The following is a 144179-nucleotide window of genomic DNA, read 5'->3' on the forward strand; positions in this document are numbered from 1 at the left end:
GAACTAACTTAAGGATGAATTAGAGATCGTTTCTAAAAGCAAACACTGAAAGATTTATGCACCAGTTATCAAACTCACTGGGTATGGATATAACTGCACATATACATACGCTTGTAAACACAACTGATAAAGATCTGGGAACAAGAACCAAGAGTCTTGTTTAATCTGAGAACATATGCTAACATGATTTGGAGATCATATTTAAAAGAATTGCTACAAGAATCATGCATAACTTCTTCATGCACTCACTGTTATACACACACACATATAGATATATATATATACGTGCACTATTTGTAACAACTAAAACTCAACAAAATAGTTACTGAAAACTGAGATTTAACATTGATTCATGATCCTGTAAGAATGTTTTACAGGGATAGATGCTTGCTCAATAATCCTTTGATACGCTAATCTAAACACGCACATAGGAATATATAAACTGGCTGATAAACTTAAACTGAGAATCAAAACGAGAGTCTTAAAAATTCTGAAATCGAACTATCATGATCCTGTAATGAAAGGGATTACAGGAAGAATGCTTGCCTTTCAATCTCTCTGATTGGATCAATGAAGCTTGCAAACTATCCTTTACTAGACATTGATGCTGCTCCCAGACTTCTCTATTCTTCATGGTGTGAAGAAACTAAAGTTAATGGGCTATACATAGGTATAAAACCCAAGATCCCACTCCTTTTATAATTTGGATTTCCTTCTCCTAATATAACTAGGAGACTTCTCAATCCCAATCCTATTCACGCATGGATATCTCAATCCTCATATCATATGGATTCTCAATCCCTTAATCACAATAACTTTAATTAATAATTAAATTCTAATAACAAATCTCTAAATGACCTTCATGTCCTAGCATTTAATTTCCACAATATATAACTAGAATTAAATGCTCTTTAAATACTATTCTCTCAATTGAAAATCTAAATTGCCACCTTGGCAAATTCCTTTAACTCCAACATTAAAAAAAAATAAATGCTATTCTTTTCCTTCAAAATCTTTAAATTGCCACATTAAATAATTAATTGGCAAAATCTCTTAATCAAATACTTCAACAATTAATTAAGTAATTCCTGAATAAATACTGGGCCCTCTAATGGGTCGTTACAATTTCTCCCCTCCTTAAAAGAATTTGGTCCTCCAAATTTGTACCTGGTTACTCAAACAACGGGGGGGTAAAGACTCCTCATCTCTTCTTCTTATTCTCACGTCACCTCTTCTAACAAGTGTCGCTGCCATTGCACTTTTCACGAGAGGAATTGATCGATTCCTCAAAATCTTTTCTTTTCACTCTAGAATACTAATAAGCATCTCTTCATAAGACATATCTTCTCTAATTTCAAGATTCTTAAAATCAATCACATGCTGAGGATCTAGCACATACTTCCTCAACATCGAAACGTGAAACACATTATGAACATGGGACAACTGAGATGGAAAAGCTAACTCATGTGCCGAAGTCCCTATCATCTCAAAATTTCAAACGAACCAATGTAACGGGGACTAAGCTTCCCTATTACGCCAAATCTGCGAATCTCCTTTAATAGGCATGACCCTCAACCAAGCATAGTCACCTACCTCAAACTTGAGGTCTCATCGTCACTTATCTGCATAGCTTTTTTGTCGGTCTTGGGCTACTTTCATTATAGCTTTGATCCCTCGGATCTTTTCTGTCTTCTGCTTGACAATTTCAGGACCTAATAAAGCCCTATCTCCAATCTCTTCCCAATATATCAACGATCGACATGCTCTCCCATACAAAGCCTCATACGGTGACATTCCAATACTTGAATGGAAACTATTATTGTAGGCAATTTCCACCCAAGGTAAATGCTCATCCCAACTACCTTGGAAATCTAGAACACAAGTTCTCAACAGGTCCTCGAGAGTCTTGATAGTCCTCTCTGACTGACCATCTGTCTAATGATGAAATGTTGTACTATACTTCAATTGAGATCCTAATGCATCATGCAAAGCTCTCCCAAAATGGGAAGTGAAACAAGGATCTTGATCTAATACAATGCTAGCTGGAACATCGTGTAATTTCACGATCCCCTCAATATAAATTCTGGCAAATCTATTCAATGGATATGTCTTCTTAATAGACAGAAAATGGGCTGATTTAGTCAAACGATCAACAATCACCCATATAGCATCATAACCCCTAGTAGTCTTGGGTACCCATCACAAAATCCATAGCAACATTACCCCATTTCCACTTTGGAATAGGTAATGGAAGTAATAAACCTGCGGCTTTCTAACGCTCCACTTTATTTTGCTGGCATACTGAACACTGTGAAACATATCCACCTACATCTTTCTTCATACCACTCCACCAATACTGACGCTTAAGGTCCTGCTGCATTTTCGCAACACCTAAATGGTATAACAACTTTTAAGTGCCAAAATCTCTTACTTAAGATTTCCATCATCGAGTATACAAATACGTCCTTGAAATAAGAGTATACCATCACTCCGTAGAGTATATCCCAAAGGAGAAAGTTTCTCAATGTCTGCTAAAATCTGTGCCAACTTCTCATCTTTTGATTGCTAGTTCTTGAGTAAATCAAATAACTCAGGTTGTATTCTCATGTAAGAACAACTCACAACTGATCTATCTTCTGGGGCTGAAATAGATATAGCACTTAATTTCTCTAATAACTTCCATTCTTGAACCATCATCCTAGCCATAGAAGCTCCTCGCTGACTCAAAGCATCGACTACTACGTTAGCCTTTCATGGATGGTATAAAATCTCACATTCGAAGTCTTTAAATAACTTGATCCAACTTTTTTGCCTCATCTCCAATTCTTTATATGATAGAAGATAATGTAAACTCTTATGATCTGTATAAATTTCAACTTTCTCACCATATAAATAGGGTCACCATATCTTCAATGCAAATACTATCGCTGCCAACTCCAAATCATTAGTAGTGTAATTCACCTCGTGTTTCTTCAATTGTCTGGAAGCATAAGCATTAACTCAACCTTATTGCATCAATACGTAACCCAAACCTGAATGGGAAGCATTACTGTAGATGGAATATTTCTCTCCATTTCTTGGTATAGCTAAGACTAGTGCAGTAGTCAACTTCTGCTTAAATTCTTGGAAAGCGTGTTCACACGCGTCATTCCATTCCAACTTCTTTCATTTCCTTGTTATCTTAGTCATAGGGAAGATAAACAAACAAATCCCTTAATGAATTGTCTATAATAGCCTGCAAGACCTAGAAAACTACGTATCTTTGTCACTATCGTAGGTCTCGGCCAATCCATAACTGCTTTAGTCCTGTCTAGATCTACTGAAATGCCATCTCCAAACACAACATGGCCTAGAAATCCAATCTAAGTGAGCCAGAACTCACACTTACTAAACTTGACATATAATTGCTTCTCTCTAAGCCTTTGCAATACTATAGTAAGATGCTTCGTATTCTCCTTTACACTGGGTGAGTAACTAGAATATCATCTATGAAGATAGTAATGAACCAATCTAGGTACTCACGTAGAACTCAATTTATCAAATCCATGAAAATAGCTGGAGCATTCACTAACCCAAATGGCATTACCACAAACTCATAGTGTCCTTAGTGAGTCCTGAAAGCAATCTTTTGAATATCATCTTTGACTCGCACCTGATGGTAACCTGATCTTAAGTCTATCTTTGAAACACTTTAGCTCCTCACAACTAGCCTAATAAGTCATCCTCTCGAGGTAAGGGGTACTTGTTCTTCACTATCACCTGATTTAATTAGCGATATTCTATGCACAACCTCAAAGATCCATCTTTCTTCCTCACGAACAATACTGGTGCGCCCTACGGGGATGAACTGGGTTGGATAAAATATTTTTTTATTAATTCTTCTAACTGGGCTTTCAACTCCTTTAGCTCATTAGGTGCCATTCGATACGGAGCCTTAGAAATAGGCTGTGTATCAGGCAATAACTCAATAGTAAACTCTGCTCCTCTCCAAGGAGGTAATCCTGGTAGCTCATTAGGGGAAATATCTAGGACATCTCATACAACTAGCACCTCAAACAACTTCCTCTTGCTTCCTTCATCTGAGGTAACAAAAGCTAGGTAAACTTTACATCCATCATGCATCAGCTTCTCTACTTTCCTCACTGAGATCATAGGAATCGTAGCCATAGACTTGACCCCTCTATATATTTGAACCGGCTATCGAGGAAGATCAAATTCAATAATCGTCCGTCGACGGTCAACTCTTGCATAATGCTATGACAACCCATCAATGCTAAGGACCAATCAAAATCCCTAACATCCAGAATTTCTAAGTCTTCCAATAACTTCTTGTCATGTACTTGCTCCATTCTTGGCCGTTTGTGCCATCTTTGTCTCTCTCAATAGCATATGCTCGCTGAACTATCGTGGTGTAATCCACACTCTGAGCTCCTCCAAAAGCATGGATAATATTAGCACGCAATCCTCTCTGAAATTTAACAACCTTATTTGCTTTAGTAGACACCAACTCTAAGTCCTATATAATCATGGCTGTAAACTCTGCCTCATATTGGGCCATTATCTTAGTACCTTACACCAACTCAACAAACTCAAAAACTTTCTAGTTCTTAACCCATGCTGGGTAATAAGCGTCGTTGAATACTTGCTGAAATTCGACCCATGTGGGTTCTTGATTACCAATCTTCTAGCGGGCAGTCTCCCACCATTTCTCAGCTTAACCTCAAAATAAGAATGTGCTAAGTCGCACTCAGTGATTGTTTGTATAATCGATAGCATCCAATTCTCAACTGCTGCTGCATCTGTGCCTCCATGGAATGCTGATGGTCGGAAGGCCATGAAATCCTATTAATAGATGACTCCCTATATCTGTCTCCACAACTGGAGCTGTTGGAGTGACTAGCTTATCGCCACTAATACCTCCTACTTCTTGGGGAACTTGTGATTCCCTTACCTGATTAGTAACTAGGGTATCTATCACCCTCATCAATCCTGCTAACATACCTCACATCTTAACCATTCCCTATCGTAGATCGTGACTAGACTCTCCTAGTGAGCATGGTGTGGACACTAGAACCTTGTCTTGCTTAAAAGCAACCTGACTGCGAGTACGGGGTCGTCCACCTCTATTACTCATCTTTCTGCATCACCACTTAGGGTTAAAATACTGTTAATTGGGCCAACTTATCTAACTGACGGACACAAGTCCTAATTCTAACCAACATCCTATGTGTGTACGGGAGACTCCTCAAAACACTACTCTGATACCAATACTATAACACCCCTTCTCCTAGAACTGCCCGAGAAGAGGTGCTACCGGGAAAACAAAATAAAACTAGCTGGTAATCTGAAATCTGATACCATAATGAATATCTCAATCAACCGAAATAAAAAGTCTGAGACATTACAAACTGAAAAGTACAAACTCTGTCTAAGGGACAATCCCTCAACTGAAATATAAAATAGATCTAAACTGAGAAAACACTATAAAACTCAACAGACTCCCAGACATCTTTTATCTTGAGCGGCTCCACGTACACACACTATAAACAACTGCTACTAGGCCCCACATCTGGTACTCCCCTGCTAGAAGCTGAAGGGGTGAAGAGTACAAGGTGAGCTACAAAAGCTCAGCAAGTAATAAGCTGGAAAGAATAACTGAAGCTGAATCGTAGAATATCGATACCGATAAATAACTTACTGAACTTGTACTGAATAATCACTGTCTAATTGCATTCATATAAAAAATTTAATGCACATAAACTGTAACTAAATGCAGGTATGCAACTTTGGCTCATAGGCCCACATAATCTGATAAAACATACCTGACTGATCTGAATCTTGTAAACAGAAAAATTGTAAGCACATAGTGTAGGCAATATGCCCCTGGCCCCCTAGTGGCCACTAGGCGGGCAACTCATAAACTGAGCTGAAACTGAAACTGATGGGATCCCCGCGGACAAGCCGCCTAGCGCGCATAATGCAATGCAATGCTCACATAAATGCTGACACACGATATGTAGTGCTCCATATAAAGTCATGCTCAATACTCATACAAATGTGTATGCACATAATCCCACAAAATAATGTTGATCATGTCATAATTAACTGCTAAACATGGTATATGATTTTTACTAGCCATATTGAGATACAAAGATTCTGAAATTTCTGAGTATAGGCATGGCATATTGGATTTTATCATATCTTGGCATAAAAATTCAATATTTGAATTATTGAATATTTATATTAAATTTAAGACTTGCATTAAGAATTTATTGGAAGCCATTCGGATGCCATATGATACTATTCAATTGATTGAGGAAATATAAGGAGACAATTCGAATGAAACAGTAGCCCATTCGAATGAAAAAAATGGCCTATAGCAAGCTCATTCGAATGGCAGAAACTCATTCGAATGACAGAGGCTCATTCGAATGATAGATGATATATAACAAAGGCTATTCGGATCTGATCAAGGACTCATTCGAATGACTCACAAATTCATTTGAATGAATTTTGACAACTTCCAACTTTTGAACTGGCAAAAAGTGACTCATTCGAATGCAACAAGACCCTCATTCGAATGAATTAATGGGATACTCATGGGTCATTCGAATGACAAAGAGACTCATTCGAATGCTAAACTATACAAAGCAACAACTTATTCAAATCTTCAAGGACTCATTCGAATGACAAGAAAACTCATTCGAATGACAGTCTCAAAACTTCAAAAACACATACAAATAATATGATAACACATGACTCATTCGAATGACTGATACATTATAAGGGAAAAACTTACGATAACATTGAAAACTCATTCAGATGCCTCAAAACTCATTCGAATGACTGGAATCTCATCAAAAATAAAACCCATGATAACAGAGACTACATCTTGAATCAAAACTTAACATCACTACACCATTCCAAAAGAAATCTTGGGAGAACAATACCAATTGACATGAACTAACTTAAGGATGAATTAGAGATCGTTTCTGAAAGCAAACGCTGAAAGATTTATGCACCAGTTATCAAACTCATTGGGTATGGATATAACTGCACATATACATACGCCTGTAAACACAACTGATAAAGATCTGGGAACAAGAACCAAGAGTCTTGTTTAATCTGAGAACATATGCTAACATGATTTGGAGATCATATTTAAAAGAATTGCTACAAGAATCATGCATAACTTCTTCATCCACTCACTGTTATACACACACACATATAGATATATATATACGTGCACTATCTGTAACTAAAACTCAACAAAAGAGTTATTGAAAACTGAGATTTAACATTGATTCATGATCCCGTAAGAATGTTTTACAGGGATAGATGCTTGCTCAATGAAGCCTTTGATACGCTAATCTAAACACGCACATAGGAATATATAAACTGGCTGATAAACTTAAACTGAGAATCAAAACGAGAGTCTTAAAAATTCTGAAATCGAACTATCATGATCCTGTAATAAAAGGGATTACAGGAAGAATACTTGCCTTTCAATCTCTCTGATTGGATCAACGAAGCTTGCAAACTATCCTTTACTAGACATTGATGCTGCTCCCAGACTTCTCTATTCTTCATGGTGTGAAAAAACTAAAGCTAATGGGCTATACATAGGTATAAAACCCTAAATCCCACTCCTTTTATAATTTGGATTTCCTTCTCCTAATATAACTAGGAGACTTCTCAATCCCAATCCTATTCACGCATGGATATCTCAATCCTCATATCATATGGATTCTCAATCCCTTAATCAAAATAACTTTAATTAATAATTAAATTCTAATAACAAATCTCTAAATGACCTTCATGTCCTAGCATTTAATTTCCACAATATGTAACTAGAATTAAATGCTCTTTAAATACTATTCTCTCAATTGAAAATCTAAATTGCCACCTTGGCAAATTCCTTTAACTCCAACATTAAAAAGAAATAAATGTTATTCTTTTCCTTTAAAATCTTTAAATTGCCACATTAAATAATTAATTGGAAAAATCTCTTAAAAAAATACTTTAACAATTAATTAAGTAATTCCTGAATAAATACTGGGCCCTCTAATGGGTCGTTACACCTCTAGTCCAAGACTAGGAAACTACAAACCTTTTGCTTATACAAGCAAGCCCTCTAACACCTAGTTAGGTATTTCAACCCCTTGCTTCAAAGACAAAGTCCTCTAACATAAGAAGCTAGGAAAATAATAATGATACATACGAAAGAGAGAAGCTAAGAGTTAACACACTTAGTTACAAGTTCTCTCACAATGAAAACAAGGCTTAAGAATAACTTTAAAGGGATAGAACAAAGCCTTGGAGAGAAACATAGAACAATGAAAGCACAAACTCTTGTAAGCTTGAATAAAATGATTTGTAATCTTTAGATTAACTCATTTCCGTCCATTAGCCTCTTCTTAATCATACTTGAGTTGTATTTATAGGCTTGCCAAAAGCTTTGCTTGAAACTAGCTATTTTTAAGCCTTTGAAAACATTACCTATTAAATCTAGAGTAGTCATCCATAATGACAAGACTATAATATTTTTCTCCTAGACTTTGTGCTCTTATAGGTCTTAAAAGATCTAAATGAAGTAGTATTATGGCCTAGGAATTGAAACTTCATTTGTAGGTTTAAATGATATACTTATTTGTTCGCCTTTAATTCGTGCTTCACAAATGTAATCTTGTTCATATATAAGCTTTAGGCAATCCTTCAATAAGATAATGTGGATAGACAGTTAGCAACATTCATGCTCACATGACCTAGTCTCTTATGTCATAGCCAAGTATTTTGAGAAATCGTTGATACTAAGCATTTTTTTTATACTAGACAATGATAATTCTAAGTAAATAATAAATACATATATTCTATCATATTTCCTATAATCTTTATTTCATTTGTTTTGAGACGAGATACTTCACATGATTTGGCATTAATGCGTACTCTATGTCTCACAATTAACTTATGCTAATGTGCTTAAGCTTTTACTAGGACAACATTTACTAGCACAAAATTTAGGGAAACAAATTTTATTCTCTAATATAATTATGGATAAAATTTTCAATTTTCAACACAATCATAAAGGCAAACTCATAATTCAAAATCATCAAAACTCATAAACATATAGAGTCTAGGGAAAGAAATATTCCACCAAGATTTTAAATGATAAAATCTTACTTACTCTTGGATAACAATTCATCATTTGGGGTTGAATCTCTTCTTCATCCCCTTTTCTTACTTGCTTAATTCATTCAAAATGCTTTGACATTGAGCTCCATTTGAATGTCAAGCAAATCTACACAAATAGATCATCCACAAGCTTTTGGTGCCTAAGTCACTTTGGGTTCACCGTTGTTAGTATGGAGCTCCTTCTTAGGAAACAAAATTTCTTTAAACCTATGTGGATTGTTTCTTGCAAAACCTTTGTTTATAGATTGATACCAATAGCTAGGATGTGAAGCAAAGGATTTTTGTTTTCTTTTTGTGAAGATTGTTTGCTTCTTATCCTTATGCACATTCTTATAAAGATGAGAATTTTTTGGTATCAAACCTTGTTTGGATTCTTGAGGACTTGCATGAGAAACATTTGAAGGCTTGGTTTCCATAGGAATGCATTTCATTTTAGGACCACAATAGGATTTCCTTTTTAAAGGACAATTGTATGCAATGTGACCTAATTTACAACAATAAAAGCATTTAATTTCATGATAGGTGTGTGAATGTGAGCTTTTGACTTTTGCTCTTAGACTATGAAAGATTTCAACACCTTTGTCATGATCATATGAATTTGTAATCTCCTCTTTTAAATTGGATTTCTCATTTAATGCACTATTTGAGGATTTCAATTCAAATTCTTCCAAAACTTTTTCCTTTGAAAATTCTTTATTGGAAGCAAGAAAATATTCATTCTTTGATCTTAAAACTTCCAATTCATTTGACACTAAGTCTAATTGCTTTTGAAGGGCTTTATTTTTCAAACATAGTTTTTCAAAAATTTTATATAAATCATTTAAAGCATTCAACAACTCTTCATTTGAAAAAGTATCATGATTATCATTTTCAACATTCAAAAAACTAAACTCATGGACATGTTCAATATCAATACTATCATCAAAATCGTAAGTAGAAGTAGAGGTTACCTCCTCTTCTTCTTGAGCTATGAAGCACGAGATGGGATTTGAGCTTTCTTCTTCCTCTTTTTATTTGATGACTCAATGGATTTTCACCTTGCACACTTTCATTAACATGCTTACAAAATTTTTCAGAGAGATATAATGAATCAAGAGTGTTTAGTATATCTTTAACATTAGAGCATTTAGAAACTTTAACATAAATATCATCACTTAAAGCATGCTGTAAAATATACATAGCTCTAATATTTAAAGAAAAATTTATTTTATCATGATCATCCCATTCCATATTTGGTTTTAAAACAAAACCCTTTCCCACTATATTCCGCAAATAACAATCAATGGATGTCATGAATATATAATTTTTTTTTCTCCAAAAATCATAAAAAGAGTCATCAAAATAAGGTGTCATATTAGTAGGATAACTTCCTTAAGAGCCATGGATCTCTCCTTAGGTTGTTATACCTTGAAACAAGGAGTTAGGCTCTGATACCAATTGATAGATTTGAAATCCTATGGCACACACCCAAGAGAAGGGGTGAGTTGGGTGATTTAAAAACTTGATAGAACTTGAAAAACTTTTTGATACAAATTGATGTTTTAGTGATTTAAAACATAAAACACATAAAATGACAAATGTAAATCAAGTAAGATAAATATGAGAATCAAGTGAGCAATAAATGAATGCTTGGAAATATAAAGATCAAGGAACACAAGCTCAAGAGAACACAATGATTTATAGTGGTTCGGCTTAACCCAAGCCTAATCCGCTACCTTAGCTCCTAATTAAGGATTTTGCAGACAATCCACTAAAACCTCCTACTTAACCAAGTAGGCCTTCTAGTCCAAGACTAGAAAATTACAAACCTTTCGCTTATACAAGCAAGCCCTCTAGCACCTAGCTAGGTATTTTAATCCCTTGCTTCAAAGAGCAAGTCCTCTAGCACAAGAAGCTGGGAAAATAAAAATGATACAAATGAAAAAGAGATGAGAAGAGTTAAACACTCTTAGTTACAAGTTCTCTCATAATAAAACAAGGCTTAAGAATAACTTTACAAGAATAAAACGAAGCCTTGGAGAGTAAAATACAACAATGAAAGCACAAACTCTTGTAAGCTCAAATAAAATGATTTGTAATCTTCAGATCATCTCATTTTTGTTCATTAGCCTCTTCTTGATCATACTTGAGTTATATTTATAGGCTTCCCAAAAGCGTTACTCGAAACTAGCCATTTTTAAGCCGTTGGAGACTGAGAACTAGCCGTTGAAAATTGTCAAAGACACAAAGTATCGATAGACTAAAGAGGTTAGTCGACTAATTATATGAACAAAAATTAGGCATAGTAGACAAATCAAAAATATGAAGAAAACTTCTTCTAAAATACACACTGATAGTCGACAGATTAAATTATGCTATCGATAGAACCATGACGATAGTCAACAAATGCATGCCATATAGTCGACAGATGAAGCACATAGTCGATAGATGAAGAGCATTTAGTTGACAAATGAATTTGATACATAAATGTCCTCATTATAACATATTTACATTTCTTTAGGAGATTCTTTTAAATCCTAATACTTGTTTTTTGCTAATCTCCAACTAATATAGAAAATCATAGATCATTTTGAGTTTCATATTCTTGACAAATCAAAATCTCCAACAAATCATATTCTTGACAAATGACTTAGGGAATAAATTGATTTTGTTTTTCATCATCAAAACCAAATGCAAGAGTAAAATATCACAAATTCTTTAAAGGGGGGAGGATTTGTAATGGCCCATTTATTTATGAATTAATATAAATTTGTGTGTAAGGAATTAAGGGGAAAATAGTTAAAATTAATGTATTTTTGGTCGAGGGTGTTTTAGTAAATATTTCAAAATATTGGAGTTTAAGTGTAATTTTGGAAACTGGTGACCAAATCATGTTAAATATAAGTGGCGCACTATAATATTTAAGGGAGCATGTAGTTGAAATGGTTGCGCACATGAAGGGGTTAGGGGAGGTCGCAAGATCAAACCTGTGGCCAAGCATGGGAAAAGGCGAAGTTTTTTAAACCCATCTAGGCACCAAAATTATGTCATTTCAAGGCGCCATCTGGCGCCCATGCACGCAGGGGCTCGCGATCGCACACCCATGCACCGCTATGCCGAACCTTGTAGGGCCCTAGGTAGCCCTGTCGCGTGACACGCAGCTTCCATCCACTGCCACCTGTTACTTTTGCTACTGCTACTCGGCCAAAACGCCACCCAACCCTCCTTTCTCCACTATATAAACCCCCTAAGGTCTAAGTGAGTCTAAGGAACACTATAGGAAATTAGGGAAGGCCAAAAGAAATAATAGGAAGCTTTAAATGCACTGTCTAAGGCAAGTTCATGTTTCTTAACCATCTATTTTGCAGGTTTAGTTCCTCTCTTTGTAGGTTCATGTTTCTTAATTTTCTAAATAACAAGTTCTCTTCCTATTTTTGCAAGTTCATGCTTCTATTTTAGCAAGTCCTTCCTCATTTTGTGAGTTATTTCCCTTTTTTCATTTTTATAAATTAGCCCATGGTTCTCATTTATACCCAAGTCTCAAATAGGGCTTTGTATCACCCTATCTTCCTTTAGGAATGATGCTTTATTGAGGACATGCAAAGGTTTGATGTTGTCTCACATGAATGTTGCCCTCTTGTGCATGTTGTTTCGGTAATTGTGTGTCAGTTATGTATGAGAAGTCATTACAAATGTGCATGGTTATGATGATGCATAGAGCATGTGCACGAAAATGGTTTTAAAATGTGTAAAGGCTTCATGATGCTCGCAGCGAATGAGTCTGCGGGATTTATCAGTAGAGAAAGCTTTGGCTCAGAGATGGACTTCAGTCCCATGGTTATGATATGGAATTCAGTCTCATGGTTTTGGACTCCGATCCCATGATTATGATTTTAAAAGATTGCATGTGAGCATGAATGCATGTTTCATCTTATAATGCCCCATATCTTCATGAAGTTTCCATGTAATTTAGATGAGTTTCAAATGTCAAAAAATGACTTGATAGTAAAAACAAATCGCCGAATCAAATGTAGGGAGTACCTGGCTTAGATGTCTAAATAAAATGGTACATTAGTAGCGAGTGTCTCAAGATAAGATTTATGGCATAGAAATAAATTGGATCTGAAATGGTTTTTGGTACAGCTATGATTCGGCCTGAGAAGCCGAATGATCGTAAGGGACTTTTGGGAAGTCAACGGGACCCTAAGTAGGTTCATATTTAGCATAAGGAACAACCTTTAAGTGGTTTCAGAAAGAAACAAAAGGATTTTCAGTAAAAACACAATCTTACTTATATTCGAGCCTAAGTGTAATTTATTAATTTTGGAAGAGGGAGGTTAATGATGGTTTTCTGGATTTTCAAGGCTGAAATGAAAATTTTGGAACTTAAGGGACTTGATGGAATTATTGGATAATTCAGGGGCTTGAGAATGAGGTCCAAAGTATAAATAATAGAAAAGGAAGAAGGAAGCTCAGCCATGGCCATCGCTAACCACTACCATCACCGGCCAGCCTTCGAGCGGTGTCTTTAAGGCCGTATGGGGGTACAAAAATGGGCCCCACCACGTGGAGGTTTGATTAGGATCGGATATAGGTCAAGATCGGCCAAACATGGCCGTGATTTGACAAAAAAAATGGCAAGGCATGGCCGTGGTCGTTAAATTTTTGGGGGAAGGATGATTCATATCAAATCATCATGATTTGAGGCCATTAAATGGTTGTAAGAATGATAGAGGCATCAATTTGACCAGGTATGGCTCGATTGGGCTTCGAAAATGGGTATAAATAGAGGTTCAAATGTGGCCGAATGCATCAAAGATTTTACTTTGGATTTCTCATGTTTGGGAGCAAATCAGATGTCGGGGATAAGGGGCTTTTATTCTCTATGTATTAAGGATCATTTCTGGAGAATTTTGTGAAGTTTCATTAAGGTTTGTAGGTGTTTCGAAGCTAGCCAGAAAATGCAAAGCTTCGCCTGAGGGTGCCATTGTGATCCTTTTGAGGAGGGCTTTAAGGTGGTGTCATCGGATCAGCCATCGAAGTAGGTCATCGGTCGCCGTCGCTGGAGAAGATGACCGGAGGTAATTTCTGTATTTTTGTAAATGTTAAAAATATAGGATTTAATTTCTGACTTAAAAACTTGGTTTATTTTGGATGGTTCGACCCTATACATGATTTTTTTATACAAATGAGTTTACCCGTGATAGATTATTTGCATATGGATGGTTCGTCCAAAGTGGTTATTTACATGTGCATCGAATTTTGTATTTTAAATTATGTGCATGCAAATGTTGAGTTTATATGATGCATGATTTATGTTGTGGCATTGGCATGTTTATGTGTGGTCCATGTGGGATGTGAGGTGTCAACCTGTGTTATGGCACTAGAGTGATAGCACTCGGGATGCGTGCCAAGGATTAATGCTATGTGACCCACTTGAGACGAGATTGAGACATACTTCACCCTACGGTACTATAATACCCCATATTACATGGTATTGTAAAATAAATAATTTCCAGTAATGTTGAAAGGACCTCGAGTGGTCCGGGAAGACCGAAAGTCGGTTTCAAGAAATTAATTAATTGAATTTGTCAAATCGACAACAGGGAATGCCCTGGGACTTGGATGTCTAGGGAAGAGGGCAAGAGATTGGTAAGCGTCTCGATGTGAGGCTAATGACGCTGGAAGCAGGCTAAACGGGGATAATTTTTGGAATAAATTTTGTATAAGCCCGAATGAGTGTCAGTTCTGAATGGTCATAAGGGATCTCCAGAAAGCTGAGGGGACCCTAGGGGTGGTCTAATTTTGCGAGTAAGGCAACTTTAATGTGTTTTCGGGTGGAATAAAGGTCTCGTGTAGGCGCATGGACGAAATCAGCATTTCCAAGTAAATATCGGTTATTAATTTTGGAGAAATCAAGAATTTAAGTGGCTTGATGTAATTAATTAAGGTCTTGGAGGACCCAAGTGCTATTATTAAAATTTTTTAAGTAGAATTGATGAGATTAATGAGGGGTAAATGTGTAAATTGAGGAATATACATAGATATTTTACGGGGAAATTCTATTCACAACCATAAAATTGCTTTCCACAGCAGGCCCCCGTCAAAATTCACTAACATTTTATAAATTTCCTATTTTACCCACAACAACCTCACACCACACCCATTTCTTTGTCTCATATCCATCTCCCTGAATATACACACACATATATACACGAATATACACACACAAACACATCTATATATATATATATATACATACACTCACACACACCTAAATATATATATATATATACACACACAGACTGCGGCCATGGCAGCTGCAGCCGACCATGGCCACGGCCATCTTTCGTGGCTGACGGCGACCGCGATGCCACCATTGTCGCCGGGGAAGCCCCGAGAGGGGTCAGAGGCCATGAAGGCTGCCCCCGAACCCCAGATATACAAACACACACACATGATGTATATATCCAAACACACACGATATATATACACACACACCTATATATATATATACACACACGCATAGCCACCGCCATGGCAGCCGCGGCTATGGAACACTTCCCCGACCTCCAAAGGTCGGGGAACGCTAAGTTCCCCATTTTCTCTATGTGTGTTTGTATATATATATATATATATTTGTGTGTGTGCGCATTGAGAGAGAGAGATGGAGAGATGGGTGTAAGAGAGAAAGAAATGGGTGTAATGAGAGAGAAAGAGAGATGGAGTGACTGTGCGGAGTAAAAAGGGAAGGAAGATGATATGGTGCGGGTGACAAAAGGGTAAAATAGGATTTTTGAAAAATGATGAAAAATTTTGGCGGGGAATTGCTGTAAAGAGTAATAATAAGGCTGTGAATAGAATTTCCCTATTTTATGTGTGTGCGTGTGATTGGCTTGAAGGCCAAGTTTTAAATAGTGCCCTCTTCTTTGAAATTAAACACAGAGAACGAGAGAGATAGAGGGAGTGAACAGAGAGAGCTAAGAGTGAGAGATCGTGGGAGAGCATAGTCGAGTGAGGCATCGCGTGAGAGAGAAGATAGATCAAGAGAATGAGAGAGATCGAGAGAGAGAGAGCAAGCCAGTGGCTGGAAGAAGAAGCCAGCAGCGAAGGCGGCCATGGCCGACGCGAGGCAAATAACAGCGGCAAGCTTCGGGAGGTCGTGATGGAGGCTAGCGGAGGCTCATGGCTGAAGAGGCGCTTGCAGCGGTGGCTTAAGCAGCAGCAGTTGGCGGCATCGGTGAGAGGAACCAGAGGCGGTGGCATTCGACCATGGTAGCTCACTGGTGCTGCTATTTCATGCGAGAAGCTGGGTCGCGGTGCGTCGCCCTGAGGCTGGATGCACTCCTCACCCTACAATTTAAATAACCTTAATCAGTTTGGATGTTCAGTGTTGAAATGGTGAGGAGGTTTAAACTCACCAGTGTGTGAGTGTAGTTGTAGCACAAATATAAATTCCAGACAAGTCTGGGTTGATTCACTCGGGAGGTTTATTTAACAAAAGAATTGTTCATTCGGGTTGATTTATCCAAAGAGAGCTAAGTTTTCTTGATTGTGAAAAGGTTTTTTTTTTGGAATGTTAAAAAGGTCTTGGGTTGAGGTGAGTTCAGAACCAATGCCTAATAAATCTCTTATAGCAATTTAAAAAGTAACATTAATCTGAAATAAACAGAGGATCATTTGGTAGTTATAATTCAAGATACGAATGATTCTCAGCTAAGCAACCCTCATACATGATATAAGGGTTCTAGGTTAAGATGTCACTATAAATTGTATTATACTACAGACTATGATTTGATCATCTGAGCTTAGGTATATCTCATCTCCAATTCTAGCAACTCTCATACATGGCATGAGAGTTCTAAGTTAGGATGATGACCCAATCCAAACTCACAAAACCATTTACACACTCAACTCGAGTTTAACTCAGATAAATCTTGCATTCATCGAGGTTTGGCTTATCTTGAGATTCAAGAACATTGGACACTGTCCTCGCCTTAACCCAAGATTAGATTTAGCTACTCATTTCCATTTAAAAATTAATTGACAGGAATTTAAATGACGTAATTTAAATGACAGAATTTAATTGACAGGAATTAAAATAGCAGAAACTAACCGGCCATTTAGGCGGTGGATAATTTAAATGACAGGAATTAAAATTACAGAAATTTAAAGGCAGAAATTAACCAGCCATTTAGGCGGTGGATAATAAAGTAACAATAAATGACATAAGAATTTAAAAGAAAAAAGAAAGGAAGTAAGATTACAAGAGAAAACAAGAGAGAGAAGAAGAGCAATTCTCTAAGAGAAACTCTAAGAACAAAACTAAACTTTGATTCAAGTAATAACAACATTCTCACAAATGCACCAAAGTGAGCTATTTATAGCTCACAAGATGCAATACAAGCCACACAATTTATTCAACAAAACATTCACCTAACTAGAGGAAGAAAATTAGGTAAAAGACAAAAAATACAAAAGACTTTGTGTGGTGGACTTCTCATAAGAATATAAAAGACTTTAGGTGGTGGACTTCTCATAAGAATACAAAAGACTTTAGGTGGTAAATCATTTCTAAAAAAATACAAAACAAAGAAAAGTCTTCTACAAATTGGGCTTTGTTGGGCCTTTGATTGGTCTTGGGCCTTTGGTTGGATTCCATTTGATAGTTGGGCCAAGTGCACTTGAAACATCCTCTAGACTCCATAATTGGCCTTTGAATTTGAGCAATAAAAATTGGGTAATCCAATGTCTTCAATTATGCCCCTAATTAATTGTAGAAGCCAACTTCCTTGCTTCATCCTTAAATAATATGTAATACGAATAATTATTTACTTTAAGCATAAATATAAAGCCAAAATAGGGATATAATTCATTAGGATATAGGAAATATTGACCCTTATCAGAGGCAACGGTGGCCGGTGGTCACTTGGCATCGAGGAGCGACTGGCGGAGGCTTGTGGACTGGCGGCAGCGTGGGCGGCCAGTGGCAGTGCGCAGTGAAGAACAGAGGAGAAAGAAGCGTGGGAGAAGGAGAAGGATGGAGAAAGGGAAGAAAAGAAAAGAAAAAAGATCAAATAAAAAGAAAATATGAAAATGGGAGATAATAGGGAAAAAATAGTCAAAAAATTCCAAAAAAGTGGAAAATTTTCTAGAAATTAATTTCGAGGCTTGAGGAGTGTGCCAAGAGCTCGAAAATGGAAATTTGAATGCAAAGTGGTAGCTCAGGAGTCAACGTCGGTATGGGCATTTTTTGTATTTCTCCTTCAAATTGGTTGAGGTAAATTTATAATTTCTTTTCAAGTTAATTTCATTATGAGAGATAATGGGGAATAATTATTTGTTGGATTAAACCCTATGTCGGGGTTGTTTGGAAATTTGTTGATTGATGGTTTTGCAATGTATGGCGAAGATGAGGGCTTTGGTTTAATGTCTGATGTTAATGGAGTTGGGTTTTGTGTGGTTGCATCTAGGGTCGACCAGGGAGGCAGTGGTCCTAAAAGAGTTCGAGGCTCAGGCTAGAGTTCGTGCCAAGGCAGAGATGAAGTTTCGAGCCAGGTAAGGGATGACCCGAAGTGGTATGGGTTTTGCTTGCATTTGTAAGTGTTTAGATATGAGTTGCATGTAGTGGTCACATCTGCATGATATGTGTTCTAGTGTACCTATGGCTATATCGAGGACTAGTGTTTGGGGAAGGGTTGGTCGGTGCCTTAACCTAAGGAGGTTATAATGGCATGGAAGACTACCCATTTGCATCGCATTTTTCATTACATGCTCTCTCATGCTTCATTTACTCATGCATTGCACCCTTACAGAGTCTTTATGACTCATAAGGTTTACCTCATGTTATAGATAATGCAAGTCTATATGCAAGCAGGGATGGTGCCGGGAGGCTGCTATGGCAACTAGCATTGTTTCCCGAGATGTGTTGTTGTGTATTCTCCTATATTTTCTTATATGTATTCATGTGTTTGAATGTAAGCGTTATTGAGCACCAGATGTATCTAGTTGTTGTATTCATCATAGCGTGATAGATGATTGTGAGATTGCGTGTTGTAAATATGGCTTTAGTTATTGGAGCCAAGTTCGGATCGGGTAAAGATCAGCGAGGTATGTTCCCATAAATCCTCAATACTCAGTGAAATGTTTGTTATGCTAGTTTTGTACCTGGGTCACCTTTAGCTTGCTATAAGGCGAGCTGAAGAAAGGTGAAGCTTACTCGAGTATCGGGTCCCGATCCGTTGTGTTTCCTTGTTTGATGTTGAGACCGATTCCTCAAATGGAGCAAAAGGAAAGACGAAGCCTAGTTCCCACCTACGGTGTTGCCTGTTGAAACATAGTCCAACCTTTCAATGTTTGGTGTGTCGGGTGAGTAATCCGATCAATTATTCACTGGTGGCCCCCACAAGTAGGAGCGGGGCGTTATAGGTACTCAAGTGGCGGGGCTGAGAGTGGACACCACCCCAATTGTTGGCTCAAGTGGCAGGGGCTGAGAGTGGACACCACCCCAGATGCCTTTGAGAAATAACATTATTGCCTAGGTGGACGTTGATTCCAGGGATAGTGTTGATCATCTTGTGGCCAGGGTTGTGTTGAGATCTAGAATACTTTGGAGTGGGAGCGTAATACCTAACATGATTTAGGGGTGATACCCAGGTTCATGCATTGAGTTTGTCCTTCTTAAGTAGGATCAAGTTATGCCAATGTGTCTATCTGGTTGTGTTGCCTTTAGAGAGATTGCATTTTCCCCAGTAAAGATTAAGTGCTGTGTGGGATTCCCTTAGGCTGGGACATGTCGGAATATGTCGGGTTTTTTTCATGGTCTTGCATATATTCATGAAATATTTTTAAACTCTTACTTAGATGATTCAGCATATAATTTGGACTATGTCCCTGAAATATTCAAACATTCTAGGTGAAAACTACAGCACTAAGGGAAAGGGCATTATCGAGATGTAGCTAATAGTGACATAATAGATATTTTGTATTTTTTTTATTATGTATGAGATATTCAGCTGTAGACATATTATTTTGGTGATGTCATGTTGAACATCGATGGTATGAATTCTATATTATGAGTAAAGGAATTATGGTTTGGTATTATCGAGGTTTCGATTCTGCTTTCGCTGATATGATTGAAATTACTAGTCTTAGCTTATTATTTTAAATTAATTTGCTAAGATGGTAGATCAAGATTGTCAGGGTTAAATTTACATTGAGTGTATGTTGAATCATTGTGGAAAAAAAAAATATCCCTAAAATCTCGAGTTAACGCATGCTTGGGAAAAACGCGGCGTTACACATCTTGTATCATTTAGAGTGATGTAAGTGGTGTGGCGTAAGAGCCTTAAATGTCATTCATGATTCTATTTGCCTCTCAATACCCCTGATTCTTATGCTCACTTTCTTTCAGTTATTCTTGTTGGGCTTTGTGGTTCATATTTGCTTGCATCATTCCAAGTAAAGGTAAGGCTAAAGAAGTGAGCGAGTGAAGTGAAGTTGGGGTCGTGGGGTAGATGTGTGTCCAGAGTTGTCTCAACTGAAAGGTCATTGGGGGGTGTTTTTGAGATGTGTAATACTAAGTTACGTTCTACTCATGTTCTAGGTTGTACCCCTAAGGGGATATGGTGGGTATGTGGACCCTAATATGTATATGTTTATGAGCAATGATGTATGAGCATGGCTTCCATTGTCAATATCAGGGAATATGTGTGATGCTTCTAATTGGGTTTTGTGTATATGCCATTTTTTCTATTGAACCCTTCTCGAATTTTGCAAATGCGGGGTCTTCGATGGTGGGGACCCCATAATTATCAAAATTTGTCTAATCGAGAAATTGAGAGAAATTATGAGCGTTGAAACTCCAATCATTTCTCGTAGTTACTCAAACTTTCCTCTTAACAGTGCTTTGGTGAAAATATCTGCTAGTTGTTATTTGGTCTTGTAGTGCTTGAGTTCTATTTTTTTTATTTGCTTTGATATAATTGTATAGCAATGGCACCAATGCCCAAGAGCGAGGGTGAATTGGGATACTTAAAAAAAATTGCTTGAAAAATCTAAAATCTTTTTATTGAAAGATAAAAGTATAATACAAGTGATAAAAAGAGAAATGATTGGAATGATTAATGAAAACAATGAAAGCATGCACAAGAGAACACATGGATTTATAGTGGTTCAGCTTAATCAAGTCTAGTCCACTACCTTAGGTTGCGTTCTCTTTATTATTTTCAAGTCATTTTTAGTTTTCGATTTTCTAAAATAATGAAAACATGTTCTCTTTGTTATTTTTAAAAATGTATTTTTGAAAATAAAAAAAATTGTAAAAAAAAACACAAAACAACAAAAAAGTTGTTTTAAGTGTTTTCATCCAAAACAAACTCTAAACTCAAAACACATTTATTTATTTATTTATTCATAATTTATTATTATAATGGAAAAAAATATTACAAAATTCATTAACTTTAAAATGTATATATTTTTTAATAATATATTAACATTAAATATTTAATAATCAAATTTATTAAATAAAATATTATTAAAAAAATATTTTCAAAATTTTAAAGAGAATGCGTTTTCTAATTTTCTGTTTTAAGAAATAGTTTTTCAAAGTGACAAAGAGAACATATTTTCAATATTCTAAAAATAAACTACCAAAACAGAAAACTGAAAATAAATTCAAAACTCAAAATTGAAAATTGAAATGCAAAGAGAACGCAGCCTTAGTTTCTCACTAAGGATCTTGAAATCAATCCACTAAAAAAAGACCCTGTACTTGAGCCAAGCGGGTCCTCTAGTCCAAAGACTAGGTTACAATCCTTGTACACACAAAGTAGGCCCTCTAGCTCTTGCTAGGAAATACAATAAATATGAAAAGAAAGATTTTAAGAGTTTCACCTCTTAGTTACAGATTCTCTTAATAGAAGAAACAAGGCTTGAAGGGATATAACAATACAATACAAGGCTTTATAAGAGAATAAAGATTTAAGCACAATAAATATTTTTCGGCACTTGTGAGCTTGGTAGGTAAACTCTTCTAAGAGCTTTAAATGATCCACCAACCATGTATTTATAGTTGTGGGTGCTAGCTTCCAAAAATCTAACAGGTTGAGATAGTTGGGAAGCATTTAATGCTTCCAAAAGTAGCCGTTATTAATTTTTTTGAAAAAGATAGTTGACAAATGCAAAGCATCGGTCGATAGATTAGTACATAAATTCAAAAATCAGTTGACAGAAAGAGAGGTTAGTTGACAGATGCAATGTAGATACCAAATGAAAATGAATTAACATGCATTCTATTAGTCGACAGACCCTAGATGATTAGTCGACAGATTAGGCAATTATTGGAAATTTAGGATCAACATGCATTCTGTCGGTCAAAAGATCAAGAGAGATCAGTCGACAGATGCATGGCAATGAGCATGCTATCGGTCGATAAATTACAAGACATCAATCGACAAATAAAAGCTAGGATTTCCCATTAGTCGATTGACTTAAGAGAATCAGTTGGCAGATCCTACTATTTTTGCCTTAGAACACTTTAACTTAAATTCTCAATATTTTGAGATTTATTTGAATTTTAATATTTTATTTTTCCAATTTTCTAAAACATGAATAACATATGTTTTAGAAAACACTTTGACATACTTTGAAACATCTTGAGACTTGAGAATCAATGTGTTTTTGTCAAAACAAATAAGTTAGGAACATGAGTGACTTAGGGAAAAGTGTAACACCCCCTTCTCCTAGAACTGCCCGAGAAGAGGTACTATGGGGAAACAAAATAAAACTAACTGATAAACTGAAATCTGATACCATAAAATAATATCTCAATCAAGAAAACTCTGAGCCAACATAATCTGAAAACCATAACTCTATCTAAGGGACAATCCCTCAACTGAAATGTAAACTAATATTAAACTGACAAACACTATAACTAATAAACTAATAAACTCCCAGACATCTTTTGTCTTGAGCGGTTCCACGTACACACACTACTGACCATTGCTACTAGGCTCCATATCTGGTACTCCCCCGCTAGGACCTAGAATGGTGAAGAGTACAAGGTGAGCTACAAAGCTCAGCAAGTAATAAGCTAGAAAGAATTACTAAAGCTGAATCGAGAAATATCGATACTCAAAAAGATTATAACTATTCTTGTACTGAGAGATATAAGAATCACTGTAAGGTTGCATTTACGAGATGTAATGCACATAAGTCATAAAATAAATGAAAGTATGCAACTTTGGCTCACAGGATCACATAAATGTAATACATACCTAACTGATCTGAATCCTACAAACATAAAAATTGTAAGCATATACTGTGGGCAATATGCCCATAGCCCCCTAGTCGACATCAGGTGAGCAACTCATAACTGAGATATAATTAAAACTGATACTAGTGGGATCCCCGCGGACAAGTTGCCTGGCACGCATAATACAATGTTCACATAAATGCTAGCACACGATATGTAATGCTCCATATAAAGTCATGCTCAATGCTCATACCATAATGTATGCATATAATCTCACAGAGAAATGCTGATCATGTTATAATTAATTGCTAAACATGGTATATGATTTTTATCAGCTATATTGAGATACAAAGATTCTACAATTTCTGAGTATGGGCATGGCATATTGGATTTTATCATATCTTGGCATAAAAATTCAATATTTGAAGAATTGATTATTTATATTAAATTTAAGACTTGCATTCAGAATTTACTGGAAGTCATTCGAATGCCATATGATACTATTCGGGTGACTGTTGAAGCATAAGGGAGCAATTCGAATGAAGCAGCAGCCCATTCGAATGAAAAAGAATGGACTACACTAAGGTCATTCGAATGGCAGAAACTCATTCGAATGATAGATGATATATAACAAAGGCTATTCGGATCTTTCAAAGACTCATTCGAATGACATACATTCATTCGAATGAATTTGACAATTTTCCAACATTTGAACGGGCAGAAAGCAACTCATTCGAATGCAACAATACCCGATTCGAATGAATGAATGGAATACTCACGGGTCATTCGAATGACAGAGAGACTCATTCGAATGCTAGACTATACAAAGCAATAGCTTACTTAAATCTTCAAGGACTCATTCGAATGACAAACTCAAAACTTCATAAACACATACGAATGATACGATAATGCTAAGAACTCATTCGAATAACAAAGAGGCTCATTCAAATGACTGAAAACTCATACAAAATGAAGCTTACAATAACAGAGACCATATCTTGAATCAAAAACTTGACATTACTACACCATTCCAAAAGAAATCTTGGGAAAACAATCCCAATTGATATAGAATAATATCAAGATGGATCAATCAATCGTTTATGAAAGAAAATGCTGTAAAAATTATGCATAGCTTATCATAATTCACTGGATAATTGATATAACTACGAATATACATATGCATGTAAACTAATAAAAAACTGGGAACAAGAACGAAGAGTCTTGTTTAATCTGAAAACATATGCTATCATGTTTCAAAGATCATATTTAAAAGAATCGCTAAAGACTCATGCATATCTTCTTCATGCACTCACTGTTCTACGCATATATATATATTTACGTATCTATTGTCTATTACATAAATCTGAGGACTCAATCAAAGAGACTTGAATGAATTGATAACGAATGCTAAATGAACTCCCACAAGAAAGGATTACGGGGTGAAGAACTTACCTTATGATCGATCGAATTAACGATTCGCTAAACCACTTTGCCTATGCAAACACTGATGTTGTTCATAGAAATCTCCTCTAGCGGCATGAGAAGATTATGACTAATAGACTGAATATATATAAGCATCACAAGCCCTAAAAATCATCTCTCAATCTCCTACTACGATTTGGAGACTCTTAACTTCATCTCCCGCATGGACTCCCAATCATGAAATAATTTTAATTAGATAATTAAATTCTAATCACAAATTTCTAAATGACCTTCACATCCTAGCATTTAATTTCCATAATTTAAAAAGAATTAAATGCTATTCCTTCAATTAAAAATATTTTAAATTGCCACATTAAAATTAAATCGACAAATTCCTTTAACTCAAGAAATAACCAAAATAATTCTAAATAAATATTGGGCCCTCTAAGGGGTCGTTACAAAAAGAGTGTGAATTCATTTAATTTAGCGTAATTAAAATTGATTTTTGTTTGAAAGACATCCAAAATTTTAATCTTACTTTTGCATCATCAAAACCAAAAGAAAAATATCATGCTTCAGTTTCTCTAGTGAAGTGGTACTTGATGCCAATATGTTTAGTTCTACTGTGGTAAACTGGATTCATTGCCCTTGCTATCACGGATTTGTGATCGTAGTAAATCTCTCTAGCTTCATTTTGTGGTTATCTTATATCTTCTAGTATGTGTTAGAAACTATGACCGTGTAGCCCTTGATTTTGTATATTTCCGATCCGCAGAGACGCAAGCACAAAATCCTTTAAGTCAGGCCACACGATCAGCCCTTTCCACGACATCCCAAGTTGTGCTAGCAACTTGGACGATTTTGAGAGAGAGAACACAAAAATTTCTTCTATTCTCTAAGTGTTTAGAAGCGGCATATTTATAGAGCACAAAACCCTAATCATGCTAAAACAAAACCCTAAATGTTTTAGGGTCAGACCCTAATCATATTGGGTTGGTTCTCTCCTTATATTATAAAATGAGCTCAATCAAAGTGTGTGACCCCTTAGGTTCACCATTAGACTAAATGTAGGACCCAACTCTATTGGGCTACTTTAGGGACCAACTTATTGGTTTAATTTAAACACATCTCATGGACTTTTTAATTAAGTTCTTTAATTAATAGTTTTGGAATAAATCTAATTAATTCTAAAATCCCTACATATCTTGATTAACGTCTAGCAACATGCCATAAATACCTAGCTAATGATGAAATATACGCAGACCTTTTCAATTGCAATTGCAGTGCAATAAAATCCTTTCATCAGTCAATGTCCTGATTGAATTTAGGGTATGGTTTTATGTAGAACCCTAACTATTCAATAACTATGTATCCATTCCAAATTTATGACTTAATGGGTGAAATCAAAACACCTTTCCATTTCCACCACACCTTGGCAAAGATTTACACAGTCATGAAATTATTGGAATACATAGGATATCTATAAGGCCCCCACCCAGGTCCCCAAAGAACCAGAGCAGGTGGCCTACTAAATTAGAGGCAACCTGATCTCAAAAGACCTGTCATGCATACCGCTAATAAATATCAAAAGAAAACTGAGAAAAGAAACTTGCCATCTTGGCATGCATTTCAAAACCTCAATCTGCTATACAACAGTTGATCTCTAGGCTTACATAGCCCAAGCATGCATAACATACATCACTGGCACACCAGCCACAAAAATAAATACAATCCATACAGACCCAAATAAACTGAAGAAAAATACAGTCCGAAAGCGACAAAATGCACAAAAAAGACCCCAGGCTGACACTGCTAGGTCTGCATGGCCCTGTACACCGTCTAACCCATAAGTCGGGAATCGCTAGACTTGCCTATGACTGGGTCCTTGCCTTTACCTAGAATGAAGAGAAACAAGGTGAGTCCAAATGACTCAGCAAGCTCATAAGAAAGGAAGGCACAAAGAATAGGCACTAAGAGTACACTTACCTCTCAAGTACATAACAAACTATAACTCATGCATAACATGCCATGTACAATCATAAAATGAAGCAGGTATCAACTGAAAAGTAACAATGCTCACATACTGGATCTTGGGGCCCAAATAAGAAATGCATTAGCACCCAAGTCCTAATAACAAACCTGCTACTGCTCTGAAGGCAACTGTCTCTAAACTACGAGCCAAAGCTCGCTCGAGTGGGAGCGACCACACTCGTTGGCATGCATAAGCGTCCAAAATAAAAAGCTAGGCAAGCCGAGGCATCCTTAATAACTCGGTTCAGGAAAGCCCGATACCGTACAGCTGTATCTCAAAATTGGTGCCAAAACTCATGCAAATGCAACACATAAGGGGTGGCATAGTAAACTGGACAAGATACAAAGCCCCCATAAGCCAAGCATCCTGCCAAGCCTCGCCCAACTAGTAAATCACACGCCAAATGAAAATGCTCATGCTTAACAACTAACAAGTAAATATCATGGTCATGTGACAAGCACTCAGTCACATGAAACCCCCAATGCATATCCCAAACTCTTGCATGCATACGACCTGACCATGAACTGAATATATACTGATCATTTACACATAATCTTGTCCATAGTAACCTCTATGAGAACCTACCACAACAACCTAGCTTCATTCCACAACAAACAGAAGGGAGAATCGAACCCTTCAAAGCTCACAATAATAGACTACTCAAATGTTGTCCAAATGGGTTCAATTATATACCAAAACAAATCCTATCGAGTCTAGTTTACAACGATTCAAATGGTTTATCAATCGGATATCTATAGAAAAAGTTATGGTAAAAACCATACAGGGTGCGTAATGCAGCCTACCGCGGCAGTCGACTTTCGACACCCGGGAGTCGACTCTCTAGGCAAAGTCGACTGTCACATGCCCAAAGTCGACCTAGCCGAGAACCCTTCATGCAAAGTCGACTCCCAACACCCCAAAGTTGACCGTTAAACCTCTAGAACCCAAAAATGACGAACAAAACACCCTGAAACCCTTCAAACCCCTTCCAAACCTTCTAATACTCCAATAAACTCCAATTCCACCATAATCCCTCATTCAAAAAGGGTACTACAACCTTTATTTCAAGACCCAAATGAAACAAAGGAAATAAAACAAGGGATTTGAGAGATTTACAACCATTTCTACATGGCTTTCAAAACTAAGGTTTTCTTGAAAAACATCAAAGCCAAAGGATTCAAAAGAAAGCAAAGAGAGTTTAGAACTTGCTTTTAGAAGAAAAGAAGGGAGAGAACTTACATCCAACAAAAAAGAAAGGATGGAGAACAACAAGGAGATTTCCTTTGCTTCAATGGGTGATTTAAGTGGAGAAGAAGAAGATCCTCAAGCTTCCAAGTAAAAGCCCTCTAATTTCCTCCACCAAATCTCTTCCTAGAGCTTAATTTCAAAGAAGATGGAACTTGAAGAAGGTGAGAAGAACGAGAGTGAAGAGGATTGAAATCAAGATTGCTTATATATCCCTCCATTCTCCCCATTTTGCCCTTGCTCTAGCACCATTTCACAACCTTGCCATTTCCTTTGCTATTTCCATTTTTCTTTCCATTTTAATAAATAAAAACAAAATATATATATATCTTAACCAATCTAAAATAAATATCAATAATGGCATAAACCCGGGAACGGGTCGTTACAATATCCTCTTATCTTTTCGATAAGTGACAAATCCTTTATTGACATTCATAAACCTTCATATGTGACAAGGTCATGCCTAGTGACAGTTTGTTAACGATTCCTTTAGAATCCAAACAATACCAAGGCGTAACCAGTCAAATATAAGACTACTATGATGTCTCAAGTCTAAGGACTAGTATGCACAATTACAACATAAGAATTCCAATTTAGCATTTAATAATAATTATCAGGAATTTTGTAGCTGGTCAGCTCATTGTACTTATTCTTCTAATAAGCACCCACATATATGTACTAGTGTCCTCACACCAATGTTCATGAAACAAGACATTCTCCCAATTGAGCATGCATCATATGTGCTAGTCTATCTAAGTTATTAGTGTTCATTCCTAATAACTCTATGACTAGGAACATTTAAGATTAAGGCTTATAAAAAAATATGTTTCATGATCGTCATCTCTATGCATGACCATATTCCATGAGCCTAATTGATTTATGGACTTTGTCAAATATAGATTGCAATAAATAATGACAAATAAAAATAATGCCTTTAAAATAATAATTGATTGAATAAAAAGAATCACAATGAAAAGTATGATCCTTTACATAAAATATAATTGGCTTATGGGGCATATCACTAACAATCTCTCGCTTGCCTTAAAGCTAATTTTTTATGTATTTTAAGCCCATATTCTCAAGATGACGTTCAAGAACTTGCTGTAACAATGGCTTTGTGAGGGGATCTGCTACATTCTCTATTAATGCGACCTTTGACATTTGAATGTCACCTCGACCAATTATCTCGCAAATTAAAAGGTTTCTCTGCAATATGTGTTTGGATCTTTGATGAGACCTTAGTTCCTTTGCTTGTCCAGTTGCACCATTGTTATCGCAATACACGATAACTGGATCAACCATAGTAGGAACCACTCCCAAGGCTAAGATAAAGTTTCTCATCCAAACTACTTCCTTTGCGGCATCTAATGCTGCAATATATTCAACCTCAGTGGTAGAATGTGTAGTTGTTTCTTGTTTGGATCTCTTCCAACAGATTGCTCCACCATTAAGGGTGAATACATAACCAGACATAGATTTTGAGTCATCTACATCAGACTGAAAACTAAAATCCGTAAAGCATTTCAGTTTCAGTTCACCTCCTCCATAAACCATGAAAGTGTCCGTCCTTCTCAAGTACTTAAAAATCCCTTTCAAAGCTTTTCAATGCTCCTCACCTAGATTAGACTGATATCTTCTCGTGACACTTAGAGCCTATGCGATATCAGGTCTGATACATAGCATAGCATACGTTATGCTACCTGTGGAAAAAGCATAGGGTATAGATGCCATTTTTTTCCTCTCCTCTGGAGTGTTTGAGACATTGACTTGGAGAGAGAAATCCCATGGTGCATTAGAATTAAAACTATTATCAGAGACATATATTTTCTGGAATGATAGCTTGTTTATTTATAGACGAGTGATGTGTAATTTATGCATAATTAATTTAGACAAGTGTACCTTAATCAAATATGCATATAGTGATAAACGAATGTCGATCCCACAAGAACTAGATCACAATACCAAAAATAATTTTAATTTAACCTAAGTTGAACTAATTAATTAATCGGGTGAATAAAAAGAAAAATAAATGGAAAACTAAATTCTTTATGAGAAAAATTAATTAATGAATGTACTAGGGTTTAGATTTTATTTAATTTAGGTTATGTAATTATCTATTCAACCTGATTCAAAATCAAAAATACCCTTACATTATTTTATAATTATTTGTATGTGATGGTGGATTTTCCTCAATTAATTAATAAGCTTTCTCAAGTCATATTATTCCTTTATTAATGCAATTTCACTATCAAATCTTTGAACAAATGTCAGAAGAATAAATAAGCATTAAGTTCTTTGAAAACCTCTAATCTCATAAGGGAATTTGACTCATTAACACTCCTCAATTCCCACAAATGAGCTAATCATCTCTCGATATCATAGTCAAGCATATGATTTATATTGTCTATGGATCTAATTTATAACAATCCTTTAGTTAGTCATGCATAAATCATTCAATCATTAAAATGTGACCAATCTTTTAAAATATTAAGCACAACAATATAAAATTTTCATGCAAATAACAATCGAGTTTTGAATCAAACTAAACAAAGAATCACATAATCCCAAAATTAAAATTCATTCAAAACCTAGTTAAATAATTTAACTATACATAATTAAAATAAAAATAAAAATAGAAATTGAATAGAAAAGAAGAAAAACTCCTATCCAAATCTAAAAAACATCTGCGTGAGGTGTCCCTGTGTGTGAGGCTTAGCTTCCTTGCCTTCCAATCTCGTGCGTGTAACACCCCATTTCTTAGAATTGACCAAGAAGAGATGCTACATGAAAAATAGATGAAATGAAATGAAACTCTCTGAAAATCTAAACTCTGATACCATAACTGAACATCTCAATCAAATAGAAATAAAAACTATGAGTCAACACAATACTGAAAACCATAAACTCTATCTAAGGGAAAATCCCTCAACTGAAATATAAAATAATCCTAAACTGACAAGACACTATAAAACTCTCAGACATCATTTGTTCTTGAGTGGCTCCACGTACACACACTACTAACCAACGCTACTAGGCCCTACATTTGGTACTCCCCACTAAGAACTAGAATGGTGAAGAGTACAAAATGAGCTACAAAGCTTAGCAAGTAATAAGCTGGAAAAAATAACTGAAGCTGAATCAAAAAATATCGATACTAATAAATTACTTACTGAACTTGTACTGAGTATAATCACTATCTGTTTGTATTCACAAAAGTGTAATGCACATAAATTGTAAACTAAATGCAAGTATGCAACTTTGGCACAAAGGCCCACACAATCTGTAATACATACCTGACTGATCTTAATCCTACATACATAAAAACTGTAAGCATATACTGTGGGTAATCAGCCCCTAGCCCCCTGGTCGTCACCAGGTGAGCAACACATAAACTGAAACTGAAACTGGTGGGATTCCCGTAGACTAGCTGCCTGACACGCATATGCAATGCTCACATACATGCTAGCACACGATATGTAGTGCTCCATAGAAAGTCATGCTCAATGCTCACACTGAGATGTATGCACATAATCCCACAAAATAATGCTGATCATGTCATAATAAACGCTAAATATGTAATCTAATCTTCAATATATTGGAATACAAAGATTCTATGAATTATGTATCATGGTGTAGGTATGATTAACTTGTTATTTTCTGTCATATAAATTCAATATTTTGAGGTATTGAATATTTTTATTTGAATAAAACTTGAATTAAGTTGTACTGGAAGTTCAATTGGATTTTTGGAAAAGCCATCCAAATATTAGGAAGGATATTCGGATATGAGGAAAGACATCCGAATATGAAAAAGTCTCATCTGCATACATTGGTGTTCAAATTAGAAGCTATTCGGATATGTTGTGTTGTATTCGAATATGAACTAGAACGTCCGAATATGATTCAGGTCATCCGGGTATCTCACTGAGGCACTCGAATATGAAATTCCAAAACTTGAGAGGACATCCGGATATACTGGGCCTATCTAGATAGAAAGGAAGGGCATCCGGATGTGAGCTATCCAAATGTATGAAAAACCATTCGGATATCACACACACAAAACTTATAACTCATTTGGATATGGGAAGACCTATTTGGATATCTGTAATTAAATTTGACGAACATGAACGCTAACAGAGACTGAATTTATAACAAAACTTAATGATTCTACACTATTCTGAATAAAATCTTGGGAAAACAAATCACAATCGATATGAAACAACTTTAAGGATGATTCAAAGATAATATTTGATTGAATTGTTATAAAGATCATGCATATATGAGAACTTGCCTATAAAAGAAATAAAAGGAGGAAAGAACTTGCAACTCAAAAGAAAGAAAAAATAATAGGACTTGCACTCCAAATGGGAGAAGGAGTAATAGAACTCACAATTCAAAATGGAGAAGGAGTAATAGAACTCGCAATCCAAAATGGAGAAGGAGTAATATAACTTGGAGAAGGAGTAATAGATCTTGTAATCCAAAATGGAGTAGATGTAATAGAACTCATAATCCAAAATGGAGAAGGAGTAATAAAACTTGCTCATAACTTCACTGCTATACACACACACACACATATTTATATACATCTCTACTTACTGATATAAATCTAAAAACTACAATGAAGAACTGGAATAATCTGAAAACAAAACTAATATGAACCTGTAATAGAAGGGATTACAGGGAAGATACTTGCCGTGTGATATCGATCAGATCAAACACTTTTAATAAGACCTCCTATGCAAAGCAACTTCTGCAACTCACAGACTTTTTGGCTCTGCTCCTCACACGGGGTGAAGAACACTTTGGCTTATGTGCCTTTATATAGATAAAGAAATAGCCCTAGATGCCCATCTCTCTCTCCTTTTATAATTTGGAGTCCTTATTCTAAATTAACTTGGAGACTTCAAACCCAAACCTTCTCACTTATGGATTCTCCCAATTACATAATATTTTTAATTAAATAATTCCTAATAATAGGAAATTATCATTTAAAACTCTAGAATTACCTTCATGCCCTTGCATTTAATTTTTACATAATTTAAATGCCTTTAAATGCTATTCTCTCATTAAAAAATTCCTAAATTGTCACATTAAATATTTAATTGACAAATTCTCTTAAGCCAAAAATTAGCTAAATAATTCTCAATAATTCTAAGCCCTTCTGACAGGTCGTTACAATGCGCCACTTCCAAAAGCTCTCCAATCTCCTCCTCAATTCCTTGCTTGCTCACTGTGCGCCATTTTAATAGATAATATATATATATATAATAAGACAAGAGGGTTTTTGAAAATGTATCAAATGTATAAGAAAGACACTTCAATGGCTGGGATGAATTTCTGATACATTTCAATGGCTGCGATTAATAATCTTCCCGCCCACAAACACACACATACATATATACATACATAGGCACATATATATATATATACACACACTCATATATATATTTATATATACTGGCTGGCCAGCCTGAAGCGACAATAGTGGCCTGCCAGGGGTGGCCGGTGGCGGCCGAAGGCATCGATCGGCCATGGTTGTGCGGCAAAGCAGCGGCCAGTGGTAGGGGCAGTTGTGTAGCAATTGTGGTTGTTATGGAGGCTGGTTAGGGTCTTAGCGGCGGTGGAAGGTGGTCGCGGTGAAGCGGCTAGGAGGGTCAGTGGTTGGTGATGGCTGAAGTAGCAGCGACGATCGATGGTTGAAGGCATAGGGGACCAGCTGCGGTGGCTTGTGGCCAGAGGCGGCCGATGGCGACGGTCGGTATTAGCTAGGCTAGCTGCAACGGTGGCTAGCGGAAGCCCAAGCGGTGCTGACCAGCAGCGACATTGCACACAGATGGGCTATGCACATGAAGAAGAAAAAAAAGAATGAAGAAAAAATAAAAAGAAAGAAAAAAGAAAAGTAATAAAAAATAAAGAAAAATATGGAAAAAAAAAAAGAGAAAAATAGGAAAAAATAGTCAAAATTTCCAAAAAATTAAAAAATAAATAAAAATTAATTTGGGGCTCTAAGAGCGTGCTAGAGGCTCAAAAATGGAATATGGGCATAGGGTGGCAGCCAAGAAGGCTTCGAGCTAACGTGAGTGTGTGCAAGTCGAGAATTGGTCGTTTCAAGGCAAGTTCCTAACCCTCTCATCGTGTTCTTTAACCCTATGCAAGTCTCTATCATTTTACATATTTTAATCCTTCCATTACCATGATTCGATTCTACACATTAATTATATAAATGCGCGTGATAACCATTTTATAATATGCGAGTTGTTGTTAAGTTTGTAGATGGTAGGCTTAAACTAAATATGTGACCCCTGGTGATATTTATTTCTAACCACCACAAGGCTTCGTATCGCCCCTATTTCTTTGGGAATGATGTCGTACTCACTATGAAAGGTTGTGAGTGGTTTGGGTTTTGCGTATAACTGCATTGCTAGTCAAACAATCTGCTGCTGGTCGAATCACTCAATAATTTAGGTATCGACGGGGTTTGGAAAAAGAGACATTAATTATAACTTTGGGAAAGCATGGTCAAGAACTCTTGGAGCCCCCAACCAGCAACGGTTGGGGCTCCATTTTTTAAAAAAAATTTAATTTTTTCAAAATTTAATTTTTTAAAAAAATTAATACTTAAAATTAAATATCAATACTTAATTTTTTTTAAAAAAATTATTCGACTACAACATTTGAACTTTTTTAAATGAAAAGCACCAGTAGTGTAAGTTTTAATTTTTTTAAATATGTAAAATTTAAGAATTTGATATTTAGAATTTTTTTTTAAAATCATGGATGATTCAATTCCAAAAAATAAAAATAAAAACCTCTTTCTTTAATAATGATCAAATGCAGTTTTTACTGTAAAGTCTTTATTCAAATAATGATATTAAAGTAGGAAACGATATTTAAAATTTAATATTTTTATCTTTAAGTGTTGAATCTTTGGTACTTAAAGAAATGTAAAATTGGTTTATTCGTATTATCTTTTTTAATTAAATAATATAAAAATCAAAGAGTTCCCGACGTCGGTTCCCCAACCCATAGGTGTAACCACCCATTGATGGGTCTAGATGTCGAGTGATATTTTTTTTTTCAAGCATTAGAATTTTTTGTCTTTATTGAATTAAGTGTTGGAAATATTATGTGTTGGTAATAGGACAAATTAATGAAGATAATACTTTGTGCAAAAATAAATGTAAATGGATCAATGTCCATGTGAGTATAAATGAAATGTATGGAAAAGTCTCAAAGTTGTGGGTTAAATGGGTTTGGGCCTTATTTGAATTAGGCCATCAATAAGTATTTAAATTTTAAGTGTAAATGAATTGGGTTGAGTCCAAATTTCAAGAAACGTCCATTGGGCTTTAGTTGAATTGGGCCATATATTTGGACTTGGGCTTGGGCCATGGCATAGAGAGTGATATCTTAATTAAAAAGGAAAAAGATTAAGAAAATGAATTATGTGTTGTTGGACCGGGAGGTGTTATGGCACACACCAAGAGGGGGTGAATTGGTTATTTTAAAAAATTCTCTTAAGAAATAGAGATGTCGTCTATGAAGACCACGGATTTGTTAAACCTCAAGACCTTAAAATAGCACAATGAGGTATCAACCGCGTAAAGACAATCTCGTTTTGACAATGAAGAACACAAGAATGAAAGATATTAAATCTTTTTCAATGAGAGGTTAAATATACAAATCAAGTAAGGAATATAAAGATGCTTGAAAAGATAAATAAACAGAGAGCATAAGCAAGAGATGGACATAAGGATTTATAGTGGTTTGACTTAACCCAAACCTAATCCACTACCTTAGCTCCTCACTAAGGATTTTGCAAACAATTCACTAAAATCTCCTATCACTTCGGATAGGCCCTCTAGCACCAAACTAGGAAATACAACCTCTTGCTTGGAAAGCAAAGCCCTCTAGCAATACAAGCTAGGAAAAACAATAAAGATACAAAAGAGAGTTTATAAGAGTATACACTCTTAGTTACAATGTCTCTCAATGAAGATACAAGGCTTGAATCAAATGAAACAGATTTAATACAAAGCCTTTTGAGAGAAAAGTTGAAGCATAAATGTAAATCGAGAAGTATGAAATAATCCTTAAGCTCACTTTACTTCATTCCCATCCATTAGTCTCTACTTGATCTCCTTGTTATGTATTTATAGGCTTCCCAAAAGCTTTGCCTGAAATTAGCCATTTGTGACCATTGGGATTTGAAAAACTAGCAATTGTAAGCTTTCTGTGAAAAGAGAAAGTCGACAGAAGATAATGTATAGTCGACAGAATCAAGTAACAAAACAAGACATAGTCGACAAAACCATACCCATAATCGACAGATCAAAAAATACAAAGAAAATTTATAACTTCATACACATACATAGTCGATAGAGCAATTTTGGTAGTCGACAGAACCAACACAATAATCGACAGAACAAGATACAATCGACAGAAGCTTGGGCATAGTCGACAGATCATGACTCGTAGTCGACTATCCACAAACATAGTCAATAGAACATAGGCACATAGTCGACTATTTACAGGCATAATCGACAAAGCAATAGAGATAGTCGACAAAATGAAATATGCAGTCGATAGATTGAAAGCATGTAGTCGACAGATGAAGCTTGAAAGCATTACATCATATTTACGCGGGATTTAATTTATATTTTACCTTCCATTTACTTTAATACGTAAATGTAAATAAGAAAGTACTCCCTATTTGGATTCAATAAAAATATCTAAAAATTCAAAATCCATAACTATAAGAAAATAGAATTTTGATTTTAGTATAAACTCGGGATTTTTCAAATTTACCACTCTCAAAATACGTACATTCTATTTATTGAAAAATTCAATAAAAAATTATTTTAACAACAATGAATACTAGTTATCAAAATACCGGGAGAAGGTTTTCTAAAAAGAAAACATTTTCATATATGTCTCCTTATAATGTGCTAACCTTCTAGACTTTGAAATCTCGATACTTAAAATTCATTTGGTTTTCATTCTCACAAAGTAATATTTGATATTGAAATTGATTTATATTGAAAATTACAATCTTGATTCATGACTTAGGGATTAAATAAAATATTATTTCTCATCATCAAAACTAAGTATACAAAAGTAAAACAACATGTGTGTGTTATGTGAGGGACAAATTAGGGAAGCCAACAGATGGGTTGGATTGGAGAGAGTTGGGAGACAACTCCTCCCCCGTTTCCTCATTCTTTTCCTCTGTCTTGCTTTCTTGCTCCCTTCTTCCTCTTCCAATTGTCTTATTTTTCTCTTCCTTTTTCTTCTTCTTCCTCCATTGTTAACCTTCATTGGAGCTCAAGCAAAGGGATTTTCAAGATCTTCATCAATTTCCTCTTTGGGTTTCATATTCTAAGGCAAGTTCTCTTCCTTATTTGTCTTCTCATTATAATTGTGAAAATTCTTCAACCTTATTTCCATCTTAGAAGGCTTATTCCCTTCAATTTTAAGTTTTTGCTCTTAATTTTTGATTCACTGACCATGATGAGTTCTTTGGCCTATAACTCCTTGTGTTTATATTCAAATTGAGATTCATTTATTGGGTTGTAAACTAAACATCTTAAGCTTCATTTTAGACACAAGAATCAAATTTTTTGATTAAGATTTGAGCTCATGATAGCCCTATAAATCCTTGCTAAGATCTAAAAATTTTACTATTTTTGAGTAATTTGACCTTGCTTTGGTTTTTAGGGTATAACTCTCTGTGGTTATATTCGATTCAAGATCTGTTTGTTTGTGTGTAAATTAGACTCGATAAGATTTGTTTTATATTTTTTTTTGAATTTTTGGTTGCATTTTGCGCCTACAAAAGCCTTGTTAATTCTTGCCCAGAATATGGAAATTTTCTGCTCTATTTTTGAATAATTTGTCCTTACTTAGATTTTTGGGATATAAATCTCTTTGGTTATATCCGATTGGCAATCAATTTGATTATCTATAAACTAGACATCATAGGCTTCAATTTTATACTAGATTTGAAATTTTTTGTTATGATTTGGACCCATAACAGACTTGTTGAATTCTATCTAAAATTCTGAAATTTTGTTATTACAAATTCTACCTTGTTTCTGTCTTTGTGGGATATCTCCTTGTGAATATTTCCAATTCTGGATCCGGTTGTTGTTTCAAAAACTAGATATTCGAGACTTCAATTTGTTATATGATTCATTATATTTGACTGAGATATGAGCCCAAATAAGCCCTTGAAGTTAAACTTCAAAATCTAAAAATTTTCTAAGATTTTGCCTAATTAATCATTTTATGTTGGCTATTCTTTCTATAATTGAGGTGGTGTTTACCCTTGATCATTTTTCTTAAATACTTGAAGTATTTTATTCAAAAGCCTTAAAAGGGTTTCGATTCACCCTATATTTCTTAAGGAAAGACGCATTTTTTAATTAGGGTCTAGAGTTATGCAATATTTGGTATTTCTTGCATGTATAGATTTTGGTTTCTTATGATTGTTGTTGGGGGTAAAAATATATCATGAATATAGGTTGGGCATTTTCTATAAGTATGATATGAGTTTTTTCTTAATCTTTGAGGATTGATATGAAGTTGGGATATGCTTATGTGATGCATGATTACATTGATTTGCGCACCTATTATTTTGCGTGGTGGCTATGTCCGTGGGTGAGAAATATTCTCTTATGAGCGCCTAACACAGGTGAGGTGGCCATCAACCTAGTAGGTAAGGCTCAAATTTTTATCGCTTGTTGATTTATTTTTATGATGAATACATATTCATGTATGGATATATTGGCCATGGGAGCCTTGGAAATTATGTGAAAAATTCCTTACTATTGGTGTATGTGCATGAGCATGGAAATGACTACATGGTATGTATAATAATCACAGCATGGGAAATGGACGTAAATGAAAAACTTATGAGTCGTGTTATACTAATATCTTCTCATAAAGTTGTTTACTCTATCTTGATTATCCATGCCTTTAATTCTATATTTCCATGGTTTATAAATATACTTGCTAAGTCTTGTGGTTCACCTTATTTACTCTGATGTCATTCTAGATAAAGTTAAAGCAATGGTTGAGGGTGAGTCTAGTGGGACTAGAGCCTAAGGTTAGCAGTGTACAGAGACCTCCTAGATTAGATGGTCCATGTTAGTGTTTGTGAAGAGAACATGTGTGAAGAAATTTTATACTGTAAAATTTGTTAGTGCCATTGTATTTCATTTTGTGTAGGCTATGGTGCCAAGATGTTGTAAACCTTTATGTTGGCTTCTGCTGAATTTATCTAAGGATATTAATGTGGTGTTGTATGTTATTGTTTTATATCATCCTTGTGATAACCTCATTTCGGATATCCTATGCTAGCGAGACTGTCTGGGAGTGGGCCACTACAGTTTTGGTATCAGAGCAACCCGGATAGTGTGTTGGGGTTGTGTACTAGCCAAAGGCCGGGGGTATTGAACCAGGGACATTGGATGGGGGATCATTAGTAGGCTATAAAAGCAAAAGTTTGGGATGAGAGGAGTCTCTGTACACATGGGAATGACGAGTAGAGTTAAAGGCATGTTTAGTGGTTTAAATAAGGTTAAGTTATGATAGTGTTCCAAAAGTAATTTGATTATGCAGGAAAATGAGTGGACATCGAGGAAGGCCTTCGACTCGTACCAAAGGCCGAGGTCGGGCTATTCCTACACTTGTTCCTACCCCTACACCACCTCCCGCACCTGCTACTTCAAGGGAGTCTACGACGGAGTTATAACAGGAGGTGAGCGAGCTGAGAGGTACAGTGGCCACCATGTTGAGACATTTTGAGGCCTTTATGGAAAACTAGGAGAAACAGGGGCAAGAAATGAACCAGGGTTGAATGAAAATAATAATGGGTAAACTTCAAACCCAGTGAATTAGGGAATGAAGCCCTAAGGGACAGATGGAAATGCAAGAAGTTGTCTGGTAAGGAACTTTATGACTCTCAAGCCTCCAGAGTTCCATGGAGGGGCAAATGCACCAGCAGTAAAGGACTAGATGCTGTCTATAGAAAAGCACCTCCGGACTATAGGGTGCAGTTATGCTCGGAAGGTCCAGTTGGAGACATTTCTATTACAAGGGGATGCTAAGAGGTGGTGGGAAATGACTAGGCAGAGATTTAGGGGTAGAAGGCCATCATGGGCAGAGTTCAGGGAAACATTCAATGACATTTATTTCCCTTCCTGGATCTGTGACCAGAGGACCTACGAGTTCATTGAGTTGACTTAGGGGAACAAGTCAGTAACATAGTATGAAGCAAAGTTTACTTCTCTGGCAAGGTTTGCTCTAGACTTAGTATCTATAGATGAGAAGAAGGAGCGAAGTTTCAGCGCGGACTACGTATTGAGATTAGATATTAGTTGGCTGGTGCTCAGCTCACAAATTATACTACAGTTGTGCAAAGGGCCTACATAATTGAGAGGGAGAGAAATGAGTTGAGAGCAGCACATGCAGCTTCACAGGGAGTGAGTTCATCTCGTGGATATGGCAGTGACAAGAAGAGGAAGGGGGCACCAAGTTCAGCAGGTAATGCATCTGATACCCCATCATGTAAGACTTGTGGTAGAAAACATCGAGGTCAATGTCAAACATGTTACACTTGTGGGCAGATTGGGTACCTACAGAAGGATTGCCCACAGAGTTCAGGCATGACAGGTGACATATAGGTGATTTGTTATCGGTGTGGCGGGAAGGGCTATAAGTCCAATGTTTGTACTCAACCATGACAACAAGGAGGATAGAAATCTGGGAATCGGGGTTACAGGCAAGGTCAAAGGTCGACAATACCTAGAGTTCAGGGGATGGCTCCACTCTTGGCACTACCATAGGGACAGTACACTGGGGATGCTGACAAACCCCACGTTCAGGGGCGAGTATTGGCTTTGACTACAACTGAGGCTGAGAAGGGGAAGGATATAATGTAAGGTATTCTCTCCTTATATGATATTGATATGCATGTTTTATTTGACACATGATCTACACACTCTTTTGTTGCACCCCAAGTTGTATGTCATATTCCAATTCCCAGAACATTATTGTTGTATTACTTAATTGCGTCTACGCCCAGGAATGTGGAATTGTATGTAGTGAAGTTTATAGGGATTGTAAAATTATGGTGCATGATAAGGAGCTGCCAGGAAATTTGATAATATTAAACATAAAAGATTTTGATCTTATTTTACGCATGGATTGGCTATTTCAACATTATGCCAAGGTAATTCATTTTGAGTTGCCTTAGCAGCCGGTTATAGTGTTTCCAGGCATCAAGCCTATTAGCTCCACACCCATGATTTCTGTAATAAAGACAGAGAAGTTGGTGCAACACGGATGCGAGGCATATTTGGCTTTTGTGATGACAGATCAGGAGAATAAGACAGAGTTGTCAGACATTCTAGTAGTTTAGGAATTTTCAGATGTGTTTCTTAAAGAATTGCCAGGATTGCCACCACCGAGGGAGATCGAGTTTTCTATAGAGTTGGTGCCAAGTGCACAGCCTATTTCCAAGGCCCCTTATAGAATGACGGCTAATGAATTGAAAGAACAAAAGGTGCAATTGCAAGAACTAATTTAGAAGGGATTCATCCACCCGAGTGCCTCACCTTGGGGTGCTCCAGTGTTGTTTGTGAGGAAGAAAGATGGATCCATGAGACTATGCATCGACTACCGGTAGTTAAATCAAGTTACATTGAAGAATAAATATCCTCTTCCACGTGTTGATGATTTGTTAGACCAACTCTAAGTAGCCTCAATCATTTCAAAGATTGATTTGAAATCAGGGTCGAGATGTTTTGGAAACTTGAGTTTTGGCCATGGGTCCATGGTAGAACACTTAAGCAAGAATAAGACAACTTTGTTATAATCAAAGATATCTTCAAGTAGACTAATTTTCTTTTGACGATTCCAAATCTAGGTGAAAAATAACATTTTGATTTAATAAATACACTCAAGAAATTTAAAATTCTAATTTCGAGAAGTTTTGAAAACTTGAGTTTTAGCCATGGGTCCATAATAGAACACTTTAAACTAGAAAGAGACAACTTTGTTACAATAAATGATATCTCAAAGTAGACTAATTTTCTTTTGAAGATTCCAAGTCTAGGTGAAAGACGACATTTTGATACACTACATACACTCAAGATAGCCCAAATTTTGATTTTGGGATATTTTGGAAACGTAAGTTTTAGCCATGGATCTGTAGTAGAACACCTCAAGGAAGAATGACACAACTTTGTTACAATCAATGATATCTTCAAGTAGACTAATTTGCTTTTGACGATTCCAAATCTAGGTGAAAGATGACATTATGATACACTAAATACAACCAAGATAGTCCAAATTTTGATTTCATGATGTTTTTGAAATATGAGTTTTAGCTATGGGTCCATAGTAGCACACTTTAAACAAGAAGGAGATAACTTTGTTTCAATCAACGTTATCTCGAAGTAAATACACTAAAGAAAGTTAAAATTCTGATTTCGGGATGTTTTGAAAACTTGAGTTTTAGCCATGAGTCCATAGTAGAACACTCTAAACAGAAAAGAGACAAACTTGTTACAATCAATAATATCTCGAAGTAGACTATTTTGCTTTTGACGATTTCAAGTCTAAGTGATAGGCAACATTTTGATACACTAAATACACTCAAGAAAGTTCAAATTCTGATTACGGGATGTTTTGGAAACTTGAGTTTTAACCATGGATCCATAGTAGAACACTTTAAATAGGAAAGAAACAACTTTGTTACAATCAACGATATCTCCAAGTTCACTAATTTGCTTTTGATGATTCCAAATCTAGTTGAAAGATGACATTTTAACACAAAATACACTCAAAAAAATTTCAAATTCTAATTTTGAGATGTTTTGGAAACTTGAGTTTTAGCCATTGGTCCATGGTAGAACACCTTAAGGAAGAAAGAAACCACTTTGTTACAATCAAAGATATCTTCAAGTAAACTAATTTGCTTTTGACGATTCCAAATCTAGGTGAAAGACGACATTTTGATACAATAAATACACTCACGAATGTCCAAATTCTGATTTCAGGATATTTTGAAAACTTAAGTTTTTTAGCGATGGATCCATAGTAGAACATTTTAAATAGGAAAGAGACAACTTTGTTACAATCAATGATATCTCAAAGTTGACTAGTTTTCTTTTGACTATTCCAAATCTATGAGAAATAGAACATTTTGATACACAAAATACACTCAAGAAAGTCCAAATTCTGATTGCGGGATGTTTTGGAAACTTCAGTTTTAACCATGGATCCATAGTAGAACACTTTAAACAAGAAAGAGAGAACTTTGTTACAATCAACAATATCTCCAAATTCACTAATTTGCTTTTGAGGATTCCAAATCTAGTTGAAAGACAACATTTTGATACACTAAATACACTAAAAAAAGTCCAAATTCTAATTTCTGGATGGTTTGGAAACTTGAATTTTGGCCATGGGTTCATGGTAGAACACTTTAAATAAGAAAGAGACAACTTTGTTACAATAAACGATATCTCGAAATAGACTAATTTTCTTTTGAAGATTCTGAATCTAGGTGAAAGACAACATTTTGATATAATAAATACACTCAAGAAAGTCCAAATTCTGATTTCAAGATGTTTTAAAAACTTAAGTTTTAGACATGGATCTATAGTAGAACACTTTAGACAGGAAAGAGATAACTTTGTTACAATTAACGATATCTCAAAGTGGACTAGTTTTCTTTTGACTATTCCAAATCTATAAGAAAAACGACATTTTGATGCAGTAAATACACTCAAGAAAGTCCAAATTCTAATTACATGATGTTTTAGAAACTTGAGTTTAAACCATGGATCCATAGTTGAACACTTTAAATAGGAAAGAGACAACTTTGTTATAATAGGATCAGAGAAGAAGATGTGCAGAAGATAGCATTTCCCACCCGGTATGGTCATTATGAGTTTGTGGTCATGCCCTTCGGGTTGACGAACGCCCCAGCAATCTTCATGGATTTGATGAACAAGGTATTCAGGGAATACTTGGATTGTTTGTTATTGTGTTCATCGATGATATCCTTATTTACTCGTCGAGCTTGGAAGAACATGAGACCCATCTCATGGCAACTTTGCAAAGTCTCAGAGAAGAACAGTTGTATGCAAAATTTAGTAAGTGTGATTTTTGGCAACGAAATGGGGGTTTCTTGGGACATGTAGTGTTTGGCAAGGGTATTGCAGTTGACCCTCAAAAAGTGAAAGGAGTGGTTAATTGGCCCAAACCAACTATTGTGACTAGTATCTGAAGTTTTTTGGGATTTATAGGCTATTATAGGAGGTTCATCGAGGAATTCTCTAGATTATCCTTCCCTATGACCAGATTGACTCGGAAAGGAGTAAAGTTTGAATGGAATGAGACATGCGAGAATTGCTTTCAAGAGTTGAAAAAGAGATTGACAACGACTCCAATGTTAACTATTCCCAAGAGTGGGGAGAAGTTCACTATCTGTAATGATGCTTCACATTCTGGATTAGGATGTGTTCTGATGTAAGATGGGCGAGTGAATACCTATGCCTTGGGACAATTGAAGAAACATGAGATAAACTACCCCACACATGACTTGGAATTGGCAATAGTGGTATTTGTACTCAAGATATGGAGGCATTACTTGTACGGGGAGAAGGTAGAAATTTATATAGATCATAAGAGCTTAAAGTATCTTTTCTCCCAAAAGGATTTGAATATGCGGAAACACAGATGGATAGAGCTTTTCAATGAATATGATTGTGAAATTTTGTATCACTCGGGAAATGTCAATGTGGTGGCCAATGCGCTTAGTCGTAAGGGAGCTTCCATAGTAGTTATGATGGTCCAAGAATGGACGTTATTGGGGGTAGATGGGTCAGATGTATATCTCTAGCCATGATGAGTAGCCTATCGTGTGTTATTCTTACATGAGGGTGCAATCTGATTTGATTGAGCAAATTCGAGTTCAGCAGCCACATGATGTGAAATTGGCCCAGATTTTGGCAAATGTGGAAAAGTTTTCCTCAGTGGGATTCAGTCAAAGAGGTGATGGCATGTTGCTATTTTAGGGGCAGATTTGCTTTCCCGATGATGCAGAGATTAGGAATGGAATCTTGTCAGAAGCTCACAAGTCTCGTTATACTATCCATCTAGGCAGTACAAAGATGTATCAGAATCTTTAACGACAAATTTGGTATGATGGTTTGAAAAGAGATGTGGCAAAGTATGTTTCGCAATGTGCGGTATGTCAACAAATTAAGGTAGAACATCAGAGACCAGCCAGTCTCCTATAGTCATTATCTATTTTGGAGTGGAAGTGGGATAATATATCCATGGACTTTGTGATGGGTTTGCTTAGGACAACGAAGGGGCATGATGCCATATGGGTAATAGTTGACACGTTGACTAAATTAGCCCACTTATTGTCAATAAAGAAAACTTACCCTCTGAACCGCTTGACAAAGATATACATTGAGGAGATTGTGAGACTACATGGTATTCCATCTAGTATTGTGCCGGATTGAGATCCTCATTTCACTTCATTTTTTTTTTGGAGGCTCTACATGGTGCTTTGGGCACTAAGTTGAGATTCAATACTAGATTTCATCCGCAGACTAATGGGCAGACTGAGAAAACGATCCAGACACTGAAGGATATGCTTAGTGCATGCATATTGGATTTTCATGGCAGTTGGGACGATAATTTGCCGTTAGTGGAATTCGTTTACAATAATAGTCATCACACAAGTATTGGGATGCCACCTTATGAGGCATTATATGGAAGGCTATGTAGATCGCCCATTTGTTGGGAGGAATTGGGAGATAGAGTATTGTTAGGACTCGAGATCATTGAATAGACGACATAAAAGATCCGAACTATTAAGACCTGAATGAAAACAGCTCAAGATAAACAAAAGAGTTATGCGGACAAGAGACAACGTGACTTGGAATTTGAAGAAAAATTCATTGGGCCTTAGTTGGATTGGGCCATATATTTGGACTTGGGCTTGGGCCATGGGCATAAAGAGTGGTATATTAATTAAAAAGGAAAAAGATTAAGAAAATGACAAAATGACCTAAAGGGAAAGAGATATTTGAATTATGTGTGTGTTATGTGAGGGACAAATTAGGGAAGCCAAAAGAGGGGTTGAATTGGAAAGAGTTGGGAGACAACTCCTCCCCCATTTCCTCTTTTTTCTCTTTCTTGCTTTCTTACTCCCTTCTTCCTCTCCCGATTTTCTTCTTCTTCTCCTACTTCTTTCTTCTTCTTCCTCCATTGTTAACCTTCATTGCTTCAAGCAAAGGGATTTTCAAGAGTTTCATTAAGTTCTTCTTTGGGTTTTGATTGATGCTAAAAAATGAAAAAATTTGTTATTGATGTTCTACCCTTGTGTTTAGTTTTGATGATGAAAAACAATACCTTGTTTTATCCCTAAGTCATGAGTCAAGTCTATGGTTTTCAACAAAAATCAATTTCAAGTGCATTGTTAAAATGAAAACCAAAAAGATTTATGATTTTCTATTTTAGTTAGAGATTTGCAAAGTCAAGTTTTTAGTCTTAAAAGAATCTCCTAAAATGATTTTCAAATTAGCTTTGAAGTCATTGGTCAACATAGAGCAAAAATTATTCTAAGGCAAAAGACCAACTTGAACATAAATGTGTTTGATGAAAATCCAATCTTAAGTATGAAAAATCATTTATGTTAATCTCATTCTTTAGAGTAAGCTTTCATATTTTGAAGCATGCATAAAAGGTTTTGGCTTGAATCTTAATCATATGAAAAATCCTTTAGTTCATGCATCATGTCTTGAAACTCGTTTTGATAACATTTCAATATTTTTTCTAAGTCTGGAAGACCAGCACCTTATAAGGAGATATATATGAAAATGTTTCCTTTTCAGAAAACTAACTCCCGGTAATTCAATAGCTAACATTCATTAGTGATAAAATGATTTTTAACGATTTTTTCAAGAAATAGAAAGTGTATATCTTAGAGGTGGTAAAATCGCAAAATCCTAAGTTCCTACGAAAATCCAAATTCTACTTTTTTATTCTTATGGATTTTGATTTTTTTGATATTTTTATTGAATCCAAATGGGGGGTACTTTCTTATTTTCATTTATGTATTAAAGTAAATGGAAGGTAAAATATAAATTAAACAAAATGAGAACATTCATCTGTCGACTGTGTGCTTCAATCTGTCGACTATGCATAAGGATAATCGACAATGCTTGTTCAGTCTGTCGACTATTGTGAAAGGATAGTCAACTATGCTATTTATTCTATCGACTATGTTTGTACATGATATTCAAAATTTTCTTTGTAATTTTTGATCTGTCGATTATGTAAAAGGATTTGTCGACTATGAGAAGTTTTGGTTGAGAAATAGTCGACTATGCTTTTCTGTCTGTCGACTATGGCTAGTTTTATTTGAAGAAATAGTCGACTAATCTATTTTCTCTGTCGACTATGTGTTTTGCAGAAAGCTTCCAACGACTATTTTTTTAAATCCCAACGGCTCCAAACGGCTATATTTCTATTCAACTTTGTGGGACACTTATATATACATGTCATGGATGATCAAGAGAAGGCTAATGGACGGAAACGAGATGATCTAAATATTACAAATCATTTTATTCGTGCTTACAGTGTTCTCTGTGCTTTCATTGTTATATTTTTCTATGCAAGGCTTTGTTCTATCATTGTAAATCTATTCTTAAGCCTAGTTTTCATTATGAGAGAACTTGTAACTAAGAGTGTTAACTCTTAGCTTCTCTCTTTCATTTGTATCGTTGTTATTTTCCTAGCTTGTGTAGCTAGAGGGCCCATTTGAGTGGAAGGTTGTAATTCCTAGTCTCGGACTAGAGGACCTACTCGGGTTGAGTAGAGGGTTGATAGTGGATGATTTGAAAAATCCTTAGTGAGGAGCTAAGGTAGTGGATTAGGCTTGGGTTAAGCCGAACCACTATAAATCTTTGTGTTCTCTCTTGCTTATGTTTCTTTTTATTTGTTTATCACTGCTAGCATTTCATTATCCTCACGTGCATTGAGTTATTAATTTTCAATCAAAAGAATTTCAAAGTTCTATCAATCAAGTTTTTTTTAAAATAACCAATTCACCCCCCCTCTTGTTATGTGCCATAGAACCTACTGTTCTAACAGTTATATTTTTATTACCTCCTAACCCATTTGATCGACTTAAAATCTTCAGAAATGCTTGTTGCAGCCCAAAAGAAGGAAAAGAGATGAAAGAATGATTTAACTCTCCAAAGGCATGATTGAAAGAGGATGAAAAAGCCAAAAAAATGAAGGTATTCTGATAAGAGTCAAAGCCATTCGAATGAGTCTTCAGAAGATATTCAAATATGAAGCAAATCAGAAGGAAGCTGTTGAATCATTCAAATACATCATTTGAACATTCGAATATGCAAGATATCGGGTATGTTTCGGATAAGCTTGGCCTAATTCGAATAAGAAGCAACAAAAATCAAGGACTCCAGGTAAAATTGTGCATATTCGAATGAAGGCCAAGTCATTCGAATGAGCTGAAAATGAGAAGAAATTCAAATAAACATATCGTATGGAAGCAATGAAGATATATCCGAATGAAGACCAAGTCATTCGAATGTAATTGAAGAAGAAAGAAAATCTATTCGAATGAAGGCTGAGTAATTCGAATAAGAAGCATCGCAAAAACTCCAAATTCGAATACTTCCCAAGTCATCCGAATGCTATGAAGAAGTCAAGCGGAAAATTAGAAATCCATTCGAATGAAAGTACTATTGCATTCGAATGACTGAGAAAATCACCGTGTAAGGAACAGTAAAATGTGAAATTCATTCGAATAGGATTGAAATTCATTCGAATGACCCAAGCTGCCAAAGAAATCTCAGCACGCATTCGAATATCTCTGCTAGCATATTCGAATGAGCATCCGAACAAAAATCTGACATGCGCAAATAAACACAGTGGCTCTGAGGTAAATTCAACCAACTTTTTGAACAACTTTTCATCAAGTGGTCCCCACTTCCATGAGTCGTAAGCTTAAAAAGGAACCAACATTCTTTGGAATCAAAGGTTGGAGAGAACAGAGGATACTCAGAAAAAAACACAAAAAGACGAAGATCATTGGAAAGTGGAGAGTCTTTTCATTCTGTCTGTTTCTTTCGCTTTAGTTCTTGTCTGTATTTTTAAAACGAATAGCACTTCAGTTACTTTTGTAGTTCTTGCTAGTTCTGAGCTTTTGTATTACAAGTCCATTTTAATTTCTGTTTCAAGTTGTAGTTCATTTCAGTAATCAATACAGCAGTAGTTTATCTAATTCTTATCGTTTGATCCAATTTATTTTCTTTGTGAATTTCGTATTCATCCGTTGAGATTAGTTTTAGTCGTGCACTTCCTATGAAGATGTGTGGCTAATTCGATTCTTGGGTTAAGGCAAAGACGGTGCCCAAAGCCACTGATGAATCAATATAGCAGAACTCCATATGTCAAAGTAACCAAAGCAAAGGTAGTTTGGGAAATGTTATTAACGAAAACCTCAGGCTTGGATTGGTTTGTACGCCTAACTTAGAGTTCTCATGCCATGTATGGGGGTTGCTTGACCTGAAAACGTTCTCATACCCAAGCCCCGAGCAATTATTTTGTCAAAACATTATTTATACACTGATTTATGACAACTGCTTAATATAGAGTCTCCATGCCATGTATGGAGGTTGGTTGAACAAAGAGTTATCATCATCTCAGTAGTACATTTAATGGTTGAAAACCCAAGCTATTTGAGCTCCTAGTTACATCACAGAAAGCTATATGGTAAATCAGTTGGGTTTGACACCAGATCTGTCTTGACCTAAGACCTCTCCATATCCAGATTACAGTCATATCACATTTGGTTTGATCTCATTTTATTATTTCATTAATCAAAAGAACTGGTGTGGTTATCTCCTTCCATGAGTAATCTCCCTGTGAGTCGACCCGGTCTTACCCGGAAAAATTACATATAAATTTTCTGCTACAATCACACTCGTGCACTGGTGAGTCTAAACGCCTCATCCTTTCTGTGAACATAAATAGTTGCTAAATCAGCTGACTTAGTGAAAGAAAAATACAAAAAGTGATAAATGCAGGGTGAGCGATGCAGCAAGTTTCATCTTCTAAGGCAAGTTTTCTTCCTTATTGTTTCATATGCAAGATCTTATTCTTCTTCTCATTATAATTGTGCGAGTTCTTCAACCTTATTTCTATCTTAGAAGGCTTGTTCCCTTCAATTTTAAGTTTTTGCTCTTAATTTTGGATTCACTGACCATGTTGTGTTCTTTGGCCTATACCTCCTTATGTTTATATCCAAATTGAGATCCATTTATTGGGTTGTAAACTAGACATCTTAAGCTTAAGCTTCATTTTAGACACAAGAATTGAATTTTTTTGATTAAGATTTGAGCTCGTGATAGCCCTATAAATCTATACTAAGATATAGAAATTTTACTACTTTTGAGTAATTTAATCTTGCTATGGTTTTAGGGTATAACTCTCTATGGTTATATTCGATTCAAGATCCATTTGTTTTTGTATAAATTAGACTCGATAAGATTTATTTATTTTTTTTTGAATTTTTTGTTACATTTTGAGCCTACAGAAGCCTTGTTAATTCTTGCCCAGAATCTAAAAATTTTTTGCTCTATTTTCAGATAATCTGTCCTTACTTCAATTTTTAGGGTATAAATCTCTTTGGTTATATCTAATTGGCGATCTGTTTGATTCATTATAAACTAGACATCATAGGCTTCGGTTTGATACAAGATTTGAAATTTTTGGTTATGATTTGGACCCATAACAAACTTGTTGAATTCTATCTAAACTTCTGAAATTTTGCTATTACAAATTCTGCCTTGTTTTGGTCTTTCTGGAATATCTCCTTGTGATTATTTCCAATTCTGGATCTGGTTGTTGTTTCAGAAACTAGAGATCAGAAACTTTGATTTGATATATGATTTATGATATTTGACTAAGATATAAGCCCGAATAGGCCCTTAATGTTAAACTTCAAAATTTGAAAATTTTCTATAATTTTGCCTACTTAATCCTTTTATGTTAGCTATTCTTTCTATAATTGAGGTGATATCCCTTGATCATTTTTCTTAAATACTTGAAGTATTTTATTCAAAAGCCTTAAAAAGGGTTTCGATTCACCCTATATTCCTTAAGGAATGACACATTTCTTGATTAGGGTCTAGAGTTATGCAATATTTGGTATTTCTTGCATGTATAAATTTTGATTTCTTAAGATTATTATAGGGGGTAAAATATACAATGAATATAGGTTGGGCATTTCTATAAGTATGATATGAGATTTTTCTTAATCATTGAAGATTGACATGAAATTGGGATATGCTTATGTGATGCATGATTATATTGATTTGCACACTTATTATTTTTCGCGTCGACAATGTTCGTGGGTGAGAAAAGAATATCCTATGAGCGCCTGACGCAGGTGAGGTGGCTATCAACCTGGTAGGTGAGGCTCAAATTGTTATCGCTTGTTGATGTATTTTTATGATGAATATATATTCATGTATGGATATATTAGCCATGGAAGCCTTGGGAATTATGTGGAAAATTCCTTACTATTGGTGCTGTTGGAAATGTATGCCCTAAAGACATGTTTTGTTTAATTTATGGTAATGATGTTTCTTTTATTCAGTTCATGGCACATATATTATTTGCATTTAATTGTTGGAAAAGTGTCCATACTATTAAGTAAGTGATTCGTGTAATGGGTCGTTCTTCACAGTTAGGCATGAATCATGGGTACTTAATAAGCAAGAAAAATATTACTCTTGATCTTTTGATAGAACTGGGCATTCTATCATGATAAGATCATTGTGCAATAGATCCTAATGGAGGACGGCTTGCTTTAGCCAGTAAACAGTCCATTTACTCTAATTGTACAAGCGCATTTGGAATGCGTAGAGTGGACCTGTGATAGAAGCTAATGACAAAGTACTAATTATCATGGAGCTAGTCTATCACTGTTACTACGTGGACGAGTACTCTAATACTTGAGTATTAGTTGGTGGTCTAGTGAACCTAGAGCTATATTCTTAGATTCATTGTAGGTGAGGTCTATCAAAGATCAATATCCTTTTGAGTTGGGAGTATGGTTTCTAATTAGCTAAGACAGACTAATACAAGATAGTTTCTGTGATTCACCCCCTTGTGATTGTCCAAGAATAATCAAATAATCCAGGGCCCTGGGAACGTGACTTAAGAGTGTGTGCTTCTGGGTAGCTCCCAGTGATAAGCAAGTACATTTAAGTAGTCACGGATTATTGGACTAGTGATCTAAGGATGGTAGAAATCATTTAGAGAGGTGTTAGTACATTATTCCTTTCTAAATGATGGGTGTTACACAGAGGGGTATTTTCGTCATTACACTAGTAGATCAAAGACATGGCACATGCAAAATTATTCGTGGGGTCAGTGTTACCATATGGTGATAGTTGGAACACTTAGAATGACAAAATATAGCTACTAGGTAGCAGGGATATTTTGGTCATTTTAGTAGCCGTGAATAATTTTTCTTTTGGTCCCCGGGGTAGCTTGATGTAACTCATGTATTTTTTAATACATTTGGCTTGTTGGGTGAATTACATTGAGAGATAATTATTTTATTCAGGATGGTCCATAATTAATTGGGCTAGAATAAAATAATAGTTCATTAGTTTAATTAATTAATTGGGCTAACCCAATTAGAAAATTAATTAAATGGACTTGGCCCATTAGGGTTTGGCCCACTAGGGTTTTAACCCTAGGGTTCTCCCTATATATATCTCTCTTTGATTGTTTTTCATCCAAGGTCGTTTTTGCTCTTCTTCACCAAAAGAGAGGCCACGAGTTCGAGTCATACTCCGGAAGATCGAAAGGGTGCTTTTGAGTTCTAATGCGAAGGAGCCGAAGGATTGCAGGACAGCCGTCGTCTCCACCACGCGAAGAAGCTCCCGCTCATCTTGCTCCTGTCGCTCCATTCCGTCCGGTAATCCACCGCAAAAGTAAGTCTCTTAGATTCTAATCAATACGAGGAACAGTTTTGATTTTAAACCGCTTCCGTTGCATGCTATGTTTCCTCGTTAATGATCCTTCAGGTGCATGTGCATGAGCATGGAAATAACTACATGGTATGTGTAATAATCACGACATGGGAAATGGACGTAAATGGAAAACTTATGAGTCATGTTATACTAATATTTTCTCATGGAGTTGTTTACTCTATCTTGATTATCCATGCCTTTAATTCTATATTCTCATGCTTTATAAATATACTTGCTAAGTCTTATGGCTCACCTTATTTATTCTGATGTCATTCAAGTAAAGGTAAAGTAGTGGTTGAGGGCGAGTCTAGTGGGACTAGAACCCAGGGTTAATGGTGTATAGAGATCTCTCAGATTAGATGGTCCATGTTAGTGTTTGTGAAGAGGGCATGTGTGAGAAATTTTATGTTGTAAAATTTGTTGGTGCCGTTATATTTCATTTTGTATAGGCCATAGTGCCAAGATGTTGTAAACTTTTATATTGGCTTACGTTGAATTTATCTAAGGATATTAATGCGGTGTTGTATGTTATTGTTTTATATCATCCTTGTGATGATCTCATTTTGGATATCCTATACTAGCAGGATTATTTGGGAATAGGTCACTACAATGAGAGTCGGGGAATACAAGGGTCCCGGACCGCTCACGGTCGAAAACCCAAGGTTCTCCGACCCCAAACCGGGGTTCTCCCCGTTGATGGTCATGGCTACCATGACTGCAACCATGTGTGTTTGCTTCCATAAATTACTAGATTGTTGTGCATGTTCTTCATTAGGGATACATACAAGTTGATACAAATACTTTTTGAAAAGTAATGAGGAGAAAGATTTGGAAGACATATGTTATCGACACATTTTTTTGTAAATTATACATATTTTGAAAAGATTTAACCCACTTTTTTATGTATGACAATATAATATATGTTTTTCTTATATAGTTATAATTTGATGTCAGTAGTACTAACTTGTGTATTTTATTTTTTTTAGATTATAGAGTCTTGGTTGTTGCGTATTATTTGATATTTAATTTTTCTTTATATTTGATTTATTTAGAATTGTAAAATACAAATTGATATTTAATTATTGAATACAAGCTAATATGTAGAATACAGACAGGTATGTAGAATACTTACTGGTAGAGCACTTACTGATGTGCTTTATTATATAGATAAATAATTTTTTTCTTTTTAATTTTTATTTTTGTTCAGCATTTACAATTTTTTTTTTACTTGCTCTTATATTTTAATTTGTAATATTGGTGAATATTATAAATCTTATATATTTATTTCTTATTTGAGTTTTGTAGAGTATTTAATACATACAAAATTATTACAATTTTTTCTTAAATTTTAACATAATATATATAAATTATAATTATATTTTAATTTTAATTTTATTTATGTCGTGTCTTTGCATACATACACTAATATATATATATATATATATGCTATGCGTGCTGGGGCCTTCCTTCTCCTAAATCCCTTCTCCCTTCCTCACATATTATTATTATTATATATATATATATATATGAAGCGCTGGAGCCCTAGCCCAAGTCTCCAATCTCACGCCCCTACCACCAATATTATATAAATAAATAATATTATAATATATAATATATAATATATTATTAATTTTAAAATTAACTTTATAATATTTTTTATGCCAAAATCTTCGAAATAATATCTTTTATTGGGTTCTTATAAAAAGAGATTAAAATAATGTAAAATTCATATAAATATATATTTTATGTAAAAAAAATAACAGAAGATTAAAATAAAAATTAGATAAAAATATATATATAATTAAGTCCCATCAAAGAGAATGGAGTAATCTTAAGTCCACTAAAATTAAAACTTTTACAGATAATGTTCATATTTTTCAGTTGCCTCAGAAACTTTTCACCACTCCTGACTCCTCTGAGATTTTGAATCTCCAAAAAACTCTTTTGCTCCCCAAAAAATAAACACTTTGAGATAAAATGACTTTCTCACAATCTCATACTGAAATTACCATTTTTCTACGAAAGCAACCCTTTATTCTAAAACTCAAAATAGCCAATGGCTTTGCACGAGCTTACTGCATTTCTCAATCATGGAAACCAATGAGTCCTAAATCCACGAAGCTTATGGCTATTGTTGAAAGTAACGGAGTAGCGATTCACTTAGATAGTTTGACAACGAGACTTAGGATTCCACTACACCCTTTTGGGATGCAATTTTTGAAAAAAGAGATGGTGGTGGTGTCGGCCCAATTGCATTCAAATAGTTAGACTGTGCTAATGAGATTTTTAAAAACATAAAAACATCATTTATAATTTAAACTAAGAAAATGTGATTTTATATTATTATTTTCCTACAAATTTGGAGGATTGATTGAGATTTTCCGATGGAAAGAAAAGTTGGTGTGTGAGTGAATTCAGTGACGGACGTAAACTACTTTACCTTATATTCAATCGGTCTTTTTTCTTATCTCTTAACATAGATGGGCAGAGTTAGAATTTTTTAATTAAGGGGGGCTTCAAAAAAAAATTTCATGCACTGATGACTTGCTATTATCACATAAGTTTGATTTTTCTTGACTTTTCTTAAAAATAAGGCTAAAATGTCAAATTATTTAAAAGAAAAGGATTTTCTTAAAAATAAGGCTAAAATGTCAAGTTATTTAAAAGAAAAGGGTCTACAGTAGAGGGGGCAATAAACTCGGGGGTGGGATTGGGGTTGAGCTGTTGGGGTGGAGGGTTTGGAAAAAATTTAATATTTTTTAAAATTAAAAAGTCTATTTTTAAAAGAAAGTCTCCCTGCCCGTGGACTAGATCCGCCCCTAAATTGATACGGGTACATTCACGGTAACGAGACCTCATATCGAGGATACTCATCAAACGATGACGCTTCATCATCGGGTTCTTCGCTCCTCCTCTCGCTTCATGTCTGTGCTACCACTAGTATGCAGGCTCTCGAAGCCCAAGAACAACTTCAACTTAGATTTCTTGGTTTTTGCTCCGATCCTCCGGTCAACACCACTCAGAAATTCGATCTGCACCTGCACGAAAATGTCGACCCAACTCACTCACACCATCAACCTGCCGGGTCAATTCGGTGAACCCGTTCGGATCGTCGCTGCCCCTGGTCTTTCCGATTCTGACTTCAGGCCAGTAGTTCCTCATTCCCCTTTTCGCCTTCCCAATTAATTTTATTAATATCTTTCATTTTTATGCGTATATATGGATATTTAGTGTGTGTGTGTCTTATGAAAAATTTCTGAATTTTTTTTGTATGCCTAATTTATATGAAAAGTTTTGGATAGAGTTTAGGTATATGTATAGCAGGCGTCTGATGTAGAGAGTTGGGTTTTATGAGAATTTTTTTTTTTTGTTTTTCTTTGTGTAACTTAGGATCATGTAAACTGTATATGGGTTGCAGGACGGCTATTGAATCCTCTTTGTTCAAGCAGTGGTTGAAGAATATACAAACTGAAACCGGTTTACTGGCTAATGGTGCCATGTCCTTGAAACAAGTACTTATTCAGGTATTGAAGAGTTGCAATTATTGAAACAAGTTCACAACTGGTACTTTTTGCTGTAAAATTAGTTGTTCCAGTACTCCCAATTAATGTTATTGGAACATGGGAGGTAAGAAACCAGAATATATTTTGTAGCTGAATTAGGAACGCAGAGGTGTTGAACTGACTGAAAGAAATTTCACACGCATTGCAAATATCCTTCTTAATTGTTTTGAAAAGCTTCTTAGAATAGGGATTCCTAAGACACATCAAATCCCAACCGGGTCTCCTATTTCAGTAATATCTACTTCCTTTTGTCAGTGTCATCTCATAGTAACTTTTTTTTTTTTTTGTAAATAGTCATCTCATGGTAACTTAGAACTTTGAAGATCATGTCACAGTCCTAGGCAACAGTGACAATGAGATACCCTGGGCTCGGTGGTTTGGAAGGAAAATGACAAGAGAGTCGAGTGAGAAGGTGGAAAGAATAGAGGGTTAGAGAGAATTGAGGGATGCGAGAGAGAGTGATAGAGAGAAACAGAATGATTTTGTATTCAATCTTTTCATACCCTTCTCCCGTGGAATGGGAGTAGTACGTATAGGCGCACGGAGTGAGAGTGGATGTAGCGGATCCTTCCCTCCCCAGCGGTTACAACAGAATGTTTTGTCTTTTTCTAAGGCCTTTACACGTGGCCTCCTATAGTTAACATAATCTGTTAGCTAGAATATAAATGCAATAAGGAAAATATAGCAGTACATATTTAAACAAATAGAAATAAGACTGAAATTAAATGTAAAAGTAGCCATAGCCGTGACAATTCCCCCCCCCCCCGAACATTTCTTGTCCTCAAGAAATGCTAAGTAGGCTTGCTGTTCTTGGAAAATGCTGGAGTAGACCTGGTAGATATTCCCACGAGTTGTCCTTGTTACTCCCCTGTTTCCATTTCACCAACACTTCAATTAGAGGGACCCCTTGGTTGTGTACCACCCTTCTGTCTATAATAGCTTCTGGTTCCATAGGACCTTCTTTACCCTTACACGGTGCTGGTAGGATCGTGTCTACCAACTCCGCCCCTGTTGATCGCTTCAGCAAGGATACATGGAAGACATGGTGTATGTGAGTGCCTTCGGGTAGTTGGAGTCTATAAGCCACCTTACCTATTTTTTCTGCTATGTTGAATGGTCCAAAGTACCGGGGGCTCAACTTGGATACTGTCCCTTGGCTGAAGGCCTTCAAGTGAGGGTATCTTAGCTTGAGATACACCCTTTCTTCCACTTTAAATTCCCTGTCACTTCTTCTTTTGTCAACATACTGTTTCATCTTATTCCAGGCCGATGCCAGTTCTTGCTTTAATTGTTGCAAGACCATCCTCCTTTGTTGTAGGTATTCTTCCACCGATATCTCTGTTGCATGCCCTCTAGTGGCAAGTAATAGCGGCGGTGGGCATCCATACAGTGCCTCAAAGGGGGACATTTTTAAGGATGTATGGTGGGTGGTATTATACCACCATTGTGCCAATGCTAACCACCTATGCCAGTGTTTGGGCTGCTGTATACACATGCATCTTAGGTAGGTTCTCTTAGTTTGCCCATCTGTTTGGGGGTGATATGCTGTTGACATATTGAGCTTAATCCCTATAGACCTCATCAATTCTTGCCAAAAGTGGCTTGTGAACACCTTATCGCATTCTGATATGATGGTGCTCGGCACCCCATGCTATGATACTACTTTGTCCATAAACATTCTAGCCACTTCCTTGGCTGTGTAAGGGTGAGCTAGCCCTATAAACTGCGCGAACTTCGTGAACCGATCCACTACAACCAAAATACTATCCCTCCCTTTTGATTTAGGTAGCCCCTCGATGAAGTCTATAGTTACACTAACCCAAGCTCGATCCGGCACTAGTAGAGGTTGTAAGAGACCAGGGTAAGCCACATTCTCTAGTTTACATCTCTTGCATATGTTGCATGCTAACACAAAGTTCTTTACTTCCACCTTCATCTTGGGCCAATAAAACAACTACTTAACTTGGAGGTAGGTATTTTGGATCCCCGAATGCCCTCCCACGGGTGAGTCGTGCAATGACTGTAAAATTTTTTGCTTAAGGTCTCCCTTGCTCCCTATGACAAGCCTACCTTTAAAACTCAACATCCCTTCCTTTAGAGTATAGTTTCCAGCCCCATTAGGTTCCATCACCAGCCTCTCCATTAGCTCCTTAATCTGCTCATTGTCGGCATAGCTGTCAACCACTTCCTGAAACCATTCGGGAACTATTGTAGTGATAGTTGCCAAGTTGCCTTCCTCTTGACACCTTGATAGTGCATCTGCAGCTATATTTTCCTTGCCCCGCCTATATTGTATGGAATAATCGAGTCCCATCAGCTTGGCCATGCCTCTCTTTTGTAGTTAAGTTTATAATTTCTGTTGCAGTAAAAATTTTAGACTTTCATGATCTGTTTTGATGATGAATCTACCCCCTTCTAGGTAATGTCTCCACCTCTCGACTGCCATCAAGACTGCTAGGAATTCCTTCTCATATATGCTCAACCCCAAGTGCCTGGCGCTCAAAGCCTGGCTTAAGAATGCCAGAGGCCTACCCTTCTGCATTAGGATTGCCCCTACACCAACTCTACAAGCATTTGTCTCCAGTACAAAGGGTTCATTAAAATCTGGTAACCCTAAAGCTGGCACTGTGCTCACCGCCTCCTTAAGCTTCTCGAAGGCTGCTTCGACCTCCTCACCCCACTTAAAATTCCCCTTTTTCAGCAAATCAGTTAGGGGGTGGCTGATGATGCCATACCCCTTAACAAACTGTCTATAATATCCCGCGAGGCCGAGGAATCCTCTTAGAGCCTTCAAGTTCGTGGGTTTGGGCCAGTTGATCATGGCCTTCACTTTCCGTGGGTCTGTCCTCACTCCCTCCCCTGATATTATATGGCCCAAGTATTCCACCTGATCTTGGCCAAAGCAACACTTAGACCTTTTTATGAAAAGTTGGTTGGATTTGAGGACTTCTAGGGTGGTTCTGAGATGGGATAGGTGCTGTTTAAGGTTTGGGTTGTAAACGAGAATGTCATCAAAGAAGACTAATACAATTTTTCTCAAATAAGGTTCAAATATTTGGTTCATGAGAGATTGAAAGGTAGCTGGTGCATTGGTGAGTCCAAAAGGCATCACCAAAAATTCAAAATGCCCATGGTGAGTTTTGAAGGCAGTTTTGTGGACATCTTCACCTTTCATTTTGATTTGGTGATAGCCCGATCTAAGGTCTAGCTTGGAAAAAATGGTGGCATTATGCAGCTCATCCATTAGGTCTTCTATCAAGGGTATGGGGAACTTGTCTTTTATGGTGTGGGCATTCAATTATCGGTAGTCTACACAAAAAGGCCAAGATCCGTCCTTCTTCTTGACTAGAAGGACCGGTGAGGCAAAGGGGCTGTGGCTAGGCCTTATAAAGGATTGGTTTAGCATTTCTTTTACCATCTTTTCGATCTCTGTTTTTTGTATGGGTGAATATCGGTAAGCCCTGATATTTACTGGTTCGGAGTCTGGTTTGAGGTTGATGGAGTGGTCTAAGTCTCGGTTGGGCGATAAGGTATTAGGCTTAACAAATAAGTCCCCAAATTCTACCAACAGTTCATTAATAAGGTGGCTAGAGTGTACCTGACCAACTTCTCTGTGATGGCTACTGATGGACAAGGTGAGCTCCCCAGTCCTCATTGTCTCCTGCCCTTCCTCCACCACTATAATCGAAAACAACTGAGTCAGTTTACTCTAGTTGTGTCGAAAGACTCACTGTAGGCTCCTTCCTGTCATTATCTTGCAGGCTCTAGTTTCTCTCCCTCCTTTGAGTGTCATCTTTTTCCCTCCTTTTTTAAAAGATACTTCCATACGGTTAAGGTCGAAACTGATGGGGCTAACTTCCTTCATCCAGTCAACCCCTAGAACCACATCACAGCCCCCTGTCAGATTCCAGATCTAACCGGCTAGCCGAGAGTAATGAGGAAAGAGGAAGAGAAGGCTCGAGATAGATTGGAGGGAGAATAGAGAGAAATTTGGAAGGAATAGAAGTGAGGAGGAAACTAATTTCCTGATTTCATTTAACATAACCCAACTAAGCGCCTTGATCAGATTATATACTGATCAAATCAGTTAGGCGCCAAAAGCCGTTGGTTCTTCCATGTGACTGCACAAGTGGCCATGTGCACTTACAAGTGGACAGTGGTCTACGTGCGCCTTGAACCGCTTCACGCGATTGTGCATGCTGGAACAGTTTCTCCAGCTAAGCACACTGCTTTATTTACATACTATCAATGCAATTATACTATGACTTCTACCAACACTAGTTAGCGTAACATTCCCGGCCCCTTAAGATGTTTCTTGTCCGCAAGAAATATGAAGTAGGTTGGCCACATTGGGAAATTGCTGGAGAAGGTCTGGTAAATATTCCCAAGTATTGTTGTCGGAGTGCAAAGAAGTCCATTGAACTAACACCTGAATCATAGGAGCGCCATTGTGGTGCGTAACCCGTCGGTCTATGATGGCCATGGGAACAACCTCCGGTGGAATCTCACGTGCTATAGGCGGTAAGCTTGGTGTAGAGCTGTGGCTACCCGCTGACTTCTTCAGCAAGGATACATGAAAGACAAGATGTATTCTTGCTTCAGCCGGGAGTTCCAGTCTGTAGGCCACAGCACCAATTTTCTCCAAAACTTTGAAAGGGCCATAAAACTTAGGATTTAACTTTGAAGCGGGCTGTTTAGTCAATGCCTTGTAGTGTTGCGGATTGAGCTTCAAGTAGACTTCATCTCCTACAGCAAATTCTCGTTCGCTCCGCTTCTGATCGGCTTGTTGCTTCATTCGGTTATGTGACCTGGTCAATTCCTCTTTTATCATTCTCAACGCTTCTTGTCTCTGCTGAAGATAGGTTTCCACAATAGCCACTGTTGTGTGACCTCCTAGGGCAGGAAGTAAATCTGGTTTGTAGCCATAAAGGGCCTCAAAAGGAGTCATCTTAAGAGAGCTGTGGAAACTCGTGTTGTACCACCACTGTGCCATTGCTAACCACTTATGCTATCCTTTGGGCTACGCAAAACTGAAGCACCGCAGGTAACCTTCCAAGCATTGGTTAAAGCGTTCTGTTTGGCCATCCGTTTCCGGATGATATGCAGTAGACATTAGAAGTGTGGTTCCGAGGCTTTTCATCAGCTCCTTCCAAAACAAGCTGGTAAAGATTTTGTCTTGATCAGAGATAATTGAGCTAGGGACACCATGTAGCTTGACTACATTATCCAAGTAAATTCGAGCCACCTCTTGAGCTGAGAACGGATGGGTTAAGCTGATGAAGTGGCTAATTTTAGTGAATCTGTCAACAACTACTAGGATACAATCCTTTCCTTCCGACTTTGGTAGGCCTTCGATAAAATCCATAGTAACATTAGTCCAAGCACGATCAGGAATCTCTAAAGGTTGAAGCAAGCTGGGATGAGCCACTGTCTCGTGCTTTCAACGCTTACAAACCTCGCATCTCAAAACATATTCCCACACATATTTCTTGAGCTGTGGCCAGAAAAAGAGCTGTTTGACTTTATGATATGTGTTTTGGATACCCGAGTGTCCTCCAATTGGAGATCCATGCAATGCATGAATTATTCTGTCCTTCAACTCCCTGTAATCACCGATTATTATCTTGCCTTTGTACCGGAGTACTCCATTGGTCAGCGAGTACCCTGGTTTGCCGGTGATGCTCACGGTGAGCTGTTCCAGAAGATTCTTGGCCCATTCGTCTTGGTGGTAGCTGTCAGTAATTTCTTGGAACCAATCGGGTACCACTGTAGATAAGGTTGCAGCCATTCCTTCTTCATGACAGCGGGATAATGCATCCGTTGCAACATTTTCTTTACCCTTCCTGTATTGGATCACATAATCTAAGCCCATGAGTTTAGACATACCTTTTTTCTGTAGTTGATTCTGCAACCTTTGTTGTAAGATGTATTTCAAGCTCTCATAATCCGTTTTGATGATAAACTTTCCTCCTTCCAAGTAGTGGCGCCACCTTTCTACTGTCATTAACACTGCCATCAGTTTTTTCTCATAGATACTAAGGCCCTGATGTCTTGGGGCTAAGGCTTGGCTAAGAAAAGCCAAGGGTCTTCCCTCTTGAGTCAATATTGCTCCTATACCCGTGTTGCTTGCATCAGTTTCTAACGTAAAGGGTTTATCAAAATCCGGCAATCCAAGCGTGGGCACGCTACTAAGGGCTGCTTTTAATTGCTCAAAGGCCTCTTCTGCCTTAGTACTCCATTGGAATCCATTTTTCTTTAACATTTCTATCAGTGGTTTGCTGATAGAGCCATAGTTCCTTACAAACTTTCGATAGTAACCAGTAAGCCCCAGAAAACCCCTTAAGGCTCGTATATTAGCAGGTTTGGGCCAAGCCATAACTGCCTCAATCTTCTTGGGATCAGTTCCCACACCCGCTCCTGATATAATGTGTCCGAGATACTCAACTTGGGTTTGTGCAAAGGCACATTTTGACCGCTTGATACATAGCTGATTGAATCGCAAGATCTCAAATGTAGCCCTAAGGTGGTTAAGGTGTAGGTCAACGGATGGGCTGTATATTAGTATGTCATAAAAAAAAACCAGCACAAACTTTCTAAGGTAGGGTTCAAAAATCTGGTTCATGAGGGCTTGGAATGTAGTGGGAGCATTTGTGAGGCCAAATGGCATTACGGTAAACTCAAAATGCCCATGATGTGTTCGAAAAGCTGTCTTGAAAATGTCATCAGGATGGACTCTAATTTGGTGGTATCTAGCCCTTAAGTCTAGCTTAGTAAATATGGTTGCATGTTTGAGTTCGTCAAGTAGATCATCAATGATGGGAATAGGAAACTTATCTTTAATAGTTATGGCGTTAAGCTGTCTATAGTCAACACAAAAACGCCAAGTTCCATCTTTTTTTTTAACTAACAGAATAGGAGAAGCAAAAGGGCTGTGGCTTGGGCGAACTAGGGATTGATCTAACATTTCCCTGACCATTTTCTCAATTTCAGATTTGAGTTTAGGCGGGTATCGGTTAGATCGGATGTTAACTGGTTCAGCCTGGGGTATAAGAGGTATGGTGTGGTCTAAAGAACGTTTGGGAGGTAAGGTTTTAGGTTCCACGAAGAGATCTTGATATTCATTCAGCAATGAATCTAAAAGGGTCAGTTTAAGTACCTGTTGCGAGGATTTTGAGCTCACTGTCTGAATTTGCCTCTGATCGCTAGCCTCAATGGAAAATAGATGAGCCACCTGCGCCCACTTCTTTTTGAACATCTTTTGTAACTTCTTGCCCCTTATCAATTTGCATGTTCCCACCTCCATGTGTCCCTGCAGCACCACTCTTTTTCCTTTTTTATCCAGCGTCACCTCCATGTTATTAAAATCAAAGCTAATGGGGCTCACTTCCCGCATCCAATCTACCCCCAATACAATATGACAGCCCCCCAATCTGAGTAGCCTAAGATCAGCTTGAAATTCTTCCCCTTGCATCTCCCAACAGAACCCCATGCAAGCTAATTTGCTGATGACTTTATCTCCATTAGCTACCGTGACTGATAATGGCTGTGTCCTCGCCGTTGGCCACCCCATTCTTTTAGCCGTTGATTCATCAATGAAACTGTGGGTACTCCCACTGTCGATTAATACCATGAGAGAACTATCATGCACCTTCCCTTCTACTTTTATAACTTTGCTGTTGGCCACTCCTTTTATAGCGTGTAAGGATATGGCGCCACTGCCCTCGTCCTCACCTTCTTCTATTGCTGCCAATTCTTCTATGTCATCTCCTTCCTCTTCACCATCCAATAACAATAATTGTTTCCTACATTGGTGTCCCGGTGTGTACTTTTCCCCACACTTAAAACACAATCCGGCTATCCTCCTTTGCTCCAGCAGTTTGTCTCTGCTCAACGTATTTACAGGGGGGGCAGGTACTGCGGAATACCTGGTATGCGGGCCCGTCCTGATTGCCTCTCTTCCTGGTGGTCTACCACCCTGGTATACCATTCCTCCCTGATTTCCTCTGATTTGTCCCCTTTGTTTCTTCAGCAACGCATCAAATGCCATTTCCTGTAGGTAAGCCCCTTCTGCTGCCTCAGAGACCGTCCCGGGCCTAAGGACTTGAATTGCCGATCGAAGCTCCTCATTAAGTCCTCCTATAAAGCTGGATACAAAATAATCTTCAGTGAGGCTGGGATTCCTATTGAGCATCAAGAACTTGAGCTCTTCGAACTTCACTTGATAATCCATCACGGTTCCTTCCTGTCTTAAGCGATTTAATTCTTGTATTATATCCAACCGTCCCCGTTCTCCGAATCTTTCATTGAGGCCTTGAGTGAAGTCTTCCCAATTATAGTTCGCTCTCACCCTGGACCACCCTTGGAACCACACATCTCCTTCATCGTGAAGATATGCTACTGCTAGGGCTACCCTCTGACTCTCTGGTACTTGGTGAATCTCGAACAACTTCTCACACCTTCTTAACCACCATCGCGGTTTAATCCCCTCGAAGGTTGGGAATTCCAGTTTAGGAATTGGAAATCCTTGCCTCCGGTCCACGACTGGTTCTTCACCAATCGTAGGCTCTTCTTCTGACACGGTAATTCCTTCTTATCGGTGTGGTATACCAATTCCTTGTAGAATTGGTTCTGTTTGTTCTCTAGGTGGAAAATCAGGGGAGATCCTTACCTGTGGTTGATTTGCAAACATCAACATAAATTGTTGCAGCTGATCTCGCAACAAATTGCCTTGATCACGAACGTCTTGCAATTCCTCTCGGATTTGCAAACGCATATCCCCCCTGAGTCGATCGGCCAGAGTCTCCAACTTCCTATCCACCGCTGATCCGATTCTTTCTTCCACCGTATCAACTCTTCCTTGCATTTCTGTTACTATCGCTGTTACCTGTTGGAGCTGCATCTCCATCTGACGCATCCTTGTACCATCCGCCATCAACTTGATCGCCTTCAACAATCTGGCCCAGAACTTGCTCTGATACCAATTTGTCAGATTCCTGATCTAATCGGCTAGCCGAGAGTAATGAGGAAAGAGGAAGAGAAGGCTCGAGATAGATGGGAGGGAGAATAGAGAGAAATTTGGAAGGAATAGAAGTGAGGAGGAAACTAATTTCCTGATTTCATTCAACATAACCCAACTAAGCGCCTTGATCAGATTATATACTGATCAAATCAGTTAGGCGCCAAAAGCCGTTGGTTCTTCCATGTGACTGCACAAGTGGCCATGTGCACTTACAAGTGGACAGTGGTCTACGCGCGCCTTGAACCGCTTCACGCGATTGTGCATGCTGGAACAGTTTCTCCAGCTAAGCACACTGCTTTATTTACATACTATCAATGCAATTATACTATGACTTCTACCAACACTAGTTAGCGTAACACCCCCTAGTTACAGAAGCCTGAGGTCAGCTTCGAACTCTTCCCCTTGCATCTCCCAATTAAACCTTGGGCAGGCTGAGTTGCTAATCACTCTACCCCCATTAGCCACTGTCACACTAAGGGGTGGAGTATTCGAGAGCGGGCTTCTCAATTTCCTCGCAGTGCCTTCATCAAGGAAGCTATGGGTGCTTCCACTATCTATCAAGATCATCAGGCTCTTGTCCTTCACCTTTCCCTCGACTTTAATTATCTTGTTGTTAGTCACCCCTTTTAATGCGTGGAGTGATATTTCCCCATTGTCTTCCTCCCCCAACTCTTCACACTCATCAACATCTTCTACATTCTCTATTGTTTCTCTTGGATCTCCTTCCAGTAGGAGAATTTGTCTCCTACATTGGTGCCCTGGGAAGGACTTATCTCCGCACTTGAAACATGTTGATATTTAGGACTGTTAAACCGAAGCCAACCAAAGAGAACTCCCTTGCGAATTCAAAGAAACTCATAGAAACAGAAACCAAACACAAGAACCAACACAAACCAGCAATGAAACAGAAATAAGGAAAGATAAAAACAAACCAGAAAAGACAAGATATACCCTGGTTCGGAATGCCTTTAGGCAAACCTACATCCAGCAATCAACACCCACTCTAAATAGCCTTTATTAGGATGACAAAGATCAGTACACCAAGCTTCTAAACACTCATCTATCTCCCCGAGTACAAGCACACATTCTCCCAAGATATACACAAGACTAAACCACCTTTCTTTTTCTCAAGAACGGAAACTCCTCACTCGAACATAGACAAAACAGAAGCTCTCTCCTATCAATCAATTTACTGCCTACCTCGCCCTCTTATATATAGGAAATGGCGAGATTCCCAAGGTAACTAACTACTTTGGAAAATTACAATTAGGCCCTCAAATCTACAAAGTAATTACACTTATATTTAAAAGCCCTAATTGATCTAAAACTTCCGGCTGATAGACTTCAACATTACTGATCTTCTACCGCATCAAAACTCTAGGCAAACTTCAACAATTCTCCACCATTTGCCTTGAGTTCTTCACTCGATAGCCTGAAACCTGTTCTTATCTGGATGAAGACAAAACACTGATCATATTAAACACAAACAACATTAAGAATGGATAAAGAATGCTATAATTTAGACTTAGGGATAGCTTTGGTAAACATATCAGCTGCATTTTCTTCTCCTGCAACTTTTATTAGGGCTATCTCTTCTTTTTCAAGAATTTCCCTAATGAAATGATACCTAACATCTATGTGTTTGGTTCTTTCATGGTGTGAGGGATTTTTAGCCAAATGAATAGCATTTTGGCTATCACACATTGGCCTAACCTTAACATCTATTCCTAGAAGTTCACTAATGATTCCTTTAAGCGAAAGACCTTCTTTTATTGCTTTTGTTACAGCAATATACTTTGCCTCGGTTGTGGATAAAGCCACTACCGATTGCAGGTTTGTTTTCCAACTTATGGTAGATCCCCATAGCTGAAATACATAACCTATAGAAGACCTTCTCTTATCAATATCTGCAGCAAAATCTGCATCGGTAAACCCTAAGATGTAAGGTTTTGATTCTAATTTTCCTCCACCATAAACCAAAGACATACCTAAAGTCCCTTTAACATACTTGAAAATCCATTTTACAGCATCCCAGTGAGCTTTACCTGGATTGGCCATAAACCTACTAGATACACTCATAGAATGGGCCAAATCTGGTCTTGTACAGACCATGCTGTACATTAAGCTCTCAACAGCATTAGAGTAAGGAATCTTACTCATTTCCTTAATGTCTTTTCCATCCTTTGGAGACTGCTCATGAGACAATTTAAAGTGTTGGGCAAAAGGTACTAATACACCATTTGCATCACTCATATTGTATTTCTTAACCAACTTGCTAAGATAGGATTGTTGAGACAAGATTAGCTGCTTATGCTGTCTGTTCTTTTTAATTTTTATGCCTAATATTTTCCTAGCTTCTCCTAGTTCTTTCATTTCAAAGACTGATTTTAAACTCAGTTTTAAATTCATGATTTCCTTAGTTGATTGACTTGCAATCAACATATAATCTACATATAGGACAAGATATATGGATACATTATTGGGCATATGTTTAAAATAGACACAGCTATCATATGAGCTCCTCTTAAACCCTTGGGACAACATAAATGAGTCAAACTTCTTATACCATTGCCTAGGGGATTGTTTTAAACCGTAAAGAGATTTCTTAAGAAGACATACTAGTTCTTTCTTACCTCTTACTCCAAATCCCTTAGGCTGTTCCATAAGAATATTTTCCTCTAAATTTCCATGTAGAAAAGCTATAGTAACATCCATTTGTTCTAAAATTAAGTCTTGATGAGCTGAGATTGCAAGCAAGATTCTTATTGAGGTGTGTCTCACAACAGGTGAAAATACCTCATTGAAATCTACACTAGCTACTTGAGTAAAACCTCTAGCCACCAACCTAGCTTTATACCTAGGTTTATCTTCTTTTCCAGCTCCTTCCTTAATTTTATATATCCATTTACAGCTAACAACCCGCTTTCCTAAGGGTTTTTCTACAAGGACCCAAGTTTCATTCCGTTTAAGAGAGTCCATCTCATATTTCATGGCTTCCTGCCACTTCTGAGAATCTCTGGACTTTACTGTTGCTTCATATGAAAGGGGTTCTTCCCCTACTTTTGCAGCTGCACTTAACAGGGCATAGGAAACTAAATCAGAATAGCCATACCTTACTGGAGGTCTGGAAACCCTCCTCTGCCTATCTCTAGCCACATTGTATCTCTCTAGATCAAGGGAATTTTCTGAGCAGGAGGATTCTTCATAATCCTCTTGCTGATCTTCAGAAGATCCCTCATAATCATCCTGCTGACTTGGAGAAAATTCTCCATGCCCTTCATTTTCTTCTTGAAGACTTAACTCTTGATCTTGGGAGTTATTTTGGCCTCTACCCATTGGTTTTTCAGATAGATCTATATCTACTGATTTTTCTTTCTCAGCATCCTTTAATTCTCCCTTTCCCTCAAAAGTCTTTTATGTTAGATTCTTCATTGAAAGTAACATCTCTGCTTACAAAGGTCCTAGGCATATCTGGATCTAAACTCCACAGTTTGTAGCCCTTAACTCCTTCAGGATATCCTATAAACAAACACCTAATAGCTCTAGGGTCCAGCTTACCTTGTTTGGAATGAGCATAAGCTATACACCCAAACACCCTAATATGATCTATATTAGGCTTGTGACCAATCCACATTTCATAGGGAGTTTTAAACCCTATGGCCGTGGATGGTGACCTATTAATAACATAGGCTGCCGAGACTAAGGCTTCACCCCAAAACGATTTGGACAGCCTAGCATGAATAATCATGCACCTCACTCTCTCTAAGAGAGTTCTATTCATTCTCTCGGCCAAACCATTCTGTTTGGGATTTCTTGGAACCGATAGATGCCTTAGGATACCTTCTTGTTTACATAGGTGGTCAAATTCCTTGTTGCAAAATTCCAAACCATTGTCATTCCTAATGATTTTAATTTTGCTTCCTTTATGATTTTCTATCATGGTTTTCCAAGTTTTAAAAGTTTCAAAAGTTTTATCCTTTGATTTTAAAACATAAACCCAAACCATTCTAGAATAATCATCAATTATAGATAGGAAATACTTAGCTCCACCATGAGATAAGGTTTGGGAAGGACCCCATAGATCAGAATGGATATATTCTAAAAGGGCCTTGGTGGAGTGAGTAGCCTTTTTAGGGAATTTTGCTTTTATTGATTTTCCAAATATGCATGTTTCACATTTGTCTATAGCTGTAACTTTCTCAGTACTTAAAATCCCTTGCTTAGCCAATTCTTTGAGTCTTTGCTCACTGATGTGAGCCATCCTATAATGCCATAGTCTAGACTACCCATAGGATTTTCCCTCTCCTAATGCTGCCTCTCCCCCTACAGTGGATGCCTGCAACATATATATGCCATTTTGAAGGATAGCCTTCATGCATATGAGAGATCCTTTTACTATCTTAAGGACTCCACCAACTCCTCTATAGGAGTATCCGTTTTTGTCTAATTCTCCAAGGGATATCAGATTTCTTTTCAAATTTGGTACATATCTTACAGCAGCCAATGTCCTAATTATTCCATCATGCATTTTGATTTTAACATCCCCAATCCCTTTGATTTTACATTCCTGGTTATTTCCTAACAGGACTTTACCCCCATCTATGTCCCTAAAGCTTAGGAACCAATTCCTATGAGGAGTCATGTGGAAGGAACAACCAGAGTCTAAAACCCAAGCCTGATTGTTCTCAGTTTTTGATACAACTAGAGCATCAGCACTATCATAATCAAATTCACAGATTGAGGATGATATCTCAGTATTCCCTTTATTCTAAAATTCCTTCTTTTTCTTAGGGCAATTTCTCTTAATATGACCTTCTTCATGACATAAGAAACACCTTACTGTTTTCTTACCATTTCTAGACTTTGATCTAGACCTTCCCTTGGTTTTTTGATCCTTCTTTTCTGTCCTTGACCTAGTTGTAAGGGCATCTCCTACAGAATTCTTGACCTCTAACTTTTGTTGAAGTTCCTTGGAGTTTAAAGCTCCAATAACATCATCTAGAGACAGGTTTTCTCTACCCTGTTTTAATATATCAACAAAAATCTCATAAGATCTTGGTAAAGAGTGCAATAAGACAAGAGCCTTATCCTCATCATCATATTTTATATCAATATTTTCAAGATCTAAACATAATTTTGTGAAGTCATCTATATGTTCTTGCAGTTTCTGCCCCTCTTCCATTTTAAATGAGAAAAACCTAGTTTTTAAGAGTAGCCGGGTGGAAAGATTTTTGGTCAAATATAAGGTTTCTAACCTATTCCATAAGGATAGAGCAGTGGTCATCTTTGAGACCTCTCGAAGAACCTTACCACCAAGACTAAGAATTAAAGTATTATATGCCTTTTCATCTATTTCTTCCCTCTGTTTACTATATTCTTGTTTTTGTTCAGGGGTACTAGTTTTGGGTAACTTTTTCTCTTCTTCTAATGCTCCTTTCAATCCTAGGTTTCCTAGGAGTGCCTTCATTTTAATTCTCCAAAGGTCGAAATCATTTTGGCCAGTGAATTTTTCTATATCATATCTTGTCGCAGCCATAATTAGAACTAGAGTCTAATAAAAACAACAAGAAAGATATCAAGAAAAGTATCAAGAAGACTTATCTTGGGCGAAGGATGGCTCTGATACTAGATTGTTGATATTTAGGACTGTTAAACCGAAGCCAACCAAACACAAGAACCAACACAAACCAGCAACGAAATAGAAATAAGGAAAGATAAAAACAAACCAGAAGAGACAAGATATACCTTGGTTCGGAATGCCTTTAGGCAAACCTACATCCAGCAATCAACACCCACTCTAAACAGCCTTTATTAGGATGACAAAGATCAGTACACCAAGCTTCTAAACACTCATCTATCTCCCCGAGTACAAGCACACATTCTCCCAAGAAATACACAACACTAAACCGCCTTTCTTTTTCTCAAGAACGGAAACTCCTCACTCGAACATAGACAAAATAGAATCTCTCTCCTATCAGTCAATCAACTGCCTACCTCGCCCTCTTATATATAGAAAATGGCGAGATTCCCAAGGTAACTAACTGGTTTGGAAAATTACAATTAGGCCCTCAAATTTACAAAGTAATTACACTTATATTTAAAAGCCCTAATTGATCTAAAACTTCTAGACGATAGACTTCAACATTACTGATCTTCTACTGCATCAAAACTCTAGGCAAACTTCAACAAAACACATGCTTGGTTGCCTCCTTTGTTCGTTAAACCTCCCCATGGCCTGGGGTACACCCTGCGGTTTAGCTCCGAGATTACTATCTGCCCACTCCCGGTTAAATCCTCTGCCTCCCTGATGAGAGGTCCCTGCCACCATAGCCTTACTTTGTTGCCTCTGCCTCTTCATCAAGGCCTCCACCACCATCTCCTGTAGTCTCGCGCACTCTACCGCTTGCTCCACTGTTCGGGGTCTGATCATCTTGACCATATGTCTTAGGTCCTCACTTAGTCCACTCAAGAAACTGGACACGAAGTAGGCCTCCGAGAGATGTGGGTCATGGCTGCTCATAATAGATCTAAGCTCCTCAAACTGTTTCAGGTAAGCTTTCAACTCCCCCACTTGTCTGAGTTTGTTGAATTCTTCAACAATATCAGACATACTTCTTTCCCCAAACCTCTCACATAATTTCTTAGTGAACTCACCCCAAGTAGGATGGTTCCTTACACTAGTCCACCCTTGATACCATGCATCTACTACATCATTAAAGTAAGCGGTAGCTAAGGACACCCTTCTACCCTCCGGGATGTCATATCATTCGAATATTCTTTCGCATTTCCTCACCCACCAACATGGGTTATCCCCTTCAAAGATGGGTATCTCCATTCGGGGCATGGGAAATCTCGGCTATTGTCGAGGTGCCTGCTCCATGCAACCCCTGTGCAGCATCGTCTCCCCATCTCCATCCTGTTCTCCTCCTATATCGGGGGTCTCTGGACGATGTACTATTCTATTGTTCCTTAAGAGGGGTTCAGTTCTATCTCTAGGAGGGAATTCAGGGGCCATACTCACCGAATTTTGGCGAGTGAACATCAGCATGAATTGCTGAAGTTGCGTCTCGAGTTCCTCTCGCATTTGTGCCATTTCTTCTCGCATCTGGACTAGCGTTCCATCCAGCCTTCTCTCCAAGCCGTCTAACGCTCCTTCCAGCTTGTGGTCCATTGCCATGATCGCCTTATGGTTGTGACCATTTCCTAGCTCCAGCTGGTCGACGCCCCTATGGACCTCGGTCATGGACGAGTTGGCTTGTTGCAACTGTGATTCCATATTCTTCATGCGGGTTCTGTCTGCCATAAGCTTCTACAAGTCTCAGCCGGAATCGATGCTTTGATACCAAATTGTCACGGTCCTAGGCAACGGTGACAATGAGCTACCCTGGGCTCGTGGTTTAGAAGGAAAATGACAAGAGAGTCGAGTGAGAAGGTAGAAAGAATAGAGGGTTAGAGAGAATTGAGGGATGCAAGAGAGAGTGATAGAGAGAAACATAATGATTTTGTATTCAATCTTTCATACCCTCCTCCCGTGGAATGGTAGTACATATAGGTGCACGGAGTGGGAGTGGATGCAGCGGATCCTTCCCTCCCTAGCGGTTACAACAGAATGTTTTGTCTTTTTTTAAGGCCTTTACACGTGGCCTCCTATAGCTAACAGAATCTGTTAGCTAGAATATACCTGTTAGCTAGAATATAAATGCAATAAGGAAAATACAGTAGTATATATTTAAACAAACAGAAATAAGACTGAAATTAAATGCAAAAGTAGCCATAGCCGTGACAGATCATAATGACTTCCAAATTGTTGAGCCTTTAACTCTTAGAACATGTGTACTAAGCTTCAGATGCTTGGTTTCTTGAGATAAATCCTATGCTTTTCTTTGTAAAATGGACTCCAAACAGTTTGATTCCACTCATTTCAAGATATAGGTAAGCAAGAGTGCCAATTAAGAAAGTGTGTGGCAGGTGCGATTTGTTTGGATGCCTCTTGCTTTTGTTGGTGGATATACTTTTGTGGTATATGTCTTTCAGAATATGCATCATGCCTATATCCATTGCCATTCTCAAATCAAGTTTCCGGTTAAAGTTATTAAAACCTATTAATATTGGAGTTTTTGAAAATAGATTTGTGTGCTAGGTTATTTGAAGGTTAATTAAAGTTTGAAGGTGAAATAACCTGTGTTTTTGTTGTGGGCATCTTGATTGATATTCACTAATATATAGCAGTTCAATGTTAAGGGAGCTACGTGGGTGTCCGCTGTTCGGACTAAGACATACTTAGGACAGCATGGATCGAATGCCTTTTTACTCAACCACTGTCATGGTATCTGTCACAGTCCTTGGGGCAGCATTGTAATTGGCTCTTTCTTTTCCTGCTTTTGGCTGTTATTATCATTGGTACCTAGCAGTTATGGAAGTTAGGCTATCTAGGGTGGTACACTCCAGAATTGTGTATGGATGGCTATAAATAAGCGATATTAGAGGATGGAGATCATGTTATGGATGAGAATGATCTTTTGCCTCTCATTTTTGTTATTCTCTCTCTCTCTCTCTAATAGTCTCTCTCTTTCCCTCCCTAATTCAAAACTTCTATTCAAATTTCCTCCACACCATTCAAATTATCTTGCCAGATCCTTTGGATCTAACAATTGGTATCAGAGCCAGGCGATCTCAGGCCTGTGATTGAGACTTAATTAGGATCGGTGATTGCTAACCAAATCTCAGTGACATCCTATTACGAATCTAGAGTTTGCGACTGACCTATGTGTTAGGTTTGCACAAATATGTCACCACACACCTGGGGGGGGGGGGGGGGGGGGGTTTATAAAAAATTACTTTAAGTTTTGAAAATTTTTGCTTGAAATGAGGAAGAAGTGCTATGAAACCATGGGTGTATATTGGTGTTTTTAGAGTGTGAAAAAAATTTAAAGTAAGAATAAAATGAATAACTCAAGAGATTTATAGTGATTCAGCTCAATTGGCCTAATTCACTACCTTAGCTCCTCACTAAGGATTTCTGAATCCACTAACATCTCCTACTTGAACGCAAGTAGGCCTTCTAGCAACCAGATAGGTAGATACAAATTCTCCTACCAACACTTGGTAGGCCCTTTAGCTCACAAGTTAGGCAATACAACAATAAATTTTACAATCAATGAGAATCTAAGAGATAGCTCTCTTAATTACAATGAGGCTCAAATATATGAATCAAAGGCTACAACAAATGTCAAGGAATACACTTTGCCTTTGAATGTGAAAAATGAAAGCTTAATGAGAAATGTAAGATTAAAGATCAACTTGAGCACTTGCATTTCTTCATTAGCTTTCCCACAAGCTCTTTCATGCTCTATTTATAACTTTTTGGTTGGCCAAGCTAGAAAATTGAAATAAATGACCATTGCCCTGCATTGAATGCTTGAAAACTAGCTGTTTTAATAATGTCAAAGTAGAAACTGTCGACAGATGCATAAAATCGGTCGACTGTTTCTTTTGAAACTTTTGAATTTTCAAAAAAATCTTTCAACATTTCAAAAAAAGGTCGACTTGGATAGCCAAATGGTCGATTGTTTGAGACACAAGGTCGACTATTTTAAAGAAGTGTTGACATGTTATAGTCATTGTCGACTGTTTTTGAACTAAAATAACTTTGATTGAGAGTATGAATTTTGACTGTCGACTGATTTTCTTGAAGAGTCAAAAGAAGTTGACTTTATTTTTTAGAAAGTTGATAGATTTTGATTTCACAAAGACTTGTAAAACAAAGGCATGAAAAAGTCAACATTTGCTAAGAAGAAGTCGACATTTTTGACTTGTTCTTTCAGAAGAAGTGTGTGATTTGAAGAATAAACTTGGACAAAATTTAAACACACTCTTAACAAAATATTTCTCAACAGGTAAAGATATTTTTCATAGAATGTGCCTCAATTAAAATCTTGTATGGCTTGATAAGTTTTTTAGAAGACAATGCCACATTTTTCCCATGAATTTTTCATTTGGACATTTCAAACAGATATCAACTATATCATTTTCAAATTCTAAAATCACCAAGTTTTTTATTATCAAAATTACTTTAAAACATAACAACAATTTCCCCCTTTTTGATGATGACAAAACTGATTTAACTCTCCCTAAATGAGAGATTTATTATGAGAAAATAATGTTTGATATGTATATACCATTCATATAAAAAAGAATGATTTATAGGTACAGAACTCCCCTTGAACACTTGGGAGAAAAGAACTTATAGATGGTGCAATCAGATGTTCCTTCTTAATCAATGAGCTGCCACAAAGTTTGAGGCGAGACGATGAATTGGATAGAGTACAAGCTTAAAGCAAGATAAAATTAGATCAACAAGATCATATTAGATTGACATAAATGCATTTTAGCATTTGATACAAAAGTTGACCATCATCCAAAAATATCAATACATCATCAAAATAAAAGAAAAGCAACATAACACATAAAAAGGACAAATGTGAACAGCGGTAAAAAGGTAAAAGAAAACTCTTAAGGATCTCGAGGAGGTGAAGATGGAGTTGATGCAGGCAAGCGAGCAAGAATGGAATGTGTTGGAGAATATGTGGAAACATTCTGGCCAAATAATGATAAGAACATATTGGAATATGATAAAAGAGATAAGATGATAAGGAAAAGAGTTTGAAATTAAAGACAACTGAGGAGATAAAGAAAGGATATGAAGTTACAGATAGAGTAGTTCCATAAAGATAGGAGAGAACTATCTTTCAAGTTTGAATCCTATCATATCTGTTGTTGTACTATATTTTAAGTTTGTATTTTGAATTCTTATATTCAAGGAACAAACTAAGCTCTGCTCATGTATATATACCTCCTAGGAGATCAAATACAAGTGTGAAATAATTCATTTTGTTCACCTCCAGTTTCACTTATAATCTTCCTACTTTGGGTTTTTATTTGTTCATGGTATTAGAGCCACTAATCTAGTGACTGCATACCTTATCTTTTTCTTCACCAAATAGTCGTTCCAAGATGACTAGCAACCCACCACCAAGTGAAACGTCCACTACTTATCCTGCACCCACTAGAACCCCACAAACTTCAGCTGTTACTATTTCTCTCGATGGTCATACCCTTCAAATTACACATTATAAATTGAATGAGACTAATTTTTGAGAATGGTCGCAATCAGTTTTGTTGGTCATTAAAGGGAAGGGAAAAGTGGGATACCTAACTGGTGGTACTCCTATGCCGGATCATGAAGCTACTAATTATGAAGTCTGGGACGTCGAAAGTTCAATTGTTATGGCTTGGCTCATTAATTAATTCCATGGAGCCAATGATAGGTAAAACCTATTTATTCTATAAGACAACCAAGGAAGTATGGGAGGCTGTGTAAGATTTGAAATAGAATGCTAAGGCAGACAATACTAGCAGGCTAGAGGACAATAGAGAGAAAGAAATTCTTGTGAATCACTGGATAAAACTGAACAAAATGAATAACAACATTACAAAGCTATGCTGAGTTTATATTTATACTCAAACAATATAACCTTCTAACTACACCGCTAAATAAACACAACAACTTGCAACAGATAAGAAAATATAGAGGCTATCCGAATACAAAGGTAACCTATCCGAATACCAATAGCTCATATCCGAATACATAAGTAGGCTATCCAAATGCAATAGCTCATATCTGAATACAAAACATAATCCTTCTACAAGATCTCTACTCAAATATGGAGAACACGACTCAATGTTTTTAAATTCGGTCAGCTATTCAAACCACTCGACAAGGTAATCATTCAGTCATTGATTACTATAACATGTTTGACTGAATTGTGGTAGGAAATTGATCTATTTTACGACATTAGTTGGGAGTGTATTGTTGATGGAGTTAAATACACTAAAATGGTGGAGAAAGAATAGGTGTTTGATTTTCTTCATGGCCTTAATTCTGACCTGGAAGAAGTTAAGAGGAAGATTACTGGGAACTAAACCATTCCCATCAATTTGGGAAGCATTTGCAGAAGAAAGGGAGAAAGCTGAAAAAGGTAATGCTGAACTCGTTTTCTATACATGAAATTAACACTCAAAATTCAACCCTTGCTACTTTTGAACTAAAAACAATACCAATACGTGGAGAATCACAAAAAGGAGAATTAGTGGTGTGATCACTGTCATAAGCCTTATCTTACTAGAGACACTTGTTGGAAAATTCATGGGAAACTAGCAAATTGGAAGGGAAAAAATCAAAAGAAGATGACTTAGGTAGCCTATGTAGTAGAGGCTAAAGAGGGTAAAATGACTAATCTTACCCTAACAATAGATCAGTTGGAACTCCCTCAGCAAGTACTGAACTAGACAAATGTCACTAAGTCATCTGATTCGGGTGAATCCCCAAAACCTATCATATCACTTGTCGAACAAGGTATTTTTTATGAGTGTTACTTCTCTAAAATATTGTCTATAGATGATTGGATTGTGGATATAGGACCATCAGATCATATGATAGGTTCATTGCGTGGATTATCAACTAATAAAAGGTGTGATAAGACTATAACTGTGACTATGGTAGATGGTATTGTATCCTATGCTAAAGGAGAAGGATCAGTAAATATAGATGGCTTACATTTGAAGTCTATTTTATGTGCCTAAATTAAAGTGTAATCTATTGTCAATCAGCAAGATAACAAAGGACATGAACTGTAAAGTTACATTTTTCCCAAGTCACTGTGTTTTTTTAGGACCTAACTTCAGGGAAGATGATTGGAAATGCTGAGGGAAAGGAAGGTCTTTATTATGTTAATGGAGTAGTCGATACTCCCACTTTATTTAGGTTACATAATAAATCCTCCTTTTCTACTATCTTAGATTTTAATATTCAGTTATGGCACAAATGTTTAGGCCATCATAGTTTTAGATACTTAAAGATCTTGTACCCTCATTTGTTTATCAATAAAGAGAGTGAGTCTTTCCAATGTGAGCAATGCATTCTTGCCAAATAGACAAAAGTTTCACATGCTATTCGTTCTTATTAGCCCACCATACCATTTTATTTAGTACATAGTGATGCATGGGGACCAACAAGAACTCCTAACCTTACCAACACTCGCTGCTTTGTCACTTTCATAGATAATCATACCAAAGTTTGTTGAGTCTTTTTACTAAAGAAAAGTTTGAAGTTTATGCAATGTTTAAAAAATTTCATCAAATGGCACGTAATGTTTTTTAAACATCAATCCATATCCTTCGGTTGGATAATGAATAAGGAATATTTCTCAAATGAGTTTGATAACTACCTGAGTGAAAATGGGATTGTTCATCAAAGTACTTGTCCCTATAATCCACAACAAAATGGAGTGGATGAGAGAAAAAATCAACATATTCTTGAAACTGCCCGATCCTTGATGTTTACAAGTTCAGTTCCTAATTCCTATTGGGGAGATGCTATACTTACAATTGCTTATCTCATCAATAGACTTCCTACCGGGTTCTCAAATTTAATACTACCTTGAGCACTCTTCTTGCTAGCTATCCTCTCCTTTCTCGAATGCTTAATTCAATGTCTCCAAAGGTCTTTGGGTGTATTGTGTTTTTGCATAATTATCACTCTAAATTGGAGCCTAAATCTTTGAAGTGTGTGTTTGTGAGATACTCCCCAACACAACTAGGCTACAAGTGTTATTATCCTAACACTAGGAAATTTGTTGTATCCTATGACTCTTTTTTCAATGATCACTATTTTACAGGGGTGACCTCTGGCTGTGTATGTGATAGGTAAATGAGTCTCTGATAAGATTCTTTGTCTACTGCATGTGACACCCCGTTCCCACTTACGGGTGCCACTCGTGAACAATCATCTGAATTGTTCACCTGCCCGGCCTTTTGCGAAGGGCGGACTATGTTTTGACACGAAACGCTCTAGGTGGGAACTAGGTTTCGTTCTTCCCTTCCCTCAATCCCAGGATCTACCAGCAGACTTGACTTTAACTATACCACACTTGGCTAATTTATTTCCATTAAGTTTGCTTAGTCCTCATTTTATTATTTTAATTTCTCTTATTTTCAAGAATTCCACCGAGCTCTATATAATTTAAAATTTCCACATCCCATTGGCTTTCCAATTTCAATCAACCCATTGACTTTTACCAATTTTGGAGGAAAACTCATATAATTTAAATTTCAAAAAATTTTGGCATTTTCTCCAAAAATACCTAAAATTCCTTTATTTTTGAAAATTCCTCCGGGCCCCATTGTGGGCCCCTGCGAGCCTCAACTGCTGCCACCTGCCAACTTCACTCTTTTTTTTTTTTTTTCTTTTTCTTAGGCTTCCTAGCTCCAATTTTTCAGAAATTAAATACCCACAAAATGCATAATAAATCCACACATTTCCAACAAAAATCATTTTTTCCAACACCCAAGATTTATTCCAAAATAAAATACATCCATGGTCTTAGGCCTTAACAAGCTATTACCAACCATTAAATTACAACACATGAAGCACATACAACAAATAGGCTTCCATAAGCCATGAACCAACAAAATAAATAAAACACATGCTTATGCTTCTATAAGCTATAAATTAACAAAATCCACCACGAGCTTCCCAACTTCAAGCTTGCAATACTCCCTTTTTCTCTTGGCACATGAACAACCTACAAGTTGAGGATAAAAATCTCATAAGCTATTAAGCTCAGTAAGAGTGCAATGACAATAAGTGTGAACATGAATATAAAATGTGATGCCAATGCATGTAATGCAATAAAGTTAGGGCTTTTACATCCTTACAACCACCTTGGTTTGAGGCTTAAACCTACCCTACCCACACAACCTCATGGCCATAGGTTCTTGAACACAAACAACATGCTAATGCACACATATTTGCTCATGAACCATACTTACAACCTTGCAAAGCCACCACCCCATGGGGCTATCCCTTACCTTAGCATTCTTTGAAGCTTCAAGAACCTCCTAGCTTCATTGCCAACTCTTTTCCTTAAGAGATTCCTTGAAACAAATTTTTTTAAAGAAATTAAACTACCATTAAATGGAACAAAAGGAACTTACATACTCCCAAAGGAAGAATACTTACCTTATTCTCCATCTTCCTCCTTGGAAGACATTCTTCCTTTCTCCATTCTTCTTCTTCCTCTCCACAAAATGGGAGACTTCTTTCATTTCTCTCACTAACTTTGCCAAAAAGATTAGGATTTCCATTTACTAGTCTATTTATACTAGGACCCAATCCTTCAAGAATAAATCCTAGCCATTGGATTTATTTGGTGAGAATAAATCTCAACCACACAAATAGCTTAATCCATGCCACTTAATCTTGTGAAATATCTACTATTGGATTATATCTCACTTTACAAGGTTAGATCTCAACCATCCAAAGAAAGCACAATCTATGTGCTTTTTGCCTTCTTTAATCTCATCCAGTAGATTTTATTTACTTTCCAAGAGAAGATCTCAACCTTCAATTAAAAGCACAATCCAAGTGCTTTGCTAGGATTTACTCCTAGCCTTTCATCTTTTTAACTCATGATCTCCACCATCCAAAATCAATTTAAAAAAAAATTTCTTAAATGAGTTGGCAATCCATGCCAACTTGAAGGATTTTATCTCATCCCTTAGATCACTTCCCATTTTCAAGAATAATCCTCCACCCTAGGATCATCTTGAATTTCCATTTCCTTCTCATTTAATTAAATCCCCCTATTTTCTAAGGCATTAATGGTGACTAATTACCATTTTTTTTGGATTTTCTTTTAATCCAACACAATCATGCCTCTCATTAATGCTTACAAGACCAATTATCATTTCTTTTGCATTTATTTAAATCTCTCCATTTTTACTTGAGCAAGACTTTGCCAAGTGTCATCCTTAGACACTAACCTTGGCTTCCAAGTTTCCATCCAAGCCATCCATGTGGCATTACCACATTAATTCACCAATTTAGAGCGAAATCAATTATTTCCTCACATAATTGAATATTCATCATTTTTCCTATTTTTCATAATTAAATTTCTTTATAGAATTTCAGTCTAAATTACTAAAATGCCCTTTGTGAATTATTAATCCCACTTATCTCCACATAAATACAAAAATGGGAATTTAATTCACTTACTTAATTCCACCTAGGAATTATTTTCAATTTACAAAAATACCCTTTATTGGACTTCGCTATCCAAATTACCAAAATGCCCCTCTCATAGGGCACTATTATTCTCGCAGATCCGTCATCTTCTCAAGGGCATTTTTGGAAGTTTCCCACTTCCTTTTTCATTCTTCTAACACCAGTAACATTGAGTGTTACACTGCACCATCTTCAGGAACATCACCTAGCTTGTGATTAGGCTCAATAGGAGTGTCAATAGCCTTGCTACGCAACATACCAATGTCAGTCAACAGATCAAGTATATATTTCTGTTGAGATGTAAAAATGCACTCCTTAGAATGAGCCACTTCAATTCCGAGAAAATACTTCAATCTGCCCAGCTCTTTTATATCAAATTCCTTGATCAGGCATCCTTTCAACATTTTTATTCCTTGCTTATTATTATCGGTGACAATGATATCATCCACATACACTAGTGATGCAGTTACTCCCCTTGTGGCCGAATGATGTACAAACAAGGTATGATCACCTTGACTTTGTTTGTATCGTATACCAAGCATAACTTTTGTGAAACGCCCAAACCATGCTCTTGGTGACTGTTTCAGTCCACATAGAGCCTTTTTTAACTTGCAAACCACATTTTCTTTAGTTTTTAAACCAAAACTAGGTGGCACTTCCATATAGATCTTCTCCTCTAAGTCCCCGTGTAGAAAAGTATTTTTTACATCAAATTGTTGCAGTTGCCAGTCAAGATTAGTAACTAAGGACAGTAGCACCCTTACTATATTCATCTTTGCTATGGGAGCAAAAGTTTTCAGATAATCGACCCCATATGTTTGGGTATGTCCTTTAGCAACTAACCTCACTTTGTATCTTTCTAAGGACTCATCAGATCTATATTTCACGGTGAACACTCACTTACACCCTACTGGTTGCTTTCCCTTTGGCAATCTAACCAATTCCCAAGTTTGGTTATTCTCCAGTGCTGCCATCTCTACCTCCATGGCACTCTTTCAATTTTCATTACCTAATGCTTTAGAAAAAGTCTTTGGAATTGGGATGGTATTTAGGCTGGTGAGAAAAGCTTTATACCCAAAAGACATATTTGAGTAGGACATGAACAAGTGGAGAGGGTGTTTGGTACAGGTTCCTATTCCCTTTTTGATGGTAATAAGAAGATCAAGATCATCGAGATCAGGTTGATCACATGCACTCATGTCAAGACCAGGTGTAGGTGTTGGTTTGATAGAGGATGAATTAGTTTCAGAAATAGGATTGCATGGTTTAGGACTTGGTTCAAATATTGTAGCCTACATAGGTGGAGGAGGTGGTACCTTTCTCCTTGAATACACTTGTAGTGGGCCAAAAGAAGGTTGTAGATTTTCCCTTTGTATCATGCTTTGTGAATCCTATGAGATAGAGACCTGAGGAGGCAAGGAAGAAGAAGGAAGATCAAGAAGGAACAAGTCTCTGTCTCTATCTTCCAAGAAGGTAGTTTCCCTCTGAGGGTAAGGATGATTAAACTAGGTGCTGTCCTCCACAAAACTTACATCAACTGAAACTAAAAACCTTTTCGTAGGAGGTTGTGTTGTGTTTGCCTTGAGAGAGATGATAGGAGATTAGTGCAAGCTTTGAAGATTTATTGGCTGGATTTATTTTAGGCGGTTAGAGTATTTCTCAAAATGTAATTGTTGTATCTTTGGGGGTCTAACTGTAATATCCCATATTTGATTAGTTATATGGTGGGTTCCACATCTTTTATAAATAAAAGGGCAAGGTAGTAGTCGAGAGATCTCCAATATTCTTTCAAGCTTTTGGTTGCTATTGTGAGTACATGTTCTAGAGAAGTGAGGCTAGTATATGAGTTCTTTGGTTTTCTTGGAGTGAATGAGAGATTGTACTTGAGTGATAGGATTGTATGAGAGTTTGGGTTTTGTACTTGAGCTTTTATAAATAAGAGGGCAAGGCAACAGTCTAGAGATATCTAATATCCTTTCAAGCTCTCGATTCCTATCGTGAGTACATGTTGTTATAGAGAAAGTGAGGCTAGTGTATGAGTTCTTGGGCTTTCCTGGAATGAATGAGGGATTGTACTTGAGCAATAGGATTGTATGAGAGCTTGGGTTTTGTATTGATCAATTTCTATTGAATAAAGGTTGCTCGATTGAGGGCGTTGGACTGATGGATGTAGAGCCAATTCAATTGGCTTGAACCAGGATAAAAGGCTACATCTCATTTGGTTTGGTGTTTCTTTCTTGTTATGTTTTATGCCTTTAAATTTTGTTCTTTATTATCTGATATGTTGTGGTGTGTTGGCTGGTGAGTTGTGAGTGTATTGAGTGGTGTTTGATTTGTTTCTTGGGTGTGTTTAAAGGCTGCTAATGCTCCCAATTTATAACAAATTGGTATGGTATTAGAGCCGGGTCTCTCATCAATAACCATCAAGAACTTAGAATTTCATCACATACCTGTAGGAATGGTTTCTATAGCCTTTGCCGCATGGTATGATGTTGAGAAATTTGATGGCCAAAACGATTTTGGCCTATGGAAGATGAAGATGATAACTCTTTTGGGAAATCTTGGACTGGAGGATGCCCTAGAGGCTGAAAAGTCTATGCACGAAACCCTAACTGAAGTCTAGAAAAAGGAAATCAGGGATAGAAGGATAGAAACCAACAAAAGAGCCTTTAACACCCTTATTCTAAGCCTAGGAGACAAAGTCTTGCGGGAGTTGCCAAAGATGACAACTGCGGAGGAGCTTTGGAATAGGTTAGATGCACTCTACATGACTAAAACCCTCTCTAATCGGTTGTACTTGAAAACACAATTTTTTCCCTTTAAGATGAGTGAGTGTCAAAGGTTGCAAGACCATATGGATAGTTTTAATAAATTGTGTTTGAATTTTGAGAATATAAATATTAGGTATGAAGATGAGGATAAGGCTTTGGTCTTATTGCACTATCTTCCTAAATCTTATGAGACCTTTGTTGATATCTTGAAGCATGGGAGAGATAAGCTTACCGTAGATGACGTGATAGGAGCTTTGAATTCCAAGGATTTACAACACAAGGTAGAGTCCCAAAACTTTGCCATAGAAGCTTTGGCAGTGAACTCTAGAACAGGAAATAGAGACCCTAAGTTAAATGGTAGGTCTTGGTCTAAGTCTAGGAGTGGCAAGAGAGTGGTTAAATGCTTTCATTGCCATGAAGAAGGACTGCCCAAATAGGAAGAAAGAATTCCAAGATAGAATCAGCCTCGAATGCTCAAGCACCATGTGTGGTTTTGGCTATGAGAGTGCGGATGTCATATAGTTTTTCTAGGTATGCAGGAAAAGTAGCATAACACTAGGTTTAGGATGCACTTCTCATAAGAAATAGGTATTTACCTTTAGAGCCATGGTAGAGGGGGAAATGGTTTGTCTAGGCAACAATTAAGGTCAAGGAAATTGAAGATGTGAGAATAGGATGCATGGTGGAGCTGTTTCAGAATAGTAGAAGCTGTAAAAATGTCCCTAATTTAAAAGAAAGCTTAATGTCCTTAGGAAGAATTAGATAGAAAGGGTTTTTCCTATAGAGGAGAATTGGAGTCCTAAGAAGTTGCACAAGGATCTCTTAGAGAGATGGTCGCAACCCTCAAGAATGGAGGTTATGTGGTGCAGGCTTTCATTTTTTATGTGGATAAGGCTTTCATTTTTTATGTGGATAAGCTGCAGCCACTAAGGATAGCCCAGGATAAGTTAGGCGGTGTCATTTGTTGAGGATAGCTCACATGTTGAGCAAGGACTAAGAAAAGGTATCTAAGGCTAGGGATATTAGAGGAGGGAAAAGTTTACAGGTATAAGAAAATAGGAACCGTGTAGTTTGATAAGGTTACCAAATGTAGAAGTCTCCAAAAATAGACCTTGTATATGTCAAAAGCCCATTAGAGATCATTTTCTAAGATCTAGGGGGAACCTATCGCCTTGTCTCATGGTGGAGCTAGGTGAGGTGAACCTAGTGGAGATGGTGTGTCCCTAAGGAATTCCCAAACGTGTATGAGCTTGCTGGAAATTGCTTCTGGTGTGAAAGGTTAGGTGGTTTAGAGTTGTGAAATAGGTATGCCTAGGACTTCCAAAGCTAGGGTTCTTACCTATGTGGGAAAACTCTACCAATAGGACATAAAATTAACTGATGCTAAAGGCAAGGTATGGAAACTGGGATGCTGGAAAAATAAAACAGCATGTATAATCCTTTGGGAATGTCCGAAACTAGCCTATGAACCCCAGGGTATAGCAATAGGGAAATCTGGAAAAGTTTTGATCATTCTTATTGTGTAAGGATGGGCTGGATTGTGAGAGGGAGAAAGCTAGTGTTTAAGATAGCTTTGGCTCTTGCAGTGAGGTTCCTTGTGAACAGTAAGGGGAAATGGTATGTGCAAGTGTTATCTTGTATGGTGTAGCCATTGTTGATCAAAGTCTAGACTAAGCAAGGAAAGGGAAATAGAATCATCAAGCTTGTAATGAGCAAGGGAATAGAAGGTCTAATGTTACCTAGGATGGGTAATAGATAGAACCACAAGTGAGTTACCAGTGAGGTATGGAATGTTGGGTTTGAAGGATGCTTAGGCTCTGGTTTGAGTGCTAAGGAATAGGCTGAAAAAATGGAACCTCTTGTATAAGAAAAGTGATGCACTCTTGTCTAAATGAATGGCATGGAGCCATGTAAATTTGGGGAGAATCTTGGACTTAGGTGGAAGATCCCTTAGGTTAAATGGATGGAGTGTTGTGTAAGTGTCTATTTGTAAGTTAAGGAAATGCTGGAGATGAGTATGACAGCTCATAAAGGCCTAATTTTGTATCAAATAGGTATCATGAACATCTAATTATCCATGTGGAAACTAAGGGAAAAGTGATCTTATAGGGAAAGGTAAGCAAGGATTGGTTGCTTAGAAGGTCTCTCTAGGTATGATAGTAATTCCTGAGGTAAGATAAAAGATTGGAAGAGTCCAAAAGGGTTAAAATTGAGTGCATGTGGAAGCTGTGAGTATTCCAGTGGTATGCCTAGTATATTGAGAGGCAGCTTCATTGGTATTTTCTCCAAATAGAACTCTCAAGGTATAGCTGAGTGTTTAGATCAGTGTTTGAGAGTGTGGGAGGAAGGATAAGTTGGGAAATACTAAGGCATAGAGATTGGAATAGGGTTTGGACAACTTAAGGCAGCCTAGGTTACCCTAATCTTAAGCATATCTTGGTAGATTGGTAGGTAGATAGGGGAGAATTAAAAGAAAATTCGAGCAATCTTGTTTGTTTGAAGTAAACGTTAGAGGAAGAAGAGTAGTAAAGCCTAAAAGGCCGATAGTGGAAAGGCCAATCCGAATGAGGTTCACCGTGTTGTGATGCTGTGTAAAAGTATGAAACCTTTGGGATTAAGGAATAACATCATGTATGGATTTGGTTTATAGTGGAGTGTGTCTAGATGAATAGTTATGAATTTAGGGTATATATATTGCATTTTGTATGCAGTAGGAACCCTAAAGGAAAGTCTAGGTAGGAGGAGTTGAAACAACCAAATGGGTAAGTCCACTTGGCTGAGAATTTAGTCTCACCATGGAGTATATCAATCATATTGATGTTAGGAAAAGTTAGCCATTAGGAAAACCCCTTGAGGATGAAGATAATTCTAATGAGAGTTGCAACTTTAGTTAAGTGCGGCTGGAAATTATCTAAAGGTGTTTCCTGTATTAGTTACAACATTGTTTGTTTTCCTTTAATGTGTTATGTGTTTTGATTTGATCAGGTTTTTTCCATCATTCCGGGAGAGGGCATATTCAGTCTATCGGGTTGAAGATCTCAAGGCAAATGGTGGAGAATTGTTGTGTTTGCCTCGAGATAGATGATAGGAGATCAGTGCAAGCTTTGAAGATTTATTGGCTGGATTTATTTTAGGCAGTTAGAGTTTTATTTCTCAAAGTGTAATTGTTGTATCTTTGGGGGTCTAATTGTAATATTCCATATTTGATTAGTTATATGGGGGTTCCATCTCTTCTATAAATAAGAGGACAAGGCGGCAGTCGAGAGAGATCCAATATCCTTTCAAGCTCTCGGTTGCTATTGTGAGTACATGTTGTTTTAGAGAAAGTAAGGATAGTGTATGAGTTCTTGGGTTTTCTTGGAGTGAACGAGGGATTGTACTTGAGCGATAAGATTATACAAGAGCTTGGGTTTTGTACTGATCAATTTCTACTGAATAAAGGCTGCTCGATTCAGGATGTTGGATTGCTGGGTGTAGAGCCAATTCAATTGGCTTGAACCAAGGTAAAAGGCTGCGTCTCATGTGTTTTGATGTTTCTTTTTTGTTCTTTTTTATGCCTTTAAATTATGTTCTTTATTATCTGATATGTTGTGGTCTGTTGGCCGGTGAGTTGTGAGTGTATTGAGTGGTGTTTCATTTGTTTCTTGGGTGTGTTTAAAGATTGCCGTTGCTCCCAATTTATAACAGGGTGAAAGTATTTATAGCCCTTTTGAGTGGAGGAATACCCAACAAAGATACATTTGAGAGCCCAAGGGTCAAGTTTCCTTCTATTGGGAGTGTGAATATGAACAAAATTTAGACAATGGAAAACTTTGGGAGTGAGACCATTAGAAGTATTGAACCTAGGAAAGACCTTTACGAGTAGATGAATTGGATTATGGGAATCAAGACTTCTAGAAGGTAGCCGGTTAATAAGATATGTGGTTGTTAAGGCTACTTCTCCCCAATATTGTTTTGTAACATTATTGTGAAAGAGAAGAGCTCTTGTAACAACTAATAGGTGATTATTTTTTCTCTTAGCTACTCCATTTTGCTGAAGAGTATGAACAAGACTCATGGATTATACCCCTCTTTTGGAAGAAAACAAACAAAGACTGATTAAAATAGTCTCTAGCATTGTTTGACCAAACTCTCTTTATTTCAACCCCAAATTGAGTTTTAATAATGTTATAGAAAATTGAAAAAATTGTGCACACTTCAGATTTAACCTTTAATAGGTATAACCAAACTACACGTGTGCAATCATCCACAAATGAGACAAAACATCGAGCCCTTGAGATATTAGGAATAGGAGAAGAACCCCATATATCACTGCGAATCAGTGTAAATGGAAGAGAACTTCTGTTATTATTAAGAGCAAACGAGACTCTCCTATATTTTGCAAGATCACACACATCACAATGACATTCCCTAACATCTAATCCCTTGAATAATGAAGGAAACAACAATTTAAGAACCCTAAAAGATGGATAACCAAGACGAAAATGATGAAGCCAAAGCCTATCTTTATTGGACTTAACTAGGAATGATAAGGGGGAAACTCTCCTTTTATCAATCTGTCCACTAAGGTCTTTAAGAGAGTAAAGTCCATCTCTTTCCCTAGCACGCTCAATCATTTTGTTCGTGTCTTGTGCTTGAAATTCATAAAAGGAGGGATAAAAGATGACACGACAATTAGCATCAGTGGTAAGTTTTTGAATGGACACAAGATTGGTGAAAAGTTTAGGGACATGGAGAACATTCTTTAGGAGTAAGTTACTGTTTAGAAGGACATCTCCTTGGCTAGCTACGGTTGTTAATGATCCATCAACCATAGTTATTTTCCTTATGCTAGAACATGGTGTATAGGATAGAAACCGGTGTGAAGAACATGTCATATGGTCTGTGGCTTCAAAGTCAAGTATCTAGGTATTTGGAAGGGTTATATCTGAAGCATGAAAGGTAAGAGAAGAGAAAGATATACCTATGATGGCTAGAATGCAAGTACTTGTCAGAGGTTTCTTTTCCAACGACCCCAATAGATTCCTTAGTTTCTCAATCTCCTCTCGGTTTAGCTCCACTGTATCTACTTGATTTGGAGCTTTTCCTTCAGTAGACTGCTGACAATTAGCCATGAATACTTGCCCTTGGCCTTTTTGTTGTCCACCCTTGGTTGGTTTACCATGGAGTTCCCAGCACTCCTCTATGGTATGCTAGGGCTTCTTGCAGTATGTGCACCACAAGGTGTCCCTGTTCATTATTTTGGATGAATCAGAAACCTTCCTGTCCACTTTAGGTTGTTTCTCTTGGCCAAAACTCCTCAAGGTTATGAGTGCTGAACTATCTGTACGAGTAGTCTCAAGCATCACCCATTTCCTTCTTCCTTTGCACGCACAATTGATATTGACTCATTTAGAGAAGGCAAATCTATCTTTCCAAGTATCTGGACTCTCATTGTATCAAACTCCAAGTTTAGACTTGCAAGAAAATCATAACTCCTCTATTTCTCAACAAACTTTTTCTGTATAGTGGCATCTTCACTGCATTTCATCTCAATGCATTGGTAGTGATCCAATTCTCGCCACAAAGTTTGCACGAGATTTGCATACTTGGTGATAGTCTGAAATCCTTGCTTGGTGGCTGCCACTTTGGTCCCGATCTTTTAGATCTGAGCAACATCATGTACTTTAGAGTAATTGAGCTTCATAGCATCCCAAATCTCCTTAGCAGTCTTTAGGAACATGATGGTGTCACCAATCTCGGGCAACATGGAATTCCAAAGCAAGGATATAACCAACGAGTCCTTTTCAATCTAGGCTACATACATAGGATCGTCCTCCTTAGGGCTAGTACCATGTAAGTGACTCAGCTTCCCTTTGCCTTTCAGGAATGTCTTGATCAATTGGGACCACTTAAAGTAGTTTTTTTTCCATTCAACCTATAGGCTGCTTGGATGTTCTGTAGCTCTCCATCAGACGTTGCACCATTGCCGTAATTTCCAGCGAAAGGAACTTCTGTTGTGCTATTGGATTCAATGGAGTCTGTTATGGTTATAAGGTTATGAAAGGAGATTGGATCAATGTAGGCTACGACCATCGGAAGCCAAAAATTGATTTACTCCCAAGGGTGTGAACCTATGGCTCTGATACCATGTCAAAATGATGGAAAATCCAATCACACTTTCATTCTAGGGTTATAAGAAATATATATACAACCTATTCTCCTACATAGGCAGTTTCCTAATTAGATAATTTCCTAATCTAGATTTGGAAATATTTACAATCTAGGATACAATTAAAAATGCAGTCAAGATATAATCTCCTAAGAAGAAGATTCAACATAGAAATATAGAAAGATAGATCAATTGAAATCAATCCATATCAATCCCTGAATATGGATAGTAATCTCTCAAGTATCACTAACACTACACAATTGCTTCGAGTTATTTTGCTCATTAAAGGCCAGCACACACGGGGATTGGATATCAACCACAACCAGAAAAAGGGCTTCAATTTCGTATACGAGGTTGAATGGTGTTTCCCTAGTGGGTACTCAGTTGGTGGTGCGATAGGCCTATAGAACAGTTGGAAGCTCTTCCACCCGCACCCTTTGCTTTCTCTAGCCGAGTCTTGAGGCCATGGAGAATTTATCTTGTTGATAGCTTTAACTTGGCCATTCACTTGAGGATAAGCAACTAACGCCATGCGAAGGCGAATTCCCCATCTCTAGTAGAAGGCACGAAAAGCATCTTGGTGAAGTGCGGGCCAAAAGAAACCTGCCCTTAAGACCTTGGTAGCTAGTGACCTTGCCCCAAGATGCTCACTACAGTCTCCTTCATGTACCTCATCAAGTGCTCATTGTGCTTCCTGCAGGCCAAGGCACTTCAAAAGAGGCATGGAGAAAGCTCGCTTTTAGAAGGTTGTTAATCATGACAAAGTGAGTGGCTCGAGTTCTCAACAATTTGGCCTTGAATGGTACAACAGGAAGCTCCCCAGTAAGCAGATATTGAAAAATCAAGGATCTCCAATCATCTGTTATCTCAATGAAATGTGTTGCAATCTCAACCTCATGCTCCTCAATATTAGGCCTTTGCAAGACCTCCATGTGAATCAAGCGTCCAGGGGTATCCCTTGCTGAAGCTAATTTGGACAAGGCATCAACATGCTAATTAAGGGTGTGGTTAACTTGAATCAGCTGGAAGTCTATGAAAGAGTGGGCCAGCTCACGAAGCTTTTAAAGATACTGCATGAGTGTAGGATCCTTAGTCTTGTAGGTACCTTGGAACTGCTGAACCACTAGTTGAGAATCATTGTGGGCTATAACTCTTTGTGCCTTGAGCTTCTTGGTGATGCTCAGACTGGCAATGAGGGCCTCATACTTTGCGGTGTTGTTGGATATTAGGAAGGTAAACCCAGGGAGTACTCAAAAACTTCACCCTCAGGAGAAATGAGAGCAATATCGGCTTTACTGCCCTGACCATTAGAGGCCCCATCTACAAATAACATCCACTCGGGAACAGACATTGACATAGAGTCAAGAGTATGGGTACACTCCACAATGAAGTCTGCTAATGCCTAACCCTTGATGGCTTTCTGAGGCTCGAAGTGAAGATAATATTCGCCAAGCTCAATGGTCCACTTAGTGAGTCTGAAAAAGCACTTCGGTAGTTGCAAAATTTGGTGCAAGGGCTGACCAGTAAGCTTCACGATCGTGTGAGACTACAAATACGTTTTGAGCTTCCTTGTTGCCTGTTAGCAAATGAGTTGATTTGTCCTGATATTATTTCCTTTTCTTGGTTGATTGATTGTAAATTGTAGATTAGAATCTTTTATTTTCTTCTATTTCTTTTAAGCAGCTTCCTAATTTGTTTCTTTTATTTTCTTCTATTTCTTGTAAGCAGCTTCCTAATTTGTTTAAGGAAGATTGCTAAGTTAGAGAGTTGCCTAACTCATTTAGGCTAACTTAGGAAGGTATCCAACTTAGGAGATATCCTAAACTTGGCAACCTCTCTGTATATATGTTGTGTTCGGCTAAGTTGATAATAGATTGGAAGTTTTTCCTGGTTTTTTGACATGGTATCAGAGCCATAGGGTTTCGGTGATTGTTTGTAGCCGAGATACCTTGATCCATTTTTTCTTTCCAACCATAGTATGGGCGATGTTGGAGAATCGGAAGGTACGACCGAAGTCACAGCCACAGGTGCTGTTACGGGGGGTTCCAGCCATGGGATAAGTACTGGAGGAGAGCTTCCGATTATTCAAGCGGCTTATAGGTTGAGCGGAAAAAATTATCTCAAGTGGTCTCAATTAATCAAGACCTTCTTGAAAGGCAAGGGGAAATTGAGCCACTTGGAGGGAACCGGGCCTCAAAAGGAGGATCCCACGTACGCTGCATGGGATGAAGAAGACTCATTAGTCATGTCATGGCTTTGGAGCGCTATGAATCCAGAGATTAGCGATACGGTAATGTTTCTAACTACGGCTAAGGAGATATGGGATGCTATGAGGACTACCTACTCCAAAATCAATGATGCTGCACAGATTTATGAAATCAGAACAAAAGTGGCAGCAACAAAACAAGGCAACCGATCTGTTATTGAGTACTCTAATCTGTTGCAGATTTTGTGGCAAGAATTGGATCACTATTAGTGCATCCAGATGAAGTGCAGCGAGGATGCAGTCATTCAAAAGAGATTTGTGGAGAAAGAACGGATCTATGACTTCTTAGCTGGGCTAAACTTGGAGTATGATGCTGTTAGGATCCAAATCCTAGGTAAATCTGACCTACCTTCTTTAAATGAAGTTATTGCTATTATTCGAGGGGAAGAAGGTAGGAGAGGAGTGATGTTAGAGAATCATCAGTTAGAGGGATCAGCATTACTCACTATAAAGGGGGCTGGTCGTGGAAGGTGGATTAAAGAAGATAGAAGACAGGTGGATTCAAATGGAAGTACCATAGATAGAGATAATTTGTGGTGCACTTTTTGCAAAAAGCCGAGGCACACAGTTGATAAATGCTGGAAGCTCCATGGAAAACCAGTTAGAGGAGGACAACATCCACAATCTAAGCCTAATGGGCAATCATATATGGCTAACAGTCAGCTGGGATTGGGAGAGATCAATGGCCGACAACAAGTGGAAGGCAAAGGCATTGAACAAGCTAAGTTTATGGGGCTGAAACAAGAAGAAATTGAGAAGTTGAGGACCCTATTAGGCTCACTTGAGAAGGAATTAGGAGCAAGTTCTTCAAATCTTGCTCTCACATGTATTACTCTCAATTCTTCCAGCTTAAAAGTTTCAGATTTAGGTTTTAAACCAGATTGGGTTCTTGACACTGGTGCCACGGACCATATGACCTATTCTTCCCAAAAATTCCTATCCTACAAGCCTTGTCCAAGCACCAAAAAGATTGTTCTGGCTGATGGATCCCTAACTACTGTTTCTGGAATAGGGGACATCAGTGTGAACAATCTTTTGATCCTAAGAGATGTTCTTCATGTTCCTAAACTTTACACTGTCAAATACAAATCAGATGGCTCTTTAGAAAGGTACAAAGCTAGGTTGGTGGCCAAAGGTTATACCCAAACATATGGTGTGGATTATCTTGAAACATTTGCTCCGGTGGCCAAAATGAACACTGTTCGGGTTCTATTATAATTGGCAGCCACTTTAAACTAGCCTTTGTATCAATATGATGTTAAAAATGCGTTTTTACATGGTGACTTAGAGGAAGAGATTTATATGGAGGTTCCTCCTGGATTTGGGTTTCCTAATCAAGGAAAAAACTTAGCATGCCGCTTGAACAAAGCTCTCTATGGACTGAAACAGTCACCAAGAGCTTGGTTTGGGAGATTTGCCAAAGTAATGTTTGGTTTGGGCTATAAGCAAAGTCAAGGGGATCACACATTGTTTATTCACCACTCTCCAACTGGTAAACTAACTGCTTTGCTAGTGTATGTGGATGATATAATTGTGACAGGTGATGATCAAGATGGAATTGTAGCATTGAAGGAGTGTTTGACTCAGGAATTTGAAATAAAGGAGCTTGGGAACCTAAAGTATTTTTTGGGCATTGAAGTGGCTAGGTCTAAGAAAGGTATTTTCATTTCTCAACATAAATATGTGTTAGATCTCTTGCAAGAAACCGGTATGCTAGGCTGCAGGGTTCTTGATACTCCAATTGAGCAAAATCATCGAATTGGTGAAGACATGGAGGGAGGTGCTGTTGATAAAGAGTCTTACCAACGGTTAGTAGGAAGGCTAATCTATCTCTCTCATACTTGGCCGGATATTGCATATGCTGTGGGAGTAGCAAGTCAATTTATGCATAGTCCAAAGGAGGGTCATTTTAAAGCTATGCATCGTATTCTTCATTACCTTAAGAGTGCTCCTGGTAAAGGTATTTTATTTAAGACGGGTGGCTCTATGTCTTTGGAAGCCTACACGAATGCCGACTATGCTGGTTCCCTTGTTAATAGGCGGTCCACCTCCGATTATTGCACATTTCTAGGTGGCAATCTTGTTACTTGGCGTAGTAAGAAACAAAATGTGGTGGCAAGGTCTAGTGCTGAAGCTGAGTTTCGATCTATGGCATTGGGAATTTGTGAGTTGTTATGGCTCAAGATTATTTTAGATGACTTACGGATTCGATGGACAGCTCCTATGAGATTATATTGTGACAACAAATCAGCCATTAACATTGCTCACAACCCGGTTCAACATGATAGGACTAAACATGTTGAGGTGGATCGACACTTCATTAAAGAGAAGCTTGACAATGGCTTAATTTGTACTCCTTTCATTCCTACTGGTGGACAGCTTGCTGATGTCTTTACCAAAGGCTTATTGGGTGGTGTTTTTCACAAGATCCTCAGCAAGATGGGAATGTATGACATACACTCTTCATCTTGAGGGGGAGTGTTAGCAAATGAGTTGATTTGTCCTGATATTATTTCCTTTCCTTGGTTGATTGATTGTAAATTGTAGATTAGAATCTTTTATTTTCTTCTATTTCTTGTAAGTAGCTTCCTAATTTGTTTCTTTTATTTTCTTCTATTTCTTGTAAGCAGCTTCCTAATTTGTTTAAGGAAGATTGCTAAGTTAGAGAGTTGCCTAACTCATTTAGGCTAACTTAGGAAGGTATCCAACTTAGGAGATATCCTAAACTTGGCAACCTCTCTGTATATATGTTGTGTTCGGCTAAGTTGATAATAGATTGGAAGTTTTTCCTGGTTTTTTGACACTGCCATAACGAGAGCTTGAGCCACCTTTTCAGCATAGGGGTAGCAAGTTTCAGGCCCTTGAAGAGTTTTGCTGACATAATATATGAGCTAATTGCTGTATTCCAACAACAACAGGTGGATGGGCCAGGCCTTCGAGGAAACAAGTCCTTGAAGGACCTAGCTAGGTCTTTGAGTGCCCCGAAGACCCTTCCAGGAGGTGTCACTCCTGGGAAACCTCACCGCCTTTGGGGGAGCTACCCTTCCGGAGGGGTCCCTTGAAGGCTATGTAACAACATTTGTCTTTTATTTGTTTTGCTAATATAATTGTAGTTAGTTTAATTATGTTTTAGTTAGGATAGGTTTTCAGCATATATATAGGCATATGAAGTACTCAGCAATTAACACTTTTGATATTGAATACAGATGGTTGATTTTCTCTCTTTCTTAAGCTTCCTTTGTTTTTGCCTTCTCCTCCTCGTCTTGTTTGCTTCAATTTTTTGCAATTCTTTTTCTGTTCTGCATCAATAATGTTTTTAAGAGTTAGTGTACTCGAAGATAAGCGACGCACAAGGGCAACTCAAGGCACCATGGAAGCACCTTGTGTACCACTAGGCAATACACCTTCTGTTAGACTATGCCTAGGCAAGTGCAATAGGCATCATGGGCACTTGCTCGAACGTAATAAAAACAACTGAAAAAAAAAGAAAAGGATAAAAGAAGAGTTATCGACACTAAATATGAAAGGAGGTGTGCGAAAAACCACCTAGAATCTAATATGAAGAGGAAAATGGAAGGAAAGTAGAAAAAGATCAAGTTCGACATTGCCTTGCTGCTTAGTTTTCTGATGCAAAGCCAATGTAAGTTTCTTTCAATTTTTCCCATCTTCCTTACCTTTCTATAGTTGTAATGGTCAACTATGACATGGGTTTGGGTAGTTGAGTTAGAAAACAGTCTCTGGAGGTCTATTGGAGTTCTTACTCACTGAAGGTTCTGCACAAGTGATGTTATGCACTGATGAACCATTTGTGTGTGGAACCTGTAGCTGACCGGCAATTGCACTTCACCAGCAGGCTCACCTGTGGCAGATGACCCTCTGATTGCCATCCCTCTGTCTAATCTTCCACATGTCTAGTGTGGCTTAGTGACGATGCCAGGTTGCAAATGGTATTTTGTGGTCATCTTGTTGCTGATTATTAACAATAAAGCACAAGAGAGTTGAATATAATAACTCTGACAATAAGTTAGCATCCTCTTATCTCCCTTTATATTAAGTTAAACAAGTTAATGACCCAACTCAATCAGTATTTTGGTTCTTGTTTAATAGAAATTCTTAACCTATTAATTTTTCATTTTAGTAACTTAGTTCCCATTTCCTTCTTGGACTATCTTAAGCTATTATTAGTTTTCATATTTTATTTGAGTAAGTATATGGTGATGGTTGTCGACGATTGGGAGACTGATCTCGTCCTTATTTTTAGACAAGATTAGATCATTTTGATTGTGATTGATTTCTTGATTATATTTTTCTTTCTAAGTTAGTGAATTTATCTTCTAGATGCTGCAAATTTCCATATCTTGTTGTATCCTAATTTGTACAAGTTTTGAAAACTAAATTTGGAAACTATCCTATTTTGTTTTTAAGAACTTCCTATGTTGATAGGAAGGCATGTATATATTGTGATCATTCCTCAATGGATAAATAAGATTGAAACATTATTCCCACGTCTTCATTAACATGGTATCAGAGCCATAGAATAGTCACCGTTCTGTGGGACTGTTAAGACCTTCATCAATCTTCTTCATTCGATATTATGTCTACTACCCCTAACCCTTTGTCAAGCCCTTAAATTAGGGCTGGCAATTTCATTAACTATAGAATGTAAGAACAAGGGGGAGAGATAGAAATAGAGAGAGAAAAGAGAGAGAAATAAGGAAAGAAAGAAGAGAGAACGAGAGAATCAATAGAGAGAGAGACTTTGATTATTCATTTCCAAGATATCCCTCAAAGTGCCATAGGTCTATCTTTTATAGGACCTTTAGCTACATCAACTACCTTCTAACTAACCTACGACTTCAATTAGCCGCTTACAGCATTAGCCACTTACAACATTTCTACTACTTCTTTATTTCCTCATTTAAACCCTAACATTTTACAATATTACACTGCTCCCTAGGGTCATGACAATCCCCACCCCTTCAAACAATTCTTGTCCCCAAGAATTGACAACGAAGACTATGGTTCAACCAATCCCTACCTTCAATACTTGTTGCCTCCGTCTCTTCTCCTTACTGTTTTGCTTCTCCCCTTTGAGCAATACAAGTGTAGCAATGTCCGCCTCTAATTGTTTCGCTGTTACTTTAGCCTTTCCTTCAAACACTTCAGCCTGTATAGAATGAAGTGATTCCTCTCCGATGATCACCCTGCACTCCCCTATTTTCGCCTGGGAAATATCTTCTTCTTCTTTTTCCTATTCCCCATCATAACCTTCCATATTCATCAACTGTCTTTTGCACTAATGACCAGGGCTATATTTGTCTCCACACTTGAAACATACTCCAAATTGCCTTCTCTGTTCCATCCAACCTTCTTTACCACCATTATTATTTGTTCATCCAACCTTCTTTACTACCATTATTATTTGTTCCTGTCTTTATTGCTGGTTGATCAGGACCTATAAGCAAGGCCCCCAAACTCCCTCCCCCATACTATTTGACCAACAAACTTGGCTCGTAGGGCACATTATGCTTCTTAAAAATGGCCTCTAAGGTCATTTCTTGCAGCCTCGCTTTTTCGGTAGCTTGCCCTGCCATCGTGGGTGTCATCATCTTGACCATGGGCCATAACTCCTCCTTCAACCCATTAACAAAACTTGATACCAGGTATTGTTTAGTGAGCCAAGGTTGTATGGTACATACCATGGATCTTAGCTCCTCGAATCTGGCTTAGTACTCCATTACAGTACCTTCTTGCTTCAGCTTGTTGAATTCTTCGATAACATCTGTCATTTTCTTTTCCCTGAAACGCTCACAGAGCCCTTCTGAAAAAACTCTCCAACCCCTTGCAGCCCTTCATTTTGGACCCACTCTTGGTACCAAGAATCTGCTACTTCATTTAGATAGGTCGTCACTAGAGTCACATTTTGATCCTCGGAAATCCAGTAGGATTGAAAGAACCTTTCGCACCTTCTTAACCACCACCTTAGGTTCTTTCCCTCAAACATGGGTATCTCCAATTTTGGCATGGGTGCATGGTTATGCGCCAATTGTTCCAAGTTTCTTCTTGGATTTTCTTGAACTATCTGTTGTTCCACTTATTCCAAAACTCGACCGTTCCCGATTGATTGCCTTGATGCGGCAAGATCGGCTCTAATGCTTGCCTTAGCGGAAATTCCAGGGACAACCGTAATTGGGGCAAAGTGGCCAACATATTTAACATATTGTTGATCCTTTTCCCTTGTTGGTCTACCGTTTCTTGACACCTTTGAACTGATTCTTGGCATCTTCCGACCGCTTCTTGTTGCTTGCATGGCTTCCTTCCACTCGGCTAGTTCTGCTCGCATTTGGCGCATGGCATCTTGGGTATGGGTCATATTGAATTACAGGGCTTCCAACCTAATCTCTAGTTGCTTCAATCTTGTACCTTCTGCCTAGACTTCAATTCATTGCTTTAGGCCACATCAAGATTTGACCCACGCCATGCCTTCACTCTCGCCTACCCCAGCCGTGGCCCACTTGATGCGTTGCTGCATAGAACATGGGAATCTCTGCCAAGCATTGCCCTACTTAAAGATTTGACCGAGAGCTGTTGTCCGTGCTCGCCTATCCAAGCCCAAGCTCCTCGCTTCTCGCTTCCGAATTTCAGTCCAAATTGCTTGCGTCTGTAAACCCAATATGTCTTGCTTTCGTCCTTCAGTTCTGTCTCATTTGGTCGTCTTTGCATCCATCAGTTCCGCCTCCTCTTGGGTTGCGTCTTGCTGGGGGTCGTGAGTTTGACTACCCCTTTGATCGCTTGCGACTACCACTTCGCCTTCAACTATTGTGACTGCATTGGAGTTGCTACTGCTAGCAAGTTCTGATGCTGACCCTCACCTTGATGGCTTCCGCCGATTACCCCGCAGTTGGTTCGTCCAGCTCTGATACCACTTTATCAAGCCCTTGAATTAGGGCTGACAATTTCAATAACTATAGAATGTAAGAACAAGGGAGAGAGATAGAAACAGAGAGAGAAAAGAGAGAAATAAGGAAAGAAAGAAGAGGGAATGAGAGAATCAATAGAGAGAGAGGCTTTGATTATTCATTTCCAAGATATCCCTCAAAGTGCCGTAGGTCTATCTTTTATAGGACCTATAGCTACATCAACTACCTTCTAACTATCCAACGGCTTCAATTAGCTGCTTACAACATTTCTACTACTTTATTTCCTCATTTAGACCCTAAAGTTTTACAATATTACACACTACTCCCTAGGGTTGTGACATCCTAATCCTATGCCGGATTCGGCTAATTCTAGCAGTGCAACGAAAATTCCATTTGCTGGAACCAATAGTGTAGGCTTGAGTGGAGAATTGCAGAACCTTCAAGCAGTTTACTGATTGAACGGTAAGAACTACTTAAAGTGGTATTAGCTGATCTGCACTTTTCTAAAGGGAAAGGGAAGTTAAGTCACCTTTTGGGGACTGGCCCTAAGGAGGGAGAATCCACGTTTGTTGCATGGGATGAGGAGGACTCCCCTAGTGATATCTTGGCTGTGGAACTCCATGGTTATGAAGATTAGTGATATTGTGATGTTCCTCATGACAACCAAGGACATTTAGGAGGCAATAAAGCTCACCTACTCTAAGGTTCATGATGCTAAACAAATTTATGAGACAAGGACCAAAGTTGTAGCCACCAAGCAAGGGGCAAGATCCATCATAGAGTATGCAAATATATTGCAGACCGTATGGCAGGAACTTGATCATTACCAATGCCTGAAGATGAAATGCAGTGAAGATGCTGCATTACAGAAGAGGTTCGTGGAGAAGGAGAGGACATATGACTTCCTAGCTAGACTCAATATGGAGTTTGATGCAGTAAGAGTTCAAATCCTCGGTAACGAGGATTTACCCTCTCTAAATATAGTGATTTCCATAGTTCATGCAGAAGGGGAGTGATGTTGGACAATTCTCTAATAGAGAGTTTCGCTCTAGTGTCTCTAAAAGCTCCTAATAAAGGACCTAGAAAGGAGAAGAAGGTTTGGGATAGAGACTCCCTGTGGTGTGCCTATTGTAAAAAACCTAGGCACACCATAGAGAAGTGCTGGAAGCTACATGGAAAGCCATCCAAAGGTGGGCATTTGAGGGGCTAAGGGCAAGGTCAAGTCTTTGTGGGTAGCAGCCACCAACATGCTAAACAAAAGGGTCCAGAGCAGGGAGATGGATTGGAGCTTAACAGGGCTGAAGTTGAGAGACTGGGGAGCTTTCTAGAATCCTTTGACAAGAAAGTTGAGAAAGGTACCTGTTCTCTCGCACTTATAGGTGCTTCTTCTTATTCTTTTACCCTACATGCATCGGGAATAGTCCAACTTGTTAGTATATGTCCTATGAGCCAAGTGTGGTGAGCTCATAAATGATACACTAAGATGTAAGTCAATGTAGGCTTCACAAACCAAGTGTGGTGGTTTGGTGAAAGATACACAATGATTGTTACAATGATAAAATAAATTAGGCACAATTCATCCTTTGTACTTGATTATATATAAATGCCTAAAGATGAAGTTTCGGGGACTAACTTGTGTGGATAGTGGTTAAAGTATGACTTTAATTGTGAGAGCATTCAACAGATACAGCAAAAGGTTAGTACCTTAAAACATAGTCCCTGGTCAAGGTGTCATTGACAAGGGATGTTAATGATGCATGTGAGACTGGTGTACATGTTGCCTCTATCTTAAAGAAGACAACAACCAATCTTACAAGGCTGGTGGTGTGGGATCCAAGGCAAGTGTATGGGTTCTTGTTGGAGAACAAATTTACTGGACATGACTTGACATGAGATTCCATAAGGTTTTCAGGTGTTTATGAAAACTTTAGTGGTCGTTGTGTAAAGTCATCATTTGACTTGTGGTCACTATAGTATTTTGTGTGTGGATTCGTATACTTTGATTCCATTATGAAAGCATCCAGTAAAGGGTGTGATCTCGACGGTGATTGGGTATGTCATGAAGCATACAAAGGTTGTGAGTAATCTAGAGAGGACTCATCGACCCTTATTGGAAGAATGTCTCCTGGGCCCCTTTGACGAAAAGGTAACTGTTAAATTTGTGCACAATGAGAATTTGATTTGAGATTGGATCTTAAATCAAATACTCTTAAAGTTATCCTTTTGATATATCAAATACACTAAACTTAGAAGAGGTGACACCTAATCCAATCCTTTGCTTGGTTGAGACACTTTAAATCGATGAAGGGATACCATTACACATACATGATTGTAGGCTCCATTGAAAGGTTAGTGATCGCTATTGATCCTTCTACTAATTGGGAGCCTTGATGGATTACTAGATCCCACTCAAGGTCTATGGTTCTTTTAGGGAAAAGAATCATTGTCAACATATGTAGAAGCCTAATGCGTCACACGCAATAGGACAACATGATGAGGTAATTGCGGGCTCGATAGGTTTTGTGAGTCAACCTAAGTGTAAGAGTTGGAATTTTCTAAATATTAATCTCATTAATATTAAGGAAATTAATGTAAATAATGCTCCTAAAAATATATGGGATTAAAGTCACTTAATGTCCTTGGCAAAGATGCAAACCCTAATTTGGGTATTGATCCTTATTGGGCTTTAGGGTTTGTTGACTTTTTAATTCAAATTATTAGTTGATTTTATTTACCACTTACCTAGGGTTAATGGTTTGGATTAAGGAATTTAATTTGGGCTATTAGTGGCTAGTTTAAAATGTTTAAATAAACCCAAGCCCAATGGAAGAGGGGCCACACTCATAGTTCCAACAGCTCTCCTAATAAGTCACCAGGTAATTCTTGTGTTGAACCTTCAATACCTATTGATGAGCCTATTAAATCTACTAAACCCTTAACTGAAACAGAAACTTCTAGGTGTGATCTTGATTGGCCTATTACACTTAGAAAGGGCACTAGAACATGCACCAAGCATTCTTTACATCTGTTTCTATCCAATTCCAGTCTCCACAAAAAACCTTTCTGACCAGCCTTCATACTATTCCTATTTTGAAAACTTTTTTTGAAGCAATAGAGAATGAGAATTGGAAGAATGCCATGGAGGTAGAGATGGCAGCCCTAAAAAAGAATTAAACATGGGAACTTGTTCAATTGCTTAGAGGGAAACACCTAGTGGGTTGCAAATGGGTTTATATAGTAAAATATAAATTTGTTGGGTCATTGGATAGATACAAGGCAAGGCTGGTGGCTAAGGGATATACTCAAGTGTATGGGGTAGATTACTTAGATACCTTTGCACCAATTGCAAAGTTAAATGCAATCAGGGTTATCTTATCCTGTCTGCTAATCTAGGCTGGCCATTACAATAATATAATGTAAAAAATGCATTTTTGCATGGGAATATAGAAGAAGAAGTTTACATGGACTTACCACCAGGATATGACACAACCACTTGGGAGAAGGTAGTGTGTAGACTAAAAAAGGCTCTATATGGCCTAAAACAGTCAGTCCCCAAGGGCTTGGTTTGGCCGGTTTACAAAAGTGATGTTTACTCTAGGGTATAGACAAAGCCAAGGGGATCATACCCTATTCATCCACCACTCGGCCACGGGGGGAGTGAGAGTGTTAATAGTGTAGGTGGATGACATCGTGGTTACCAGAAATGATGAGGAAGGCAAGAATAAACTTAGAGAGTGTTTGATTAGTGAGTTTGAAATTAAGGAATTGGGGAGATTGAAATATTTCTTGGGCATAGAAGTAATACACTCAAAGGAAGGAATCTTTATTTTCCATCAGAATTATATTGTGGACCTCCTAACTGAAATTGGAATGCCAAGTTGTAAGGTAATAGATACTTTGATTGAACCTAATCACAAGTTGGGGAAGGTTCCTGAAGACAGTGTGGTTGATAAGGGATCTTATCAAAGGCTAGTGAGGAGGCTGATTTATCTAGCCCATACTCGGCCAAACATTGCATATGCAGTAGTAGTGGTTAGCCAATTCATGCATAATCCTAAAGAAACTCACCCAAGGGTAGTATATAGGATATTGCATTAGTTGAAAGGGACACTCGGGAAAGGAATCATGTTCAAGAAAGGAGAATGCATGTCACTTGGGGCTTACACGGATGTAGATTATGCAAGGTCCATAGCGGATTGAAGATCCACATCTGGCTATTGCACTTTCCTAGGGGGTAACCTTGTGAAGTGGAGGGGCAAACAACAAAGTGTAGTGGCTTGGTCAAGTGCAGAAGTTGAATTTAGGTCTATGGCTCTAGGAGTGTGGAGTGTGTGAGTTACTATGGTTGAAAATATTGCTTGATAATCTGAAAATTGAGTGGACAGCTCTTATGAGACTATTGTGACAATAAATTAGCAATAAGCATTGCTCACAATCTAGTCCAACATGATAGAACTAAGCATATTGAAGTGGATAGGCATTTTATCAGGGAGAAATTTAATAGTGGTCCGATTTGTACTCCATACATCTCTTCTAATGATCAGTTAGCAGATGTGCTAACTAAAGGGTTACTTGCAGCCATGTGTCAAAGGATGATCAACAAGTTTGGAATGGATGACATCCATTCTCAATCTTGGGGGGAGTGTCAACAATTGGGAGACTGATCTCGCCCTTATTCTCGGACAAGTTAGAAAGAATGTATCTTCTAGATGCTATAAATTTCCATATCTTGTTGTATCCTAATTTGTACAGGTTTCAAAAACTGAGTTTGGGAACTATCCTTTTTTTTTTTTTTTTTTTTTACGAACTTCCTATGTTGATAGGAAAGCATGTATATATATATTCATATCATTCCCTCAATGGATAAATAAGATTGAAACATTATTCCCACGTCTTCTTTGACAATGGTTACCATTGATCCTGCATGTGATGACCTTTTTTTCTTAATCATGAGTGACTTTTCTTGATCTCTTATTTGTGACAGGGGGTTGATATGTTTGGCAAGCGCGTTGGTTTTCTTAAGTTCATAGCAGACGTGTTTGATAAGGAAAGAGGATCAAAGGTATCTTGTTAGGCTTGCCTTGGATTCATTCAGTTTAGCATCTGAATGAGTTGCTTCTCAATTTAGGTCGTGAACTTATCTTTCTTGCACATAACTTGGAACATACATAGGTTCCAGGTATTGTCTTTGCACGAGGGCCAGCTGTAGCTGTTCTTATCCTTTTGGAGTCAGAAGGCGAGACTTATACTGTGCTTACTGAACAAGTAAAAGTTTTTCTTCTGTCAATTGATTTAAACCTTTGGGCAGTGCTAGAATTCTTCAATATTAAAGTTCACTCTTCAGCTAATGATGTCAACAACATTCTAAAAAATAATCTTTCTACTTTCATCTCATGTGAATCTTGATGTGTATACATGGTTAAGGTCAGAGTACCTGTTGGAAGGCTTATTTTGGAATTACCAGCTGGAATGTTGGCTGATGACAAGGGTGATTTTGTTGGAACTGCTGTTCGTGAGGTCTCTCTCCCTCCCCCCGCTCGCTCTCTCTCTCTTTCTCTCTCTCTCTCTCACACACACACACACACACACACACACACACACACACAACAGCTCCTACTATCATATAAGCAAAGGGATTTGTGCAACTGTGCAAGCCCCTCATTGGCTGTATATAAAAATGATGGTCTAGTAAAAAGTTGTGACACTGCAATAATTTTATTCTGGTTATGTGAATCTCATTTCAGAATGACCTCTACATATTGGATATGATGTTCCTTAACTTACATTCCTTTTCTTTTTTTTTTTTTAATCACTTTCATGGTCAAGAAGATATACCCATAATTGAGGTATATCAAGGGGGTACAACATGTGTGCAAAGAAGTGCATTCAGAGAAATTGATTCAAAGATAGCTCAAAACTGCCTGAGAGCGAACTAATAGAAAAAATAAGTGATAGAAAGTGTGAAAACGATGTTCACACAATCTTGAATGTCCAACTTGTGTCTACCTCAAGTACTAAACATTTAGGCATGAGGTACAATGACCAAGTGTTTTGTTCTTGCTCTGGCAAATTGTTACTCTTCTCCATGTTGCATCGTAGCCTTACATTCCCCCTTGAACGTTCCAACAATTACCTAAATGCCAAAGCCCGCATTGACTTGGTCATTGACTATATTATCTTAGGGATGAATATGTTTTGTGCCTTTTCCATTTTGCTACTTCTATTTTTTGTTCTTGTTATTCATCTTATTGTTACTGGTACAACCATAATAATGACCTTTATTATCCTATTAAATGTTATTATGCATTATGTTATATTTGGGACCACTCAAAATCATTGTAGCTGGCTATATACATGATAATATTTCCTGGTACTTGAGATTGCCAAAATCAGTTGAAAGTGTCAATACAGCCCTCCTTCAACCCTCGCAAACTAGGGAGTCTTGTGCACAAGGGACGCCCATTTGAATAGTTAGGCGATTGTGCTTCCTAGTTGCATTTTGTAAAATCTATGACCATTTACTTTAAAACAAAAATGAACTTCTTCAGGCTTCAAGGTTATATGAAAAAAGAGGTAGGATTTAATTTCATGTCAAACCTATAGTTTCTGTTTTTTTTTTTTTTTCTCGGTATCAAACTTATTCATCAGGTTGATTTGACAGGTTGAGGAGGAGACTGGTATTCACTTGAATCTAGAAGACATGGTTGACCTCACAGCTTTTCTTGATCCATCAACTGGTTCCAGAGTGTTTCCTTCTCCTGTATGTAGGCTCACATCCTTTTTTCCTTCCACTGAGTATTTTAAAATTTTACATTTCAGAACAATTTGGTGCATTGAAGAACTTGTCTTGTTCATTCTCTTTCCCATTGAAAGAGAATGAAAAGCCCCACCTAAGAGTAAGGCTTGGCATGTTGTTGTTTTAACATAAATGAAAAGGGTTTTATATTTCTATTTCTCTTTGGTATGAGATTCTTTAGGTAAAAATTAATGTTTATTTACCTATTTTATGGTAGTCATATAGTTATTGGGTCATTTTAGAAATCCAAGTGAGATTCAGGAAAGGAAACAAATCATGACAAGGGCCTCATATATGGAGATCAGCATGAAAAATAACCAGTTATATGTTAATTAACAAGAAACTTGGATATTTTCATAGTTTGGCAACTCTATTTCATGGAGTAATTTCTGAGACTGTCGGAAGCATGAAACTCACTTCTACTTATAGCGCTATCTAGAGCTATTTCATCCCCTAATGTCTCTTCTCCTGTCATGGAGAACTAACTAGATCTGTAGCAATCCCCTAATTTCTTTGCTTCTCCTGATTTAGACTGGCAGTAATAGATGAAAATTGTCCAAGTCAGCTCACCTAGAGAGCCCTGTCAGAAGGGCCGAAGGGGGGCAGGGGTCCCCAGTGCATGAGGCTTTTTGCTTTGCAAGGGTCCGGGGAGGGTAGTTTCTGTATGCAACCTTGCTACCAAGGCTTGATAGGGCCCTTTGGAAGGTTTAAGAACTATTTGTTTAGTTGAGTGAAATTTACATTGCCAAAGGTATATATACTTGCACTTGAAGTCAGTAAAACGAAATCAGATTGGTTTGGAGGGGAGAAGCTGTCCCCTAGAAACAAACATATTCTGTCACTCAATACTTTTCAGCCGTGGGGCCTGGGGCTGGGGATAGGGCAGGTGGGGGGTTGCACAATTTGAAGGTTTTGATATTTAAACAGTGTCAAATGTCAATGCTTTATAAATCATCATGCCTAAAAATTGTAATATGATATGGTATGACAATGAGTTAGCAAAGTGGTGTAATTGACATTTACAAGCGTAATGGCTATGATTCTGGCATAGTAGCTGGTAGTCTTTTGATGAACTAAAAACCCGTAAGGTTTACAGAGAGTTTTAGAAGTGAAAAGTTAATAGGTGCTTCAATTTTTAAATCATGAAGCCTCAGTTTTTCCCCAAGTCATTATTGGCTTAAAAGGATGTCCCAGGGCTACAAGGTTCCCCATTTTACAATGTATTTGTACGTTGCCTTCCTCTTGCTGTTGCCGAAAAGGCTATTTCCAGAACTCAAGGTCTATGATTTTCTGGTCACATAGGAGCAACCTTACTGTTGCTACCAAGACTTACCCTCTAATTCTCTATTGGCTTGATTTAGGTATTTTAATTGATATTCTTTTTTCAAGTTGTGGATGATAATCAAGAATCTTCATACAACTGGGAGAAAGCAAACGAGACAACTCAAATCTTCCCTGCAAGATTAGTTCTCAGGAATTTGATTTATTATCCATGCAGAATTTGTCCTATAAAAGACCAATATTTTTTATAGTGTCCCTTTAAGCAATGTGGTAGTTTGTTGGTTAAAAAAACGTCTTGTAATTGTTTTTGTCTTTAGGAAAATATTCTTGTTTTAGGGAGGCTCATCCTTGTGCCCATGGAACCCTTTTTTGCACTTCTTAAATGGATTATCATAAGTAGTTTATAGGTTTTTGTACAGGTTTGCCCCTTAAGGCTTCTTCCATCCCCAACACATGAGATTCCCTGCCTTGAAAGGGTTAGGAGGTCATTGTTGTATACAACCTTACCTCAACTTTTGCAAAAAGAGGGTTTCTATAAGTTGAACCATCAACCTTCCAGTCTATTTTTTTTTTTCGATCCTAAAAAATGATAATAAGATTACTTATAAAAAAAAGTGTTATTTTTGCACTCATATATTAAATATGTATATATTTTTGGTTAGAGATTTACATTTTGCTATACTAAAGGTCATCCTTGGTAACAACCATAAGGTGTCTCCTTTGTGACTGAGTCACGGGTTTGAGTTATGAAAACCTCCTCTTCTAAAAAAGCAAGGGGAAAGCTGGATACAAATAGGACATTTTCTGGACCCTCGCACCCATTTTTAATGTCATTGTTGACTAGCCTATATCTTAGTACCATTAAATGCCTTGAGTGATCAACAGATTAATTGTTCAATCAATTAACTTGGGTGGATTTGTTAATATTTACTTGCTTTGAGTAGATTAAGCCATTCCAGTTAGCAGTAAAGGATGGGGGAGTTCAAGATTATGTTTGTTATGCTCAAGGATGAGCCCAAGCCTAAGCCCAAAGAAGGAGGCTTGTAGGCCCATTGAGAGTGGCTGAGAGAATGAGAAGACCGACTGACCTCACACCGAGACACCTGAGTGACCTCTCTTAGAAGTTTCTCTCGACGTCATTGAGGTCCCTTCCCAAAGAGCTTCATAGGTCTCTCAAACACAAGAAGACCCTTGTTCAGGAGACTCTTGTGGGATATCCATATCCATACTTGAAAGCCTCTCTCTAGACAATGCGAGAGATTGTCCAGGAGACTATAGATCCCGAGAGACTTGATTTCTAGATATTACTCATGCAAGACTATGAAGAAAGAGTCAAACCTACCTCCAATGCGCTTGCCTATAAATTCGAAAGGACATTCAATATGCCTGTTGAAGAATGTGGCCTTTTTGGTATGTTCCTCTTCATAAATTGGAGAATCCTCTTTCGATTGAAATATGCTCAGAACTTTACACTAACTACAGTTCTACTTATTTTGCATTCTACTCTCAAATCAAGATACTGACTTAAGCATCGGGAGGCTTGTGTGGGAGGCTCACCCGCACCTCTAACCAATTTCTTCCTTTTAAATCACCCGTAGACTTTGAATCGAGACACTCTCGTTAACAAATTTATTGTTGTATCTAGGCAACAACAATATTAATTTTACTTATTGTGAACAATTTGCATCCCATTACTTAGTGCACCAAAGAATCTGGTTATTGTTTTGAGTGACAGAAGCATTTATTTAGCATCATATGTTAAAATGATATTTTTCATTCTCGTCCTTCAGCTAACGTGGTATCCTATTTTCCCATGGTTAGGGAGGTTGCGATGAAGAAATTAGTCTGTTTCTATACCAAGGACACGTGAGTAAAGAAATTGTCACGCAACTGCAAGGAAAAGAAACAGGCCTTCGCGAACAGGGTGAGCTAATCAAGGTGCATATAGTCCCGTATGCGAAACTGTGGCGTGCGACAGCTGATGCAAAAGCTCTGATGGCCATTGCTCTGTATGAAATGGCCAAGAGGGAAGGACTGCTGCCGCCTCCAAAAGCTCGCCCCTCCTCCTGACAATCGACTCTGAAACCTTGTCAATGTCGGCTGAAGCTGTTATCTAGTTGCTTCATCATCAATTTGGCCTAGTTTTTCCTAGATTACTAATGTCTCGGTATTTGGCTGTGCCTCGTATGATGTCCACACGGTACGTACGTATTTAGTTTCTAAATTGATCTTACACTAGGTTTTAGACACAAAGTCAGAGTCGCAATTTAGGGCTCGTTTGGCTAAGCGCTTATAAGCTAATTATGTAAGCTTATAAGCTACTCAGGATTTTTTGTTAAGCATTTGGCAACATTAAGGCTTAGTTTGGCTAGGCTTTTTTTTTAAAGTGTTTAAGCTGATTAGTGTTTAAGTTGTGTAATAGTATTTAAATTAGGTAGCGTTTAAGCTGATAATGTATTTAGATAAATGTGTTTTTAAGCTATTAGTGTAAAGTTATGTACTTGATTTGTAAAAGTTGATAAGCTGTTAGAACTTGACAAAAAGACTAAAATAGACATGACATTCAATAATCCAAATAAAATTCAAAAAACATAATTTTTTTAAAAAAAAATTTATAATTGATGTTCAATTGTTAAAATATTTACAATTACATGTTAATAATTTTAAAAAAATATATATTTTTTTGTTTTATGTATAAATTTAAATTTAATTCATAAAAATATTTAATATATGTTGAAATATTATATAAAATTATTTATTTTTAAATTTTATCAATACATATCTTGTATTTGTCATTTAAATAAATATTGATACTTAAATTTATATTTGTTTTGAACTGCTATAAATTTGATATAAAACACCAAGATTACAAAATTTTACATAACATAATAATTGATAAAGAAATAAATTTGATAATTACAAAATTTAAAATTAGATAAGACTATTTGAATCGAAGTTCAATTATTTTATACGTACACAAAAGTGTTAGTAGAACAAAAATATAAATTGACATACAATTATTTGATTGTCCAATATCTAGAGCTAAAGCTATAGCATCTCGCATTGCCATCCAATAAATATCACTTCGGTCCACTTCATCGTTCATTTGACTATCAGATAGTGTCACAGATTATGCATCAGGAATATAATTTTCGTTTTCAATTGCAGTGAATGCAACATTCTGTACCTCTTTCTTTCTAATATAGTCATGGATAGCCATTGTATCTAAAATAATGTCTCGTTGGGTATCAAAATTATATGCAAGCATATCTCCCGAAACCCTAAATCTCCTTTCATATGCCAAAAGTCGGCTCAACAACCATTCTGCATGAAGAATGTAAATAATTGAATGACTCTTTATGCCCTCTTGGTGCACGCAATCGGCTTATTCTTACACGTCGAAAATCTTCAAGATGATATCTTATATTCTCACATTTGTATGGCCTCATGTATCTAGTCATATGAGAGTATCCTGCATCTACTAGATAATATTTTTCTCCTATTAGGTGGGAAAAATTCAAGTCAGACCTACGAATTGCTTCATCGAATATTCTGGCATCATGAGCTGATATCTCCCATCCCACCTATGCAAATGTAAAACACATGTTGAAATCTACAATTGCAAGGATATTTTGGGTTGTGTATCCTTTACGTCCTATATATGGTACTTCCTCACCTCGTGGCAACCAAGCCTTTACATGAGTACTATCAATAGCTCCAATACATTCCTGCAATGAAAATGTAAGATATTCGAATTATGTTTCAACAATTAACTTAAGAATAATCACAAGTTAATAGAATGTATTAATAAGTAGCTTAAAGAATGGCAAATACTTGAAATTATTCGGTTTGTGGTATCCTTCCCCATCATTGTAATTTGGATGTGGTTTAATAATATCAGTCGTTAACTTATTAACAACAACCAAAACTCTATGAAATTGTCGGCTAATTGTCTCACCAGAATGATTGAACATTTCTTGTATCAATCGATTCCCAACCCCACACCCATAAATCATCAAAAATATTCCGACTGATTCAAGCATAGACATTCCTCGTGTGGGGGTGAGACCATATGTTTCGGTTAAATCACGACATAAATCCAAAAAAATTGATTTTGTCATACGAAAATCTTGGTAACATCGAGTTTCATTACCATTTAGTATTTTGTGCATGAGTGTATAACCTATTCGTTGAGATGTACGGCATGGTTCCTTGAGCATATATTTGGCATAATAATTTAAAATCGTCCATGCAGTTTGTCTGAATAAGAACATTGATTCTACATTAACCTGTTCATTATTTGCTTCATCGTAGTCATTCTCCTGATCTTCCATTACTCTGTAAAGCATGGAGCTTTATTAATATCAATATTAGCTGATCTTAACAAGTTAAGTCCATAAAATTTTAAAAAATATATTAAATTGCATTCAAACATAAAACACCACGAACAAGTTGAAGCACATCATCCAACACGCACAACAACAAACAATGTTTAACATAGAACTAGCTCAACAATACTCTCAATAATACTCAAACATAAATAACATTAGTTCAAACATATTAAAGGAAAAAGTTCATGGTAGAGGCCGATGTTCCTCAAACAACTGATGGAGGTAGTCCAACCAAGCAAATCTTGCCTCGTTGGATGGTTGATTTATGAAGACAGTTCGATTCGGGTGCTTGGTAAAAAGGGTGCAAGCATAATTCCACAACTTACACCCAACCTGAATGGGGAGACGCTGCAATACCTCAATGCATTTTGGAATGCTTTCCGCATCTGGTCCTGCAACAGAGTTCGTAGTATTTGTGCTCTTAGAGTATAGCTACATTAAGTCTTCAATATTTGTCCTCAACATGGCAGTACTCGACATCCTTTCATTCCTACCCTTTTTAAGGGCCGATGATCTCCCTTGTTTCCAGCTTGGTTCTAGAAACAAATCGTCACTAGTTGCGGCATCAATGGGGCTTTGATCCCTATCGAATGGCTCTCCAAGATCATTTATATCCTTAATGTGCTGAATTGCATCATCTTCTTTATAGGTACTCGATAGTTGAGTTGGAGGTTGATATTGACTTGGAGCTCATGCTTTTTCCCCAGTTGCTGCAATATTAGAGAATAAGCCATCATAGCGAAACCATATGATGGACAAGTCTTTGTTCTTGAATTTTCGAAAGTTGTTATTTTCATGTAAACCCACAAATGTAAAAAATTGTCATTTATTGTGTCTCAAGTAGTTTATAAGATATAAAAATTTGTCATATGAAGAACACATCAAAATACCTTAATTTTCTGCTCCCACCAAGCATTATCTACCGTAATAGTCTTCTCTGATTCGTCCCACTCAAAACCTGACTCTCCTCGTATCATTTGCTTAAAAAGTGTCCATTCCTTCTTCATAGAATCCCAATAATTTTTAAATTGCTTGTTGTCATAACACTTTTCTGTTATTTCATTAAAAGTCTTAACCAAAATTTTCCACCCATCCTTATTTATAAATGATCTTGGCCTGTTTTCCTTTTGAATCTCTTGTTCTACTAGCTCTATAAATTGTAGAGATGTGTATGGTCATCCCACTTTGCAGAGGGTCACCTCGTATTGGAAACATAGTTCATCCGTTTCTTTCCTTTATCCATCTATATCATAACCAATATACAATGTGGGAGAGATAGAAATCCAAAGATATTGAGAAACATTTGCAGAAACTGAAACATGCAGAAACATTCCAATATAGTATTTGTATTGAAACATGCAGTTAGTATTTGTATTGAAACATTCCAAACTAAAACATGCAGAAACATCCAAAAACTAGAATATACTATTATTCACAAAATACATAATATTACATAAACAACACCAATGAACATTTTTATTTGAGCATTTTTATTACACAAATAGCAACATTTTTACACAAACAGCAGCAAGCCCAATCCATTTTTTTGACTTGCAAGTAGCAATGAACATTTTTATTACACAAACAACAACATTTTTACACAAACAATAACAATCCCAATCCATTTTTTTGACATGCAAGTAGCAATGAACATTTTTATTATACAGATAGCAATATTTTTACACGAACAACAACAAACCCAATCCATTTTTTTTTGACTTGCAAGTAGTAATTTTACATTTTTATATGAGCATTTTTATTACACAAACAATAATATTTTTACACGAACAGCAACAAACCCAATCCATTTTTTTTGACTTGCAAGTAGCAATTTTACATTTTTATATGAGCCTTATGTTCCTATTCAGGGTTCGTATGGCAAACAACAACAACAATGAAGGCAACAACAAGATCAACAATGAAGAGATAAGCAGTGTAGAGAGATATACCCGAATAGCAATGAAGGCAACTGTAATACCCATGAATGATTTAAGGCTATAGATGATATTTGATAAAGGATATAAGTGGAATTATCGAAATAATAAGGTTATAGGATACACTAACGCAGCTTTAGATGACCGAATCAACTGGAGGGAGTACATTGAACCTTAGATAGCTTTGGAAAATGGTATAGTATCAACAAGGGATTCGAATTATGATTTTTAGTGAAAAAAGAAGTGAGATCGGGAATAGTTTTCGGTACAGTTAAAATGTAGCTGCAAATTAGGCTCAGAAACTGAATTATTATAGGGGATTTCCGAAAAATCAACAGAATCCTGAGGGGGCTCTGGTTTTTCATAAGTAACAACTCTTCAGTGGTTTTTGGATGAAACAATGGCCCGGTGAGGACACAGGGGCAGAATCGTCTTTATCGAGTAATCTTGGATTATTAATTTTATGTTTTCGGTATTGAAATGCAAATTAAATCAATGTTTAAGGGTATAGATGCAATAAGGGAATTGTCTAAGTGAAATTAAGATTGAAATTAGGGGGTTAATGTGTAATTTCTTTATATTAATAGTGTAATATATATATAGTTATACATATATAACGCATGCGTGTGGCTAGTTTCTGGGAAGCTTCGGAGAAGCTTCATGGCCGAAATTCCTTGGAGTAGTGGCCAAGTTTTGATGCAAGTGGGAGCAAGGAGTGGTGGCCAAGGCAATTGAGTCGGTGCTTAGCCTATAAATAGAAGAGAAATGAAGAGAGAAGAGAGAATAGAAATGGAATGGAATGAAAAAGTTGAGAAGTTGCAGCAATGGCCGAGAGCTTGAGGAATCAAGAAGGTGAGCTAGAAGCAATGCTTGTGGCTGGAGGCAGCCATGAGAAATGCTGAGATGATGACCGAAGCTATCCGCGGTAGGCGAACAACATCCATGGCCGTAAGCCGCGACCATGGCTGCACACGCGGAAGGCGAGTAATGACGAGGAGAAGGCTGGCCAGTGGTTATTCGAGGTCTAGGTAGCCGAAGGTAGCTGAGAGGATGATTGGAGGCGGCCGGGATAGACCGCAATAGCAAGCGGCAACCATAGCCGCGAGCTGTTGCGGTTGGGCAGCGAACAGGGAGGCCAACAACGGCCCCCAGCGATGGCTTGGCAAGGTGGGCGATGACCAGCATGGTCGGTGGAGGTCAAAGAGGTAGCTGGTGTGGTCGGAGGTGGCCGTTGGCATGCGGGAAGTGATGGCTGGTTCGCTCGCGGGAAATAGAGAAGAAGAAGCAGGGGAGAAGAAAGAAAGAAGAAGAAGAGAAGAAAAGAAAAGAAAAAGAAAAAGGAAAATGGAAGAAATGGAGAAAAAGGAAAGCAACATAGGGAAAAATGGGGAAAAATTTCGAAAAAATCTTAGAAAATTTTGAGGATTAATTTGAGGCTATAGAAGCATGCCAAAGCTAGGAAATTACTTAGACGCGCATTTCAAGGCTAGCACGCATTACGAGGCAAAAATTGACTTTTCGCATAAGGTGAGTGGTTTGGCTCTAGTTTTACCCTTATTTGGATATGTCTTGGTGTGAGTATAGTGAGTTCAGGTGAATGAGTGACACGGTAGGGCACTCGAGACCAGAACTTGGGATGCTATGCTTATGCATTTTTTTTATTCATGTATATATGACATCATTTGCATTTTGATCATGTGGTATATTGCATCAATTGTTTTACTTGCAAAGGAGTCGGTGCATGGTGTGCGATTTTCATATCATCAGGGTATTGTTTTTCGTGTCGTTGTTGGGTCCGTGTGGGACTGGATGGGGTCTTCTTGAGAATGGGACAAGGTTAATCCTAGTGAACGAGTGACACGGTAGGGCACTCGAGAGATTAAATATGTCGCGGCAAGGTTAACCCCAACGGTGTGGAATGGATTTTCTACGGGAGGTTGAGTATGTCAGGCAGATTTCTCAAGATAGATGTGTTTGCATGATGTTGTTTTGTTTGTGTATGCCATGCTCGTATGTTTTTCATGCATTATGTAAACTGTTTCATGCCGTCACTTAGATGTTTTGTCATCTAACCTGGGTTATGCCCTTGGAACGTTCAATATTCCAGTCAGGGACTGTTGCGAGGGCAAAGATATGGCCAGTTGAAGGTCAACGGTGCTTAGATTGATAGTTGTTGTAACCTTTTGGGGTTTTAATATGTATTTCAGCTTGTGTATGAATAATTGTACGATAACGTTGTTATCATTTGGTTATTTGTATTACGTATTTTGTTATGGAAATACTATGTAAGAATCACGGTATTTGATGTTAATGTATCAGTTGCGTTATGATATGTCTCGTTTAGTTGTTAAGATTATTGATCTTGTTAAGTTAAACGGGCAAGACTGGGGTTTCCAGGATCCTGTGTGTGCATGTGAAGGTTGTTTATGAAGCACCGCGCATCATGATGTTATTTAAAAAAAAAGATTTTCGAAAATACCCTTATAGTGACACGCCCGGCGAGGCAGGGTGTTACAGCAACAACAATGGCAATGACGAAGGCAGATCTGGAAGCAAGAGACGGCAGTAGGCGCGACCAAAGAGGAGACCTGGGCGACAGCAACGATGATGGCGGATCTAGAAGCAGGAGGCGACGATGGCGGCTTGTAGGCGGCGATGGCAGCTTGCGGCGCTGGAAGCAGGAGGCGGCGTTGGGCAGCGATGGGCGGCGATAGCAAAGATGGGCGGCAGTGGCGGCGATGTCGATTGTTGTAGGAGGAGATTCGTTGCGATGGCAGTATGGAGGAGGCACAGATGGTGTGGGAGAAGAGAGATTCGTTGAAGGAGAAGAAGAGTGTTGGGGGATAAGAAGTGTAAATATTGAAATTGGAAGAGGGCAAAATCGTCTTTTCCTTGGTCAACTTCAAAATGTAACGACCTATTAGAGGGCCCAGTATTTATTCAAGAATTATTTAATTAATTGTTGAAGTATTTGATTAAGAGATTTTGCCAATTAATTATTTAATGTGGTAATTTAGAGATTTTGAAGGAAAAGAATAGCATTTAATTCTTTTTAATTTTGGAGTTTAAAAGAATTTGCCAAGGTGACGATCTAGTAATTTTTAATTGAGAGAATAATATTTAAATAGCTTTTAAAGAGCATTTAATTTTAGTTATTTATTCTGAAAATTAAATACTAGGACATGAAGGTCATTTAGAAATTTGTTATTAGAATTTAATTATTAATTAAAGTCATTGTGATTAAGGGATTAAGAATCCATATGAAAGGAGGATTGAGATATCCATACGTGAATAGGATTGTGATTGAGAAGTATCCTAGTTGTATTAGGAGATGGAGAGAAGGCTTTTAGGATTACTCTCTTTCTCTCTCTATATATAATCCCATAGCCATATTTTCTCCATGCCGTGGAGAACAGAGAGCAAGAAAGATAGCAGTGGGTTCAAGTTTTCCATAAGAGGAAATTGCTTAGCGAATCATTTAATCTGATAAGAGAGATTGAAAGGCAAGTATTCTTCCTATAATCTCTTCCATTACAGGTTCATATCAGTTCTTCAGATTATTCTAGTTCTTTATTGAGTTCTTAGGTTTTATATCAGTCACAGTGCGTGTATATATGTATACGTAAATAGTGAATGCATGAGATAGATGTGTATGAGTTATACAACGATTCTTCCAAATAGCATTGTTGAATCATCCTTAATGTTGCTTCATACCAGTTGGGATTCATGTTTCCAAGATTTATTCCAGAATGACATAGTTTCATTGAGTTTTGATGAAGAACATAGTCTCTGTAATCGTTCGTGTTCATAAAAAATAGTTCCAGACATCCGAATGTGTTCTTGATATCCGGATGGATTTTTCAAAACTTGTGAGTAGCATCCGGATGGAATAGAGTCTATCCGGATGAGTCAAAAAGTTTTCTGTGAGTGACATCCGGATGGCTTTCGCAATGTATCCGGATGAATTGTATGACATCTGGATGAGTCCAGTGCCTATTGTGAGTAATATCCGGATAACTCTTGTTAATATTCGGATAGCCCAGTAATATCCGGATGCTTCGTTTTCATATCCGGATGTGTCTAGCAGTGATTGTGAGTAGTATCCGGATGTGCCTAGTTGTTGTAAGTGATATTCGGATGCTTTGTGTTGTATCCGGATGAGTTTAAGACTTTTTGTGAGTAATATCCGGATACCTTGTATCGTATCCAGATGTATCTAAAGTTCTTCGAGTATGATATCTGGATGGTTTGTTTATACATCCGGATAGGTCAAGATAATATCCGGATGTCTCGCTTAATATTCGAATGCCTCCCTCAAAAGTTGAAATTCGTATTCAAATAGTCTCTTGTGGCATCCGAATGCCTCGGTGAGATATTCAGATGGCCAGAATCATATCCAGATGTCCTAATCCTTATCCGAATACTATTTTGGAAGTTCAAGAATCTTGGTATGACCAGCATTATTTTGTAAGATTATGGGCATACATTTTGGTATGAGTATTGAGCATGACTTTATATGGAGTACTACATATCTTATGCCAACATTTATGTGAGCATTGTATTGCATTATGCCCGCCAGACAGCTTGTCCACGAGGATCCCATCAGTTTCAGTTTCAGTTCAGTTTATGAGTTGTCCGCCTGGGGGCCACCAGGGGGCTTATTGTCCACAGCATGTGCTTATAGTTTTTTTTTTTTTGTTTACAGGATTCAGATCAGTCAGGTATGTTTTATCAGATTATGTGGGCCTGTGAGCCAAAGTTGCATACATGCATTTAGTTTACAGTTTATGTGCATTACATTTTTATGAATGCAATCAGACAGTGATTATTCAATACAAGTTCAGTGAGTTATTTATCAGTATCGATATTCTTCGATTCAGCTTCAGTATTCTTTCCAGCTTATTATTTACTGAGCTTTGTAGCTCACATTGTACTCTTCATCCCTCTAGGTTTTAGCGAGAGAGTACCAGATATGGGGCCTAGTAGCAGTGGTCTATAGTGTGTGTACGTGGAGTTGCTCAAGATAAAAGATGTCTGAGAGTCTGTTGAGTTTTATAGTATTTTGTTAGTTTAGATTTATTTTATATTTTTAGCTGAGGGATTTTTCTCTTAGACAGAGTTTATGGTTCCAGTTTATGTTGACTCAGAGTTTTTATTTCAGTTGATTGAGACATTCATTTATAATATCATATTTCAGTTTATCAGTTAGTTTTATTTTATTTTCCTGTGGCACCTCTTCTCGGTTAGTTCTAGGAGAGGGGGTGTTACACAAAAGCTTTCATCAGCTTTTCTGCAAAAGTTACTGCCCCAAAGTTTTATTTAAATGCTAATACAAAAGCGTTTAAGCTATGGAGCTTTGAAGCTCTTGGCATATCCAAACATAGGGGTGTTCAAAAAAATCGGTGCATCGCGGAAACCTGCCCTGCCAAACCAAACCAAACCAAACCGAACCAGTCGGTTTTTTTTTTTGCAGTCCAAAACGGTTTGGTGGTTATACAAACCGCACGGTTTGTGGTTTGTATGGTTGGCGGTTTGGTTTAAAACCAAACTGCCCAAGAAAATATAAAAAAAAATATAAAAAATATATTATTATAAAAATCACCCCAACAACCCCTACAACCCTTATTATTATAAAAATTTTATAATAATATATAACAAGTTTATAATAATATATAACTATTATAATTGCTAACAGATTATAATAGTTTATAATAATATATAATTATTCTTTTTAATATTTTTATACTATATTATATGTTAATAGTTATTTTCAAACCGCGGTAAATCGCACCAAACCAGACCGCAAATGCGGTCTAGTTTGGTGCGGTTTGGCAGCACCAAAACTAGACCGCGATCTGGTTTGATTAGAAAACCGCATTAGCGGTTTGGCAGCACCAAAACCAGACCGCGATCTGGTTTGATCAGAAAACCGCATTAGCGGTTTGGCTTGCTGAAAATGGTTCAGACTGGCCAAACCGCACCATGAACACCCTTATCCAAACATATAACTAAATAAGTTTTCTAGCTTAAACGTTGTAGTAAAAGCTTAAAAGTGGTGAAACAACATTGCCAAATGAAGCCTAAATAACTTAAAAGTTATGCAATTTAAACGCTAATATAACAATGTTCGAGAAAAGCTAAGAGCCCACAGCTTTTGCAAAAATGCTGCCACCAGCTGATTGTGTTGACTAAGTCATTTACAATTTTATCCTCCAATATTTTTAATATGTATGCCCTTATCCCTCTCTGCTATCTCTCTCCCATCTCTTCCCTTCGCATATGCCATTATCGCACCCATCCTCAATTACCGCCCTCGCCCAACTCGATCGTCGTAGCCCTCGCAAGCTGCCCAATGTCGTCACCCTTCTCCTTGGTTGCGCCATCATCTCTATTACTTCTAGATCCGCCAAGCCCCCATCTGCTTCAAGTTATCCTCCATCGCCGGCCATCTGTTGCCCCATTGGCCGTCGACCCCACCCTCATATCCTTCGTCCATGCTTTGCCTCCCTTTTTTCCTACTGTCGTTGGTGTGTATATATATATATATAATATTATATATTTATTATTATTGTTATATAACATATATAATATATATAATAATATTATATTAATATATTTTTAATAATTATATATAATTTATCAACATCTAATGTTAAAATTTTACATAATTTAACATGATATTTTTATATTTTTATCAAGTTGTAATAGTTTATCAGTTCTTTTAAACTAAATACATAATTATTAATTGATAGTTTAAAAAAACATTTATTCAAATATATTATCAGTTTAAATATTATCTAATTCTATAATCAGTTTGAACGCTACCTAATTTAAAAGTTATAAAAATAAAACTTAGTTAAACTAAGCATTAAGGTTGAGATGTTGACAATGAGGCAATCATATATTATTGTTTTAATCAACTATTCTTCGTGCAATTGAACAGTGAGATGTTGAACATTGGTTTTAAAGCAGGTGCTAAGACCATTATATCTTGTGTCTGTTTCGTTTAAGGGTCTTTTAACTAATTTCTTCTATATAATAATGTTTAAAGCCACATATTAATTTAAAAAAAAAAACAAACAAACTTTTACCTCTGTCGCAAGCTAGGCTGTAATGCACATAGACAAAGAAAGATGATTACGCTTTGGTGTTCCAAACTATTTTGCTTTGTTCAAGCGTACATGTTCAACTACAGTACACTCAAGGGTAACGAATTGAAGAGAAGAGGTAAGTGATTGGCTTATGACCCAAATTGCTTATTTATCAAGATTTGGATAACTACTACATTCATATATAGCCTAACAACCCATTAGAAAGAAGAAAAAACAATATTAAAAGAAAATCTTATCATCATCCTCCTCTCAAGTTTTAATTACACAAAGTTCTGTTGTGCTTGCATGAAATAACTCTCATCTTGTACGTTCGTAATTTTTTTTTATGAGATTATTATATCTTATGTTATGTCTAAGAGATGATATTAGAATGTTTTTAAAATTAATAAATATTTGTTGGGAACAGGTCTATTGAAAAATTATTGTTTTGTGGTGGTTCTTTTAGCTATTTTGTGATGGTTCTAACCCTTAAAAAGTAGTTGTTGCATCATGACAATTTTTTTTAACTATTTTGTTGTGGTTTTGATCCCCTCCAAATGACTTGGCAGGGGCTCTTGGAACCACCATGGCTATGGCCATTGTGGGTTATTTTGCACTGATTTTTTAGTATGTGTCGAAGAAATTACTATAAAATATTTATATTTTATAGTTATTTTGAGGTACCTTAAAATTTTTACGCAAGTCATAAGCAGTTTCCATTGAGACCAAACTCCCTAGAAGAGTTTTCGGGACAAGACTCACCCAAGGCCTAGAGTTCCCTAGGTTGGTCTAACTTCTTAATCATCATCGGTATACATATCTTAACCTCAAAACTCGTGCCTTGGCTAATTTGCTGACAAAATTGTTTAAAAAATTAATAAAATCAAATTTCCCAAATTTTCATAATTTTTTTCTATTTTTTTTTTCCTTTTTTCCTCTTTTTTCTTTTTTTTTCTTACCTCCATATGCCCGTACCCACGCGCCTTGTGCGTGCTCCCATGCGCTCGAAGCCTGTTGTCTTCTCTAGCTTTCTCCTTGTTGTCGACGATTGGTTTTACCTTGCTTTCTTTGATTTTCTTCCTCCATCTTGGCCTATTTCTTCTTTCGAACACAATGGCGCATGATAATTCTGGCTGGAACGCCTTCAATTTGGCCATTAAACCTCGGCTCTGACAACTTCTCAATTTTTCGGCAACGTTTAAAACCACCTCAAATCGACACAAACCTTGCTCAAACTTTCCAGAATTAATCTCCACAACCTGGAGAATAAAAGCATCTTAACTAAACTCTCAAACTTTCCCTCAATTGCTCGGATTACACGATTTAATTTCTATAAAACCCTCAGCCTTTTCTCGGCTATTTATAGTCGTTTCCGACCGCATCTCCAGCCAATCTTGGCCTCGCCTTGCATCGCAAGGTCTATTCCTTAGGCCATGATGGCCTAGCCTCCCTCAAACGGATGAGATTTGCTCCCATTGCCCGCGGCTAGTGCGATCGTTAACTGCTATTGCAAGTTTTGCACTTGCTTTGCAGTTATGCCCTTCTTCTTCCTATTTCTTGCACTTTTACCCCCTTGCCCTCAAGTCCTCAAGTTCCCAAAATTCACACTAAATCCCCATAACTTTGAAAATTACACTTTAGCCCCAAAATTTTGAAAAATTTTACTTATGCCTCAAAACAATTATACTTAAGTCCTTAAGAAATTTTCAGGTATTACATTCACCCTCCTTAAAGAAATTTCATCATCGAAATACACTCAACTGATCAAATAACTAAGGGAGAACACAACCTATTACCTTATTTTGAATAATCCTGTCTGAGGCAAAACATTGTCATTGGCTCCTTTCTCAAGTTGATAGATACTACCCTCAATTATTGATAATATCCTCATCTAAATACTTCAATCACATATCAAATATCTTAATTTGCATTTACCACACGTCCAATGTTTACAAGGTATGACGTGTTTTTCACATAATTTCCTGTTGTAGCTCTTCATAGGTAGTTACACATATCCTAAAATAATCTACACCACTCCATGAGTTTAACATATCATCTATAATCATCTATTTATGTACAAGATCTTTGGTACAATTTTTTAAAAATTGTAAGAATTCTCTATTCTATTTCCATTTCCTCAAACAATTGAGGGTATTTCTTCTTAATTATATCCTTGAGTTCCCACATTACCTCTTTCTTAGTGTGATTTCTCCATTGAATTTTTACAAAAGGAATTTATTTATTCCTTAAAACTTGGTTGCGATGGTCCAAGATTTGTTCAGATAATTCTAGATAAGTTAAATTATCTTTCAGCTTGATTGTCTCTACCCGAATTTCATGAGTTGGATCAGATATATGCCTCCAAAGTTGAGACACATGAAAAACATCGTGAATGTTGGACAAGATAAGAGGAAGTTCCAGGCGATAAGCTAGAGGCCTAATTTGTCTTATAATCAGATAGGGTCCTATATACCGAGGTTTTAATGTACCTTTCTTTCTCCCTCGCATTGCCAAATGTTGAGGTGATACTTTCAAGTATACCTGATCTCCTACCTCAAACTCCAAATCTTGCATTCTCTTATTCGCATATGACTTCTGTCGACTTTGTGCAACTCGAATCTTTTCTTGGATTAACTGAATATTTTCTGTGGTTTGCTGCATAAGCTCAGGTCCCAAAATTTACCTTTTTCATATTTAAGTCCAACATATAGGTGATCGACACTTTTTTTTCCATATAGAGCCTCATAAGGTGCCATCCTAATGTTGTCATGGTAATTGTTATTATATGCAAATTCCACTGACGACAGGTGCTCTTTCCAACTACCTTTAAAATCTAGGGCACAATACCTCAATATATCTTCAAGCATCTGCATGGTCCTTTCAGATTGCCTATCGGTCTATTGGTGATAGGTTGTACTAAGTTTCAATTGTGTCCCCATGCATTCCTATAAGCTTCCCCAAAATCTCGAGGTGAAGCTCGGATCTCGGTCGGAGACTATGCTTATTGGTGTGCCATGGAGTCTAACTATTTCTCCAATGCATTGTTCTGCAAACTTTTGTACCAGCCTATCCATTCGCGTAGGCAATAAGTGTGCTGACTTTGTCAGTCTATCCACGATGACCCAAATTGCATCATTACCTCTCCGAGTCTTTGGAAACCTTGTCACAAAATCCATTGTGACATGCTTCCACTTCCATTCAGGGATGTCTAAGGGTTTCATTAGCCTTGCTAGCTTCTAATGCTTAACTTGACCCTTTGGAATGTATTGCATTGAGCCACTTTTCTTGCTACACTTGTCTTCATTCCTAGCCACCAGTAGATCTCCCGAAGATCCCTATACATCTTTGTGGCTCCCAGGTGTACTACATATTAAGCTCTGTGGGCCTCATCTAGAATTTTGTCTCAATTCTCGAAGATTAGGCACGCATATCCTTTTTCAAAATCTGAGAATACCATCTCGCATCTCAAAGTCGGGATTCTTGAGTTAGCCATGCTCATCTACCCATAAATTCATGCGCTTGTCACCCACACTGGCCTCTTGTATCTCATTCACCAAATCCAACTGAACTGTCATGCTAGTAATAAAGACAGATGATTCCTTTGGCACTACACTTACTGGCAATTGGCTAAAAGCCTTCAATAGTCGCCATCATCTTGGCCATAATAGTAGGCGCATTTCTATTCAAAGCATCGGCCACCACATTGGCCCGCTCCGGGTGATACTAAATGGTGCAGTCATAGTCTTTATGGAATTCCATCCATCGTCCCTGCCTAAGGTTCAACTTCTTTTGCGAGAACACATACTTCAGGCTCTTGTGGTCCGTGAACACTTCAAACATTTTGCCGTACAGGTAGTGTCTCCATAGTTTTAGAGCATATACTACTGTTCCAAATCGTGTGTTGGGTAGTTCACTTCGTGTCTTTTTAACTGACATGATCCATATGCAATCACTCGACCGTGTTGCATTAATATGTAACCTAGACCTTTTTTCGAGGCATCCGTATATATGACACATCCTCTAGGCCAACCTGGCATGGCTAAGACTAGTGTTGAAGTCAGTCTAGCCTTAAGCTCTTAAAAGAGCTTCTCGTATTTGACAGTCCATTCGTATTTGACTCCCTTCTACATAAGCCTTATCAGAGGCGCGGTTATCTTTGAAAATCCCTCCATGAATCTTCGATAGTAGCCTGCCAATCCTAGGAAACTTCACACCTTAGTTAAATATTGGTTGGCTGCTTCCACCTTTTGAACTGCCTCAACCTTGGCTAGATCCACGGCCAGATCCACTGTGATTCCCTCGGCCGATATCACATGTTCCAAAAAATGCCACATGGGATGACCAGAACTCGCACTTGAAAAATTTGGCATACAACTGGTGCTCTCTAAGGGTTTCCAACACTATTCTCAAATGTTTCTTATGATCATTCTCATATGGAGAGTATATCAATATGTCATCAATAAATACAATCACGAACTTATCCAAATAAGGCGTAAATACTCAGTTCATGAGATCCATAAATGCAGCTGGTGCATTGGTAAGACCGTACGACATTACTAAGTACTCAAAATTCCCATATTGAGATTGAAATACCATCTTTGGTACATCATCGGGCTTAATCCTCAATTGGTAGTATCCAGATATCAAATCAATTTTCAAAAATACTTTCGCTCCTTGAAGCTGATCAAATAATTCATCAATTCATGGGAGCGGGTACTTATTCTTCACAGTGACCTTATTTAATTGATGGTAATCGATGCACATTCTCAGACTTCCATCTTTTTTCTTTAGAAATAATACCAGTGCGCCCCATGGTGACATACTCAACCTAATGAATCCTTTATCAGTCAGCTCCTACAATTGACTCTTCAATTCTCTCAACTCGGCTGGTGCTATACGGTATGGTGGTATTGATATAGGTTGCATTTCGAGCATCAAGTCGATGGAAAATTCGATCTGCCTAGGAGGTGGCAGTCCCAGTAGATCTTCTGGAAACACATCTTAGAATTCTTGTACAATCCGCACTTCCTCGACCTTAGGAGTCTCATGTTCCACTAATTGAGCACTAACTAGGTACCCATATGCCCCTTTGTTCATTAGTTTGACCGCTTTATGTGCCGAAATTATTCTCCTTTCCTTGGGATTACTCTGTCCCCAAAATTTGACCAGTTCTCCCCTGGACTTTCTTATGGTCATTGTTTTCCTCCGATAATCCACACCGGCATCATATTTGGATAAAAAGTCCATCCCTAAGATGACGTCTAAGTCTTTCACATCTAACAGTATTAAGTCAGCTTGAAATTTATCGCCGCTTATGCCAATCTTGAAATTTTCAATTAGCTGCGATGTCTCCATGGTTTTTACCATAGGGGTTGAAATAATCATCAAATACCCTAAAGGTTTAACCTCCATCCCCAAATCTATGGCCAATGCATGCAAAATAAATGAATGTGTAAACCCTGAGTTTATTTATGCGTGCACAAGGGTTTTCAGTATAAGAAACGTACCTTGTATGACTGCAGGATCTGGCTCTACATCTTCCTTTGTCGGATTGAAGACATGTCCCTGACAGGTTCCACAAGATTCTCCTATCTTCTCAGCTTGCTCACCAGCCTATCCAACTTTTAGCCTCTTTGGATAGTTCCGTGCGATGTGCCCTGGTTACTCACACTTATAGCATATGATCCTCCCCAGGCTTCCTACAGGAGGCGTTTCCTTCCTCTTGGGGCAGTCTCTTCCCATGTACCCTTCTTCCCCACACATGAATAAATGAATTGACTTTACTAAGCATTTCCTCCCTTGGTGGTTCTTCTTGCATTGGGGCCACTGCTTGCCACCCTGAAAATTTCTATTCCTTGGTCTGAGCTCTGAGTTCTCTTTTGTCTCCTCGAACCTTATCAATCTCACCCGAAGGAGATTTCTTTTCGTGGTTAGAGCTCGGTTCAAAGCTTCGTCGTAGGTGTCAATGGACCAAGTACTCAAAGCTTGCTGTAACTCCACCTGTAGTCCTGACAAGAACTTTTGTGCCTTCTTCCATTCATCCGCCTCGTACATCGGCACATATTTTATGATTTGGGTAAATTTTGTGTTGTACTGGGTTACCATCATCTCCCCAAATTACCTTAAGTTCATAAACTCCCAACTTTTTTCTTGTCTCCAACTCTAAGAAAAATATTTTGCATTGAAGGCTTCCTTGAATACCTCTCACGTCACTGCCTGAGCCTGAGTAGACCCTGACCCTTGTCCCAAATTGGAATGAGATTGCTACAAAGCTTGCCCCATGGTTTGCCATCATTTCCTGGCTTTTTATTCTAGCATAAAGGTGGCGCAATTACTTTCTCCATGTCACCATATTGCAAGTGCCAAAGTAATTTCTTTATCTGCTCCAGCCAATATTCGGCTATGTTGGGGTCATCACTTGGTTTTTCCTTAAACGCAGGTGGTCGTTACCTTCGGTATTACTCCAACATGTTTTTCGCATGCCTGGTTGGTTCTTCTTTGGTCACATAGGTTAGGAGATTCTCCATGATTCTTTTCATCCTATCCAATCGTTCTTCTGAGATAGTGAATTCCTTTACTCGTTCCTCACTCCTTACACTGCTATTATCGTGGTGATTGTAGTGACATATTTCATTATCATTGTCGTCTTTGTTTCTTCGGTTGGGGGTGATAGGAGCCTTGTTTCCTTATTGCCTAGTGGTAACCATCTATAAGGAAAGAAAAATGAAATCTCATTCTACGAAAAATCTTTTTCTAAAAAAGAATTTTATTACATCACAACCCTTCGGCTAAGTATAACATACGATAACCGAAAAAACAATTACAAGCATTAGACAACTAATAGGAGGAAATTTATTCGTGGCTCCTATTTCTTTTTCTAGGGATCAGCTGACTTCCAGACCTATGCATTGTTAATAGCCTTGTCATCCTCGGACTCTGCTGTTGGTCCATCATGGTCATCGTACTCGATCACATCCTCCTCGTCTGAGCTTATTTCAACGACCTCAACGTTGTTTCCTTCCTCTAGATTCCTTTGATTATCTAGATTTGCTTTTTCCTCCAGAACTTCCTCAACTAATTGCGCGACATGCTCAAGAAGTTGTTCGCAAAAGAAGTAAAATGATTCATAGTTGCTTAATTGCTGGATCCATTCCGCAATAGCCCTCCAATCTCTCTTGAGATGGTTTATCAGGAAATTGACCTGAACATGCATCAGGTTGGGTTGTAGGTAATTGTTTGGGGGTACGTCCTCTATGATACCTTCAAGCACATTAAGGTACCCAAAGAAATCAACAACCATCGGTCCCGTTGCCTCTAACCGTTGTATCCAGTGTGTCACCCAAAACTATTCGAGATAGTTACCTGCCATACTATTATTCCAATAATTCCCTCGATCAATATCCGTAACTAAAATTGTCTAAACCTTGAAATCATAAATCCCCTATCAATATCTCCTATGTCTTCAAGTAAGGTTTGCTCTTATACCAACTGTAACGACCCGCCCTTCCAAGATGTGTCACTATTCTGGGATTTTTTTTATATATATATACTCTCTTCCCACAATATTGTATTTAAAAATCCATAACATACATACATTTAACATTCCATATAATAAGCTAATGAATGGTAAACTAACCACTTGTGGAAACAGAATTGAAACCTAAGGGAACATCGTAATTGCAAAGGAAGTGAATCTGTATAAAATCGTCTTTAATAACCACGAAGATTACAATATCTAATAGACAAATTTAACATAAAAATAGCTGAAACATGTCTTTTAACAAGATTCTCACAATTTATCCTTGCACATGCATATGACTTTATTGCATGACTACCAGTACGATCACATCTCAACAACCTCTTTCCTTTTTATACTGCTCGTCTCATTTGGAACGTTGAATATCCTAGGGACAAAATCTAATTAAAAGATAAAACTTCTAAGTAAGGGTTAAAATAACTTTCATGAATGTATGATGCATAGACATAAAATCAACCGACACCCTAGAGTAGCTTTGATAGCATTCTAGCCCTAGCATAGAGCCTTAGGCAGTCATCCCGGCAAACACACACGGCATGGGATACCCTTACGATCATTTCGACAATCACACTTGGGGAAATGCAGGTCAAACTATTAGGGCAACATCTCACCCCGTTATGTTTAACATGAATGACACAAATAACGATATGCCAATAATATCATGCCTAATGTAATATCACGTTTACCGAGTTAATATAAGATGAATATGCATATGTATGACAAGATGCACAAAACTTAGCGAAACCCTTTCAATTTCATGCTCATTTAAGCAAATAATACCACGCATAAAATTTCCAGACGAATCACTCACATTGATTTAGCTTCTTAGGCTTCCTCGATATGTGTACCTTGACCTTGAAACTTGTGCCCTATCTATTTTCTTGACCAAAATTTTTGGAAAATTAATAAAACTAAATTTTCCAATTTGTTAGAAATTCTTCCAATTTTCTCTATTTTTTTTTTCCTTTTTTCCTCTTTTTTCTTTTTTTTTCTATTTTTTCATACCTCCACGTGCCCACACCATGCGCCTTGTGCGTGATCCCATGCGCCCAAAGTCGATCGTTTTCTTAATTGGTTTTGGCTTGCTTTCTTTGATTTTCTTCCTCATTCTTGGCTTATTTCTTCTTCCGAACACAATGGTACCATTCTTACACAATAATTCCAGCTGTAAGACCTTTGATTTGGCCGTTAAACGTCGGCTCCAACAACTTCTCGATTTTCCGGCAACGCTTAAAACCACCTTAAATCAACACCAACCTTGCCCAAACTTTCCAAAATTAATCTCTACAACCTGGAGAATAAAAGCCTTGTAACAAAACTCTCAAACTTTCCCTTGATTGCTCAGATTACATGATTTAATTTCTGTAAAACCCTCGACCCTTTCTTGACTATTTATAGCCATTTTTCACCGCATCTCCAGCCAATTCTAGCCTCACCTTGCACCACAAGGTCTACTCCTTAGGCCATGATGGCCTAGCCTCCCTCAAATGGCCGAGATTTGCTTCTAATGCTGTTGGCCAGTGCGACTGTTAACTTCCATTACAGGTTTCACACCTGCTTTGCAATTCTACCATTCTTTTTCCAATTTCTTTCACTTTCACCCGCTTGCCCTCAAGTTCCCAAAATTCACACTAAATCCCCACAACTTTGAAATTACTCTTTAGCCCTAAAATTTTAGAAAATTTCACTTATGCCCCCAAATAATTATACTCAAGTCCTTAAGAAATTCTCAGGTATTATAGGCCTCACCCGATACATCTCCTAAAAGAGCCTAAGAACTCATATGTGGACCCCACCTAGCGTTTATAAATACTTGCCTCTTCCATGGCAAACGAACCTTTTGGATCCTTTAGCTTTCTCTCTCTAAGATTTACTAGAAGACCTCTCCTCTGTGCTACTCTCCGGGACACCTTAATACGCACATCATACCTATTTATATTTGCATACTTATACGAATTTCTCGGACTACATTGTCTGACTTAGGCATTGGGGGGGCCGTGTGGGGAAGATCCCCGTGTGGTTGCTTGACGTTCTTTGTGGTTGTAGATTCAACCAAGATTTTGATCCTTGAAGACCCATTAGAAGTAGAAGCCTTCCTTAGAGACCCTTTGGGACGCCCCCTATCCCTGGATCCCTAAAAATTCCTGGGTTGAGGATCTCGAAGGCCCCAAAGGTCCCATTTGGTCTCTTGAAGCTCTAGCCTTCTGGGACTGTTGATCCAGTTCAGACCCAGTTAACCTCGCTTGCGATATCTTGGACCCTTTATCTCGCTTTGGAACTTTGCTTTGGTTGTTTTCACGACAAATAAATTTAATTATTGTAGTTTAGCAACAACAATTTGGCGTCTTCTATGGGAAATAAGTAAAAAGTCATCCTTCATTGCGGAAGCCGCAAGGGTCATTTGTGTGAAGATGTTGCCTGAACACTCATACTCCAACTTGCAATGCCTCTCGATAAATCATGCTCCAAATCCCCTCGAGGGCACCGAGGAGCTTTTTGCGAGATTTTTCTTCTGCTATTATGAGCATTCTAAGGCTTTTCTCTTGCTATTACGCCAGTCCTTGGGAGAAAAGTGCTCCTCCCCACCCTGTGTATCTGTTGTTCTTCAAAGTAAGATACTAGTCTAGGAAAGTAGGAAGATAGGGGGAATGAGCCACCAGTTGAACGTGGATGGAGACCAAGTTCGGATGTCCATCGATTCCCGAACTTGAATTTGATGATTATGGTCATTTCCCCAAGCATTGTCGGGCCTCGTGGGAAGAGAATTACCCCGAAGTTTGGAATTATGAAGGCCTTTTCTCGTGGTGCTTCCCAATTCAAGTGGAGGCAGAAGTTGGGAAACTGTGCGAAGTGCTAGTCGAGGAAGATTAATTATCTTCACACTCTACGACAGCCTATTGATGGAACCACTTTTACCTCTCATTCGTTGCACTTGCTCTTATGGCTGAAAGATGTCAGATGTTCAATGATAGTGCTTTCAAGCCCTATGTAGGCAGGACCTCATGTTCAACTGCAATGAAAGTTTTTCATGACCTCAGCCATGAGTATTTCAAAGGAAAAAAAAGGTTGTACAACGTTATATTGACCGCTTCATGAGCGTTGTTTTCAAGTAGTTCACAACTTTTTAGAAGACTATGAGTACAGTTGTAGGAGCCTTCAGACAAAGACGCTATTAACATGAAACTAACTTCTTGTAAATAGAAAATGTAGGTGCTTGTATCGAACCGTGTAAACCAGACACATCTATAATGTAAAAAGATAAGGTATATGGTAACATATATATATGTGTGTGCTTTGTTTTGCAGCAATTCAGGGAAAGACTGAGACTCTGATACGATTTGTACTGGGGTTGGAAACCCTTAAGTTCGACCTGGCATTGATCCTTTGTAATTTCGAATTCAAAGTGGGACAACTATGAATAAGTAAGATTTTAGAGAAATGCTGCATCTAACAAAAGATCCCATACTATCTTGGTATTTTGTGGTAAATCAGAAAAGCACTACAACCGTATCATAATTTATGCGGACATGGTTATATTTTCCATCCTCAATGGATAGTTGTGGACATAGGCATATTGTTGAATCGTCGAAACAAAATTGTCTATCCTTTTACATAATCATAAATGAAGGCACCCTGTCAAATTTCTACAACAAAAAGAATGCTACCATTAAGGGCCACCAACTACGCTACCAAAATCCAAGTATTTATTGATGTGAAAATTTATTCACATTTATTAGTCATAATTGAGTAGTGGTTTTAGTATTTTATATATGTTTTATCTAGAATTGTCTAATATTTTGAGTTTTCTTTGCATATATTTAATTTCTAGTATTCTTATTATTTTACAGGAATACTACTTAGTGTTTGGATTAAAAAAAATAAAAAAAAATCAAAATAAAAATATTATAAAGTTAATTTTAAAATTAATACTATAAATTAATATTATAATCTAAATAAAAAATAAATATTATAAATAATTAGTTTTATAATATAATTAAAGTTAATATAATTAATAATATATTAAATATTATGTGTTATATTATATATTATATTATTTATATATATGATATATTATATAAAGTAACGTGAATGTGGAGTAAGTGGGTGCATCTTAAATTATAATATTATAATAATATAAATTGAAATGAGAGATGGATTAGGGCTCTGTGCGTTGTGCATGTAATTTCTATATATATAATAAATTGAAATGGGCAGAGACTTGGGCGGCGGAACCTGAAGGCGCACAACAGGGAAGATTTGAAGGAATTAACAAAAGCTTTGCGACGCCGCGACCAATTAGACAGTGAAGAAGATTGGAGATAAGGGGCAACGACGCACACAGAAAATATAAGCAACGGCTAAGAGAATTGGAAGCAATGCACGGAGGAAGAAATTGAAGCACCACAGATTCAGCACCCAGCCATGGCAATAATCACCAATTTTAGAGAAGAATTCTGAATTAATTTTCTTGATTATTAATTCTTTAGTTCTTGAATTAATTCTTGAATTTTAATTATGTTTTTCTGGAGTTTAATTATGATGATTTATGTTATTATGATTGGCTGAATTTCTTGTTAGCTAAGGTAACGAGATAGCCACGAGATAATGTTGTGATTGATACTATTTTCGGTTAATTTGATGGATGTTTATTTCATGTAATTATGTGATATGGTTATTACTGCTTTGACAACCTGATCACCTGTTAAATGATTTTATGAACATAGATGATACAAACTAAGTAATTCTATGTTAAACTTTGCATATCACATAACTTAGATTGGATATTGAAACGGACCAAGTATGAATATTCATCTCTACGGTAACTTGAATTTGCTTGAATTAGTAATTTGAGTTAGTGAAATTCACAAAACTTAATGCGTCGTTAATTAATTGATTTTACATGGACCAAGTGTACAATTAGTGATTAGCAATAGTTTTGTTATACCTGGACCAAAGGATAATAAATAAATTATGAAATTTCGTCGTCACATGTAAGTAAAATCTATCTAATTAATTTATTTGGTAAGGATTACAACATTCTCGTAGGTAAATCAAATTCCTTAGCTATCTTATCTCCCTATTTTAACCTATCCAATTACTCTTTATTTTCTTATTTTTGATACGTTATATTCTTCTTACTTTATTTTATCTTTTTTTTGTAGTTAGTTGATATTATCTCTAATTCAATTTTTTTAAATAAAGAATAGGATTGCTTTGTTTCAGTACTTGTTTCGACAGTCCCTGTGGGAACAATACTTTACTCATTCACTTTATTACTTGATCGACTGGTGCGTTTACCATTACATTTTAGGCACATCATTTATCACTTAATTCTTACAGTCTCGAATGTAGGCATTCTACTGAACCACTGTAACAAAATATTGATATTATGATCGCGGACGTAGGCACCTTGCCGAACTTCGTCGAATCGTCAAAATAAAAATATTGTCCTTCTTTCATGGTTGCGGAAGTAGGCATTTCACTGAACTGCCATAACAAAATAGTACAAAAGATATGACTTGAAAAGCTTTGAGTTTGAGACTTCAGTTCAATATAATTAGATTAACATTTTTCTTTTTAAGTCTCTCTTTGGTATTTATAACTTTTTTCTCTTCAATGCATTTGACTTTTTGTCGAATGGGTAAAAGCATGATACTGTAACCTACAAGAACATTTTTCTTTTCTTGCTATTCTAACGGTTAGTTATAAATTCAAATGCAATTTTTATACAATTTGCATGAAAGAATGATTAGATAACATTTCATGCAAGTATGATTGTTTGCAAACTAAAAATTGTTCACATTTAATGTAGTTTGTAACGAGTATAAGTTTGAATTTTAATAAAACACTATGCGAGTAAAGTAAGCAGTTATTCGAGTGAGACAAAATTTCTCGAGTGATCTCAATAGTTAGCTTATTAAGATAAACATTACTTAGCTACTAAATAATCTTATTCAATTAAGATTATCAGTTGAATGAGTCATTGCTTGACTAAAAAGATTTGTTACTTGACTAAAAGTTATAATACTTGATTAAAAGCATTTCTTAATCAATTAACTTCTCAACCATTTGTTGATTCAAATATGTTACTTGATTAAACAATTTTGATTCAACTAAAGAGTATCATTACTCGATTAAAAGTTTATCTTAGTTGATTAATAATTCAAGAATAGAGACTTAACATTCTATCTAACGATTATTACTTGAATAAACTATTTTGTTACTTGACTAAGTAAAACATTATTCAATTATGAATAACATCTTAGTTGATTCAAAGTTCAAACACAAAGACTTTTCATTTTGTTCAGGATTTATTACTCGATTAAAATATCTTATTTTTCGACTAAGGTAGATGTTACTTAATTAAAAATAACTTATTAGTCAATTAAGAGTTCAAATACAGAGACTTCACATTTTGATCAAGATTTATTACTCGATAAATATATCATTTAGTCGATTAATTGGAAAGATTTTGCTCTTTATTTTTAAGGTCTCACTTTGTACATGCATTAGTTTTTCCATTATGTATCCCATACATAACCAACTCGCGCATACAAAATAAATCTAAATTTATTTTGGAGATTTCACTTTGCACATGCATTTAAGTTTTTTATTATGTATCTCATACATAAAAAACTCATGCATACATTATGGATGATCATGGACTCTATGCTTATTGATTAAATCTGAGCCTCTAGATTTAACCAATCGCATTGAGGGACATACATACCAACAATGTGCATCCCATGCACAAAAATTCTCTCTCGGCCTTCCTGCTCCTTGGAATCACCAACTCTTGATGGCTTTATCTTCATTCTACATATAATTTGGTACTATACATTTTTTTGCTAAAATGAAAATAACAAGGAGACTTATGTCTAATTATAGTCCCAAACATAATGAAAATATATATTATTGTTGTTGCCAAAATACAACAATCTATTTTTAATTGAGGAGAGACGCAAGAGTCTTGGGAGTCGTATCTTTGCAGATGAAAATCTGGACAAGCAATTGGATCTGATAAAGATCCAGATCTGATAGTCTGGTAGGGCTGATGATCTGGTGGCCCAAAATGATCAGGTGACCTAAAATGATCAGGTGACCCAAAATGACCAGGTGACCCAAAATGACCGAGTGGCCTATGACCGAGTGGCCTTGGTGACCGAGTGACCTGAGGGTGACGGGTGGTCTTGACCGAGTGACCTGAGGATGACGAGTGGCCTTGGTGACCGAGTGACCTGAGGGTGACGAGTGGCCTTGACCGAGTGACCTGAGGATGACGAGTGGTCTTGGATGAACGAGTGACCTGAGGATGACGAGTGGTTTCGGATGAACGAGTGACCTTGAGGATGACGAGTGGTCTCGGATGAACGAGTGACCTGAGGGTGACGAGTGGTCTCGGATGAACGAGTGACCTGAGGGTGACGAGTGGTCTTGGATGAATGAGTGACCTGAAGGGAGGAGTGGCCGTGACCGAGTGACCTGAGGGCGACGAGTGACCTTGATGACCGAGTGACCTGAGGGCGACGAGTGACCTTGATGACCGAGTGACCTGAGGGCGACGAGTGGCCGTGACCGAGTGACCTGAGGGCGACGAGTGACCTTGATGACCAAGTGACCTGAGGGCGATGAGTGACCTTGATGACCGAGTGACCTGAGGGCGACGAGTGGCCGTGACCGAGTGACCTGAGGGCGACGAGTGACCTTGATGACCGAGTGGCCTTGGTGACAGAGTGGCCTACAAAACGAGAGCACCGTTAGGACGCGGGTGGGGGTCCCCGCGCAAACCCTCTGATGCTTAAGTCAGAATCTCGAGAGAAAATGAGAAAAGTATACTTTGATTACTCAAAATTTCGTACCTTGTGATGAAGGTGGGTTTCGTATTTATAGTGAAGGGGAGAGAGAGGCGTCGCGGTTTTCTCGACGAAAATCTCGCGGCCCATTACGGAAATATCGCAATGCTCATCGTCTGGCGCGAAAGGGGGGGGGGATTCGGCTGGATCGGCTATCTTGAAGGTGATATTTTACTCTTGTGTTTAGTTTTGATGATGAAAAATTTCAAATATATATTTTTTTCTCAATCAAAGCATATGGTTTGGAAACAAAAATCAATTTCAAAGTGCTTTGTTAAAATGATCTATGATCTTTTATATTATTTGGAGATTAGCATAAACAAGTTTTAAGATCTAAAAAGAATCTCCTTGAAATCGTTGGTCAAAATAATTCTAAGGCAAAAGACCAACTAGAACATGTTTTTGAAAGTATGTTCATTTTAGAAAACTATCTCCTAGTATTTTGATATCTAATATCTCTTAGTAATGAAATGGTTTTGATGAATGTCTATATGAAAATCAATTTCTACTATATGGATTATATGAATGAGAAAATGCATTTTTAGTATATAAATCTTAAAGCAAGATATGAAATATTGAGTATGGATGAAAGATTGATTTATTAAGAATAATTTGTTTCAAATCATACTTTTGATAATCTCAACTTGCTTTAAAGATAATCAAAATGAGTTTTTAAAGAATCGAATAAGGATGTATTGAAATTTCAAGTTTTTCTATAGAATAGTCGACTATCAGGATCATTCTGTTGACTATGCTTCAAAATAGTCGACTATTTTTTATGTTCTGTCGACTATTTAAGCATCTGTCGACTATTTTAGCATCTGTCGACTATCGAGTAAAAATAGTCGACTATGCCTTCTGATCTGTCGACTATTTTTGTTCATGAAATTCAAAAATTTCTTCATATCTCAGCATCTGTCGACTATTGGAATGTGTCTGTCGACTATTGAAATTTTGTGTTATAAAATAGTCGACTATTCGTTTTGTCTGTCGACTATTTCTTGCTTTAGTTGTAAAAATAGTCAACTATATATTTCTTCCGTCGACTATTTCTTTTTGCAGAAAGCTCCAACGGCTATTTTTTCAAATCCCAACGGCTCCAAACGGCTATATTTCTCTTCAACTTCGTGGGACACTTATATATACATGTCATAGATGATCAAGAGAAGGCTAATGGACGGGAATGAATTGAATTGAGCTTACATTTTACACTCGTTTCTATTTACATTCACTGTGCTTCAATTTTCTCTCTTCAAGGCTGTGATCTTAATTTGTTTACATTCATTTAAGCCTTGTATCATTTTTGAGAGACATTGTAACTAAGAGATTCATCTCTTAGATTCTCTCCAACTATATATTTCTTGTTTTCCTAGCTTGTATAGCTAGAGGGCCCATTTGAGTGGGAGGTTTTGTAATTCCTAGTCTCGGACTAGAGGACCTACTTGGTTTAAGTAGGGGGTTTTAGTGGATGGTTTGAAAAATCCTTAGTGAGGAGCTAAGGTAGTGGATTAGGCTTGGGTTAAGCCGAACCACTATAAATCTTAGTGTTCTTGTGTGCTTGTGTTTTTTAAATCATCTTTATCTTTCCAAGCATTCCTTAATTCCTCACTTGATTCACATTTGTCATTTTATATGCTTCACGTTTTAAATCATTAAAACTTCAACCTGTATTAAAAAGTTTTTCAAGTTCTATCAATTAAGTTTTTAAAATAACCAATTCACCCCCCCTCTTGGTGTGTGCCATAGCATCTCCCGTTCTAACAGAAGGGTCACTCGGTCATGCCGAGTGACCACAACTCGGTGAAGCCGAGTTTGGGAAGGGATCACTCGGTACGACCGAGTGACCCTTTCCACTCGGTTGGGTCGAGTGGTCGGGAAAACCACTCGGCAATCGAGTGGTTACGGCCACTCGGTTGTGCCGAGTGGTCTTAGCCACTCGGCCCAGCTGAGAGGTCTCATCCACTCGGTTGTGCCGAGTGGACTCCCACCCGGCACGGCCGAGCGGGTCTTCCTTGGCCTTTGACTTTGATTCGTCTTCTATTGGGGCCCACATTCGATCACAGATCCATTTCGCCCTCCCGGGCATATCAATTGCTCGCTACTTTTTTAGCTGAGGAGTCGGGTAAAACAACATATGATCCTGGAAAAATGGGCGTCGCTTTTGCCGCATTTTGTTTATCTCTCGGGAGATCATCTTTGCGCATTTGCTCTTCATTTTCTGTATCTGCCCCACAACTTTAGACTTTTTGCCTTTCGAACCTCTATAAATAGGGCTTCAAGTCTTCATTTAACTTTCACAAGGATCAGCTGAGGTGCTTCAAAACTAAAATTCTCTCAGGTCTCGGCGCGTTTCTGGGCCACATCTCGTTTTCATCATTCGAAGGGTGCGATTGGGAGGCCACTCGGTCATGACCGAGTGGCCGTGCGTGCGACTGGAGGCCACTCGGTCATGACCTAGTGGCTATGGCGAGTGACGAGTGGCTACTCGGTTATGACCGAGTGGCCTTGTTCTCGACGAAGGCCATTCGGTCATGACCGAGTGGCCTTGTTCTGGGTTGCGGTCGAGTGGCTCCGGCCTTCCCTCGTCCTTTTATGCCTTTAGTCACTTGATTTTCCTTCAATTGTTTCTTTCTTTTGCCTTGTACTGATGTTCTTTGTCTTTTGTGCAGGTGTTTTGCTTCTTGTGACCTTTCGTCTTTCCTGTTGTAACAAGGTAACGGTCTCGTATTTCTTTAATATGTCGAGGAGAAGACCGGCATCACCCCCCGGCCCCGCGCACATTCCTACAACTTCGAGTTCCAGGCTTCGATACGGGGCCTATGAGCAAGTTTATGACGCCACGCCTTCTGGATTTATGGTGAGGTACCCCCGTCTTGATGAGCCGGACCCCTCTCGGGTAGACGAGGGCTCCATTGGTCTTCACTTTGCTTCATTTGAGGTGGGACTCCGCTTTCCTCTTCCGCCCTTTGCGAGGGCGTGATTGCGTCACTACAAGATTGTTCCCGCTCAACTTCATCCTAATGGTTGGGCTCAGATGGTCGGCTTTTCTATACTTTGTCGACTGAGGGACGTCGTCCCCTCCTTGAGACTTTTCAGTTGTTTCTATCGACTGCGAAAAGCCAGCAAGGATCGTGCTCTTTACACGCTCCAGAAGGTGTCGGGATTAGAGCTGTTCATTGCTCTTCCAAACAAGATTAATCGATTTGAAGAATGGTGGTTAGTGATAGAACCTCCACCTAATTGGGATGCTCCTTTATTTTGGAATCATCAAGACGCCAGCCAAGGGTTCCCTCCCTGCAAGGAAGTTCGGGGCGTGTATCGTCACCTAGTAGAAATGTTAAAGGCACAAGGCCCCGTTGACTTGATGAGCCTCTTGACAGTGGAGAATTTCAGAATCGCGGGCTGGGGGGTCCTGACGCCAACTGCTCCTCCTCAGTCTTCTACGCTATCTAACCAGGAAATGGAAGGAGTCGAGGAGGAGGAGATGGAAATGCCTGAATCGTCTTCGCATCCTCCTTTTGATCCTCAGGAGGAAAACACTCCTGGGGGTAGAATATCTTTTGACATTGCCTTCCTTTTTTCTTTTCCCATTATTGCATTTTTCCGTATTAACTGCTTTGCATTGATTTTCGCAGAAATGGCTGGGTTGAATAGGCTGATGGAGTTACGTAGACGCCAACGTGAGGAGGAGGCATGTGTTGTAACAACAGTTGGGACTTCTACACATGGTGCCGAGGGATCTACAAGCTCTCGCCCTCCTCGGTCACGTAGGCCTGCCGGTGTTTCTCCCATTGGAGTAGAAAGGCGACGACGTCCCAGAAGTGACCAATCGAGTGTCGAAGCTCCTTCTCACACAGAAAGTCCATCTCTTCTTCTTTCTCATGAAGAGGCCGTCGACCCTCCATCTCCTGCTCCCAATTCGCGAGGGGGGCGGACCTCGTCTTCTCGGTTTGCTGGCGATATGGCTCGGGTGGAAGAAGAATGTCGCCACCCTGTAGTTCCTAACAGGAAAGATCATCACCGTCTTGGGGGGGAGAAAGCATTGAGACCACCTCCTGTACTTCCTCTTCCGGGCGAGGTGAAGCACACTGTGATTCTCGGGGATGGTACAAAGCTCACTGGTTGAGACTATGAAGTTTCCCCCGGGGTATTGGAAACAGACTCCGTCACTGAACCAGGGATTGGCGCTCGCCTCATTTACTCCACCATTCTCCCTCGAGATGAACGACGACTTATCGGTGGCAATTATGCCCAGACTAGGGATGAAGTGGAGCAACTTCTGGTGCAAGGGGTTCAAGGGATATTTCATCTAATGCTAGGGACAGGGCCTATCGTGAACAAGTAGAGGCCCAAATGTCAGACTGGAGGAAGCGCCAAGTTTCTTGGAATGAGGAGCGTCAAGAGTTAAAGGGTCGTGCTCGTCGGGCGGAGCTCGGGAAGAAGAATGCAGAGGCAGAGATTGGGCGCATGGAGGATCGACTGTCCGAGGCTTCTGTTGGTACCTCGGGTCTTCATGGGGAAATTTCAGACTTACGCTCTCAGCTAGAAGCTGAAGAGCGCAAGAGTGTTAGTTTGATGGCGCAACACGAGGCACTTTTGCAGGAACATTCTCTACACCTGTCAGAGATGAAGATAAGTCGGAAGGATGCTCGGGATATTCGGGCTGAAGCAGTGAAAGAATATCGTCTCTCAACCGACTGTCAAGATAGGAAAGGAAAATATGCTTCAGGTTTTTTGAAATATGGGTTTTATCTGGCACGCGCCCATCTGGAATCTCAACGTCTGGGAGAGACTTTTCCTGAACTTTTCCTTACTCTAGAGGTTGAGGAGTCTCATCAAGTAGATTGGCGCCAGTATGAACCGAACGAGCCCATAAGTCCTTCTTCTTATTTGGATTCTTACTTGGTGGATGATTTGGAGAATTTGGCGGGCCCTTGGAACCCGTTTTCTTTCAAAGAAGGCATGGTGGTTGACCCCGGAGCCATTGGAGAAGATCCTAGTGCGGCCGTTGAAGATATCCCTCAAACAGTTGAGGTTGAAGAAGGGGAATTCCCCGCGGATCCTCCTGGGATTCCTGTTGCATCGTTGGGATCTTCTAAGCGTTCCTCTCACAAGTCTCGCTCCCGCAAGTAGACCCTCATTATGGTTTGATTTCAGCTGTTGTCGGGCGAATGTGCTCCTCTTGTTGTAGTTTGTTTGTTGGTTTTATCAATGAATGTTTTTTCTTTGTCCTACCCAATGTGTTTCGCTATTTACTGCTTGATTCATCCTTTTATTGTCGTCTTTAGTGATATAAGGCCAACATTTTTCTTTCGCTACTGGATCATGCACGATGTGGCGAGCTTGATCGTATTTTCCTTATTATCGGGGTAACGGGCTCGATCGTAGTTTTACCTCATTGTCGGGCTATAGGCGGGACAACGGGCTCGATCTTAGTTTTACCTCGTTGCCGGGCCATAGGCGGGACAACGGGCTCGATCGTAGTTTTACCTCGTTGCCGGGCCATAGGCTGGACAATGGGCTCGATTTTAGTTTTACCTCGTTGCCGGGCCATAGGCGGGACAACGGGCTCGATCTTAGTTTTACCTCGTTGCCGGGCCATAGGCGGGACAACGGGCTCGATCGTAGTTTTACCTCGTTGCCGGGCCATAGGCGGGACAACGGGCTCGATCGTAGTTTTACCTCGTCGCCGGGCCATAGGCGGGACAACGGGCTCGATCTTAGTTTTACCTCATTGCCGAGCCATAGGCGGGACAACGGGCTCGATCGTAATTTTACCTCGTTGCCGGGCCATAGGCGGGACAACGGGCTCGATCGTAATTTTACCTCGTTGCCGGGCCATAGGCAGGACAACGGGTTCGATCGTAATGTTACCTCGTTGCCGGGCCATAGGCTGGACAACGGGCTCGATTTTTAGTTTTACCTCGTTGCCGGGCCATAGGTGGGACAACGGGCTCGATCTTAGTTTTACCTCGTTACCGGGCCATAGGCGGGACAACGGGCTCGATCGTAGTTTTACCTCGTTGCCGGGCCATAGGCGGGACAACAGGGCTCGATCGTAGTTTTACCTCGTTGCCGGGTCATAGGCGGGACAACGGGCTCGATCTTAGTTTTACCTCATTGCCGGGCCATAGGCGGGACAACGGGCTCGATCGTAGTTTTACCTCGTTGCCGAGCCATAGGCGGGACAACGGGCTCGATCTTTTCTTTTCCGAAAATGACAAACCATGCGCACACAGGGATTTTTACGTGGTTCGGCCAAATGCGCCTACGTCCACGGTCCCATTTAGGACTTATGTTATTGCAGATATTTTCTCAGATACATTGTTCATATACAACTTCAGATAGTTCAAATTCCATGTTTTCCCCATAGTGTTTCCTGAAAGAGTCTGTAAAATGCAAGTGTTGGGGCCAAGCAGTTTTAGAATGCGGTACGGCCCTTCCCAATTTGCTCGTAACTTTCCATCATCCCTTAGCGCGTTGGTTACAACAGATCTTCGAAGTACTAAATCTCTTTCTTTCATGGGTCTGTTCTTTACCCGAGAATCGAAATAACTGGCTACTCTTCTTTGATTTGCAGCTATCTTCATGGCAGTGTTATCCCTCTGCTCTTCAATCAGATCCAAATTTTCTCGCAACGCTTCAGAATTCCTTGCGCCATCCTCTTCCTCATATGCCATCAGTCTTGGGGACTTAGCTGAAATTTCAATGGGAATTAAAGCCTCTGTTCCATATACCAGATTGAATGGAGTTTCTCCCGTAGCTACCCGACTAGTTGTTCGATAAGCCCACAAAATGGTGGGAAGCTCGTCGGCCCATGTGCCTCTGGCTCATTCAAGTCGGGTTATGAGGCCATGTAATATGGTTCGGTTACTGACCTCAGCTTGCCCATTAGCTTGGGGATACGCTACTGAAGCGAATCTTAGTTGAATTCCTAGGTCGTTACAGAATTTTCTAAAGGAGTTACAGTCAAATTGCTTCCCATGATCCGTGACGATAATTCTTGGTATCCCAAACCAGCACACAATGTCTTTCCATACCATTGCCTCCACTTTTCGTGCCGTAATAGTAGCCAATGCCTCAGCTTCAATCCATTTGGTGAAATAGTCGGTGGCCACTATTAAAAATTTTCTTTGCCCGGGCGCTTGAGGAAAAGGTCCCAGAATATCCAAACCCCACTGAGCGAATGGTATAGGCTGGAACGCAGGTTGCAATTGAGATATTGGGGCAGATTGGACTGGAGCATG

At 37.8% G+C, this 144179-nt stretch overlaps 1 protein-coding gene across 1 annotated transcript; it reads left to right on the plus strand.

Annotated features, from left to right (window-relative positions):
• Nucleotides 1-56061: 56061 nt before the first annotated feature.
• LOC127812954 (nudix hydrolase 14, chloroplastic) lies at nt 56062-110618 on the plus strand. The gene is made up of 7 exons (XM_052353573.1): nt 56062-56382; nt 56655-56760; nt 105034-105111; nt 105222-105314; nt 105474-105566; nt 106711-106809; nt 109948-110618. Exons 1-7 carry the CDS (start codon nt 56117-56119, stop codon nt 110194-110196), a joined length of 984 nt encoding a protein of 327 aa, XP_052209533.1. The 5' UTR covers nt 56062-56116; the 3' UTR covers nt 110197-110618.
• The last annotated feature ends 33561 nt before the right edge of the window (nt 110619-144179 follow it).

Source organism: Diospyros lotus, chromosome 11 (assembly GCF_014633365.1).
Source record: "Diospyros lotus cultivar Yz01 chromosome 11, ASM1463336v1, whole genome shotgun sequence".
Lineage (NCBI taxonomy): Eukaryota > Viridiplantae > Streptophyta > Magnoliopsida > Ericales > Ebenaceae > Diospyros > Diospyros lotus.

Bases quoted from the DNA above. Each gene is read 5' to 3' on its own strand.
- LOC127812954 (XM_052353573.1), top strand. From the start codon at position 56,117: ATGACGCTTCATCATCGGGTTCTTCGCTCCTCCTCTCGCTTCATGTCT. The intron at 56,761-105,033 runs GTATTGAAGAGT...TATTTGTGACAG, and splicing joins TGAAACAAGTACTTATTCAG to GGGGTTGATATGTTTGGCAA. The intron at 106,810-109,947 runs GTATGTAGGCTC...TCCCATGGTTAG, and splicing joins CCAGAGTGTTTCCTTCTCCT to GGAGGTTGCGATGAAGAAAT.